At 42.7% G+C, this 144,179-nt stretch overlaps 3 protein-coding genes across 9 annotated transcripts; 1 reads left to right on the top strand and 2 right to left on the bottom strand.

The window, feature by feature from the left end:
* Positions 1-4,904: 4,904 nt before the first annotated feature.
* On the bottom strand, positions 4,905-109,273 carry ctnnd2b (catenin (cadherin-associated protein), delta 2b). Of its 3 annotated transcripts, none has more exons than XM_055883378.1 (23): positions 108,970-109,273; positions 91,355-91,488; positions 82,334-82,446; positions 62,583-62,617; positions 61,616-61,732; positions 59,063-59,208; positions 58,344-58,884; positions 57,337-57,480; positions 54,524-54,770; positions 51,245-51,301; positions 35,377-35,509; positions 31,267-31,480; positions 26,020-26,203; positions 23,371-23,488; positions 20,235-20,420; positions 18,869-19,057; positions 18,439-18,589; positions 12,967-13,195; positions 11,818-11,902; positions 11,121-11,247; positions 8,400-8,531; positions 8,152-8,228; positions 4,905-7,841 (listed from the first exon to the last, which is right to left on the bottom strand). In XM_055883378.1, the coding sequence occupies exons 2-23, from the start codon at positions 91,439-91,441 to the stop codon at positions 7,590-7,592; spliced, it is 3,564 nt and encodes a 1,187-aa protein (XP_055739353.1). In that variant the 5' UTR covers positions 91,442-91,488; positions 108,970-109,273; the 3' UTR covers positions 4,905-7,589. The 3 variants fall into 3 exon arrangements, with proteins under 3 accessions (XP_055739353.1, XP_055739354.1, XP_055739355.1); XM_055883379.1 differs by lacking the exon at positions 108,970-109,273 and adding an exon at positions 108,553-108,916; XM_055883380.1 differs by lacking the exons at positions 91,355-91,488; positions 108,970-109,273 and adding an exon at positions 85,493-85,686.
* An 11,741-nt stretch (positions 109,274-121,014) lies between these two features.
* LOC129824076 (probable G-protein coupled receptor 141) lies at positions 121,015-124,597 on the bottom strand. Of its 3 annotated transcripts, XM_055883381.1 has the most exons (4): positions 123,288-124,597; positions 122,919-123,019; positions 122,558-122,639; positions 121,015-122,441 (listed from the first exon to the last, which is right to left on the bottom strand). In XM_055883381.1, exon 4 carries the CDS (start codon positions 122,431-122,433, stop codon positions 121,546-121,548), a length of 888 nt encoding a protein of 295 aa, XP_055739356.1. In that variant the 5' UTR covers positions 122,434-122,441; positions 122,558-122,639; positions 122,919-123,019; positions 123,288-124,597; the 3' UTR covers positions 121,015-121,545. The 3 variants fall into 3 exon arrangements, with proteins under 3 accessions (XP_055739356.1, XP_055739357.1, XP_055739359.1); XM_055883382.1 differs by having other exon boundaries at positions 121,015-122,639; XM_055883384.1 differs by lacking the exon at positions 123,288-124,597 and having other exon boundaries at positions 122,919-123,269.
* Positions 124,598-138,248: 13,651 nt separating this feature from the next.
* Positions 138,249-141,834, top strand: LOC129824077 (protein transport protein Sec61 subunit gamma-like). Of its 3 annotated transcripts, none has more exons than XM_055883385.1 (4): positions 138,249-138,355; positions 138,771-138,882; positions 140,228-140,330; positions 141,688-141,834. In XM_055883385.1, the coding sequence occupies exons 2-4, from the start codon at positions 138,789-138,791 to the stop codon at positions 141,695-141,697; spliced, it is 207 nt and encodes a 68-aa protein (XP_055739360.1). In that variant the 5' UTR covers positions 138,249-138,355; positions 138,771-138,788; the 3' UTR covers positions 141,698-141,834. The 3 variants fall into 3 exon arrangements, with proteins under 3 accessions (XP_055739360.1, XP_055739362.1, XP_055739361.1); XM_055883387.1 differs by lacking the exon at positions 138,249-138,355 and adding an exon at positions 138,382-138,444; XM_055883386.1 differs by lacking the exon at positions 138,249-138,355 and adding an exon at positions 138,451-138,534.
* Positions 141,835-144,179: the final 2,345 nt, after the last annotated feature.

Genomic DNA, 144,179 nt, shown 5'->3' on the forward strand with positions numbered 1-144,179 from the left:
AAAAACTCTAATGAGCCCCTTCCTCTAGCTGGCCTTGGTTTGGGCTGGCCCCTGTTGGGCTTGTTGTGGGCTAGCCCCTGTTGGGCTGGTGTGGGCTAGCCCCTGTTGGGCATGGTTTCGGCTAGCCCTTGTTGGGCTTGTGTGAGCTGGCCCCTGTTGGGCTGGTGTGGGCTAGCCCCTGTTGGGCTTGGTTTGGGCTGGCCCCTGTTGGGCTTGGTTTGGGCTGGCCCCTGTTGGGCTTGGTTTGGGCTAGCCCCTGTTGGGCATGGTTTCGGCTAGCCCTTGTTGGGCTTGTGTGAGCTGGCCCCTGTTGGGCTGGTGTGGGCTAGCCCCTGTTGGGCTTGGTTTGGGCTGGCCCCTGTTGGGCTTGGTTTGGGCTAGCCCCTGTTGGGCATGGTTTCGACTAGCCCTTGTTGGGCTTGTGTGAGCTGGCCCCTGTTGGGCTGGTGAGGGCTAGCCCCTGTTGGGCTTGGTTTGGGCTAGCCCCTGTTGGGCTTGGTTTGGGCTGGCTCCTGTTGGGCTTGGTGTGGGCTAGTCCCTATTGGGCTAGTGTGGGCTGGCCCCTGTTGGGCTGGTGAGGGCTAGCCCCTGTTGGGCTTGGTTTCGGCTAGCCCCTGTTGGGCTTGGTGTGAGCTGGCCCCTGTTGGGCTGGTGTGGGTCAGCCCTTGTTGGGCTTGGTTTGGGCTAGCCCCTGTTGGGATTGTGTGAGCTGGCCCCTATTGGGCTGGTGTGGGCTAGCCTCTGTTGGGTTTGGTTTGTTGGGCTGGTGTGGGCTGGCCCCTGTTGGGCTTGGTGTGGGCTAGCCCCTGTTAGGCTTGGTGTGAGCTGGCCCCTGTTGGGCTTGGTGTGGGCTAGCCCCTGTTGGACTTGGTGTGGGCTTGATGTGGGCTAGCCTGTGTTGGGCTTGGAGTGTGCTAGCCCGTGTTTGGCTGGTGTGGGCTAGTATGTGTTGGGCTGATGTATGCTAGCCTGTGTTGGGCTGGTGTGGGCTTGATGTGGGCTAGCCTGTGTTGGGCTTGGTATGGGCTAACCTGTGTTGGGCTGGTGTGCGCTTGATGCGCGCTAGCCTGTGTTGGGCTTGGTGTGGGCTAGCCCGTGTTGGGCAGGTGTGGGCTAGCCTGTGTTGGGCTTGAAGTGGGCTAACCCGTGTTGGGTTGGTGTGGGCCAGCATGTGTTGGGCTGATGTAGGCTAGACCATGTTGGGCTGATGTGAGATTGGTGTGGGCACGGTCTTTCCCACCTGTCCTGCCATCCCAGCAAACATGACCCCATTGGTTCCATGTGGGTACCCCACTCCAAACCCAACACGGGCTAACCCACAGGTGGGACATTCTCCACATTAAGCAAGCAGAGCAGGGCTGCTAAACCTACGCCAAAAGAACACTGAGCGATGCAGAGTGGAACATTCCGGTGACAAATGAGCCTCTGTCTGTATGCCCAGTGGGTACTCATTCAGGTAGATTTGGCTGGAAGAATGTAAATGAACTGTTTGATCGGGCAATTCAAAAAGTTCCTCAAGATGAACTCAATGCAATGAATAGGTGATGTACAGGTAACTGCCAAAATAAAGGAAACACCAACATAAAGCATCTTGATAGGGCGTTGGGCCACCACGAACCGCCAGAACAGCTCCGATGCGTCTTAGCATAGATTCTACAAGTGTCTGGAACTCTATTGGAGGGATGCGACACCATTCTTCCACAAGAAATTCCACAATTTGGTGTTTTCTTGATGGTGATGTGAAATGCTGTCTCAGGTGTTGCACCAGAATCTCCCATGTGTTCAATTGGGTTCAGATCAGGTAACTGACACACACACACACACACACACACACACACACACACACACACACACACACACACACACACACACACACACACACACACACACACACACACACACATATATATTAAACCCCCTAAACTCATTCGAGAACCCTCTTTCAAAGTCACTGAGATCTCTTCTTCTAGCCATAGTAGCCAAAATAATGGCAACTGGTCATTTTTATACATGACCCTAAGCATGACCCTCAGGAACCACACCTGTGTGGAAGCACCTGCTTTCAATATATTTGTATCCCTCATTTACTCAAGTGTTTCCTTTATTTTGGCAGTTACCTGTAGGTCTCTAAAGCCTTGTTCACACTGCAGGCCTTAATGCGAAATCAGTTTTCAAATCCATTTTGGAATACTGACTGTCCAAACAGCGAGTGTCCAAATCAGATTTGTGTGTGTTCAGACAGCAGTGATTTGCTGACATGGCGACGGTAGTTGTCAAAGTAACGACGGGTGTGTGTGTGCAGTGGTATAGGCTGGCTGGTGGTGGTGCTTGTGCTTCCTATCACTCAAGAAGTTATGTAGCAAGCCAAGGTGACAACAATGTTGCCATGGACGTTTCCAAGTTGCTTTGAATGTTCAAAACCATAATGTAAGAACACTTTAAAAGCCTCAAAGGATAAGATGATCCAACTTTTAAAAACGTGTCATTTTTGGCTAGCCACAGTAGTCAACTAGCTAGCTAAGTAGCTGTTTATCTTTCTAGCACATTCACTAAATTTCTTTGTAAACAATTAAAAAGCTAGTTAGCTAGCACATGTTCTTGTTGGACTGTCAGTAGAGTAGCTAGCAAGCACAAGATATTCCAAAAAACAGTTTAATAACGACTTTTAGGGCAAATAAATCATACAAGTTGCATTGCCAGGAATTAGATTTGAATCGAATTTCGAACCACCCACGAAGATGGTTTGAAATGTGGCTTGAAATATCCTATTCCATGTGCTTTTTGGGTGTCCAGACTGAAGGAAAAATAACAGATTTTTATCGGATATGCAAACAAATAGTCACTTCAAACAAATAGTTACTTCAAACTGCCAATGTGAACAAGGCTTAAAGGGAAAAATAATTTAAAAAATCATAATCTCCAGCACCACCCCAACATCAACATATGTGAAAATGGTGCATTTCTATGTATTGTAGTAAAAAGATAGAGGTAAATAAGTGTTTCCAATGACATCACCGGTGTGCATCGTGATTTTAACTCATTATGAGTAGGTATTGCCTAATTGTTTACTAATTGGTTGATGATGTCATTGGAAACGCTTGTCTTCTTTTTTATTAACAAAAAATATAGAAACAAGCAATTTTCACATTGATGTTGGAGTGGTGCTGGAGATTAAAAGTAGAAAACTATTTGGCTTACTATAAGTCAGAAGGCTATTTTACATTTTTTTTTAATGATCGTTGTCAAGACAATCCACAAAAATAGGTGCCCTCCACATGAATATAATAGAATATTCAAAATGGTCCAGGTGATTATATAACTGCTCTATATTCTCTGCAGCCCCACATACAGTACTTGCATTAGCATGTTTCACATTTATGAAGAGAGAAAATGTTGTTTCCTGCTCCAAACTAATATCAAATTCATGGGCCATGCAGTCAGTACATTTCTGCTTGCATCGGTATCTGTACCTACAGCGTACATCACAGGAGTAGTACTAGGCCTTGCAGAGTAAAATGGCAGACCTGACCTGCATGAGTCACTAATGCCCAGTAGAGGGCACTGCAGACTCTTCCAAGCTTTTAACGTTGACATAGGCTGCACACTGCATGCTCCTTCCCAGTCGACTGTTCTCAAGAGTGATGGATTCTCCCAGGATTAGCGAAGCAATTAAAATGTAATGCGACGATGGAATATTCCATCTCTTAATTTTTAGAAGCTTAGATCGCTTCTTTTCAGCTGTACAAAATGCTGTATCTGGCACACTGGTGAGAAATTTGAGCATTTTCACAGAAGCAGCACTAGGCCTACTTGTGCTTCCCTTCATAATCTATATTCTTAGCTTTTAGAGAGAAGTTTTTGTGAGCATTTCTCATGGAGATGGATAGATATAGGCAAGACAGTGTATACAGGCAGTGCATACAGCATATTTCTGATGGGCACCACGGTGGCATGACAATGGGCATGGACGGTAACCTCAGGTTTAACATTACCCAACTAGGCCTGCAGCTTGGCAATTAACACCTATCACAGTGGTAATCTCACACAGACCTGTCAGCATTACCTCAACTCAATGTCACTGAGAAAACAATTAGAGAGAAACTGTAAGGGCACCCCTCACTCAGTCTGCCGCCCCCAGTACCCTGCCTGGGCTGGCTGTGGAGGATTTCTATCAGTCACTAATTGGTGTGAAACTCTTCAGTAGGCCTTTGGAATGGGAAATAAATAAGCATTGTAGATTGGAAAACGAAAAACGAATTCTTTATACAAAAAAACCCTCTCAAAGTAACTGCACCATGCTACTGTAACCTTCAGCACATCTAATAAAAATTCATTCATTTTGAATTAACGGATTCCAAGCTACAAAGGAAAGAGTTCACTGCACTGAACGAATATGGTAAGTGTCTGATTGGAATGTTAATGAAAATCTCACATCTTTTTATTCCAGACTGTTACACCTGTTTCATACCTGGTACAAATGTAATTTCAACGTCTAGTTTTGATATAATTTTTGGTTGATTTGTCAACTAACGTGAATTCAATGTGAAATCAACAAAACATGTCACCATGTAATTGGATTTAGGATAAAAGTTGCGAAAAAAAACAAATTCCCTAACGTTGATTACTTTTTGCAAATCCAATCAGTTTTCCACATTGATTCAATGTCATCACATTACATTTTTTTGTTGTTGCAATGACGTGGAAACCACGTTGATTCAACCAGTTTTTGCCCAGTGGGCTGTTTTCCTTGGTTACAGGGAAAGTTAAGGAAACACTGTTCTGAATCTGGAATATCAATTTGTCAAATCAACACTGAAGACACACAGGGCATTGTCTCATCCACAACGTGATGAAAATGGGCCCTCATTGCAAATCAAACTTCTTTGTATTTGAGCTGAAATCAATTACTTCAAAGAAACATTGTTTATTTTTTTACTAAACTGAATGAGCATATTCATGTAGAGGAGTAAACATAATTCTTCTAGCTGAACCAAAGGTTTTAGAACACAGAGCACAGGCAGACCACACACAAATAGATCTTGGTAACGAACAAACAACCCCCAAAACAGTTACTCTTAGATGGTCAGTTTATATTTTTGTAGCAGTTGCAATCTGTTGAGACACTAAAAAGTTTCACAAGTCTTTAAAACACGTTGTCTAGCAACAAAAAGGTTACTGACATAGTTCAATACAGTTTGTCAGGTATGCCTACTTTTCACAAGGACTGTCTGTTTTCAGATGCTTACTAATGAGAACGGGATCGTTGTAGGATATGTTGAACAATTTGAGTTTTGCATCATTTATTCATTGTTCAAGCATCTGAAGATGACCGAGAGATTTATAAATTATATGTAGGGGAGACCAGGGCTTGTTGTCACAACTTTTAAGATGTCTTTTTTTAGCTTTAATCTCAACCCTTATCCTAACCCTAAACTTAACCCTTACCCTAGTCTGTCTGTTGATAAACAACTGCTTGCTATCTAAATAAGGTGTGACCGTTTTCTCCTCAATTCAGCTTTAGTGTGTAGCCTACCACCATTTTGTTTCACATTGACTGAAAGAAGAGCTATTCATGCATTACTGGGCAATTAAATATTTGTTTATCTATGTTGCCACATAATGTTATTGAAACATTTCCTCAAAGGAGGGCTCGCTATGAAACCGTGTGTCCTACTGGGGAAAACCACTTTCATTCCGTTTCCATCTCTTTGACAGAAACACACACACTGGATCATCAGCTCTATTGTTGATAACTGTACACCCCACTGATATTGAGAAGTTTGAGGAAATCCAACAAGGATAAAGCGGATCATTTTCTTAGAAGGGGGTGAAAGACATTCACCTGTGACAATTTCAATATTCAAAGCTAGGGATATGAAGTAGCTAAATACATTCCTTAAACACCAAAATACAAAGATCTGTAGCTATAATTTTTAGTACCTTTTCCTGTAGTTACGAGGTCTGTGACAACTTCTATATCTCTGTGGATATTCTGCTCCTGGTCTCCCCTATTTCACATAGCAACAACATGCCTACACAAAGTCAACATTTTAGTGTGTAGGCCAGAAAATAAAGGTGAACAAATATTTTTTTACAAGTCTCTTCCATAATGTTGCTGCTTTAAGTGACATCCACATCTGCACATAAAAAGTATATATTTATATTTATATAATATATGTTCATACTCTATTAACAGTCTACCATGAACATGATTGCCAACCCTCTCTGGAAAAGAAAACACATTTTCTCAAACATTGATTATTTTACAACACAGACCCAACTAATTTGTACATCTTTGGAGGGAATTAAGCTCTCAAAGATCTTATTTTCGTCTCCTGGTAATGTTCCAGTCTTGTTACAGTGTATATATAGCTTTATTCCATTAAAACACATAAAAAAAGCATTTACAAACTGGGATTATTAGAACCAACAACTTGCTGTTGAATGTAAACTTCAACAGAAGTTCAACGTTACCCCTCGGCTTGGAGATAAACATGTTTGGCACATTGAAAAACTGACCATGAGCACAGTTCACCTGGAGGCTTGTGGAGGAACAAACTTGTTTTCATGTAGATATGGTTTGACAAACAAATTTACAGGGCGTGTTGGAAATAAAAAGGTATTTTGAGTATATCTACCGTCCATCCGTAAACTGTTTTAGGCAGTGGAAGAGCACCAAGGGAGTAGAATGATGCTGTTGAGATGCTTAGTTCCACCAATTCACATCAGATTAGCCATAACTAACATTATTTCTTAATTTTGCTGCTAAAACATATTTGCTCGTATTTGTTTGTGTGCAGACATTGTACACTCCATTCTCCCCCCAGAATGTAACAGACATGTTGACGTTCTGTTGAGACACTGAGGGAAGGGACACAGGTCTTTGTGTAATATACACAATGCACTTGTATCTCTAATGTACATCAAATACTTAAACACCAGAATTCGGAATAAAAAAAGTACAAATAAAAAAAAGAATCGTAACAAATCAAAAGATACAAAGTCTAGAAGCAATTCCTTTGCCCATGAGAGGACACTCCTTACATACAACACAGGTTGAAGCCGTAAGTTAATCCTAATAAGAGTTTGTGACTGACAACTATTCTCTAGCTTGTGTATGACACTTCATTTTCTTGTGCTTCACATACTAATCTCTTTACTATACCACATATTTACAGTTGTCTTCTGTCTAGAATACTCCTGCTCATCTCCAAAGTATTCCGCTCCTCACACTTTAACGCTCCAAGCTTCTGGTGGTGACCCCATCATTTAATATCTTCCTTTTGCCTTTTGTGAGTCGTTTCCTTACAAGATCATACTCTTTCTTTCTTCCTCTCTTTCCCTCCCTCCTCCTCTCATTCAGACTCTCTCTTTTTATCCCTTCTGCTCTGTGACTGTCTCTCTCTCTCTTGCCTTCTTCAAAGACAAATGGGCGTGGGACATCGCTCTCTAGGACAAACTAAACTCGCTGAAGAAATGTCTTGTGGTGTGCATGCAAGCATGCGTGGCCTTTTTGTCTTACTCTCTCTTTCAGCTCCTCTCCCCTATCCCAGCACACTGCTGACGACCAGTCCTTCCTCTATAGTCCACTAGACCCAGGAGTCCGGGGAGGCCGGGTAGTGACTGGTCTCATAGTTGAGTTCACTATATGGGCGGGACGCTGAGTAGAAGTCCACGTAGTTGCCGGTGGACTTGAGGCCCAGGTGCATGTTCAAGTCTGTGGCCTGAGGAGGGCGTTGGTGCACTTGGTCCTCATAGAATGCCTCCTCAAACTGTACTCCAGGAGGATTCTGGAACGGAGGGTAGGGCTCCTGGCCTGGGTTGGGGCCCTGGGAAGGGACCTAGAGAACACACACAGAGGTTAGAGCACTACTCTGCTACTGGTAAGACAGACTCTTAGCACCTCTTTTTCTATGTAGAACCTAAAAGGGTTCTTCGGCTATCCCCATTGGAAAACCATTTGAAGAACCCTTTTTGGTTCCAGGTAGAACCCTTTTGAGTTCCAGGTAGAATCCTTTACACATAGGGTTCTACATGGAATCCAAAAGGGTCCTCCTATGGGGACAGCCAAAGAACCCTTTTGCAACCCTTCTTTACCTAGCAGTGAACGTTGCTCTTGTAATGATATCAAGTAATTTCTTCAAACCTTACCTGGTTGTGTTTGATGTCATCACTAGGAGAGACGTAGGCACCTCGGAACAATGTTGAGGTTCCACTTGAAATTTGAACTACAGGTGGGAAAAAAACAGAGAGGTATGTGGTTATGGTTGTCAAGTTGATTATTATGAAATGACAAAAAGCCTTCACACATCATCTTTACAGTACACATCATCTGATGAAAACACACTGACTCCAGAAACGAGGAGGAAGCTGATGGAGGCACTGAAATTCCTTCCTACCTGCCATGGCATCTTTCCTCGAAGTGTGCTCACCCTTGTTGCCATGGTAACTGGCATTGGTGCCCGTTGATTCATAGTCTGTCTTCCTCTCCTTAATGCTGATCATCTCTCGGGGAGAGGCAGGGGCACTTGCTGCAAACACACAGATTACACATCAAGTATATGATTAGCTGTGAAAGACGTTTGGCATCCATTTGAGCCCCTTTGTCATGTACACTAAACAAAAATATAAAAACGCAACATTTTACTGAGTTACAGTAAGAAATAAGTCAATTGAAATAGATTCATTAGGCCCTAATCTATAGATTTCACATGACTGGGACAACAGATATATATCTGTTGGTCACAGATACCTTAAAAAAAGGCAGGGGGGTGGATCATAAAACCAGTCAGTATCTGGTGTGACCACCATTTGCCTCATGCAGCACGACACATCTCCTTCGCATATCAGGCTGTTGATTGTGGCCTGTGGAATGTTGTCCCACACCACTTGGCGGGAACTGGAACCCGCTGTCTTACATGTCGATCCAGAGCACCCCAAACATGCTCAATGGGTCACATATCTGGTGAGAATGCAGGCGATGGAAGAACTGGAACATTTTCAGCTTCCAGGAATTGTGTCCAGATCCTTGTGACATGAGGCTGTGTATTATCATGCTGAAACATAAGGTGATGGTGGTGGATGAATGGCACAACCATATGCCTCAGGATCTCGTCACGATATCTCTGTGCATTGAAATTGTCATCGAAAAAATGCAATTGTGTTCATTGTCCGTAGCTTATGCCTGCCCATACCCCAACCCCACCGCCACCATGTGGCATTCTGTTAACTTTGACATCACCAAACCGCACACCCACATGATGCCATACACACTGTCTGCCATCTGCCCGGTACAGTTGAAACCAAGATTCATCCGTGAACAGCACACTTCTCCAGCGTACCAGTGGCCATCGAAGGTAAGCATTTGCCCACTAAAGTTGGTTATGACGCCGAACTGCAGTCAAGTCAAGACCCTGGTGAGGACGATGAGCACGCAGATGAGCTTCCCTGAGGTGGTTTCTAACAGTTTGTGCAGAAATTCTTCGGTTGTGCAAACCCACAGTTTCATCAGCTGTCTGGGTGTCTGGTCTCAGACGATCCCGCAGGGGAAGTCAGATGTGGAGGTCCTGGGCTGGCTTGGTTACACGTTGTCTGCAGTTGTGCGGCTGGTTGGACGTACTGCCAAATTCTCTAAAACAACGTAGGAGGCTTATGGTAGAGAAATGAACATAAACTTCTCTGGTCACAGCTCTGGTGGAAATTCCTGGAATCAGCATGCCAATTGCACGCTCTGTGGTATTGTGTTGTGTGACAAAACTGCACATTTTAGAGTGGCCTTTTATTGTCCCTAGCACAAGGTGCACCTGTGTAATAATCATGCAGTTTAATCAGCTTCTTGATATGCCACACCTGTCAGGTGGATGGTTTCTCTTGGCAAAGAATGTAAACATTTGAGAGAAATAAGCTTTTTGTGCATATGGAACATTTCTGGGATCTTTTATTTCAGCTAATGAAACATGGGACCAACACTTTACATGTTGCGTTTATATTTTTGTTCAGCATATAATCCTCCCGCTCTTGTACAGTAACATATTCTGATATTCTGGCTGACAGAAAACATGCATGTAATGAAAAGAAACACATAGGCCTAACTATATACTGTAGGCTAAACAGATCTAACATCCACAAATGGCTCTTCTATGAAATCTTTACTCAGAGAGTTTATTGCTTTCTAATAGGATCCATTAAGGTCAGTGTTTCCATGTTGAATTTCATTAAACTCCAATTAGAACACCCTGTAACAAGAACATCCTCTTATAATCACCATTAAACACAGCCAAAGGCTACAGTACCAAGTTATAGGTTTCAACAACAGTAGTACCAATACCTGGTACATTTACATTTTAGTAATTTAGCAGATGCTCTTCCCCAGAGCGACTTCTAGTCAGCGTATTTTGACAACTATTTATTCTGCTTCGGGCCCTAACTCCCAAGGGCTCTCCTATGAGGCTGCTGTTGAGGTGAACAGAGCCCGAGCTGTGGTATTCAACCCCCCCAAAAAATCAGCTAGTTCTGTGTCATCTGAGTCATCCCTCCATCATCCTCCTCCTGCTTTCCTCTCTTTTCATCTCAAAGGGTAAGTGAGTAACTGCCAGTTGCTTATTAGTGTCTGTGCATCGCTGTGTCTGGGCAGACACCACCTTATGCTTTGTTCATCCTATCTTTAATCCAAAACATTACTACGTTTTCAGAATCTATGTCTGAAATGCATCATCAAAATGTTCTGCAATGTCTGGCAATTAAAGCTCTAAAGAAGGGGCGTCAAACTCATTCCATGGAGGGCAGAGTGTCTGCAGATTTTTGGTTTTTCCTTTCAATTAAGCCCTAGACAACCAGGTGAGGGGAGCTCCTTACTAAATAGTGACCTTAATTCATCAATCAAGTCCAAGGGTGGAGCAAAAACCCGCAGACACTTGGCCCTCCATTTGACACATGCTCTAAAGGATGATCAGCCTCGTGAGTTTGCAAAAGATGTCCAGTATTTTAATGGGGTAAAGAGAGAATACACCTACACACTGACATGCATACTACTTGTCCACCAACTGGTACTGATCCTGGGTGTCTGTCAGTAGTGGCTTGATGGAGTGGGAGGGCAGAAGGAGAGACAACAGTGGACTCACCTGATCGATTATTTGGAGATGTCCGTACGGGCGAGATGGATGGGGTGCGGGAGGAAGAATATGGTCTTTGTCTATCTCTTTCTATTGTAGAGGATGAGCCAACAAAATGATACTGAGAATATCCATCCTGGGGGAAAATAAGATGCATTAGGGAACTTCGCTATAATCAACATACTGTATTATGTACTGAATGATCATCCTCAATGATCTAAGATAATTTGGTCAAATAGCAAATGGGTTAGAAACTGTCCTCACATTAAAATGAGGCAAAGTAGAACAGGAGGATGTTACGAGAATGACTCTCTATCCATTTTAGTAAAGCATGCAACACCAGTCTTGCAGAGCTTGGTTTTTCTCCCCCTCTCAAAGCCTTTAAACCCTCTAATTCTTAATCTGTCTTGTTTCATTAAAGCATGTTTGTCTCCTCTCCTCAGGTCAACATTGATAGATTCTTTAGTTCATTAAACTGCAGCCCAGAGGGATTCCAGCTTTACTCTCACTATACATTCTTGCACTTGTGTTGCTTAGTGAGCTTACTGAACTGTCATGCATGCACTGCTGCACAGTTTCTGCCATTTACTCTCTCTCTCTTTTTAATAAGAGCATAATAAACAACTCAAGAGACTAATGTGTTAAACTTTCAAGAGCTCCTCCAGCAGATTTCTTGTGGTGGCAGAAAGTTATTTGTATTACACACCTTTTTGTAGAGGCTGCGAAGGTCTCTGTACTGCCACATACTGTTGAGGACTTGAGAGGCTGCTTTCACCACTTTGGGTGTGTGTCTGGGAAGAGAAACACAAGACTTAATTTTACTCAGATGACTAGAACCAAATGTTCTAAACAAAAGGTTTGGAATGCTCGCTGCTAGATGAAAGATCGCCGGTACAAAAACATTTAGAAACGAATTCAATCGATAATTTCAGACAAACATTCAAAGCGAACATAAAATGCAAACAAGGTAACTCTGTACTTTAGCACCATTGTCATTTCGGCACAAAAACAAGACAAATCTCAAATGGAAAAAGCAATTAGCAGAGATAAATCCAATCAGTTTAGCATCAGAGGCCCTCTCTCTCACACAGCACCTATCCTCTATCTCTGCACAGAAACTCCACGAGCCACAACTGTCAGCGCCAGAGGTGATTCAATTAACCACGCATCCTTCATTCTGATTCCCACCAGAGATATGGAATAATCAAAAGTTATTACATCATGGCACTGCAGATATAGCAACACTTCTCTTCTGTCAAGACTCTTAAAGATGATTTTTCTCTTTATCCCAGATAATACATTTCTACTCTATGAGGCAATATATTCTTACAGTTGTACAGAGTCTGTTGTCCTTGACAACATTAGGCAAGTGCATCACCGGACTAACTGGAGAGGAAGCCAAGGTACACCACTCAATTAAGTTAGTTGTGCTAGTTGCAAACTAAAAGCTTATAAGGGAAATTTGGGCTCATAAAATCCCAAACGAGAAAACATAAAAACCACAATTAGCTACCTTTAAAAGGCATTTCTCTACAGTGGTGAGTTGTAGAGAAAACATCATTAAAAAAATATACTGAAGTGAATTAAGAGGAAAATGATCAGAACCGTAGTACGTACTTACAGCTCCGTGTCCCGATCAGCAGTTACATTAATGCTACAATCCATATACAATTACTAGCTGAGCAGGAGGGCTGTGTGTTGGTGTTAGGGTTGAAGGTTAGAGTCAGTGAACATAGTCTTTTGTGACAGTGTGTTAAAATGTTATATACAGTAGAATAGCTGGACAGCAGGCATGCAAGCTTTTCCTCTGGGTTCCCAAATTAGGGTGAGGACAGCATGACTTCTGGACACCTACTTGTCTCCTTTGCTCCTGGCGATGCCGATGAGTTTCTCGATGCCTCCAGCATCACGCAGAGCCTTGGTGTTCTCCATGTTCTTAGTGATGACCTCGTGCAGGGCACAGCAGATAGCCGTGATAGTGTCATCCGACATGGTCTTCCCAATAATACTGGCAGCAGTCCCACCGCTGCTGTTGTTGTTCCCCCCGGGCAATCGGTGGACCAAGTCTCTCATTGCGTACTTGCCTGTTGTGGAAAGAAAAAAACCTCATGGTTAGTTATACTGTATATGAACCTTTTAAAAGTTTGGCCACACCTACTCATTTAAGGGTCTTTCTATATATTGACTATTTTCTACATTGTAGAATAATAGTGAAGACATCAAAACTATGAAATAACACATATGGAATCATGTGGTAACTAAAAAAGTGTTAAACAAATCAAAATACATTTTATATTTGAGATTCTTCAAAGTAGCCGCCCTTTGCCTCGATGACAGCTTTGCACACTCTTGGCATTCTCTCAACCAGCTTCATGAGGTAGTCACCTGGAATGCATTTCAATTAACAGATGTGCCTTGTTAAAAGTTAATTTGTAGAATTTATTTCCTTCTTAATGCATTTGAGCCAAGTACAAGTACAGCTCAAATAAGCAAAGAGAAACGACAGTCCATCATTACTTTAAGACATGAAGGTCAGTCAATCTGGAAAATGCCAAGAACTTTGAAAGTTTCTTCAAGTGCAGTCGCAAAGAAACATCAAGCGCTATGATGAAACTGGCTCTCATGAGGACCGCCACAGGAAAGGAAGACCCAAAGTGATCTCTGCTGCAGAGGATAAGTTCATTAGAGTTACCAGCCTCAAAAATCGGCATTTAACTGCACCTCAGATTGCACCACAGAGTTCAAGTAACAGATACATTTCAACATCAACTGTTCAGAGGAGACTATGTGAAATCAGGCCATAATGGTCAAATTGCTGCAAAGAAACCACTACTAAAGGACACCAATAAGAAGAAGAGACTTGCTTGGTCCAAGAAATGGACATTAGACCGGTGGAAATCTGTTCTTTGGTCTGATGAGTCCATATTTTTTATTTTTGGTTCCAACCACCGTGTCTTTGTGAGACGCAGAGTAGGTGAACGGATGATATTTGTATGTGTGGTGCCCACCGTGAAGCATGGAGGAGGTGCTTTGCTGGTGACACTGTCAGTGATTTATTTAGAATTCAAGGCACAGTTAACCAGCATGGCTACCACAGCATTCAGCAGCGATATGACATCCCACCTGGTTTGCGCTTGGGAGGACTGCCATTTGTTTTTCAACAGGACAATGACCCAAAACACAAGTCTATGCTGTGTAAGAGCTATTTTACTAAGAAGGAGAGTGATGTAGTGCTGCATCAGATGACCTGGCCTCCATAATCACCCGACCTCAACCCAATTGAGATGGTTTGGGATGAGTTGGACCGCAGAGTGAAGGAAAAGCAGCCAACTAGTGCTCAGCTTTAAGTGGGAACTCCAAAACTGCTGGAAAAACATTCCTCATGAAGCTGGTTGAGAGAATGCCAAGAGTGTGCAAAGCTGTTAAGACAAAGGGTGGCTATTTTGAAGAATCTACGTTTTTTTAACTCACAAAAGCTCTGACGAAGGCCGTGAGGCCAATACGTAAGCTTAATAAAGATCAGTGATACTATCAAGAGCAGTGTGCGGTTTCGTTTTTCCTTCATCTTGTTCAACTATTACCATGTACCTGCAAAAAAGATTGCTCAGATGTGCGAGTGCCTTTTGAAGAATCTAAAATATATTTAGATTTGTTTAACACTTTTTTGCTTACTACATGATTCCATTTGTGTTATTTAAGAGTTTTGATGTCTTCACTATTATTCTACAATGTAGAAAACAGTAAAAATTAAGAAAAACCCTTGAATAAGTAGGTGTGTCCAAACTTTTGACTGGTACTGTATGTGCTATTAGGGAACAGATTAGAACCATGGACGCAGAAAAACAATATTCTTCTATAAATACATACGCATGTTCTCCACGACGCAGTGTTCTGTTTGTATACCTTCATATTCACAACAGCAAGAGAGGGGAAATGGTAGCAAATGGCCAATATAACATAAACTGATAAAGACAAGCAGTATTTACTATACTTCACATTATCTAACCTTGTCACTACTCAGTGGACAGCAGGAGAGCCTTCAAGGTCAGAGACGTGTACAAGCCCCTTGTCCTATAAAGGCTATGTCCCCCATGAGCTGTGAGCGATTGAGCTAAAGAGGATTTCTTGACTTGACAGGAAAACAATAAATACGGCACTTCACACTGAGGCATCCACTTGAAGAAGAATAAAGACAAAGGATATACGTATGGGAATGATGCTGAAGAATATATAATACAATCCTTATGGATTTTAGTCAAAAACAAGAAAACTAGGGCATAAGAAAAGGATAGAGAGAATAAGAGGAAGGGAGAGAAAGGAAGGATGTGTATCAGCATGTGAAAGGTGAGAGAGAGAGAGAGAAATTGAGAGAGAAATTGAGAGAGAAATTGAGAGAGAAATTCATGGAGCAGTGCTTTTAATAATTCACAATACAGCCTCAAACTCCCAGCCTGACATTTACAGCTATGTGACGAGGGCTTAATACATCCATCTTCTGCTCAATGGGGCTTTTTAATACCCCGCTAAACACTCATACTCTACTGTAGGCCTGAGGACACAACATTTGTAGCTGGGATGGAAATATCAAACCCCTTGACACCTCCCAGGTAATGGCATTTTCATAGAAAACACTTACGTTTTAAAGGGAGGCCTGGGAATGAGAACGACTGAGAATGTCTTGCCAATGCACAATCGCTTTGTGTGATTCATAGTATAGTCTTCAAAGCATTAGAAACAAAACATGTGTTTGTAATCAGTGGTGTAGTGGAGGATAAACGCAAGTAAATGCAGTTATGCACCTTTTTTATATTGAACCTTTATTTAACTATGCAAGTAAGTTAAGAACAAACTCATATTTACAATGACAGCCTACCCCGGCCAAACCCAGACGCTGGGACGATTGTGCGCCGCCTTATGGGACTCCCAATCATGGCCGGATGTGATACAGCCTGGATTCGAACCAGGGACTGTAGTGATGCCTCTTGCACTTCGATGGAGTGCCTTACAGTGCCTGACCGCTGCGCCACTCGGGAGCCCTTCTGAATTTTGCGTGACGGTTGAAAGTATATAGCGTGTTACTTTATTCACCGCAAACAGTGAGTTTACCTACCTATTTTTTAACAACTACATCACTGTTTGTAATGTAGATTAACAAAGAGGGTGAAAATAATTTGAGCTGATGATTATCACAAAGGTAATTTTCCAAGTTACACGTAATACACACTTTATATATGCTGTGTGTAATAGTGGCTATAATGTCAATGAAACGCCAATAACGAAATCCCCCTTTACATGGCTATCAGTAGCGTCAGATTTAGCCAGACATAATTTAGCCAGACATAATTTGTTTTAACATGACTTAAGCATGTAAACAGATAATTGTGGGTTACTACCCTTTATTCTACCAACACAGAGTTGTGAGTCCGAAGGCCTGCAGCTCTATGACATGATACACACATCTACTTAGCACAGAGCACCAGCCTGAGACGGCAAGAGCAGTTGCTATGGAGATGCCGAGGTCCAACAGAACATCTCGTTTATTAGAGAGATCAATAGTCTTTTAGTGCTGTCATGAGGAGAATTTCAACCATGTGAACACAGTCCACAAAGAGAGCTCTGCCGTGCACACCCATCTTAGTAGAGAAATAGGCTAGTATAGTTTGCTGCAGAGAAGTGCACACATTGTCTATGGGGGCACACATACAGTGCATTCGGAAAGTAATCAGACCCCTTGACTTTTTCCACATTTTGTTACGTTAGGGCCCTCTTCTGAAATAGAGCAAATCTTTTTTTTCCCTCATCAATCTTAACACAATACCCCATAATGACAAAGCAAAACAGGTTTTTAGAAATGTTTGCAAATTTATAATAAATAAAAACATTAAAATATCACATTTACATAACTATTCAGACCCTTTCCTCAGTACTTTGTTGAAGCACCTTTGGCAGTGATTACAGCATCGAGTCTTCTTGGGTTTGACGCTACAAGCTTGGCACACCCGTATTTGGGGAATTTATCCCATTCTTCTCTGCAGATCCTATCAAGCTCTGTCAGGTCGGAAGGGGGGGGCGTCGCTGCACAGCTATTTTCAGGTCTCTCCAGAGGTGTTCGATCGGTTTCAAGTCCGGGCTCTGGCTGCGCCACTCAAGGACATTCAGAGAATTGTCCCGAAGCCACTCCTGCATTGTCTTGGCTGTGTGCTTAGGGTCGTTGTCCTGCTGGAAGGTGAACCTTCGCCCCAGTTTGAGTTCCTGTGCACTATGGAGCAGGTTTTCATCAAGGATCTCTGTACTTTGCTCTGTTCATCATTCCCTCGATCCTGACTAGTATCCCTGTCCCTGCCACCACCATGCTTCACCGTAGGTTTGGTGCCAGGTTTCCTCCAGACGTGACGCTTGGCATTCAGGCTAAAGAGTTCTTGGTTTCATCAGACCAAAGAATCTTGTTTCTCTCAAAACTCCAAGCGGGCTGTCATGTGCTTTTTACTGAGGATTGGCCTCCGCCAGGCCACTCTACCATAAAGGCCTGTTTGGTGGAGTGCTGCAGAGATGGCTGTTCTTCTGGAAGATCTCCCATCTCCACAGAGGAACTCTGGAGCCATGTCAGACTGACCATCGGGTTCTTGGTCACCTCCCTGATCAAGGCCCTTCTCCCCCGATTGCGCAGTTTGGCCGGGCAGCCAGCTCTAGGAAGAGTCTTGGTGGTTCCAAACTTCTTCCATTTAAGATTGATGGAGGCCACTGTGTTCTTGGGGACCTTCAATACTGCAGAATTTCTTTGGTACCGTTCCCCAGATCTGTGCCTTGACACAATCCTGTCTCTGAGCTCTACGGACAATTCCTTCAACCTCATGGCTTGGTTTTTGTTCTGACAACTGCACTGTCAACGGATCAATGGAAACAGGATGTACCTGAGTTCAATTTCAAGTATCATATCAAAGGGTCTGAATACTTAAGTAAATAAGGTATTTTCTATATATATATATATATATATATATATATATATATATATATATATATATATATATATATATATATATATATACACACATTTGCAAACATTTTTAAAAACCTGTTTTTGCTTTGTCATTATGGGGTATTGTGTGTAGTTTGATAAAGAAAACATGTATTTAATACATTTTAGAACAAGGCTGTAATGTAAGAAAATGTGGAAAAAGTCACAGGGTCTGAATATTTCCCGAATGCACTGTATATAAATGCATATGCATGAGCATGCTTACATACTCGCACGAATGCACACACACACACAAACATACATGTAGAATGTATGAATGTACAATATTGATTCACTGACAACTACACTTACCGATGAGTTCTTTGTTTCTGACGTCTAAGGCCATGTTTCTTAAAGCTGTGGCCACGGCACACACCACCCTGTCGTTGTCGATCCTCAGCAGCTCCACTAGGATGGGCAGACCCTTCTCTTTCCTCACTGCCGCACGGATATACACAGACCACTGGAGAAAGGAGAGGAGAAAGAGAAGACAGAGTCACACTTCATCATATAAAAACACACATCATTTTCTCTATATATGGGACAACAACCGGAATAGTATACCCCCCGAACACTGCCCAATATAGCATTTCTCCAGTAGTACCTCACGCGTTCTTAATGTTGCAGTGAGCTAAGAGCAACCAATGTCTAAGGCAAGTTCATTTTGACAGTTTGACAATGACAGTGTGAAAAGAAAATGGCTGCCGCTGGAGCAGCTCTGAGGATGGAGACCATAGCTTACTGTACTGTGCTGTACCTTCCAGCTGCCTGCAGCCAAGTTCTGCAGAGCCCCGGCTGCCCCCTCCAGGGTGTCTGGGTTGGAGCACTCAGACAAGAGTGTGAGGTAGGGCTTGACGATGGTGGGGTGCCACAGCATCTGAATGCCTTTGGGAGGGTCAGCTGAGTCCGGGAAGGGCCCCACTCCATCCCACTGGGTGACACAGAATGGTGGAATATTACTACTTATCAATACTACAGGCATAAGATGTGACATCAAACAGTTTGACAACACCACTTAGTTACAGTGCCACTAAAAATTGCTTAAAGGGGGACTGCACTACCTGATTTGGCCTTGTTTAAGATTTGGTTGATTAAGAAATGCTAGTCATGGAATCATAACTGATTTCAAACGTGAGATGGTTTCGGGGTGTGGTTTGATGTGAGTGTCTCGTGTGTGTTCGCAGGTGTAAAGAGTTAGCCAAATTATTTAGCCAATTAGCTTCAGCCGGCTGGTGTGCGACTGCAGCAAAATTGGTTTGACTTTGGATAGCCTTTCTCCGGGGTTTGTTAGGGACTGTCAATAAATTACACAATGTAAATGAGACAATATTTTCATGTTGCACACCTTTTAGTTCCCATTAAATGCTTTTAATATTTGTATATTAATTTATAAAATTTATAGTTTGGTTTGAGGTTTTCAAGTCATTGAAATGTCAACATATTGTTCCATGTACTTTGTGTAATTTACCGATGGTCCCTAACTGGACCCAAAGGGATAACCAAAGTCAACCCACATTTAACACAGGCATTACGATCGGGTCGTGTGCAGCTGCACTCTGAAATGTATGATCACTTGTGTGCTGCCAGCTGTCGGCATGTGGGCAGGATAAAAAATAAAAAATACTTAATTTACGTTGTGATGCAGTCACGACCACAAGTCTAACAAAACTCTGTTTTGGACGAGACTGACTTTATGACCAAAATAATCCTATTTCTGAATTATTTACTTACAAGATAAACATTATTAAGAATGAGCATCCAGCAACATAACATCCATGTGGCATATCTCACATACTAAATAATCCACACCTTACCAACTGCATGAGCATCTAATGTATGCCAGATTAGATTATTTGTACCGACATTTCAATCCCACTGAATAGCATAATCCAACTCAGTTAGATAATAATCCAACCTTGACTTTGCCAGTTTATTTTCCCAGGCTTGGCAGCAGAAGCCAGAAGAAACCAGAAGACCCTCTTCAGAACTAAACCCAGTAAATGTGTAATTATCCATGAGATGTAGACCCCCCTCCCTAGCCGGGCTTCCAGCACCACTGCTGTAACATGCTGGCTAATTGCTAACAGCTGCAGTGGAGAGGAACCCACCTGATCATGGGCCTTCTTTTTCTTCTTCTTCTTCCCCCAGCAACCAGAGCTCTCGGCATCCTTGCCGTTGGCATCGCCACAAAGCAATCCGTCAAGCTCGTCTGTGCCTATCTGCTGTCCCTGAGATGTCTCTGCAGCTAGTCGATACGAGAGGTTCCTCAAAATGCACACACAGTTTTCAATGGTCTGCAAGGACAAAAGAGGGAGATGACGAAAGATGGAGGGAGTGGGGGAAAGGAGAGAGGGGGAGAGGAAGAGAGAGACAAAAAGAGAGAGAGGGAGAGAGAGCGAAAGAAAGAGAGAGAGAGATCAAGAGATGAGCAGTATTTGAATTTGAGGCATGCCCTGAGATGTATGCATGTAGTGATAAATACAGTTAAAGGTGATGACTGTTAATTTCCTCCAATGTAAGTGGACAGGATGCTTATAAGGATGCTATAAACTGGGGCAAATGCATAAGTCAAATATCTGTCTGTTGCTGTTTGCTTTCGAATAGACAGCACAAGCAATGCAATAGGCCATGGCTCCATTGCTTAATGTATGTATGTTGACACTTTTACTTAATGACATCTTACAGAATGCCTACAGCTAAACAAAGCAGATGGCAACCCTTCAATAATACAACTATCAGTGCAAGAATTAAAGAATAGCTCTGTAACTAGTATTTAAAGGCGACCAGTAAGTAAAGACGATTGGTACATTAATTGACCAGTCTGTAAATTGCAAATGCGATTGGTATAGTAAAGTCAAGTGCATCTGTTCCTAATGTATGACTAACTCATTGTACTGGTTAGATTGCTGTGCTGGATCCAGGCCAGAGCATTACAGTAGTGCTAATCCCATTGTAGTGATCATTGAGGCAGAAAATAATGTAGTGGGGTGACTTTGGTCTTGTAAAGGATTTTGAGTGGGATTAGGGCTGACCAGATCTCCTTCAAACTGGTTGGCAGAAAGTAGTCCAGACATAACAAAGGCCCTCGGAAACCAAACAAAATAGGGAGCTCATTTAGAGCGTGTACGTAGTGGTACAATCAGAGGAGCTTTACGGTACCATAACCTACTGTATCTTTATGACTGTAGCAGAGAGGGCAGATCGGGAAGGTATTTTATTAGGGAAGAACAGTTTGTCATTGTTATTGCTTGACATCGGGATAATGTAGTGTGTGCGTTGCACTGCTCGAGGTTATCATGTACTGTACGTACGGAGTATCTTGTCCCTTTTTTTCTCTGATTCACAAGGTCTTTTACAAGCCATAAACAGGTGACCTTGAACCACACATAATCTGACATTGACTGAGTGTGTCAATTTCTCCATGCCTGACCTGTGATTGAATCCGTCCAATAGTTGAACATTGACTAGTACGTATAAAGGATATAATCTCAACATAATATAAACAGGCGCTGTTTGTATTATCCTAAATAATACATTTCAAAACATTAACTCCATAGACTCTGAGGAATTCATTCGCAGGAAATTGGACATCTGGTATTGGCTTTTGGGAAATGACCAGTGTAATCAGAGCTGTTGATGATCTTTGCTAGCCAGACTGCACAGTAGATTCTCCCTATCTCTCTATGCAGTGCACCAGCAAGGACAGGAGAGGTGTTAAGCAACTAAATCCTGATGAAGAAGGTCATTTACAGGGGATGAGGAGGTGGAGAGAGTCAGGGAGGCAACCTTCAGGACACACCGATCCAGGTCCACAACGTGTTTTTCTAGTTTTATTTTACTCATATAGCAGTCAATACAAACTGAAACCCATTAACATACAACATATTAATCGATAAGAGCAACAAAATACAAAAATACGAGTAAAAAAATATGTACAACGATAATGTCCTGTGGTCTTAAAGTGACTCATTAATCATTGAGCAGAAATATGGGATTGGTGACCTCATGTACCATTCAGTTCTAGACTTTAGCATAGTCAGTTTGTTTAGGCTGCGGGTTACTGTGATTTGGTCAGGGGGTAGCCAGTCTCTGAAATGAGAGTTTAGGAGGCTGACAGTGAAGTCAGAGCTGTCTGTCTTTCATGAAGCCGAGGTAGGGACAGGGTCTGAAGTGCTTCAGTATAACTGGAGTATCCTCCGAGGATGGTGAGGCATGCTCTCTGCTGAATACGCTCCAGGTCATCAGAATGGTCCTGGGTCAGTGAGCTGTGCCACGCAGGAGCGGCATACTCCAGGGTGGGACGTATGTAGCCGGTGTAAATGCTAACCAGGTCTTCCTACGACACTTGGAACCTTTTAAGGCGGCGAAAGAGAAAAATGATTCTGTTGCTCTTGATTACCATTGTAGCAACCTACTTGCTCCATTGTAAGTCCTTCTGTACCATTAACCCTAAAGTCTTCACACTATCACACACTTTGAGATCCTGGCCCTCATTCCAGAGAGGGCATGGGACAGGTGGATTTCTTGTGAAGGTCACTGATAGGATTTTGCACTTGGCAGGGTTCAGTGATATTCTGCTTGCATGTACCCATGTGTCGAAGTTGTTCAGGGGCTGTGCTGTGCTGATGTTTCCTGTTGTACACGTGTGGACCAGATTTAGATCGTCCACATATTTCCACCTATTGTCAAAATCACAGGCTGCACTTTCTGTGACCAGAAGGAAGATGAGAGGGCCCAGAAGAGTTCCTTGAGGAACACCTCCCATCAGTTCCTGCCAGTCTGAGAGGCTGTCTTGGTAGCGTACCTGTTGTTTGTGGCTGGTCACAAAACTGCAGAGCCATGGTGTGAGGGAAGGTCTGACACCCAATTGGTTTAGTCATTAAATGGTGATGGTGTGTACGATTTTGTCAAAGGCCTTGGAGAAGTCAGTTGTGACGAGGGTGGTTATGGTGGATAGGATGTCTGATTGCTTATACACTTATAAACAGTCCAGGAAGCTAACAAGTGTGTGGATAGATTATATTTCTGGTCTGCTTCCAAACTGTCTGGGGTCTATGCTGGGCGTTATGTCTTCGTTTCATCTAGGTGTCACCGAAGCTCTCAGCAACTTTTGATAGTTGTGGTGTGTGTATGTGAGTGAGTGTGAGTGTTTTGTAATGATGGGTCGCCCAGGTCTGTCATTCCCTCAGCGTCATGTTAAAATTGTATTCTTTATGAGAGATGAAAGGAAACACAAAGTCAAACCTTGCTATCGATCTCGCTGCTGCCCAAGGCGGTCTGGATCACGTAGAGCAGAGCGTCAGTGAGGCCCTCGCACTCTCTCATCCTCCTGCGAGCCTCCTCCCCCGCCGAGCTCACATTCCTGCAACAACAGACACATTTCTCTTCAGCAATGTATCCCTGTAATATTGTACTGTAGCTACAGGTAGTTCAGTTTAATTTCAGGCCTAAATTTATACATCTTCACTTACTGTTGTCATAATTGCTCAAAATCGGTCTTTCGGATGGGAAGTTAAAACGGGTGTCCTGACTCTCTGTGGTCACTAAAGAGCCCATTGCACTTCGTAGGAGTAGAGATATTAAGAGTAGAGACATTAACTCCGGTGTCCTGGTTAAATTCCCAATCTGCCTCTCATACCATCATGGCCACCTAATCATCCCCAGCTTCCAATTGGCTCATTTATCCCATCTCCTCCCCCTGTAACTTCCCAAGGTCGCTGCTGTAAAAGAGAATATGTTCTCAGTCAACCTACATGGTAAAATAAGGATACATAAACATGAATATATGAATGAATGTAGGCTATAGCTAAATGGCATTAACGATAGTATAGTTTGACTCCATGACAAGACTGGCCCATCAGCCCCATTTCAGCCCATACTACCTATATAGTGTCCCGCTTTTGACAAGGGAATAGGGTGCCATTTGGGACACAGTCTCTGTCCTAAAGAGCTCCTCACCGCTGCCCTTTAAATGTCAGGTCACTAAGAGTCTGTAATGATGCAGACAGGCTTGTCTTAAAGGAGGCCTCTAGATGGACACCATGGCCATTATCTAAGAGTGCCTGCTGGTGGAGTTTGGGGCCAAAAGACAGGGAGATTATTGATGGCCTGTTTGTGACCCCGTCAGCACCTCCAGCACTTTGAAATGGGCCTGATAAACAAAGCAGGCCATTGATCAATCTAATCTATGTGTATCTGTTCTGTTACGTTTTTTTATTTTCTTCCAATGATCATTGAGTTTAGAGGGGAGAGACGGGGTCTAGGAGGTGAGACACGGGGTCCTTTATCAGGTCGTTCCAACACAAACAGCAGTCACTGTCCACTGACCCCCCCCCCCCCCAGGGTAGACCAGACGCAACAGCTGACCCCAGAGATTAAAGGAAATTATACAAAAAAGGGAACATAGGTTTGTTGACTCTTTTGTGAGCATGGGTGTGATAGATAGAGATGGTGAGTATGTTATCTTGCTGATCAGTCAGGGCCATGATCATATTGGCAGACTTTCTCCCATTACACAGCAGTTGATGCCTGGCAGAGAGGCATCCTGTGAAGAATGAAAGTCAACTAGTGTGCTGCGTTGCTCCCTGTCAGCCATGGTGATTCTGTTCTGCCAGAGTGAATGTCACATGATGAGGGACAAATGTGTGATAAGGCGGCAGGTGGCAAGGCATCTTGGTCCCGCACATTAAACATTCAATCAAAGCCCCTGTTCTGTTCTGTTCTGTTCCTTAACGACCCATGAAACAGATGAATTAGCCTGCTCAGCTCAGGGATTTACTGTAAAGTCAGCCATCCCTCATCACAGGCAGACATTAAGACTCAGCACATTTCACTTACAGCGGGATTCCTCCCACTTCACGCTGCTGCACTGCTGATTGGTTGTGCTGCAGAGGACTACCTGTCTGGGTGCCAATGGGAATGGGACATGTCCCCACAAAGCCCGACCTCCCTTCCATTAATCACTTCCTGCTTTGACATGGTAATGTGTGCATATTAAAATAGACCCCAAGCCTTTGTTTTCTTTCCATCAACTATTAGCAGGTAATACCACAACAGAGAAGCGGTGACATATTGCACAGAGAGGGTAATGCACTGTAGCTAAAATGAATAACCCCAGAATGAGCAGACAGGCAATGTATTAGCTAAGATCTCATTATTCTCCTTCACAGACGCTTCTCCTGCTGGTACGCAGGGGACGCGGGCCCAGATATCAAGAGTTGAAACACTTGACACACAGCCAATTGTCTTCCGATGCCAGCGCCATAACCAGAAAGCCCTTTGACAATATTACAGAACTATAGGATGCTTTAATGCAGAGCAGGCATCTTTAAGCCTCAAAGAGTGCTGACATGGCATTTTCACACAACATCCCTCATAATGTAGGTAATTAGAAACATGATACATGGGTTCACATAATCAGTCTAACACTTGTGGCATTCATTGTCTGTGATAAAACTTCCTTGATCAATAACCCTCATTCGTCAAGTCAATATTCACAATGAGAACAAAGCTTCCAAAGTATTCATGTGTGAAAGAGCAATGTGTTACATACTGCATTACCAACACAAAGGAACAAGCTAGGGATCGACAGAGCAGGAAGATATTGACCTACGAGAAGCCGACTGCTCTCAGTAAAATCTACCCAGAGAAGAAGAGTTCAAGTCCCCAGAAGAGACCTTACCACCCATTGCATGTAAACTCAGAGTTAACATACGCTGTCATGACTTGTGAACTTAAACCTCTGACCCTGCCACTGTGCTTTCACTCCTGCTTTGCTTTGGGGTCTATGATGGGTAACTGTAAAGGACTTAGTGACAACTGCTGATGTAAAAAGCTAGCAAATACATTTGATAGATTGATTGATTGACCCGAGGGTCCAGTAACAGTACTGACCTGAGGCAGCCAGTGGCATTGCGGAGCACCTGGGAGGAGTGCAAGTGCAGCTTGCGGTCCTCCTGATGGGGCGAGGTGTCCCAGCCCGAGTGGGGGATGATGACAGCGTTGGTCAGCACGGCCAGGGCATCCTGGATAATGGGCATCTTCAGGGCATCACACGACGACAGGTTCCACAGCACACCTGAACACAGAACATCAGATAGGATAAGATGTTGACGAATAGTGATTTAACGTGGGAGAATGGTCAGGAGGTATATTGCGCAGATGAGAGTGGAAACTGTGCTGAATCGTATAGACTTTGTGAAGGAAAAAATGTGAATATACCTCCTCTGAAATTGAAATAAGGATCATGTGTGACAACATTTTTCGAAACACTGAAAAGAAACGGTAAGATTCTATAAACGTTTAATTATTTGTCATGCATATGTTCACAAAAGAGCATATTGCAGTCGCTAGTTTTGATTTAGTGAGAGGCCGTCGTGATTGTGCAATAAACTGGTCACCTAGGGCTTCATAGATTTGGATAATTTTTTCTGTAATTTCATGTGCAACCAGCCAACCTACCAATTACATTCCAAGCCAGCGGCTTTGGCACAGACTGTATGCGTAACCTACACAGAGACAGGGAGGAAGCTCTCTCTCTGCAGCTGGGCTCTCCTCTCTCCTCTTTAACCACACTGACTACGACTTCAGTCTTCCTCCTCAATCTCGGGTGCTTTACTGAACACTGAACAGAGGCATTACGTGTCCACAGAGAGTATCTCACATCCCAGTTTACATATGACTTCAACTGAACCTGAATTACAGCAGCTGTATGATGATACCAAAATAACATTCCTCATAATACACTGAACAAAAATATAAACGCAACATGCAACAATTTCAAAATGTTACGGAGTTATAGTTCATATAAGGAAATCAGTCAATTGAAATAAATGCATTAGGCCCTAATCTATGGATTTCACATGACTGAGAATACAGATATGCATATGTTGGTGACAGATACCTTAAAAAAAAGGTAGTGGCTTGGATCAGAAAATCAGTCAGTATCTGGTGTGACCACTATTTGCCTCATGCAGCGCGACACATCTTTTTGCATAAGGTTGATCAGGCTGTTGATTGTGGCCTGTGGAATGTTGTCCCACTCCTCTTCAATGGCTGTGCGAAGTTGCTGGATAATGGCAGTAACTGGAACACGCTGTCGTACACTTCAATCCAGAGCATCCCAAACATGCTCAATGGGTGACATGTCTGGTGAGAATGCAGGCCATGGAAGAACTGGAACATTTTAAGCTTCTAGGAGTTGTGTACAGATCCTTGTGACATGACATGAGGCTGTGTATTATCATGCTGAAACATGAGGTTAAGGCGGCGGATGAATGGAACAACCATAGGCCTCAAGATCTCGTCACGATATCTCTGTGCATTGAAATGGTCATCGATAAAATGCAATTGTGTTCTTTGTCCGTAGCTTATGCCTGCCCATACCATAACCTCACTGCCACCATGGGGCATTCGGTTCAAAACGTTGATATTGCTGATGTCACCCACATGACACCATACACATTGTCTGCAATCTGCCCGGTACAGTTGAAACCAGGATTCATCCGTGAAGAGCACACTTCCCCAGCGTGCCAGTGGCCATCGAAGGTGAGCATTTGACCAGTTGGTTTTGACGTCGAACTGCAGTCAAGTCAAAACCCTGGTGAGGACGACGAGCATGCAGATGAGCTTCCCTGAGACGATTTCTGACAGTTTGTGCAGAAAATCTTGGGTTGTTCAAACCCACAGACAATCTCGTAGGTGAAAATGCTGGATATGAAGGTCCTGGGTTGGAATGGTTACATGTGGTCTGCCGTTGTGAGGCCGGTTGGACGTCCTGCCAAATTTTCTAAAACAACATTGGAGGAGGCTTATGGTAGAGAAATGAACATTACATTTTCTGGCAACAGCTCTGGAGAGCATTCCTGCAGTCAGCATGCCAATTGCACGCTCCCTCAAAACTTGAGACATCTGTGACATTGTGTTATGTGACAAGACTGCACATTTTAGAGTGGATTTTTATTGTCCCCGGCACAAAGTGCACCTGTGTAATGATCAGCTTCTTTATATGCCACACCTGTCAAGTGGATGAATTATCTAGGCATAATTATCTAGAATTATCTAAGGAAACAAAGAAAGAAAACTCACTAACAGGGATGTAAACTAATTTGTGCACACAATTTGAGAGAAATAGGCTTTTTGTGAGTATGGAACATTTTATTTCAGCTCATGAAAGATGGGACTACCTGTTGCGTTTATATTTTTGTTAAGTATAATAAAAAGACAACCGACTCATGTGTCACCATAAATTGCTTTCAATAGGATGTGGTCGGAACATGGTGACTCTGCCATGGATAATGTTAAGGGGTGAGCAGCCGCTGTCAGCCAAAGGTCGAGATACACACACACAGCACAAGAGCTGGCCAATTATCTATAAGAGGAGAGAGGAAGAGGGAGGAGGAGGAAGAGGAGAGGGTCCTTCACTCTACAACACTCCATACCACATACCACTGTGATTTGTTGAGAGGGCTCTCACACACACACACACACACACACACACACACACACACACACACACACACACACACACACACACACACACACACACACACACACACACACACACACACACACACACATACACACACACATACACACACACACACACACACACACACAGATTGTAATGACCTTGACAGCTGGCCCAACACTTTATAATTCTTGTTGACCTTCACCGTGTCATGTCCCTCCCAGGACACTGTAGCATTTATGATTGCAATTACCAGTGATGAGGCAGACAGCCACTCTTCACCCGTTCCTCTCACAACAACAATGTAATTACACAGATCTACATTCGTCTTATCAGTTATGTTGGGATGTTTTCCTTGTGGTCTGCTCTGCATCTAAATAACTAGCTGCGTTGCTCATAATTAGTGGAGACAGTAATCTTACAGAGAGCATCACTTTACCGCACTCGGGGCGGCGCACAGCATTTCTGTGTTTTCAAAAATGAAAGGGCTGCTGCCTAGAGTGGCGGCAGGCTCGGCGCATAATAACTACCTTTAACATATTTTTTTATTTCGCCTGACAGATGAAAGAGGTTAATTGCCTCAGCCTTACATCATCGGGGAGGCAATGCGGTGCGGGGGGTGCTAGGTGGGGAGCGAGAGCATCATTACATGGGGAGAAAGTGGGCCGTCTGCAGAACTGGACCTAAATTAACTCTACAGGGGGCCGTGGAAGGTGAGGGCACTGTGCAGGTTGTCAAGGTGACGGAAATGGAATTTGAGGAATGAACCTGTTGTGGTTGAGGTGAGGCAGCCGCCGTGTCGTGAGCCCGCAGTCAAGTGGAAAAGGACTGATTCAGTGCAGATGACGTTCTAATTAAATCAGCCACTCTATAGTGAGCCACCAGGGTACCAAATATACACGGAGTGTACAAAACATTAGGAACACCTTCCTAATATAGAGCATCCCCTTTTGCCCTCAGAACAACCTCAATTCGTCGGAGCATGGACTACAAGGTGTTGAAAGCATTCCACAGGGATGTTGGCCCATGTTGACTCCAATACTTGCCACAGTGTCAAGTTGGCTGGATGTCCTTTGAGTGGTGGACCATTCTTGATACACACGGAAAACTGTTTAGCGTGAAAAACCCAGCAGCGTTGCAGTTCTTGACACACTCAAACCGGTACGCCTGGCACCTACTACCATACCCCGTTCAAAGGCACTTAAATATTTTATCTTGCCCATTCACCCTCTGAATGGCACACATACACAATCTCACTCTCAATTGTCTCAAGGCTTAAAAACCTTCTTTAACCTGTCTCCTCCCCATCTACACTGATTGAAGTGGATTTAACAGGTGACATCAATAAGGGATCATAGCGTTCACCTGGATTCACCTGGTCAGTCTATGTCATGGAAAGAGCAGGTGTTCCAAACTTTTTGTACACTCAGTGTATATGTCTATGAATTGTTGTCTGTAGATGGCTGTACATTTCTACATTTCAATCTCATCCAACTACTCTACTTTTCAATTAATTTACTCCAAGACCTACAGAAGGACAACTTGATTAACCATAATCCAGCACGACCACATCTCATCCACCCCTCCACTAAACTAGACTAATTGCGTCCTGGCTGTGTAAGTGCAGCAACATGGGTTCCTGTTCGATGTCACTTGGAGTCCAGGACACAATCCACATCTCTAATCTCAGGAGACAAGAAATCCGCCATTTAAAGGAGCTTTATTCCCGCTAAATAATCATCTTTAGCTCGCGGGGGGGGGGGGGGGGGGGGGGTGTTGCTAGAGCAGCAGAGAAAACAACAACCTGGTTTGGCTTCCTGCGATGTCATAAACCGCCGCTACCGCTTCCCTAAGTAGGATGCCTCCTGGCAGTCGGTGGCACAGGGAAGGCTGGGAGATGGAGAGAAACGGGTAAATAGTCCCGTTAATCCATGCCCAGTCACAGGGAGGGGAGAGGAGGCGCAGGCGGTCACTGTGACTCTGATTTAAACAGCCAGAAGAGAAGAAGTGAAGAGGCAGAATTCCTCTGGGCCGGGAAGGTTTTCTGATGCCTGATTAATTTGTGACAGGAGGGACTCTGTGTTCCGTGCGTTGAACTGCTTTCTCATTTATATGGTAATCTCCTTTAAGACAGCACCAGAACAAACCATTTATTTCCAAAGCATTTCCAGGCTCAGAATCCCCGCTACAGTAAAAAATAAATATTAAAATAATGCCGTCTATAAACATGACTAGGGGATTTAACCTCTCACTTGTTATTGACTAAGTACATTTAGGCAATGTTTCAATTAGAACAGCGCTCCTTTAATAGATAATAGCACCATGCAAGTATTACATCATATTGTATTTAATAAAATATAAGAATTTTCTATCCAGTAAGTCATTTGCGGATATTAGTTTTAACCACTGCTTAACCAAGGATGTTGACTAAGGATGTTGATGTGAAAAGTCCCTTTCTGATTCTTCACCACTATAGCCTTCAGTAGTTGTTAGTTATCCAGCTCCCAGTACCAATGTCCTGTTAAATTCAGCTTGTGTATAAACTCTAGATATAAGCATCCAGGTAAAATGCTTAATAACTTGTTATAAGCAGGTATGAGCCTTTATAATGTCATATAGAAAGGCTATGTTATGTCACTCTTTGTAAAAACTTAGCACCAAACTCTGTTTACCTGTAAGCAGCTCCCTGATCTCCACATCGGTGGTCTTCCTCAGCAGGCGGACCAGGGCTGGGATCCCCCCGCAGTTCTTCAGGGCGATCTTGTTGTCATCGTTGGCCTTTCCGTATACCAGGTTTCTCAAAGCTCCACAGGCGCTGCGGTGCACGTCGGTCATCCTGTGATCCAGCAGATCCACCAGCAGCTGGATTCCTCCCTGCCTTCGGATCTGGTGAGAGGAACAGGGAGAGGAGAGAAAAGGAGGACGTTAGTGGATCATAACGAATCGATTAAGACTAGATCAAAATTAATAGATAGACAAAGAACAGTACAAACATGCATGCAATAGTGTAGCTAGCTACAGTTCTATACAGTTCAATTTGACAAACTGTCTGCCACAGAAGTCATCTATAGTTTTCAGTATTGACAACAATATCCCTGGAGGCATCCCTATGAATCCTGTTCTTTATTTCACTCAGGTACCTTTCCTCTGTAAATCAACTAGAGCCAGATCAGACAGTTCCTTCCTCCCTCATTACTCTAGAGCAGGGGTCCTCAAATCCTACCCTATGAGGTCCGGAGCCTGCTGGTTTTCTGTTCTACCTAATAATTAATTGCACACATCTGGTGTCCCAGGTCTAAATCAGTCCCTGATTAGAGGGGAACAATGAAAAGACGCAGTGGAAGTGGCTTCGAGGTCCAGAGCTGAGCTTGAGGGCTCTAGAGTCACGTGGCTGCATATCAGTGCTGAGCGATTAGTGCTTTTTGAGGTCGGTTCAGTTTTGGTTCGATTATAAAAAATATTTATGTTTTATTATTTACATTAAATGCGCTATGCATTATGTGGGTTGAATGCTGTAACAACATAGAATAAAACAATTAAATAAAAGTCCCATGATGGTAGTGACTGCCTATTACTGCTTATCACTTATTAATCATAATTTATTCACATTACTTTACTTTAATAAAATGTTATACATTTGTTTATTTGATGACTTTATTATTTCATTCCAAATCATCATCTCATCTCTATAGAGCTGCTTCCTATGCTGTCTGACAAAATCACTATTTTCTTCAAAGTAAATAAGGCATGCTTTTATGAATGCTTAATACCAACTGTCAATCACTGAGATTGTATATTTTCAGGTAGAGATACTTTGCGAAGCAACAGCTGCTCTCTATATTACCTCACAATCGCGCATTCTTCTGTCTTCCATAGCAGGCGTAAAAGAAACACAGTCCGGACAAGTAGATATGCAATGTATTCATTGTGGTCATTGTAGTTAATGAATATGTTTTCTGCGCTAAACTATGCAGAATATTGGCCTGCTGGAAACTACAACTAACTCCCAACTACATAGCGAAGTTTAGACTGGATTGATTTATCTCTTGAAAAACTGCAATGTGTGCATTGAGCTCACAGAAAAAAAACGAACTAAATGGAATTCAAATAATTCAACCAATGTCAGTCAGTTGTTTAAAAAATGAAAAATAACAGACATTTTGGTTAATCTGCTCACAGACAGACAGGCCAAGGAAACACTGTCACAGAGAGACAAAGGACAGAGTGACATATTGACACAGTGACAGAGGAAGTGAGATAAGACGACCAGGTAGAGTGTCACAAACATACGTACAGACGTGTGCGTACGCACGCACACCAGAGGAGTGGTGCCAACAGTCAGCAGATGTGCTGCTAGGCCCAACAGAATGGATCAGCACTGCTGCTCTTGCTGTCCATCTCAACTCCAATTAAACACAGAGGAGAAAAACCATTACAAATCAGAGCCTGTTTATCTGGGTGCTCTGTTGGCAAAGGTGATAGACACTGGCTCACAAGATTGCAGGCTACATACAGTACATGCTGCCATTATCCAGTATATGCTGTATATTCCCTTCTGTTTATGACGACATTGACTTACTATACAAATGTCCCTCCATCTCCATTGCTCTACTGTTACTAAAATAGAGTGCCCATTAAATAGTAATTTCCTTCACACAGCATTCTACTCCAAAAATAACCAAGATACTGCTAGGCGAGACAAGGTACCATGATGACACACATAGCTAACGTGCATCGCCTCGCAGTACTATAAATACACGACATGACCAGAAGTATGTGGACACCTGCTTGTCGAACGTCTCATTCCAAAATCATGGGCATTAATATGGAGTTGTCTCCCTTTTGCTGCTATAACAGCCTCTCCACTCTTCTGGGAAGGCTTTCTACTAGATGTTGGAACATTGCTGTGGGGACTTGCTTCCCTTCAGCCACAAGAGCATTAGTGAGGTCGGGCACTGATGTTGGGCGATTAGGCCTGACTCGCAGTCGGCGATCCAATTCATCCCAAAGGTGTTCAATGGGGTTGAGGTCAGGGCTCTGTGCAGGCCAGTCAAATTCTCCAACACCAATCTTGACAAACCATTTTAGTATGGACCACGTGCAAAAGGGCATTGTCATGCTGAAACAGGAAAGGGCCTTCCCCAAAGAGTTGCCACAAAGTTCAAAGCACAGAATCGTCTAGAATGACATTGTATGCTGTTGCGTTGAGATTTACCTTCACTGGAACTAAGTAGCCTAGCCCGAACCATGAAAAACAGCCCCAGACCATTATTCCTCCTCCACCAAACTTTACAGTTGGCACTATGCATTAGGGCAGGTAGCTTTCTCCTGGTTTCCACCAAACCTAGATTCGTCCGTCAGACTGCCAAATGGTGAAGCGGGATTCATCACTCCAGAGAACATGTTTCCACTGCTCCAGAGTCCAATGGCGGCGAGCTTTACACCACTCCAGCTGAGGCTTGGCATTGCGCATGGTGATCTTAGGCTTGTGTACGGCTGCTCGGCCATGGAAACCCATTTCATGACGCTCCCGATGAACAGTTCTTGTGCTGACATTGCTTCCAGAGGCAGTTTGGAACTCAGTAGTGAGTGTTGCAACCTAGGATAGACCATTTTTACACGCTACACGCTACAGCACTCGGCGGTCCACAACTGACTGAGCCGTTGTTGCTCCTAGACGTTTCCACTTCACAATAACAGCACTTACAGTTGACCTGGGCAGCACTAGCAGGGAAGAAATTTGACGAACTGACTTGTTGGAAAGGTGGCATCCTATGATGGTGCCATGTTGAAAGTCACTGAGCTCTTCAGTAAGGCCATTCTACTGCCAATGTTTGTCTATGGAGATCGCATGGCTGTGTGCTCGATTTTATACACCTGTCAGCAATGGGCTGAAATAGAAGATATCCACTAATTTGAAGGGGTGTCCACATACTTTTGTATATATAGTATATCATAGTGTGTGTCTACGGCTGTGTGTGTGTGCCTATGTGTGTGATTGCCAAGGTGTGTGTGTGTGTGTGTGTGTGTGTGTGTGTGTGTGTGTGTGTGTGTGTGTGTGTGTGTGTGTGTGTGTGTGTGTGTGTGTGTGTGTGTGTGTGTGTGTGTCTGCCCATGCTGCCTGTGCTGTGATATATCTGTCTGAGAGGCGATGAGATGAGCAGTGTTCCAGGAAAAGGTATCAGCTGACCTAATGACTTTCTTCCAATCCCTCCAAGACAGCATCTCACTTGCAACTCATCCCTCCATCTCCACCTCCCCCATCTCACCATCCCTATACCTCACCATCCCTCCATCTCACCATCACTCCACCTCACCATCCCTCTACCTCACCCAGCCAATGTCCCCACATATCACACACAGATATGACACCACCAAGCTATCCAACATTAGGGTGAGGAAAGTCAGTTGAGGCAAGATCAGGCAATACTATCTGACCACTAATGTGAGGAGAATTCACAATTCTAGCACCTGGTATAGATCCTGAGCTAGAATTGTGAATTATTCTCGAAAAAGGTTTTTTAAATAGATTTTAGATGATGTACTGAACATGAAGGTGGAGGCGGACTTTGCAATGTTTCATACGTTTCAAATGAAACAACAGCTGCCCAGGGCAGTCACTGACTGATTCGGACTTTTTTTAAGCCCAATGTTTTAGCCACGGATTTAACAACTTTATGGGGCCTATACATTTCATAATGTGTAGCAATGGATGCAGGTGTCCCCGCTAGCACATGGCAGTATAAATGTATGAGTAGCCATATCGGCCTGGTGCAGGTTACCTCAGACTTGATCTTGTTGTCTCCGAAGCACAGGTGTTGGAGGTAGGCTGCAGCGTTGGACTGGACTGAGGGGAACTGGTGTTGCAGCATCTGAATCACCTCAGGCAGCTCTGGGTCTCTCCAGCCAAACTCCCTGCAGGGGACCACGGGAAACACAGGGATGAATACAGAACAGCACTGGATCTGTACAGGCATCTGCATCCGCAATGGCACCCTATTCCTTATTTAGTGCACTACTTTTGACCAGGGCCCATAAGGTAGTGCACCACATAGGGAATAGGGTGCCATTTGGAACTCAAAACAAGCATTGCAATACAGTGCTAAACAAAACACTCACTCACTGTCTATTATACTGCAATCTTCAATCTATCTTTTCAGATGACTGCAATCTGGTGATTACTGTACGTAGTAAATTGCAGAAGCTGTTGCGGTGGTAATTCCTATAAGTGGTGTTTTGGTATAATGTAATTTCTGCATTACATAAAATAATAAGGCACCTTTTTGTTCTCTTTTTCTTTTGAATGCCTTTGGTTTGGTTTATTGTGTGTGTAGCAATATTCATCTATGACTACTAAGTTAGACACTAAGGCTACATTGCATTGAGGTTCACTTACAGAGCAGAAAAACAAAGTGACACATGACATATGCATTGTCCATTTAAAACAAACATCGGCATGAATAATGAACAACGTAATATGCTTGTTGAGCATGAAAAAGCTTGAGTGTGTGAGACATATTTGCCAAACAAACCACCCCCATAGCACATGGTCTAGTGTGAAAAAAACATGTTAGTTCTAAGAGATATTCAAATCAAGAACAAGGCTTGTTTTCTATTCCCACAAGTTCTGAATTAAATCATTCAGCAGAGAATGATAAAGGCTAGAACTGAATCCCTGCTCTTGGCGAATGAGAGGTACTTTCATCCAGCACCCTCCTCTGGCGATGCTAGCTATGGTGCTTTAGTGCGTTAGCCTGAGGCTAGCTATGGACTGTCAGAGCCCTCCGTCATCCCCCTGACCACCGTGTTACCCCACACCCCACTACCACACCTCTCTTATCGGCACACCTACAGAGACAGACAGACAAAGAGGGAGAGACAGAGAGAGAAAGAGAGAGAGACACACACTGGTGCAAAGGCAGCACCCTCCCTGTACACACCTTCCAGCACCTGTCCAACCTCAAACCATCACAGCTGTCTGCAATCAGGCCTTTCAGTTTGTCAGTTAGCTCTCTCACTGACAACACAGATGCCCCAGTTCTGGCTTCTCAACTCCACATGTCACCGGCTCTCAAAGACCGAGAATCAATTGCATTAACGAGTGGGTTCACGTAAGAGAGAAAGAGAGAGAGAGAGAGAGAGGAGGGGGAAGAGAGGAAGAGAAATGTGAGGAGGGGGGAATGGAGAGATGTGAGAGAGAAGGAGAGATGTGTGATGAGAGGGAGCGCGAGAGAGAGCAAGCGAGAGAGAGGGTGTGAGAGAAATGAAAACTAGGAACAGAGAGCTAATTCTGATCCAAAAGGCTTGGAAGTTGCGGAGCCGCCACAGTCAGTGATGTATACACTCCGACGGGTAAGAGCCTCAGGAACATTTCATCTCCTCACAATCCTTCTCCCAGCTATACCAACCACTACTAACGTGAGCAAGGGAGAAATGGAAGAGGCCATGACCATTTACAAAGAAAGAGAAATGTTAACTTTCAAAAAGGTCAACGGAGTGATGGGGGTCTAGTTGGGATTCTCTCCGACCTCAATCACATAAAACAAAACCCAGAGAAATAAAACACCAGGGAGCCCAGCTCTCAACATCTCTTCTGAGCCTCTTCAGAACTGTCACAATGAAAGTGGTGTTTCAAACGGTAGGGGAGCAGTGTACCAACCAAACACTGTGGAATATCATTCCATTTCCAGAATACATGGTCAGTTGCGAAGACTCCCTGCACCCTTCTACCAAGCATCTGAACCCCACACTAGTGGACACTGGGCATGCTCAGTACAGTTCCGGCATTAGCTAGGCTCCACTGTTACCCAACTGAGCACTTATTGTTGAGTGATTGGAGCTGACTGGTGTGCAGTCGTCAGAAATGATTGCCCGTGAATATAATTCATCAAAGGGAATGAATGCAGAGGGGCGGGGAGGGAATGAGATCCTTTTGTTTCAGAAAATTGAGCAATGGGAGAAAGAATGTTTCAAAAGTTGATTTTTTTCTCCTCTCATCGCTGATGATTATGAAGCTTGATCACATAGTCTGTGGTGTGTCCCTGTGAGGCATGGTTGCATTAGCAAAAACTTTTATCCATAGCCATATTAATCTGTCTATTAACCAACGGTGTAAAGTATTTACAGTACATTCAGAAAGTATTCAGACCCCTTGATGTTTTCCACATTTTGTTACATTACAGCCTTACTCTAAAATTGATTAAATTGTCCCCCCCCCCCTGTCAATCTACACACAATACCCCATAATGACAAAGCAAAAACAGTAAATGTTGTAAAATGTCGCAGTGCTAGCTGCGCCACCAGAGTCTCTGGGTTCGCGCCCAGGCTCTGTCGCAGCCGGCCGCGACCGGGAGGTCCGTGGGGCGACGCACAATTGGCATAGCGTCGTCCGGGTTAGGGAGGGTTTGGCCGGTAGGGATATCCTTGTCTCATCGCGCTTCAGCGACTCCTGTGGCGGGCCGGGCGCAGTGCGCGCTAGCCAAGGGGGCCAGGTACACGGTGTTTCCTCCGACACATTGGTGCGGCTGGCTTCCGGGTTGGAGGCGCGCTGTGTTAAGAAGCAGTGCGGCTTGGTTGGGTTGTGCTTCGGAGGACGCATGGCTTTCGACCTTCGTCTCTCCCGAGCCCGTACGGGAGTTGTAGCGATGAGACAAGATAGTAATTACTAGCAATTGGATACCACGAAAATTGGGGAGAAAATGGGATAAAATTGATTAAAAAAAATAAAAAAAAATAAAATATCACATTTACATAAGTATTCAGTCCCTTTACTCAGTACTTGTTGAAGCACCTTTGGCAGCGATTAAAGCCTCAAGTCTTCTTGGTTATGACGTTACAAGCTTGGCACACCTGTATTTGGGTAATTTCTCCCATTCTTCTCTGCAGATCCTCTCACGCTCTGTCAGGTTGGATGGGAAGCGTTGCTGCTCCAGAGATGTTTGATCGGGTTCAAGTCCAGGCTCTGGCTGGGCTACTCAAGGACATTCAGAAACCTGTCCCGAAGCCACTCCTGTGTTGTCTTGGCTGTGTGCTTAGCGTTGTTGTCCTGTTGGAAAGTGAACCTTCACCCCAGGCTGAGGTCCTGAGCGCTCTGGAGCAGGTTTTCATAAAATAAAATAAAATAAAATGTTATTTGTTACATACACATGGTTAGCAGATGTTAATGTGAGTGTAGCGAAATGCTTCTGCTTATAGTTCCCAACAGTGCAGTAATATCTAACAAGAAATCTAACAATTCCCCAACAACAACCTAATAAACACAAACCTGAAGGGGTGAATGTATACATGTAAGTATATGGATGAGCGATGGCTGAGCGGCATAGGTAAGGTGCAATAGATGGTGTAAAATACAGTGTATACATGTGATATGAGTAATGTAAGATTATTAAAGTGGCAATATTTAGAGTAGCATTGTATAAAGTAAATAGTGATCCATTTATTAAAGTGGCCAGTGATTGGGTATTAATGTAGGCGGCAGCCTCTCTGAGTTAGTGATTGCTGTTTAGCAGTCTGATGGCATTGAGATAGAAGCTGTTTTTCAGTCTCTTGGGACCAGCTTTGTTGCACCTGTACTGACCTCACCTTCTGGATGGTAGCGATGTGAATAGGCAATGGCTCGGGTGGTTGATGTCCTTGATGATCTTTTGGCCTTCCTGTGAAGGCGTTGTAGGTGTCATGGAGGGCGGTGCAATTGCAGTACCAGGCTGTGATACAGCCCGACAGTATGCACTCGATTGTGCATCTGTAAAAGTTTGTCAGGGTTTTGAGTGACTCTTGAGGTTGAAGAGGCGCTGTTTGCCCCTTCTTCACCACACTGTCTGTGTGGGTGGACCATTTCATTTTCTCCACTGCTATCCCTTTGATGTGGATAGGGGGGTGCTCCGTCTGCTGTTTCCTGAAGTCCACGATCATCTCCTTTGTTTTGTTGACGTTGAGTGAGAGGTTGTTTTCCTGACACCACACTCCGAGTGCCCTCACCTCCTCCCTGTAGGCTCTCTCGTCGTTGTTGGTAATCAAGCCCACTACTGTTGTGTCGTCTGCAAACTTTATGATTGAGTTGGAGGCGTCCATGGGCACGCAAACGTGGGTGAACAGGGAGTACAGGAGGGGGCTGAGCACGCACCCTTGTGGGGCCCCAGTGTTGAGGGTCAGTGAAGTGGAAATGTTGTTTCCTACCATCACCACCTGGGGGCGGCCCGTCAGAAAGTCCAGGCCCCAATTGCACAGGGTGGGGTTGAGACCCAGGGCCTCCAGCTTGATGATGAGCTTGGAGGGTACTATGGTGTTGAATGCTGAGCTGTAGTCAATGAACAGCATTCTTACATAGGCATTCCTCTTGTGCAGATTGGATAGGGCAGTGTGCAGTGTGATGGCAATTGCGTCGTCTGTGGACCTGTTGGGGTGGTAGGCAAACTGAAGTGGGTCTCGGGTGGCCGGTAAGGTGGAGGTGATATGATATTTGACTAGTCTCTCAAAGCACTTCATGATGACAGAAGTGAGTGCTACGGGGCGGTAGTCATTTAGTTCTGTTATCTTTGCTTTCTTGGGTACAGGAACAATGGTAGCCATCTTGAAACATGTGTGGACAACAGCCTGGGATAGGGAGCGATTGAATATGTCCGTAAACACCCCAGCCAGCTGGTCTGTGCATGCGCTGAGGGCACAGCTAAGGATGCCGTCTGGGCCACCAGCTTTGCAAGGGTTAACACGTTTAAATGTTTTACTCACGCCAGCCATGGAGAATGAGAGGGGGGGGGGGGCAGTCCTTGTTAGCGGGCCACGACGGTGGCACTGTATAATCATCAAAGCGGGCAAAGAAGGTGTTTAGTTTGTCTGGAAGCGTGACATCGGTGTCCATTACGTGGCTGGATTTCTTTTTGTAGTCCGTGATTTCCTGTAGACCCTGCAACACATGTCTCGTGTTTGAGCCGTTGAATTGCGACTCCACCTTGTCCCTGTATTGGCATTTTGCTTGTTTGATTGCCTTACAGAGGGAATAACTACACTATTTATATTCAGACATATTCCCAGACCTCTTGGATCGCGCTTTCAGTTTTGTGCATTCACGGTTTCTGGTTAGGGTAGGTTTTAATAGTCACAGTGGTTACAACATCTCCAATGCAATTCTTTATAACCACACTCATAGAGTCAGCATATTGGTCGATGTTGTTCTCAGAAGCTGACCGGAACATATTGATCTAAACAATCTTGAAGTGTGGTTTCCGATTGGTCGGATCAGAGTTGAATGGTTGTTGTCACTGGTACATCTTGTTTGAGTTTCTGCCAATAAGACGGAAGGAGCAAGATCGCGTCATGGTCGGATTTGCCGAAGGGAGAATGGGAGAAGGCTTTGTATGCATCGCGGATGTTAGAGTATCAGTGGTCGAGGGTATTGCGCATGCGCGTAGCACAATCAATATGATGGTAGAATTTAGGCAGCCTTGTTCTCAAATTTGTTTTGTTAAAATTCCCAGCTACAATAAATGCAGCCTCAGGATGTATGGTGTCCAGTTTGCATATAGTCCAGTGAAGTTCCATGATTGCCGTCTTGGTGTCTGCTTGAGGGGGAATGTACACAGCTGTGACTATAACTGATGAGAATTCTCTTGGTAGGTAAAATGGCCGGTATTTGATTGTAAGAAATTCTAGATCGGATGAGCAGAAGGACTTGAGTTCCTGTATGTTGTTATGCTTACACCATGAGTCGTTAATCATGAAGCATACACCCCCTCCAATCCTCTTCCCAGAGAGGTGTTTATCTCTGTCGGCGTGATACATGGAGAAGCCTGGTGGCTCTCTGGAATGAAACCCTTGCTCGAATTTATCTACCTTGTTGTCAAGAGACTGGACATTGGCTAGTAGTATACTCGGGAGCGGTGGGCGGTGTGCACGTCTACGGAGCCTGGCCAGGTGGCCGCTTTGTCTACCCCTTCTGCGCCGTCGTTGTTTTGGATCGACTACTGGAATTAGATCCATTGTCCTGGGTGGAGGTCCGAACAAAGGATCCATTTCGGGAAAGTCGTATTCCTGGTCATAATGTTGGTAAGTTGACGTTGTTCTTATATCCAATAATTATTCCCGGCTGTATATAATAAGACTTAAGATTTCCTGGGGTAACAATGTAAGAAATAATACATTAAAAAAACTAAATACTGCATAGTTTCCTAAGAACTCGAAGCGAAGCGACCATTTTTGCCTGCAGCATCATCAGTTGTGGATCTGTCTATACTTTGCTCCATTCATCCCGACTAGTCTCCCAGTCCCTACCTCTGAATAACATATCCACAGCATGATGTTGCCACCACCATACTTCACCGTAGGGATGGTGCCAAGTTTCCTACAGACGTGACACTTGGCATGCAGGCCAAAGAGTTCAGTCTTGGTCTCATCAGACCAGAGAATCTTGCTTCTCATGGTCTGAGAGTCCTTTAGGTGCCTTTAGGTAAACTCCAAGCGGGCTGTCATGTGCCTTTTACTGAGGAGTGGCTTCCGTCTGGTCACTCCTTGATTGGTGGAGTGCTGCAGAGATGGTTGTCCTTCTGGAATGTTCTTCCATCTCCACAGAGGAACTCTGGAGCTCTGTCAGAGTGACCATCGGGTTATTGGTCACCTCCCTGATCAAGGCCCTTCTCCCCCGATTGCTCAGTTTGGCCGGGCGGCCAGCTCCAGGAAGAGTCTTTGTCACGACTTCCGCCGAAGTCGGCCCTTCTCCTTGTTCGGGTGGTGTTCGGCGGTCGACGTCGCCGGCTTTCTAGTCACCATCGATCTATTTTTCAGTTTCGTTTTGTTTTGTCTGTATTATACACACCTGGTTTCAATTCCCCCATCATGTTCCCTATTTAACCCTCTGGCTTTCATTTCTGTTTTGTCCGTGATTGTTTGTGCGTTAGGCGTTGTAGTTGATACGTGTATGTATCTGTTTATTTTCCATTTGTGGAATTGTGCATTGAATTTGAGTAAAAACACTGTGGTTTTCGCTCAACACTGTGTCCTGCGTTTGACTCCAACTTTCTCCGCACACAACCCTGACAGTCTTGGTGGTTCTAAACTTCTTCCATTTAAGAATGATGGAGGCCACTGTGTTCTTGTGGACCTTCAATGCTGCAGAAATGTTTTGGTACCCCTCCCCAGATCTGTGCCTCGTCACAATCCTGTCTCGGAGCTCTACGGACAATTCCTTCGACCTCATGGCTTGGTTTTTGCTCTGACATGCACTGTCAACTGTGGGACCTTATATAGACAGGTGTGTGCCTTTCCAAATCTTGTCCAATCAATTACATTTACCACAGACAGACTGCAATGAAGTTGTAGAAACATCTCAAGAATGATCATTGGAAACAGGATGCACCTCACCTCAATTTCGAGTCTCATAGCAAAGGGTCTGAATGCTTATGTAAATAAGGTATTTATTTATATTTTATTTTATACATTTGCTAAAATTTCTAAAAACCTGTTTTTGCTTTGTCATGATGGAGTATTGTGTGTAGATTGATGAGGATGTATTTTTTTTAATCCATTTTAGAATAAGACTGTAAACGTAACAAAATGTGGAAAAAGTCAAGGTCTCTGAATACTTTCCGAATGCACTGTAAGTAAAAATACTTTAAAGTACTAATTCAATCTGTACTTTAATATTTCTATTTTTGTCAACTTTTACATTTACTCCACTACATTGCTAAATAATGTGGTGGTCCAATTCACACACTTATCAAGAGAAAATCCCTGGTCATCTCTACTGCCTCTGATCTGGCAGACTCACTAAACACACATGCTTCATTTGTAAATTATTTCTGAGAGTTGGAGTGTGCCCTTGACTCTCCGTAATTTAAAAAAAACTAGAAAATCGTGCCATCTGGTTTGCCTTATATAAGCAATTTGAAATAATTTATACTTTTACTTTCGGCACAATTTGGTGTAAGCTCCTACACATTTAGAAAGCCTCGGTTTCCCATCACTAGCTTAGCACTTAGCATTGAACTTTATACTAACTTTATCCGCAATGATATATTCCCTTTTGTGCGACCCGAGCCGTTTCTTCTATCCAGATGTTCCATTGCCTGTGTTTCCTACCTTTCCGGCAACTGAGTTTGGAAGGACGCCTGTATCTTCGTAGTGACTGGGTGTATTGATACACCATCCAAACTGTAATTAATAACTTCACCATGCTCAAAAGGATATTTAATGTCAGCTTTCTATTTTTACCCATATAACAATAGATGTCCTTCTTTGCAAGGCATTGGAAAACCTCCCTGGTCTTTGTGGTTGAATCTGTGTTTGAAATTCACTGCTTGACTGAGGGACCTTACAGATAATTGTACGTGTGGGGTACGTATATTTAACCAAATGCTTTTAGACTTTTACTCAAGTAGTATTTTACTAAGTGACTTTCACTATTACTTGAGTCATTTTCTATTATGGAATCTATACTTTTACTCAAGTGTGACAATTGGGTACTTTTTCCACCACTGCTATTAACTAGCTATTGTCTGCTATGTACAGTACTATAATGATGATTACGTCTGTGCATATGAGCGTTTGTAGACCAAATACAACTTAATAAAAATTATCTAAAGATGATTTAACCTTGCATACGTCACATATGGGTTAATTGGGCAATCGAAATGCTCAAAGAGTTTGTGAAAACTGCTGTATGTTTAATCATATCCAATTAGGAAGTAGGTCACTCGCTGAAACATCGCCTAGAGTCATTACAGTACTGTACTGTACATAGGGTTTTAAGTTCTTAAAGAGGCAATCTGCGATTGATACATCAATTTTGGGACTTTTATATGAAAACACATGAGAGAAAAAAGAAGAAACACGCAAACTGCTCTGGCTAATATCACTGCTCTTTATTAAGCTTTATGTATCGGCCTCAAGGCCTTTGTCAGCTTTTTCATTTTTTCTTATTAAAAAAAACATGTTTTCACTTTGTCATTATGGGCTATTGTGTGTAGATGGGTGAGAAAAATAAATAAATGTAATCCATTTTGAATTCAGGCTAGAACACAACAAAATATGGAACAAGACAAAGGGCATGAATACTTTCTGAAGGCACTATAGTGCACTTCATTTGACCAGAGTCCTAGGTCATGGTCAAGAGTAGTGCACTATATAGGGAATAGGGTGCCATTTCAGACCTGTGTTAGTTTAGCTGTTTAGCCCACATGTATTGGGATAAATTAGGAGGCTCTGAAACCGAATGTGACGCAAAGCTCTCAGATCCCCCAGTCAGCCAGACAGACACCGGGCCGGGTGGATGAAGTGAACATAAATGGACCACTACAAGAGCGTCCAGGTCCAACCATTAAAATTGAGGTTATGGCTCTTATTTACAGCATCAGAGAGAGGATAGAGCTCAGAATAGGACTCTAGGTGCCGTACTCCGTGTTGTAGTGTCTGAGATGTGGCCGATCAGACTGGATTAGCCTCAGCGGGGGAGTCCTCAAACCAACATCCCCAAGAACTCACATACACATGTATGTACACGCGTGCACTCACGTACGCATGCACGCACACTCATTTGCACTCAAACACACACACTTGCACACACACGCACGCATACACACACACATGTGCACACATGCAAGGATACACGTGCGCACACACGCACACACACTGGCCTATAACCACTGCATCTCCCTACCTAGAGCACAGTCAGACAAGCATTACTTTACTATTGAATCTTACAGAATAGCAGTAAGTAAAGAAACAAATTGTGCATCCCAATGCACAGAGCAGCATATGAAAAACATTAATGCTGCTTAGCTTGTACCGTACACTAGTACCGGCCTGAATTGATGTACCGTATATTCATTGTACTCATTCATTGCCCTCAGCAGTAGCCGCGCTTTTCAGCTACAATGACTGTTCTTCCTCAACCGCATTGGCCTTTCAAGAGGGCAAAGACGGATGTACGACTCGGACTCTGAATCATGAACATTAGGGGACACTAACTGCAGCGGGCGGCAGTATGATCAAATCCAGCCTCTCACCCTCATCACATAACCAGAGCCACAGCCACAGCCACAAAGGTTACGTAGGCTCATCGATTCCTTAGGGACTACAGTGCTGTGTTTGCCAGTTCACTTCTTCATTAGAGAATTACCCAAGGACCATTATTCATCCAAACGGCTGTGTAACCGCCTATGATAATGCCACTGTCCTCACATCTCATCTCATCCTCCCTCTTTAACCTCACACCCCAGCCCTGAAAGCTATAAAAGAGAGAAGCATCGCTCAGTCAAATGATCTGAAAACATCATATGCTAACTTTGGTTAGTACATTTTATTTTACTCTAATTCCATACATGTACAGTACCTTCAGAAAATATTCACACACCTTGACTTTTTCCACATTTTGTTGTGTTACAGCCTGAATTCAAAATGCATCCTGTTTGCAGTAAGGCACTAAAGTAAAACTGCAAGAAATGTGTCAAAGAAATTAACTTTAAGTCCTAAATACAAAGCGATATGTTTGGGGCAAATCCAACACAACTCACCACTGAGTACCACTCTCCATATTGTATATTCAAACATAATGGTGGTTGCATCATGTTATCGGTACGCTTGTAATCGTTAAGGACTGGGGAGTTTTTCCAGGATAAAAAATAAATGGAGAGAATGGAGGAAAACCTGGTTCAGTCTGCTTTCCACCAGACACTAGGAGATTAATTCACCTTTCAGCAGGACAATATCCTAAAACACAAGGTCAAATTTACACTGGAGTTGCTTACCAAGACGACAGTGAATGTTCCTGAGTGGCCAAGTTACAGATTTGACTTAAATATGCTTGTAAATCTATGGCAAGACCTGAAAATGGTTGTCTAGCAATGATCAACAACCAATTTGACAGAGCTAGAATAATTTTGAAAAGTGGCAAATGATGGCAAATTTTGCACAAACCAGTTGTGGAAAGCTCTTAGAGACTTACTCTAACATGTATTGACTCAGGGGGTTAAATACTCATCTAATTAAGATATATAGTACTAGTGGTTTTTTTTTCATTAGATTTTTTACAAAATGTTAGAATTGTTCTTCCCCTTTGACATAAGAGTATTTTGTGTAGATCGTTGACAAATAAATTCAATAAAATCCATTTTAATCCCACTTTGTAACACAACAAAATGTGGAAAAAGTCAAGGGGTATGAATACTTTCTGAAGGCACTGTATATTTATCTTTTTATCTATTTGTAAGTGTTGGTACTGTAGTTTCTGAAATGTTGCCTATGTGTGTATTCCCATCTCAGCACTCTCGGTGCTTTGAAGCAGAAAAGAGCGGTTTGCATAACACTTCACATGAGTTACATATCTGGGATCCAAATGGACTGATTCACAGTGATGAGCTTCATCCTCTCAGGAACAAACGACTGACTGATCAAACAATCTGCTGATTTACAACCGAACCGGCCAAGTCAACGAGCTCTCTCTATCTCTCTTTCACACAGCACTGGGATTGCAGACTGGCATGTCTATAGCATGCATTCTAGAGTAGTGAAGTGTGAAGAGTAGTCAACTCCCTAAGCTGGCCTTCCAACAGCCTTCCTTTACTGAGGACTAAAATGGTAGCTTTTAACTTTAAACGGCATTCATTTTGTAAGAGCGCATGCTATTGTAGTCATTTTCTCAAGGTCTCCCTCATGTCATCTCTAAAAATCATACGGCAAAACGTTCCAGGTTGGCAGTGGAGTTGAGGCTCAGGTTGAATCCCCTCAGTAGTGTAAAATATGGCGACTCACTGGATTGAAACTAACTCCTAGGGTTGCAGACAGCTCGTCATTCAGGGCTTTGTTCAAAAGCAGCCAGGTGAACTTATCTGTCGGCTCCATAGCTGGGAACATTTGCACCAGAATACAGAATGCCATTCTTGAACCGATCAAACAACCCCCCCCAAATTAAATAGTCATAAATGATGTATTCTAAATGCATGGTTGGGCATTGTAATTAAAGACCATGGGAATGGGGTAGACATTTTAACTGAGTATGTTGTTGACTACTGTCTTGGGCCCAAATGATATTTCCTAAGACTTAAGGCTTGTACAATAGAGTGAACACAACAGACACGTCAAAACTGTAAGCAACCGCGGCTGACTTCCAGCACAGAGAAATGACACAGAGGGAAAGGAAACATATTATTGATGACTCATGCAATCACTCAAATAAACAGACAGATGGGGCCTTTCAGATTGGAAGACACACACAGTCATTCAATGTGCATAACTTCATTCTTTGGCAAAAGGTGATATCAGATGTAAAAACACAGTGTAGTTCTATTGTCGATGAGACACAATGATGTAAAATCATCCAACAAACATTATCGAAAACATTTATGATTATTTTGGTTCAGCGTCACAATACAGAAAAACTATATAATCTGACAGACCTTTACAATATGACAGATGTAACAGAGCTGACCGATCCATTCCAATACTAATGAGTTCCATCGTAGAAATATGTTAGTATCTGTAATTAACCATGTGTTAACTTGGCCACAATATCAGATGATGACTGGTTGTGCAGAATTGATAGACAAGACTGAAGAGCAGCTAACGGTATAAACATTGTACAAGGGAACAAACACGGTTGAAGTGCGATAGTCCATGTAATTGCCCTCGTTCAATGTTCTAGTTTAGTTTAGCCAGTCAAGTGTGGACAGCGTTTAAACAAACACTTTCATGAGCAACCTGCTTCTCTGCTTCCTTTGTTGCTTTAATCCATCCACAGTCCTCCTGTCTAAACACTATTGGATAGACGCTATCAATGAGCTCCATAGACTAAGCTTTTAAAAGCACGACAAAGTGCTAAGGGTTAAATGCTGTACATGTGTGACAGATGTCAAATGAATGTATGGATATCAAATGTGTTCACCTCCACAACGTGAGCATTGTCTCCGTGCCATAGCTATGGTAAGAATGCATACACACACTGCCAGTTATGGTTCCTGGGTTAATTTATGAGCCATACTTTGCTATCACGCATACCATACAAGACAGTACCATCATACAGTATACTTTGCATGATAGAAGAAGACAGCACTTACATTACAACTACTTAACATACAGTGCATTCGGAAAGTATTCAGACCCCTTGACTTTTTTCACACTTTGTTACATTACAGCCTTGTTCTAAAATGGATTAAATACATCGACACACAATACCACATAACGACAAAGTAAATAAACAGGTTTAGACATGTTTGGAAATGTATAATTTAAAAAAAAACAGAAATACCTTATTTATATAAGTATTCAGACCATTTTCTATGAGACTCGAAATTGAGCTCAGGTACATCCTGTTTCTATTGCTCATCCTTGAGATTGGTTGGAGTCCACCTGTGGTAAATTAAATTGATTGGACACGATTTGGAAAGGCCTGTCTATATAAGCTCCCACAGTTGACAGTGCATCTGCAGCATTGAATGTCCCCAAGAACACAGGGGCCTCCATCATTCTTAAATGGAAGAAGTTTGGAACCACCAAGACCACCAAAGACCACCAAAACTGAGCAACCAGGGGAGAAGAACCTTGGTTAGGGAGGTGACCAAGAACCCGATGGTCACTCAAACAGAGCTCCAGAGTTCCTCTGTGGAAATGGGAGAACCTTCCAGAAAGACAACCATCTCTGCAGCACTCCACCAATCAGGCGTTTATGGTAGAGTTGCCTGACGGAAGACACTCCTCAGTAAAAGGCACATGACAGCTCGCTTGGAGTTTGCCAAAATGAACCTAAAGGACTCTCAGACCATGAGAAACAAGATTCTCTGGTCTGATGAAACAAAGATTGAACTCTTTGGCCTGAATGCCAAGCGTCATGTCTGGAGGAAACCAGGCACCACTCATCACCTGGCCAATACCATCCCTACAGTGAAGCATCGTGGTGGCAGCATCATGCTGTGGAGATGTTTTTCAGAGGCAGGGCTGGGAGACTAGTCAGGATTGAGGGAAAGATTAATGGAGCAAAGTACAGAAAGATCCTTGAAAACCTGCTCCAGAGCGCACAGGACCTCAGCCTGGGGCGAAAGTTCACCTTCCAACAGGACAACAACCCCAAGCACACAGCCAAGACAACGCAGGAGTGGCTTTCGGACAAGTCTCTGAATGTCCTTGAGCGGCCCAGCCAGAGCCCGAACTTGAACCCGATCGAGCATCTCTGGAGATACCTGAAAATAGCTGTGCAGCGACGCTCCCCATCCAACCTGACAGAGCTTGAGAGGATCTGCATAGAATAATGGGATAAACTCCCCAAATACAGGTGTGCCAAGCTTGTAGCGTCATACCCAAGAAGACTCAAGGCTGTAATTTGATCGCTGTCAAAGGTACTTCAACAAAGTACTAAGTAAAAGGTCTGAATACTTATGTAATTGTGATATTTCATTTTTTTGTATATACATTTGCAAATTTCTAAAAAACTGTTTTAGAATAAGGCTGTAATGTAACAAAATGTGGAAAAAGTGAAGTGGTCTAAATACTTTTCGAATGCACTGTACTTTGAATCCCACACATCACTGTAGTCTTGGGGATAAGACTGCAACAGGCTTAAACATCGCAGGTTGGCATTTATTGGGATGACTCATACTGGAAGCAGCTCTGCAGGCTAGTAACTAGCTGGCACATCCACAAAGTCTTAAAATCAGATTTTAAAACTAACCCTAACTTTAACCCTAACATTAACCATTAACCTTAAATTAAAACCAATTTTTACGATAGGCTATGTAGCCAATTTTGACTTAGCAGCTGGCCCATCTAGTGGATATCGCTCAGCTCTGCCTCCAGGACAAAATTCATCCCAATAAATGTCAATCTGCCCCCCAAAAATCGCCCATAAAACGTATCATGTGCTTACCAGTCAGTGATTACCAGTCAGTGAATGGGAATCCCATATTGTTTCTACTAGCCTATGTGGGGCATAGATGTCGGTCAGTCACACTACACGATATATCATATATGTACTAAAATGAGTATTAGTTGAGAAAGATTGCATAAAGGGAGAATGATCACATTCTGCAAAAGTGACATTCTAAGCTCCTGGATTCTGCCCTCAATTACTGAACAAGTCTCAGTAAATCTTGGGATGATGAAGCACATTTCGAAAACGATGAGTGAAAAATGATGATGAAGGATGTAAAACGAAGAAGAAAATGGATGACCATTCGACAATACTGTCACTATCCTACAAACACAATCAGCAAGTACCCGTACCCTACCCAAAAAGCTTCTAACTGCTGTCAGAAAACCCTTATAGCTTAATTCACTAAAGAGTAACAAATGTCACAATGTCACATCTTTACCATCAAATACTAGATAAGCCTGAAAAGTGAACTTGAGAAACTTGAAGCCAAATAGATACATAAGCCTAATGTATACTGTGTATTTGTGAGAATGAAATATAATATGTTGGACATGGACCCCTAGTGCAACCTTTACCTGAGCTCAATTGGAAGCAAAGTTAATAACACAGCTATTAATCTCTCAGTGAAGTAGCTACTTTAAGTAGTTGGGAATCAGAAGACAATGCAATGGAAAATATAATTGAACTATTCTCATTCATGCTCTTTCATTGGTAAGGAGATGTGCCTGGCATTTTGTGTAGTAGACATGAAAGACAGATTCAGTGAATAAGAGATAGAAATACGTAAATAAATGCTGGATTACTTTGTCATTCTTTGCTCGGCTTGATTTTGATTCCAGACAAGGAATTCAGGGTCGTACCTATCAGGAGACAGGCAGAAAGAAAAAAAAGGTAGGTGGGTGTCTCGCACAAAGGAGCTTGACAAGAATAAAATAATACTCATTTGACTCTCTTTCTTTCTCAACACTTTTCATATTACACACTTACACTGGATTCAGAACATGCACTAGATGATTTGATTGTGGTCGATGGGAGTCCATTAAGGAAGGGGTCTTACAAAAACCAAGAAATGCGAGGATCAATAGCAGAGGTGCATAAAGATGGCAGCCCCATGCACATTCCACACATTCCTTGTATTGCTAAATCCGCCTTATTGTACATTTCTCTTTGTTACTCTATTTTTTGTATAGTCATTAGCACAGCATACATGATCCCAATGTTAGCTTTCATCTGCCGGCAATTTGAAAAAACGAAAAAGTAGATTGTGCTGATTTATTAGCACATTGAATGATGTCACACGCTGTAGTTTAAAATTATTATGTTAGCGGATAATGCTAAAATAATGATGTCATTTCTTAATTTTGACATCTTCATGCACATTCACCATTGTCTATCAGCTAGACCAATTAAGGATTGTTCAGTCATCAGAACCATTATCATCGTTTGTGGAGAGACCCGTTCTAGCAATCGTATTATTGTCTTACTTACATCTGGATAGAGTTTTTAAGAATAAGCTTTCCTATGGTTTAAGATTCTCTGCTAAATAGTGACATTGATTATACCCTGCAAACAACCATTGACTATTCGGAAAGTTGTAGCCCTTTCCTGCAGTCACATGACCAAATCACCCTCTCGTGGACTAATGGGTGGAAAGTTACTAATATTTTTTATAATTTCAGAATTAATAAATTATCATTTTTGTATTATTATTTTTTTATCCGGTGTTTCTATGTCAAACGGTTTTGTTATATTTCAGTCTTCTGTGATGTATATAAAGTGTAATATTGGGATGCAAACTCAAAATTGAATACATTTCAACACTACACTGAGTATACAAAACATTAAGGATACCTGCTCTTTCCATGACGTAGACTGAAAAGGTGAATCCAGATGAAAGCCATGATCCCTTTTTGGATGTTACTTGTTAAATCCACTTCAATCAGTGTAGGGATTTTTAAGCGATGAGACAATTGATACATGGATTGCGTATGTGTGCCATTCAGAGGGTGAATGGTCAAGACAAAAGATTGAAGTGCCTTTGAACGAGGTAAAGGAGCACCGGTTTGCCAGGCACACCGGTTTGTGTCAAGAACTGCAACGCTGCTGGGTTTTTCATGCTCAACAGTTTCCAGTGTGTATCAAGAATGGTTCACCACCCAAAGGACATCCAGCCAACTTGACACAACTGTGGGAAGCATCCCTGTTGAACACTTTCGACACGATGTAGAGTCCCTGCCCTCAATTTCAAGGAAGGTGTTCCTAATGTTTGGTATACTCAGTGTATATCTGACATGGTACAGGCGTCTTGTTTTTTTAAGCTCATGACCATGTGTGTGAGGTGCATACTATCGTTTCCAAGTATATTTGTTTAAGACAACCAAGAAACACTCTGTGTGACCCTGATTCAGCCCACTGCAGTAAAAGGTTTTAACTTACAGATACATGCAACTGCCAAAATAAAGGAGTAAATGAGGGATACAATGTACTGTATATTGAAAACAGGTACTTCAGGTACTTCCACACAAGTGTGGTTCCTGAGTTAATTAAGTAATTAACATCCCATCATGCTTAAGGTCTTATATAAAAATGCCCAGTTGCCCATTATTTTGGCTACCATGAAAGAGGGGTCTCAAGGGACCATGGGGGTTTTAAGAGTGTGTAGGTGTGTGTGTGTGTGTGTGTGTGTGTGTGTGTGTGTGTGTGTGTGTGTGTGTGTGTGTGTGTGTGTGTGTGTGTGTGTGTGTGTGTGTGTGTGTGTGTGTGTGTGTGTGTGTGTGTGTGTGTGTGTGTGTGTGTGTGTGTGTGTGTGACATGTCTCAGTCACCAGATCTCAACCCAGTTGAACACTTATGGGAGATACTAGAGCAGCGCCTGAGACAGCGTTTTCCACCAACATCAACAAAACACCAAATTATAGAATTTCTCGTTGAATAATGGTGCCACATCCCTCCAATAGAGTTCTAGTCACTTGTAGAATGTATGTCATGGCGCATTGTAGCTCTTCTGGGGGTTTGTGGTGCCCCAATGCCCTATTAAGACCCTATATAGGTGTTTCGTTTATTTTGGCAGTTACCTGTACATAGTCAACCAAATATAACATCCTTAATTGTGGTTAAGTATTTGTTGAGTAAAACGTTGTTTCGCTTGCTGATTTTGAACATTATTCATTAAAACACTTAATCAATTTCTGTAATTTCATTGCTTCGCTATGCACAATACTGGCCTAGTTTTTCCACAATGAATTGAAATGAAGAAAGATTGGAGAACTGTTTTGGTGAGACCCACCCTTTAACAATAATGAATATGAAGTAACCAAATAAAAGAGAAGACGTTCTCATTTGGAGATTACTGTAATTGACTGTGCATGTTGTGAAGTTGGTTGCAGCCAGTCAATGCAACGCATCATCACAAGTAAATCCACTGAAAGAGTGTGCAAATGCCAAATGTAATGCCAGAGCTACAGCAGAAAGGTGCAATGTGGAAAAGGAAATAAACTAAAATAAACAAACAGTACAGGGATGGTGAATGAAGAAAACGGAACAGGATAAATCAGTAATGAAATTGTAGAGAATGCAAACACAGATTTCTGTATTCCTGATTTCTCTGAACACTCTTTAATGAGTGTGTATTCCTAGTGATTAAACATGTTGTTGTTGTTATCGGCATTGACAGTACGGTTTTTATATTTGCTCTAAAGGAATAAACTCCTTGATCAGACCCAAACAAAAGCAACTCCGATAGTACAGCAATACAGCCATACAGCTTATGAATCAAGGCTCTCCCAGTGAAACACTTTATGAGACACACACACGCACGCACACACTCACACGCTCACACGCACACACAAACGTTTCAACAACACAATGTGAAGGGAGAAGGTAAGGTTTAACACAAGCTTCATGTGCCCTCCAAATAACAGTGGTGGTGTCATTCAAGGCATAGTGGTACCGACAGGACTTCAAATCAAACTGAGGAGATATTGGGAGGCAGTGATGTGTTGTGGACGTGTGCTCCATACTCAGTGGCCTGACTGAAAGAGAAGAGAGGTGTGTTTAAAACTGCAGTGCTATAGCAGCACTTACCTGGGATCCTTCTGGATACTGTCGACAGAAGGTGAGCGGGCCAGTGCGGCCTCTGGGGGAAGGGCGGGGCCAGACTTGCTGTAGGGAGACTCGGTAGACGGGCAGAACTGGAGGGTGCGGTACGGGTTGGCGTAGTCCGCAGCCGAGGCAGTGGCAAAGCTGCTTCTCTGGTATGGCAAAGTGCCTGAGGCGTTCTGGCTGCCTGTACGCTGCAAGGGGGTGGAGTCAACACCAGGGGAAGACGGGGCTACGGCAGGAGGGAAGTAGGGACAGAGCAGAAAGTTCAGGACCTGTTCACAAAACTGGTTTACTGGGTCTAGGCAGAGGAATGAGTAAGAACACACAGTGAGAAGAGAAACAGAACAGCCAACCACCAGAGAAATAAGAGGAGGGGAACAAGAAGGCAAAAGCAAAGTCAAAAAGGATAATTTAATTGAATTAATTTCAATACTTCCCAGCAGCCTCTACTAAGAAACTATAATATAGACAGAAAACCAAAAAAATCTAAAAGTGTCTGGAAAAAACGCATGTGTCAGGATTTTTTTTTTTTAACTTTCAGGACAGTTATCTTATATGAATTATGACGAATGAATGCACCAAATGTCACTTGTCAAATTAAAGTTAGTGCTTTGTCAAATGAACCCATAATTGACAAAATGGCCATGACAAGAAGTGGGCATTCTGTAGATGACTATTCACTCTAACACGACCCAACAGATTGATCTCTCTCAGAATATTGAAAGGGCTTTGGTCAGCAGTTCACTCTGAAAGTCTTTTTTTACAACATTGTGTTTTCATAATCTACCTGAGTGCCATGAACATGACCTTGAACACAGAACACTTTAATTTCCAGACAGTATTATGTTGTTAAAAATCAATGTCAGAAGGATTCATTGGGGACAGTGATGAATAGCTAACGATTTAATATCAAACCAAGTCAGAGGATGGCCTCTGACAACTATGTTTTCTGTCTGTGAAGACTGCTTTTTAAGAAAATCAATGACAGGTACTAGCTGAAAATCATCTATAAGGGCCTACATAAGACACTCCTCTTACATACATTTAATTCAATGCTATTTTGAAGATATAAATATTAGGGAAAAATAGCTTGAGCAAAGCCTTGGGTTGAAACACTATTCTCTCACTTATTGCCATGCATCTTGATGTTTCTCTAAAGCACTTGAACTGTGAGTCCAGCCTGAAAGCATGCACTACTGTGCTGCGCTGCACGCATTGGCAGAGATGCTTCTACTGATCATCCTGACCATGTAGGTAGAAGGCCGCTATCTATCTCTGAGGAGCACTGCCTGCCTGCCAGCTACAGACAGTGTGAGAGGTGAATAGAGTTACAGTGTAGCAGCTTTTACACGACTCCCTCCTCACTAAGAGCCATGACCTAGGCTCCACACATTGAAACTTTCCACATGAGCAGCTCGTTGCTGTACTATAGTTGGATAAATGGAATATCAGACCAATTCACATTGGATGAATGTTGTATGAGGGTTGAAAATGTATATAATCACAGAAACAAATGGTGTCCCATCCCATGTTAGTTATGTATTTGATGTTGATGCAACGTTTTTTGGACAACCAAATTAGCAAAAAACAACATTAAACCACTAGATGCGACATTTTGCCCAGACGGTTGCCTGAAGGAGGTGAAAGATGGGGTGACAGGTAGCCTAGAGGTTAGAGTGTTGGGCCAGTAACCGAAAGGTTGTTGGATCGAATCCCCAAACGGACAAGATAAAAATCTGTCATTCTGCCCCTGAACAAGGCAGTTAACCCACTGTTTCTCGGTAGGCTGTCATTGTAAAATAATAATTTGTTCTTAACTGACTTGCCTAGCTAAATAAAGGTTAAAAATAAAATAAAAGATTAGGTTGAGCATGAGCAGAGGATGGATACAGTACTGTACAGAAGGCTGTGAAGATATGAGCCAACAGCCTTCATGCACAATCTGTACCATCTCAACCCATGCTCAATGAAACACCAGTAAGAATCACAGTATTCCCTCAGGTCTTTCATAATTTAGTAGCCTGCAGTCTTTACAAACAGGAAGCATGATTGTAACTCCAATTCCCTAGCCGTTAGGAAACTACAAAGCTTTTCAGATCGTATAGTAGGATTTCATCATATGCAGTGACGTGAGGCGGAATTTCTGTGGAGGGGATACACATGCTCATTAAAGAAAGCATTAGGCTAAATACTGTGGAATGCATTTGACCATGGTGGGTGCCTCCAACTCAGTTTTCAACGCTTGAGTTTAAATTCTGCGGGAATAATTTAGATTTATTTCTATCTAATATCTAATTATCTAATGTTATGTGATTGTGATTGCTATCAAGATACTAATCGGATTTGCATAACTGAACTGAAAAATTGAGCTAAACGATCTGATGGAGTGATAAAAACGCTAATGTTGTTTTTAGTCATTAGCGTTATTTGCAGGAAAACCACAGTTTAAAGGCCCACCTAAGTTCCACCTGAATAATAAGCTAAATGTGGGGCATTGACTGTTGAAATACCTGCTTCCTTACCTTTTGGGCTTGCTGTGTTTGCTTAAGTAAATTCTCCCTATCAAGGATTAATCAAGTGCTGACACAGAACTTCAAAGAACCAATCAAATATAAGTATCTACTGAGAACGCATTTGGCTCTTGAACCTCTCATTGAATGATAACCCTCTGAAACCAACAGTGGAATATTAACATTTAGTTGGTCAAAAGAAGTAGGTGAGCCTGACAAAAGCCTAGTCAAATATAAGGGGATGCCCAGCCCAGCGCAGCAGGGGCTCTGGACCATCTGACTCACCCTGGTTCTGATTGAGACTCCTGATAGAAGGCTTCTGGTAGACCCTGTCCTCATAGATGGGGTCAATGTGGTGCTCAGGAGACTGGAGAGGTCGCAGCTCTGAGCCCAGGTGACTGTGCTGGCTGCTATAAGAGCCCCTGGATCCTGAACACCACAACAAAAACATAGGAAACATCATTATGTGGTTCCAAACCACAGGAGGCTAGTGGCACCTTAATTGGGGAGGACGGGCTTATAGTAATGGGTGGAACAGAATAAATGGAATGGTATTGAACACATGGTTTCCATAAAACTAGCAGCCTCCGATGTTCCAAACATGGTTAATAATATCTAGTATTATCAAGTCCATTAACTACAGCATTTAGAGTAATTTGAGAAAACATATATAAATAAAAGAATGCTGAGCCCATAGAAAAAACACACATTTTTAGACATGATATATACACTGAGTGTACAAAACACTATGAACACCTGCTCTTTCCATGACATAGACTGATCACGTGAATCCAGGGGAAAGCTATGATCCCTTATTGATGTCACTTGTTAAATCCACTTCAATCAGTGTAGATGAAGGGGAGGAGACGGGTTAAAGAAGGATTCTTAAGCCTTGAGACAATTGAGACAGGGATTGTGTATGTGTTCCATTCAGAGAGTGAATGGGCAAGACAAAAGATTTAAGTGAATTTGAACGGGTTATGGTAGTAGGTGCCAGGCGCACCAGTTTGTGTCAAGAACTGCAATACTGCTGGGTTTTTCACGCTCAACAGTTTCCCGTGTGTATCAAGAATGGTCCACCAGCCAAAGGACATCCAGCCAACTTGACACAACTGTGGGAAGCGTTGGAGTCAACATGGGCCAGCATCCCTTTGGAAGGCTTTCGACACCTTGTAGAGTCCATGCCCCACAAATTTAGTCTTTTCTGAGGGCGTGCAACTCAGTATTAGGAAGGTGTTTTTAATATTTTGTATATAAAGACAGTTTCTCTCTGTCTGAGCCTGTGCACCCACCTGCCAGGCTGCCAGGCCTCCCGAGGGTGGCGTTTGCATACAGCTCGTGGGAGATCTTGTACTGGTCCGAGGAGTGCTGCATGCGCTTGGTGGGGGACAGGGTAGCGTAGTTACCCACGGTAGAGCTGAATTGATGGAGTGGGGATGAGCCCGAGGCGTTGCCTGAAGAGGCCATGTGCAGCGGGGAAGTGGAGGACAGCCCAGCAGACCCAACCACCATGTTTATGGGGGAGCTAGTGCTGTAGGACTTGGCCAGCCGGCTGGGGGACTGCTTGGGCGAGGAGACCCGCTGCAGGGTGGCGTAGCTGGGCATGTCAGAGGCAGAGCCCAGGCGCTGAAGCTTGGTAGGCGAGCCCACGGCCTGCATGGAGTGGGGGGAGCTCACACGTTGGGCAGGCAGGGTGGAGCAAGAGTAGTACATGGAAGGAGTTGGCGGGGCGTCAGGCATGTGGAAGGCGCTGCCATGGCCCTGGGCAAACGACTCTCTGGACTGGGAGGAGTCTACACTGGCAGCCAGCTGGGCCGCACGGCTAGACGTCACCTGGAGAAGCACAGAAATAACCTTAGATCTTACACCTACATCACATGCCATATTGAAATCCAGACTATACAGAAAAGATGCTAAATTATCATTGACCGATGCAATCCAGGAGCCCGTTCCAAATGGCACTCTATTCCTTAGTCCACTACTTTTGACCAGGGCTCTAAGTCTCACCCACCTGGTTGTAACTGTGGACTGCCCCTCCCACCTGGCCACTGCGAGGCAGGGCCTCTAGTGCCTGGTTGCTGAGGTAACCTGCTGGGTAAGAGAGTGAACCATCCTGATTGTTGAGCTGTAGTGCACTCTGGGATAGCAGGCCTTGTCCTGTTTAGGGCAGAGAGAATAGTGGAGCTGAAATATTGCGCCAACCTCTTACCCTCTGTCTCTATATCCCCCACACTCTCTTTTACCAGTCTCTCTCCCAGTCTCTCTTCCAGTCTCTCTCCCAGTCTCTCTCCCAGTCTTTCATATGACGTCTGAGGGTTGAATGTTGATGTACTGTAGGGTCTTTAAAATTCAAATACTTTCTCTCTGCTTTCCTCTACACCTGAATTTCTACCGAAATACCTCTCTCTCTCTCTCTCTCTCTCTCTCTCTCTCTCTCTCTCTCTCTCTCTCTCTCTCTCTCTCTCTCTCTCTCTCTCTCTCAAACCCAGAAATGGAGAGAGTAAGGGCATGCATAATGGATCAGGAGGAACTGGGAGTTACTGAGCACAAGTGATGCAGAATGAGGCCAACAATAAGGGTTAGCCTTCAATTCAAATAGTAACACTTACGTCAGCATTTTATTTTCATAGGCCTATATTTTTATTACATCAGCAATAGGATTCAGTATATTATATTTTGTATAAAAGACACAGTTGAAAGAGTTGTAAATCGAAATAGAATTACTGCACACACAAAAACAAATCAAATGTACTCTACACTACAGTATAGTAGTATACTATTTTCCGCGATATAGCTGTGAGTGCTGTGCGTGTCACTAAGTAAAATGCTGTGAACCTGTTTCCATGTGACCTGTTTCAGTGTGACATGTTTCAGTGTGATCTGTTTCAGTGCACTACACTGCTCACAGGTCTGTAAGACTTCCTCCCTTGACTGCCTTCACACCTTCCTCTGCTTTTACTCTCACATCCATGTTGTTCTGGCAACACCGACCTCATTTTCACATTAGCGTGGAGTCACTGGCAATTTGTTCCCAATAACTGCCTTTGGCACACACCCACGTGCACACACACACACGTGCACACACACACACACACACACACACACACACACACACACACACACACACACACACACACACACACACACACACACACACACACACACACACACACACACACACACACACACACACACTCTCTGTCACCCAAACACCCACATGAACACGCAAAGACACACAGTCTTTCTCTCTGTCATTAGCATTGAAAATGCTGTCATAAGTGACTCTATTGTTTAACATGTGCCATTCATCTAATAGCGACTGTATGAAAATGACCACGGAAATGTTTCTGCGACCACTTCGGGCTGTTAAGTTATTGAGTATTTCCTAAATACATAATTATGTCAATGGTAGTGAATCTTTGGGAGAGGATTTCAGGAAGGAAAGTGAATATTGCAGGAGCTTTCATAGAAAAGTTCATGTATGGTGTGTGTGGTACAGTCAAGTAGTCTAGCAGACCAGAGGAATATCCCTGGAGTGGTGATCACTCTGGGTGCCTGAAATATACAGGGAGGGGCTCCTTTATTCATCTAGTTTACGATCTGCATTTTGTATCAAAACATTTCAATATTTCAACAAGATGCTATTTTAGCCTCACTACTCGAGAGGGGAGTAAGATGGGTGTGCTGTGCACATATGTGTGCAAACACAGTCTATGAGACGTGCACATGCACGTACGTACACACACAGACGTGCCAAAACACACACACACACACTGGGCATGAACTAGTACTATCTGAAAATGTTCTCCCTTTCTAGCCCCAAAACTCCCTGCACTTTTCAACAGATTGAATATGAACGCGATTGATTTTGCGGTGGCTGATTTGAAACCGTGTTCCTCGTACACGTGTTCTCTGTTATGCCCGAAGGAAGCCGCTGACACCTCGGCGAGACATCATTTCCATTTCAAACCCTTGACATATACTGAATCTATCCTGACAGATAATACTCTCTCAGTGGCTCTTAGTGGAAAGATGAAGAGCATTGCTTGGATCAAATGAAGTGAGGGCATTTAGGTTCAAAAGAGAAAGGAAAACAACTGTTTCGAATGCAGAAGGCAGAGGTGATAAGAGACAAACACCTGCGGTATATAGTTCCTGATTGAAACAGTCATTGATGTCATTGATATCACTCTGGGCTCTACAAAAGAGAGACCTATCACCTAGCATTTCTGTATCTGGGCGATTTTGTACAGATAATTCTTGACATTTTCTTGACATTTATTTTGAATATTGATAAGCATAATCAGTTCTAAAAATGTCTAAGTTAAAAAAGTGTTGCGGTCAACTTAGCTTTCATTTGGCACATGTCAAGCTATTTGTCCATTTCTAGTGAATTTGTGAATTTGAAAATATCTTAACTATAGTAAGGATACGATGTAATTCAACTCTGAAATCATATCACTTTATTCACTATGTTTCTGCTGTTTTAAAAGGTACTAAACAATATACCTAAAAGTAAGTAAAAATAAGAATCTGCACTGCATAACGTAAGGAGCGTCCTTACTGTCGCCTGCGGAGAATTCCTGGGAGTCAAGGATCCCAGATTCCTGGAGTGACCTAATGCAGGAGTCCACCAGCTCCAAGCCGGTCGTCAGTTCTTCCTCAATGTCCTTCTGTCCATCTGTGGAGACACAGAAATTAATAGAGAAGCAGGATTAGTGTTCAGTTACCTTAAAAAGAGGCTAGTTTACTACAGACACAATCTGACAGCCAGGTGGTAGTGACCATGCTAGATAAGCAAAAAGCTCTTGACTATACACTGAAATGTGTCTCTGCCGTGCCATACCTTCTCCTTGACTAGCTATTTGTCCTTACCTACAGTAACTGACATACTTGTCCTCTGTCTAGTGTCATCAGTATGGCAAACAGTGCCAAGGGGTTAAGGCCTTACACAAGAGGTTTAAGATCAGGATTAATCTCTTATCTAAGGCTGAGGCTACTGGCAGCAGACACTTAGTCCTCTACCCTATTAGAGTCATGATGATGATTACTGGTGTTTTAACTCAGGGATAATTCTGTTTGTGCAACATTTTTATAATCTCATCCAAAACATCAGTGGAACTTTCCCAGAGTTGATGACTAAGGAGAAGTAGGAGCAGCAGAATTTTGAACATGATTTGCAGTCATAAATCTTTGACCACTGCCGCTTCAATGATCAAATCCTAGACTACCTGTGTTTGATACTTTAGAAGACAAAGGTGTGTTCTGTCGTTCATACTTTGCTCTAAGCCCATCAATATAGTCTCAACTAGATGTGAAAATTTTACACTGGACTGACCAGACAGAACAGCAACAAAGCTGTGTCTATCTGACAAGTGATGACAGCTGTCCACACCTAGGAGCTAGGCATGGTCCACTCCACTCTACTCTAAGATACACCTATCATTTCAAAGTATGCAACTCAACTGAGGTTGTCGCGTGCTCTGTGACATAACACAGAACTACATGCATGGGATGTAAAATGTACGTACCTTGGTTATTCCAGCGAAATTTCTCATCCGCTGAACTGAAAGAAAGAACGAAACAGTGCATGGTCAGAATAGAAACACAGCATCTTCCTCTGGCGTAGCATCTTAATGGCCCAGCCTTGAGCATTACCTGGTGACTGGGACATTTTCATTAAAAAAAAAACTCTCCATGAATTCAGTACACATCCACATGAACTCACAATAACTGTAATATATGTGTACCTCGCAATGAGAATTCCCTGTTTAGAGACAGAGAGGAAAGATAAGGTTTGGGTGAGATGCCGCTACAGTAACACTTGGCTCTGTCCCCAGTCTGTGTGTCCGTGTGGCATCACTAGGTTACAGTACTATAGAGCAGAGATTACTGGAAGTGGGGCTGGCTGTAGGGATCCCTTCCTTCTTTAGTCTGGTCAACATGGTGTATTCTGTCAGAGTAGCCCAGCCAGCCAGTGCAGCACTAAGCCTGAACGGGGTCTCCCTCCAGGGGGGAGGGGAGTGGGGTACACAACACGTGGTCTTGGGAGAAGCTTTCAAAGCCGTCACTGCCCCCCTCTCTCCTCTCCCCCATTGCCGACCACCCCTTCCTATTCCTCTTTTTCCCACAGAGGCGCCACCCACCCCTCCCCCGACACACCATAGAAAAAAAACATCCCGGCACTTCATCACAAGGTACTGTGTGCCTCTACTGCCCCTCTTCTCATGGGCCATGGGGCGGGTGACATATATTAACAATGTAGCCATGAAAACAAAACCTACAGGAGCTAGGCAAGGTCACACAAGACAAAATTAACACATAACAATAAAATGCAACTCACTGGTGTTTATGGAGACCTTCAGTATTGTCTGTAATGATTCTGCCAGCATTTTGAGGTTACAGACAGGGGTGTTTCATTTTATGTAGGCTACATTTCTAATTCTTCATGAGTGGATGCCTTATCTGATTTGTAAAATGGCTCCACACTGAGAAATCAACTGGCTTCCCTCTTATCAGTGCAGAGAAGTAGCACTCACTTCTGTCATCATGAAGTGCTTTGAGAGGCTAGTTAAGGATCATATCACCTCTACTTTACCCGACACCCTAGACCCACTTCAATTTACTTACCGCCCCAACAGAGCCACAGATGATGCAATCGCCATCGCACTGCACACTGCCCTATCCCATCTGGACAAGAGGAATACCTATGTAAGAATGCTGTTCATTGACTATAGCTCAGCATTCAACACCATAGTACCATCCAAGCTCATCATTAAGCTAGGGGGCCCTGGGTCTGAACCTCGCACTGTGCAATAGGGTCCTAGACTTCCTGTAGGGCTGTCCCCAGGTGGTGAAGGTAGGAAACAACACCTAAACTTTGCTGATCCTCAACACAGGGGCACCACAAGGGTGCGTGCTCAGCCACCTCCTGTACTCCCTGTTCACCCATGACTGCGTGGCTACGCACTTCTCCCACTCAATCATCAAGCTTGCAGACGACACAACAGTAGTACGCCTGATTACCAACAGTGACGAGACAGACTACAGGGAGGATGTAAGGGCCCTGGCGGAGTGGTGCCAGGAAGATAACCTCTTCCTCAACATCGGAAAAACTAAGGAGCTGATTGTGGACTTCAGGAAACAGCAGAGGGAGCACGCCCCTATCCACATTGATGAGACCGCAGTGGAGAAGGTGGAAAGCTTCAAGTTCTTGGGCGTGCACATCAATGACAATCTGAAATGGTCGACCCACACAGACAGTGTGGTGAAGAAGGCGCAACAGCACCTCTTCAACCTCAGGAGGCTGAAGAAATTCGGCTTGGCCCCTAAGACCCTCACAAACTTTTACAGATGCACAATTGAGAGCATCCTGTCGAGCTGTATCACCGCCTGCTACGGCAACTGCACCACCCGCAACCGCAGGGCTCTCCAGAGGGTGGTGCAGTCTGCCCAACGCATCACCGGGGGCACACTGCCTGCCCTCCAGGTCACATACAGCACACGATGTCACAGGAAGGTCAAAAAGATCATCAAGGACATCAACCACCCGAGCCACGGCCTCCTAATATTTATATATTTCTTAATTCCATTCTTTTGCTTTTAGATTTGTGTGCATTGTTGTGAATTGTTAGATATTACTGTACTGCTGAAGCTAGGAACACAAGCATTTCACTAAATCCGCAATAACAGCTGTAAAATATGTGAATGTGACCAATAACATTTGATTTGATTTGATATGCACAGAGTGCTTCTTCAGCAAACCAGCAAGCGCCGAGACCTCTAGAGAGTGTAGTTCTTCCTGATGTCGTGTTACCTCTAGGTGTTGATGCAGTCAGCCCAGCCAGTAATACACTTGTGTCCCCCGGCTTGTACATAAAACATCCTCCATTCAGGCTGCACAGTCAATTTCCTCCTAAACTCAATTTAATAGCTCGTCGGTGGCAAAGAAAACAAGAAAATATGCGTACTGTCTTAATAAAACACAATTCTCAACCACCATGCTAGGGTGGCTAATGCTATGTCCTGATGTTGCGGTACACCTTCAGCAAAGGGTAAACAGACTCACGCGGTATGCAACATCCAAAAATGGTGGCGGAAAATGTGTGTTTTATAAGATGCAAAGTTTTAGACTGATCCAATGAACCATTGCATTACTGTTCAAAATGTTGTATCAAGTCTGCCCAAATGTGCCGAATTGGTCAATTGATACATTGTCAGGTACATAACCGTAGAGAACATAAAAATATATATGTTTACACACTGCCAAAAATGTCATAAATGATGGATAATTAGCTTCCCTACAGAAAAGACACTAAACTTCTCACCTCTAGATGGGGGGGGGGGGGGGGGGGCAGACACAGCAGGGGCTCAAGCTGTAGAACCTAGTTCCTACATTTGAATATAAAAATGGATTTTATCAAACAAAACTATGCTACATTTTATCTATGGGACCCACAGGATGACAAATCAGAGCAAGATTACTGAATGTAAGTACATTATTTTCCTTCAGAGGTGAATGTATCAAACCAGTTGCCATGATAAACGTTTTTGTTGTTGTGCACTCTCGTCAAACAATAGCATGGTATTTTTTCACCGTAATAGCTACTGAAAATTTGACAGTGCAGTTAGACTAACTAGAATTTCAACTTTCTGCCCATATAAGACATGTCTACGTCCTGGAAATGTTCTTGTTACTTACAACGTCATAATAATCACATTAGCGCACGTTACCTCAACTGTCCCGCAGGGAGGGGACACCGATCCCGTAGAGGTTATTAAGGATGAAACTGACACCTTTGCAGACAGAATGTAGTATGTTTTATGTATGAGCCGGTCTGTGGGGGACACGAGTGTATTACTGGCTGAATACATTAAAGTAGGACGTAAGATGACAAACAACATAAAAGAAATAATAGTGCCATCCTGCGGCCGGTTGGGCTACCAGCCAGCAGCTTTAATCATTTACATGGGCCAATATGTTGATGTAGTTGCTAAACCGGGGCCGTCATATGGAGCAGGTTAGCATTAATTGGGATGACTCATGTACAGGTAGCAGCTCTGCAGGGTAGTCACTAACTAGCACAGCCACAAAATCTGATTTTAAACTTAAACGTAACACTAACCACACTACTAACCTTATGCCTAATTCTAACCTTAAATTAAGACCAAAAAGCAAATTTTTGTTTTCATGCATCGATGGACAATTTTGACTTTGCCACTGGCCCATCTAGTGGAAATCGCTCGGCTCTGCCTCCAGGACAAGATTCATCCCAATAAATGTCCACCTGCTCACATATGGACTATTATGTCAGATAACCACACTGGGATCGATGGGAGATTATCTCTGATCTGGAGCACACAAACAAAAATCATAATAACTATGGATTCACTGGAAATGGGAGCTTGAGATGGGTATCGAGCTCTGCTGCTCCTCTGTCCCTTAATCAATGTGAGAATATCAGAGCGATGACCAGCCCGGTGCTAGCTGCCTCAGAGCTCAGACGCCACTGTTATCACCAGGCTAAATGGTCATTCACCGGCCCTTTGGCCAAGTAGAAGCTGCTATATCATCCCATTGATTTCTCCTCTGCAGAGTGTGAGAGGATTCATATTGTGAGGCTGTCTCTGTTTACATTGGGGTGACGAATTGCCAGAGAACACAAATGCCATATGTTAATAGGGGCTCTGCATCGGCCGCGAGTGCTCATTCATCACCCGCTCTTTATTGAACTATACACACACACAGAACCGCACCGAAACAGGGCAGGGGAGGAAGAGAGGAGAGGGACAGTATTTTGGGCTTGAGTGGCCTTTCACAGAGACACTCTGCTTGTCTGAAAGGATGGATGATAATAACCAGTACCTCCCATCTCACTCCTGTGTTCGCCTCAACAGTTTCCCACAAATTTTGGAACTTCATGTTGGTTACCATGGCATACCTGCAGGCCTACATCTTAGTCTGCAAGCTCTAAAACTACTAGGCTATACAGAGACATGACTCGACAGAAATAGAAACTGTAACAACCCACTTTCATCCCCGATATGTTGCATCTAACATTCTTTATTCCACAATCTTTCTAAGCTCTGCGTGCAAACGGCAGGTTAAAGCCTACCTTTAAATAGCTAATTGAACTTTAGCTCAAAACTGTTTCTCATATTGATTTACTACTACACAATCAATCCAGTCTGGCTGGATAATTAACTATAAAAGAGAGCGTAATTGATAGTGTGATTAACTGGTGCTGCAGCTGCAGGTCACTGTCTATATTCTAACAGTTTCTCACCGTTAATCACACTACTTTTATGGAGATGTGCTGGATATTGAGAGACAATCAAGGGCTCAGTTACATTACCATGATGAGATCATTAATATCAACCCTCTCTCATATAATTATGTTGGTGGTAATTAAGAAAATATACATACTGTAAATAAGCTATTATTATAGTAGCAAAGTGTGTGTGTGTGCGTGTGTGTGTGTATTGGAATGTTAGTGCTGAGAGAAGCACTGTAAACTGAGGACAGGAAGAGGAAGGTTGAGTTCAGTGTTAGAGCAGTTAAAGATAGAACTGTAACGAACGGCTTGTAAAACCGGAGGAGGTTATGCAGCGTGGCAGCAGGGCAGTCGAACACTCTCCTGTTTCAACATCCCTGCTCTGTAGGCCCAGGTATTTGACTTTTATTTCAACAGGGAGTCACCATTCAGACAAATGTCTCTTTTGCAAGGGAGCGCCAATGGAGCCCTGCTACTGCACTCCTCTACTCCAAATAGCCTGCTTTCTCTACAACTCCCTCCCTCCCCCTCACTGAATATCCAGTACAGTGAAGGAACGTTGAACAACATTTTCCCAGTACAAACCCTCTCTCCCACAACATGCATGTGGAGGAATGCATTGCATTCACATCATGCATGGCATGAGAGCTCATCAGAAGCTTTCCTATTTTTTCTGTGCAAATACTGTACAGATGAAAGCATCAATATTTCAATGTGCCTCGTGTGGCATTTGGATACCGCAACTTACACTCCTCCAACTCAGATCTTGATCAATCATTCATTCAAATGGGTCTGAGGAAGGAGGAGTAGTATTCCCATACCCAACCACTGCCCCCTTATGATGTGTGAGAGGCTGTGACAGTGTAGAGAATATGCAGGGAGCAATCCATTGTTCTCTACAGATGAATGTGAAAGGAGAAACCAGAGGAGACCAGAAGGGATCACGGCCTGAGCAGGCCAAACACTGCTAGGGTTCACAGTGGCAGGCTCACACAGAGGACAGAGGAGGACGCCCTAATATGCAATAGTGGAGCTGCTCACTGACTGGAGAGTGGAGAGATGACAAATCTAGTACAAAGTAGACCCCACTCTATTCTATAAAAAGGCATAGCACCTGTCTGATGACCTTGTTAGACTGTAGGATAGAGTGGGAGGCTACTTTGTCCTAGTAACATCTAATGGTGGCTGTGGGCATGGAGTTCAACATTATGTGATTAGATATAAATAGCAGAGTAGCTAAACACATATTGTGTTTAACTAAATTGTTAGGATATCTATTTCTGCAGGTTGGCCGCCCCTCTCATTTGAACAGAGAGTATGTTGCCAACAGTGAGAGTGAGACTAAAAGAGGGTCTTTAAGATGCTTGAGAGAGGGGTATGGTTTTACCTCATCACTTACATCCTTCCCACTCAGTGTAGTATCCACTCAGTGGGCGCTGCGCTGCACTGGTGGTGTCAGTGTCATGAGAGGGATTCCATGAGATGGTACAAATGAGTACATCCCAAAGGCAGTCATTCACTAAAAGAGCTGAGACACCCCCAGCATCCATTACGAGAGAGAGAGGGGAGAGAAAGATGAGAGAGAAGAGAGAAAGATGAGAGAGAGAAGAGAAAGAAACAGAGAATGGCTTAGCCACAGTGAATAAAGCCAGAAATGGTGGATAGAAATCCGGTCATTTTATCTGTTCAATAAACACATTTGGAATATATAATGCGTTTCTTTTTTTTCCCTCGTCTTGGATAATATATTTTATCAAGACTGGGCACAATGTGGACTTTATCCCTAGTGTGCACTAGTGCATTGAAATAGTAGATTGAAAAACACTAGAGTGAGAAGCTGGGGTCTGTGACTGTGAGAAGAGGTAAACAGCCCTGATGGAAATGAATTCTCCCTCATTTAAATCCCAGGAGAAACAGATCAACTGCGGGAAATCTGCTGAGTCAAGGAAGTGGGAAGCTTCATTACGGTGAAGGTTCGCCAGGCAGTTCCTGTGAGGAAGGAAGGAAAGCAAGAAGCCAGGCATGTCCTTGGATCGCAATGGTACCTCTTAATTACTTGTTACCTGCGCAGATAGAACACTCTTACTACATCCCAAATAGCACCCTATTCCCTAAGTAATGCACTACTTTTGACAGGGTAGTGCACTATATAAGGAACAATGTGCCATTTGGGATGCAAACACTCTCTCCGAATAGGTGCTCAATGCTGTAATTCAACACAATCTGGAACCAACAAAACAGTCTTTCCCAAAGGCTTCGGATATAGGTAGTTTTCAATAAAACGTCAAAATACGTTCGATTTGACTGCTGGGGGGACAAGGAGACCCCCAGCTCTGCTAAAACAATTGACAACTACGTGCCGTTTAAGGGGTTGTTAAATAAATGTTATAACTATTTGGTTTTAAAATCATCACCGTTTGAGGTTAGTCAGAACTACAAATGACCGATTATTCCACATTTAACTAATTAGAGTTATACAGCAAGTAACTGCATGGTTTTCTTGATCAGTAAACATCAACTGATCATGTCATTTGAAATACGTGATGGTAGCCTATTGTCACGATCGTCGTAATGAGGAAGAGTGGACCAAGGCGCAGCGTGAGAGAAATACATCTTCTTTAATGAAGACAAACAAAACACTTACAAACGAACAAAAGTGAAGCTACAAACGAAAGTGCACACACAGCTACTAACGTTAGACATAGACAATTACCCACGAAAACCTACTGTCTATGGCTGCCTAAAATATGGCTCCCAATCAGAGACAATGAATGACAGCTGTCTCTGATTGAGAACCATTCAGGCAACCATAGACTTGCCTAGACAACTATACTAAGCCCAACCCCATACACTCAACAAAACCCCCTATACAATACAAACACCCTAAACTAGACAAAACACACAAACATCCCCCATGTCACTCCCTGACCTAACTAAACTAATAAAGAAAATCAATATAACAGAGGCCAGGGTGTTACACCTATCCATTTGGCTAGCTAAGCAAACAACATGATTTAGTTTCCTTCATCAGAGATTATGCTTTTGGAAAGAGCTTGACATTGGCAAATCCTCGTCCTGGTAAAGTTGTCAGTCAGACTACTGTCATCACCACTATAGATGACAAGAAAATCAAACAATATTTTGATATAGTCATCTAGTTTAACCCTTGAAAGTTAGATGGTTAACTAGCCATATTGACGTGATCTGTTATTAGCTAACTAGCCAATTTGAAGTGGTTCATCAACCAATGTAGCCTATATCATGTCTATCAGCAGCAATCGTAATTAAACTCTTAAAAACAATGTTGAAAAGGGAATCATGTTAGCTAACTTCACTAGGTAAGCCCACATTGGATGGAGAAAAACGTACATTAGGACTACCTACCACTATGTTTAGCCAGGTTTTTTACCAGTAGCTTGGAAAGTAAACATTATCAGCTAACAGTACAACGGCAAATGCGCCCTTCTGCTGCTTGACAGGCAGAGCCCACAAAAAAATGTGTAGGTCTGACTATGCTCTTCAAGGTGACGATATTACAACTAAATAGTTGCAATGTATTTAACAATCCCTTGAAAACAGCAGTTGACAATGGTTTTAGCGGAGCTGTGTGTCTCCTTGCCCAGTAGCAGGCAAATCGAACACTCTACACCTTATTGTTATGTTTTACTGAAAACGATTTACAGTCCCAGTCGGTTTTCACGTAATAATAAGGAATTCCACTCGACCACGCCCACAAATTGGAGCAAACAAACATTCTTTCCATTGACCCCCATTGTAAAAGAAGCAATTTATTCATATATTTTTTATTATACAGAAATAACAAAACATGTCGAAAAGCTGCTGTGTTGTTCAATGTACATGTAGCCAGGTCCGAAATCCGTCCTCCCACGGGCCTGTGAGAAAAGCCCTGTGACTTCAGGCTATTCGGTGTGGGAAATGTGGGGACCATGTGTCCAAGTAGGCTACACGTAGCTATGTGTGTGGAAAATATTTCATCACAGGTAAGACATTTAACTTGTTTAGTACAGTCCGTTTGTAACTCCACTCACTACTTAGCTGTACAGTCTGTTTCTTTGTGTTTTTGGTCTTGGCTAGCTTAATGTTCTGGTCGGTAACTAGCTAACACTCACTCAAGTGGCTGCTAGCATCGTCATGAAAAGGGGCATGAGGGAAGCCCTACAATATTAAACGTTTCTAAGTAGTGAGAACGCTCGGGAGCAGGCAATGTTGAAAAGTCATCTTTAGACATGTTATACTTTTCTTAAATGTCGTTTTGTAATTCACCAAAACAATCAGACAACAAGAAAATTGTGTTTGAAAAAGGTCACATTTTGCTGTGAGCCAATGGGGTAACCTAGGTAACCACAGGTTGTTTTCCCCACAGGGTCGTGACGTTCTATCTAATACCGACTGGGTCTATTGGCAATAAAAGGTTTTATGAAGCTCATAGTCCACGATTTACCATGTTGATGGTAACAACCTAGATGATTCAGTAACCTCGACCATGGCTCAGAAACACACAGGTCCATCTTAGGTATTAGACGTTTTTGGATATAGCATATTGGTGTGCAAAACCTGAGCTTTCTCTGTGGAAGTTTGACTATTTTCTTTCTTCTCCACACTTTCACTAAAATTGGATTTCTGCAATTGGTCTCCTTTAATTAGTTTGAATAAATCACATTTCCCTTTGTTAGGGACCTATCTGTGTTCCTGCTGTTTGATTTCACTGTCATGTTGAGGGGATTTCTATTTTTTGAATTTTAGCACTCAAGACACCTATTGTAACTGTCAGTGCGCCCAGGTCCCTCTGGCCAATTAGTTTTGAGACCTCAGAACTCTGCCTATGTGTCTATATCACATACACCAGGCACCGCCATTTATAATTCGCAATGAGGAGGAGTGTGCTGATTAGAGGCCCTGTATGACAAACACTAGGAGGTCCGACCAAATTGTCTCTGGTGAACCTTTTTAAATTGGGGAAATTGAATTCATATCCTGCCAAATTGGACCCACTTTGTTATAATGGTCTAAGAAGAAATGAGACTGAATCAGATGAGAGGAGCCATGTTGGTTCTCACCATGAGATTAGCTCTGTTGCAGGCTCATCCTACTGAGCCACCACCCTTCCACTTGGCTGGCTCTGGGTGTGACAGAGACAGACCACTGGTACTCGGGCAGAGAGGAACAGTCTCTGGCAGACATACAGATGGAGGCTAAGCTGTGAAATGGTTTTGAACTGGCGCTCTTTGCTTCATTAAGATTAAGAGATCTCTGCCATATTCGTTATCAGTTGTGATGAGCGCAGGCCAAGCTATATTATTGAGTGGCAGATATCCAGAGATATATTTAGGATGGCTCAGTGAGAGAATCAGATCCAAGATGGCAGTGTCTCGATCACACTTTCCATTCTAACTCACAGTGCACCCATACAACAAAAAAAAACATGTCAAATTTGCAGTTTCAAATGTGAAATAGCTGTTTTCACATTAACTTAAATTTCACATGTAACCATATTTTCACATGTAAAAATTTAGAGTTCAGATGTTTTTTTAAATCACCTCATGTGAATTACAGTTTCACATGTGAAATGTGAGGTTTCACATTATTAAAAACTTTCACTTGTGATAATCTCCCTTTCACATGTGGAATTGTAAATTCACACGTGAAAAACAATCACCCAATCCAACACCTTCTCTTTCTGTCTTGTGTTTGTCAGATCCAGCTGGCCTGTCAGACTGACTGTTCTAGTCTCAGGGTTAAGTGTAATGTTCCCCTGGAAGCTGGATCTAGAGTATTTCAGTCGGTAAGGCTCTGCTCAAGTCTACAGAGTTAAGACAGATTTATTAAGCCAGAGCCTTGACCATCAGCTTGGAAGCTTTTATCACTGCTTAGGCACGACGGATTGGCGGCGAATCATTGTGCCCTGTCTTCCCATACTGTACAGGGAAGGCAGTTAGTATGAGTCATTCAGTTGCCCAGACACCCTTAATAAGCCTAATATCCTTTACAATCAGACAGGGTCTGTCTGAGGCACTCCAGGGTACACAGCAGACGGGGGAGGGAAGAGGGGGAGCAAGGAGGGAGGTTTAAAAGGCTTACTACACCAGGCATCCATTCCATTGCCTTCAAGTGCAAGAAGTCTTTAACCTTGTCACTTGTTTAGATCAATAAGGAAGACCTTACGAATCGTACCGGATGCTGTCATTTAGAATGCAGATGACTGCTTTGTTAGGAGAATAAATAGAGTCAATGGATGGAGAGAGAGTAGGGAAGTTTCAGAGAGAGAAAGTGACAGAAAGATAAATATTGAGGTAGTAGGGGGTGAGTAGCATCCATTGTCGAGACTATTCCCTTATGTAATGTGGAAATATGAGGATATGAAGTGAAATTTATCACAGTTTGATTGTTGACACAGTGCAGTCCTTTGATGTAATGTCATGTGAACTTTTTTTTTCTTCATGTTTGAATGAAAATATAATGCAGTCCATTCACCTGAACTGTATTTACAATTCAAAGCCATTGCCTTTTGGATGCCCTTTAATAAAATCGAGCAATGTTTCATCAGAGCAGAAAGATGCCAGTACATTGTGAGCATGGCATTTAGAAGACACATAATACAATTTCATTTGATGCTATTTAACAGGAGGGGGGGACCTTCAAATGTCCTTACATATTTTTACTTTTAAATGTAAGACAATACAACAGCCCAGTATTTCATACAGGATTTTGAATATACCATAAGTGCACAATCAATCTGCAATCTGATGCAGAACAACAGATATATTGTGGCAATATAACTTGCCTTTTCTTACTGTTATGTCGATTCTGAAACTGCTGTCAAACATGCTGCATTTCATGATCTCAATCCCAGTTTTTAAAAACGTCTATATCAAACCGTTTCAGTTATCAAAATTCCAACATGATTTTTATTTATTTATTTATTTAACCTTTATTTAACCAGGTAGGCAAATTGAGAACACGTTCTCATTTACAATTGCGACCTGGCCAAGATAAAGCAGAGCAGTTCGACACATACAACAACACATAGTTACACATGGAGTAAAACAAACATATAGTCAATGATACAGTGAAAAAAAATAAGTCTATATACAATGTGAGCAAGTGAGGTGAGATAAGGGAGGTGAAGGCAAACAAATATATGTATAAATAAATAAAAATATAAAAAGGCCATGGTGGCGAAGTAAATACAACACAGCAAGTAAAATAAAAAATAAAAACACTGGAATGGTTGGTTTGCAGTGGAAGAAAGCGCAAAGTAGAGACAGAAATAATGGGGTGCAAAGGAGCAAAATAAATAAATAAATACAGTAGGTAAAGATGATGATGACATTGAAAGCAACAAAGAGCACAATACCACACATGCACCATAATGTCTCTCACCCTTTCCTCAGTGGTATAGTCTCAAATGGCACCCTATTCCCTATAGTGCACTACCATAGTGCTCTGGTCCAAAGTAGTGCACTATAAAGTGAATATGGTGCCATTTGCATTTCATTCTACAGTATTTGCTAAAGCCACAGGAGACTAGGAGAGACTAAGCTGGCAGCTTCCGCTTAATACGCCCTTGCTGTGCCCGACAAACAGCGTTTAGGCGCTAGACAAACCCACGCCCTGGGAAGTGGCTCGCTCTGGCCTGAATGAAGCACACAACCACCTGGGCTCTGCCTACAGGAGCCCCTGTTAGACTATTAGATAAGCAGGCTGCAGCCCTATCAACAAGGATTGACTGCCAAAACAATGACTACTTGAAGATCTGAAGATCAGAACAAACATAGCCATGGCAATAAACTAGACCAGACTTAGCCCCAGGGATCAGTCTAACCATGTCTAATTTTTGCTGAGGCAAATTAGGGGGGAAAATAGGTGTGTGTGTGATAGAACGGCAGAGCTGTTTTTCAAAGAAGTATCTCAGGAGTTGTCTATTTTACTCATTGAAGTGGATGCGATGCAAAATATGTAGGACACATGATTAAATTTAGCACTCTAGGGCTGTGACCTCACAATATTATCACGATACTTAGGTGACGATACGATATGTATTGCGGTTTGAAACTGTGATTTTGTAGCGATTTGATGTTCCAAGGATATTGCTCACTATTGGGGCTTTGGTTAGAGCGTTGGACTAGTAACCGAAAGGTTGCAAGATCGAATCCCCAAGCTGACAAGGTAAAAATCTGTCGTTCTGCCCCTGAACAAGGCAGTTAACCCACTGTTCCTAGGCTGTCATTGAAAATAAGAATTTGTTCTAAACTGACTTGCCTAGTTAAATAAAGGTTAAAAAAATAAATAATAATGTCTGCCGAGGAGAGCATGAGAAAACAAGTTTTTCATCAGTCAAGGTGAAAAAAGTGCTGAAAACATGTTGGCTCACCATTTAAAAATAAGATGGAGAACAAACTATAGTATTAAATAGACCGGAGGTTTGGCTCAGGTACAGCCGATAAGTGCTAGCTAACGCTACCTACAGTAGCATAAAATATATATACTGTATATACAGTGTATTCAGACCGATTTACTTTTCCCACATTTTGTCACGTTACAGCCTTATTCTAAAATGTATTAAATTGTTTTTTCCCTCATCAATCTATACACAATACCCCATAATGACAAAGCAAAAGCAGGTTTTTAGAATATAATTTTTTGAAACTAAAATAAAACATTTACAAAAGTATTCAGACCCTTTACTCAGTACTTTGTTGAATCACCTTTTTAAGCAATTACAGCCTAGAATCTTCTTGTGTATGACACTACAAGCTTGGCACACCTGTATTTGGGGAGTTTCTCCCATTCTTCTCTGCAGATCCTCTCAAGCTCTGTCAGGTTGGATGGGGAGCGTCATTGTACAACTATTTTAAGGTTTCTCTAGAGACGTTTTATCGGGTTTAAGTCCAGGCTCTGGCTGGGCCACTCAAGGAAATTCAGAGACATGTCCCAAAGACACCCTGCATTGTCTTGGCTGTGTGCTTAGGGTCGTTGTCCTGTTGGAAGGTGAACCTTCGCCCCAGTCTGAGGTCCTGAGCGCTCTGGAGCAGGTTTTCATTAAGGATCTCTCTGTACTTTGCTCTGTTCATATTTCCCACGATCCTGACTAGTTTCCCATTCCCTGCCGCTGAAAAATCCCAACAGCACAATGCTGCCACCACCATGCTTCACCATAGGGATGGTGCCAGGTTTCCTCCAGACGTGACGCTTGGCATTCAGTCCAAAGAGTTCAATCTTGTTTTCATCAGACCAGAGAATCTTATTTTTCATGGTCTCAGAGTCCTTTAGGTGCCTTTGGAAAACTCCAAGCAGGCTTTCTAGTACCTTTTACTGAGGAGTGGCTTCCGTCTGTCCACTCTACCATAAAGGCCTGATTGGTGGAGTGCTGCAGAGATGGTTGTCCGTCTGGAATGTTCTCCCATCTCCACAGAGAAACATTGGAGCTCTGTCAGAGTGACCATCGGGTTCTTGGTCACCTCCCTTCTCCCCCGATTGCTCAGTTTGGCCAGGCGGCCAGCTCTAGGAAGAGTCTTAGTGGTTCCAAAATTCTTCCATTTAAGAATGATGGAGGCCACTGTGTTCTTGAGGAACTTCAATGCTGAAGAGATGTTTTGGTACCCTTCCACAGATCTGTGCCTCGACACAATCCTGTCTCGGAGCTCTACAGACAATTCCTTCGAGCTCATGGCTTGGTTTTTGCTCTGACATGCAGTCAACTGTGGGACCTTATATAGACCGGTGTGTGCCTTTCCAAATCATGTCCAATCAATTAAATGTACCACAGGTGGACTCCAATCAAGTTGTGGAAACATGTCAAGGATGATCAATGGAAACAGGATGCACTTGAGCTCAATTTCGAGTCTCATAGCAAAAGGTCTTATTTACATACGTAAATAAGGTATTTCAGTTTTTTTTATACATTTGCATACATTTCCAAAAACCTGTTTTCACTTTGTCATTTATGTGGCATTGTGTGTAGATTGAGGATTTTCTTTATTTAATCAATTTTAGAATACGGCTGTAACGTAACAAAATTTGGAGAAAGGGTCTGAATACATTCTGAATGCACTGTATATATTTTTACTAATTAATGCTTGGAGTCAAATATCGATCTAATAACTGTATTGATGGTTCCCCCCCATCACTATAGCAATCTGTAGTGTGCATATATTAAGCATACAGAAGATGATGACCACAGGCAATTGTGTTTCACTGTGCTTTCAGGTTCAGTTCCTCTGGGATTTAGATTTTTTTTTCAATTACAAAAAAACTGGTGCAACTTCGGATTCATAAATGCTGAATAAGAAGCCAATCATCAGATTACATACTTGAATGGTCGCTCACAGACACCACCTCAGGTCCTGTAAAACAGAAGACACAGATATTGACCAGTAGAATCCAATATTGGATTCTCTATTTGCTAACCCATAGGGTCTGGTCTGGTGTGGTGTAGTCTTCTATGAGTAACTGATCAGTGGGATGAGATCTCCTGTCGGTCAGAGGAGAGAACGGCTCCTCCATTATTGGCCTAATCATCACCCCCACCCTGACCTTCACTGTGACATTCAGTTACCCCAGGGCACCACACTCAGGTTCAGGTAGCGGCGGAGGAGGAGCAGGGAATGTCCTTCAAGTTTCATACAACACTGAGTAAGCAAGAAAATACATTTCCATCCTATGCCTTTCACATCAAACCTTTCTGCCCTCAAAACTATCCATTTGAAAGACTTGAAAACAAACTGTCTTAAAAGAAAGGTTGCACAATATATATTCCACAACTCTAACAACTTAGATTGATTATATTCCATCTAAACAGTCTTTATGCAAAAGTTTATAAAATATGAACTTCTATTTTTGCAATTTGAATTACATTAATCAAAAACTCATACCTATATATTGCGGCTTTGACGTCAATAAAGCAACATTCTGCTGGTGGCTTCGGTGATGGAGGTGAATCGGGTAAGTAGGTAGTAAAGTGCCCAAAGTGTTTTGTCATGTTATGTTGCTAGTAGATGATACAAAGAAATTATAAGATAGCCGACAATCTAAGTTCACCAGGCCATGCAAAACAAACTGGCCAACTCGGATCAAGCATGGTGTTTGGGGGTGAAATAAGCTAGCTAGCAAGCAAGTAAAAAAAAACTCCTGCAACCATGCACGTTTGCAGAAATTAATGCTCAAACACCAATCGGATTAATGTCATTGTTTATTTCAAGGTATGTTTTTGCTTAACTGCCTGATCTTTATTGGCCAATAACTTGCAGGATATCATGGTAGCCAATGCTTGTTAACCATATCTGGAATTACTGTTACTGCTGCTAATAACGTTAGCACTCAGGTTAGCATGTGGCTAGCTATGGCTACCATCGGCCAACAACACAGTTTTAGCTTGTTTGGTTATAGATGTTCAATGTCTACTACAATGGTAAAGGTTTATCATGATTTTGTTTAACAATACAAGAAATGCTGAACTGCTAATAAGTGATGCGTTTCAAGACTGCTAGTGGTTAGATACAGTGCATTCGAAAAGTATTCAGACCCCTTGACTTTTTCCACATTTTGTTACGTTAGTCTTATTCTAAAATGGACTAAATAGTTTCCCCCCCCTAAATCTGCACACAATACCCCATAATTACAAAGCAAAAATTGGTTTTCAGAAACTTTCGCAAATGTTTAAAAAAATAAAAAACTGAAATATAATGTTTGTGGGTGAACATGGTATACAGGAGGGGACTAAGCACACACCCCTGAGGGGCCCTCGTGTTGAGAATCAGCGTGGCAGGCAGATGTGTTGTTGCCTACCCTTCCCATCCAGGATCCATTTGCAGAGGGAGGTATTTATTCCCAGGGTCCTTAGCTTAGTGATGAGCTTTGTGGGCACTATGGTGTTGAACATTGAGCTGTAGTCAATGAACAGCATTCTCACATATGTGTTCCTTTTGTACAGGTGGGATAGGGCAGTGTGATTGTGTCATCTGTGGATCTGTTGGGGCGGTATGCAAATTGGACTGGGTCTAGGATTTCCAGGATGATGGTGTTGATGTGAGCCATGATCAGCCTTTCAAAGCTCATCATGGTACCTCCTGCTTTCGTTTTTTGCTTGTAAGCTGGAATCAGGAAGACAGAATTATGATCAGATTTGGACTAATGGAGGGCGAGGGAGAGCTTTATACGCCTCTCTGTGTGTGGAGTAAAGGTGGTCAAGAGTTTTTTGTTGTTGTCTCCCCCCCCCCCTCTGGTTACACATGTGACATGCTGGTAGAAATTAGATCAAACTGATTTGTTTGCTTGCATTAAAGTCCCCGGCCACTAGGAGCGCCACTTCTGGATGAGCATATTGTTTGATTATGGCCTTATACAGCTCATTGAGTGCGATCTTAGTGCCAGTATCGGTTTGTGGTGGTAAATAGACAGCTACAAAAAATACAGATAAAAACTATCTTGGTAGATAGTGTGGTCTACAGCTTATAATGAGCTACTGTAACTCACAATGAGTAATACCTCGAGACTTTCATGACATTAGACATCGTGCACCAGCTGTTATTGATAAGTAGATACACATCACCACCCCTCGTCTTACCGGAGGTAGCTGTTATGTCTTGCCGATGCACGGAAAACCCAGGCAACTGTATATTAGCCGTGTCGTCGTTCAGCCACGACTCTGTGAAACATAAGATATTACAGTTTTTAATGTCCCGTTGGTAGGATAGTCTCGAACTGAGCTCATCCAGTTTATTCTCCAGTGATTGCACGTTGGCCAAAAGAACGGATGGTAGAGGCAGGTTACCCACACGCTGACGAATTCTGAGAAGGCACCCGGATCTGCGCCCCTTAGATCTCCGTCTTTTCTTCATGCGAATGATGGGGATTTGGGCCTGGCCAGGAGCAACAGTATATCCTTAGCGTCAAACTCATTAATAAAAAATCTTTGTCCAGTGTGAGGTGGGTAATTGCTGTTCTGATATCCAGAAGCTCTTTTCGGTCATAAGAGACGGTAGCAGAAACATTATGTACAAAATAAGTTACAAACAATGTGAAAAACACACAAAATAGCACAATTGATTTGGAGTCAGCCATCCCCTCCGGTGCCATTCTAGTTCTTCTCTTGACGTCACTTTTCTGAATGCTTTTCCGACATGACTTCGGTCAAATTTCTCCCAAAATACAAATATGAAGTGATATGTCGTATTGGGACTTTTACTTGGAAGGATGAAACCAATCAGAATGTTTAACAGCAACCTAATTATGTAATGTTCCCTTTAAAAGTCTGAGAGGAGGATGAGCTGTCATGATGGAATCTTGACAAGGGCCCTTGAAACACAAGACCCATTTGAAAAGGGGAAGTTTTTAAAGGTCAGTCAATCAACCATAATATTTCAGTCAACTGTAATCAATGCCTGACTGGGAAACTAGGGGTTAATGAATCTGATGTTTTTGGAAGTCTTGAATAAAGATTCTGTGGGTAGGAGCTAGCCTATAATGGATTGGAACTGTGGAAAACAGTGATAAAAGTGGTGTCTGGACCAAGCATCATGGGAAATAGGCCCACTGCATCACACTCAAACAAAGACACAAACACAATGGCTCCTCAGTAAATGGACACTAACCACACATTGAGACACTATTGGGACAAATTATGGTCCTGTTTTGACAGAATACAATGTCATGTGCCTTACTAAACCCAAGTTGGTCAACTAACAATGTGAGTCCTGTGAATCTCACTGAAGTCTTCAGAATCAGCAACAGCAAGAAGTTTGGTGTAATAATACTGTGGATGAGAATCTGTTTCTTTGGATCTGCAGGTGGATGATACTCTTGGTTTGAGTTAACGGATAAGGTAACATATGCCACCCCAGACATTTGACCTGACCTGACGTATTAAGGGGGGAGTAGGCAAGTCATTAGCAACTCTTTAGGTCTTTCAACCCCAGAACACACTTTGACGTCACTATTACTACTTTGGGGATAAGTGTTGTTATGGAAATGCTGGGTTACTACAATGGTGAATCAACATGTTTGCTAAGAAGTGTTCCATTTAATGTTTTGACAGGGTTTTACCATAAACCGGAGCAGTTTAATCGTTTTTGATTGGGAATACTTTGGTATAATCAGCCTAAATGGTTCATAGTGACCCCACAAAGATGAGTCTCCACCAGAAAAATGTTGCACAATACACACACACAACACGATTGTTACTGAACATGCAATCAAGTTAGAGCATTCCATTGGTTGTATGATTAGACAGACTTTCATAAATCCCACACAACATTTTCCGCTGCAGATTCTATTCAAAAGGATTCCACAGCGAGAGAGACAGAGTTTAGTGCTTAAGAGGTCAAATGGTTAATTGAAAATCAGAACGAGCTTCTAGCTCATTGTTTGTCTGTAAATTGAATTGAGAATTACAATAAAAGGATGACTAATTAGTTTGTGGATGAAATCCCTTCTGGGTTAAAGTATGTATACAAAAGAGACACAGAATATTCTGTTGTGTTGGCCCCTTGATGCCATACTAGGCTATTATTGCTATTATGTGCCAGACAGCCAGGCGTGTTTCTTAATGTGTCTGTTCTGTTTTGAGATTGGAAAGATGTGATATTGGGGGATGTAGGGGTAAAACAGCATGAACGTGTTTTCTTTTCTCCATCGTGAACAGCATTTTTCACTCTGAAACCACAAAACCTGGCTGTTAATTCTATACCTCTACCCAGGTTTTCAGCCACCTTGATGACTGACCCCCATATTGTTCCAAGGACTGTCTGTCTCTGATGGAAAAGCTACAAAATAGTTTTTTCATCCCACTGAGCACACCTAATGAAAGAGACAGGTAGGGGGTCTGGGAGGTAGCACCACTCCACTGAACACACCTGATGAAAAGAGGTAGAGGAGGGGCTGGGGAGGATGGGGAAACAGGATGGCATCACAGAGGAGTAAAAGAAAGCAGAGAGAGAGAGAGGGAGGGAGGGAAAGAGAGAGAGCATCTGGCGCCACTCTACTGAACACACCTGATGCTATTCATGCTGCCGGTCTCAGATCCTAGTTTGCATCGCTCCAGTTGGGTGGCAACAATCTGCCGTTCAGCTTCCAGCTCTCGAGTCAGCCGTTCAAATTGCAGCTCCTGTCGAAAGACATGAAAAAGGGATTGTCAGTAAGCATACCTGTATTGTGCTACTACATAAGATCTAGCTTACTGTATGTATTCATGCAATTATGCTTAAGAAGATTGACAATTCAAATGTTTCGAAACATCCAGTGAGTGTAAGCCTAAATCATATACAGTGGGGTCCGAAATTATTGACACCCTTGAGGAAGATGAGCTAAAATTACTGTATAGCATAAATAATTCAAATAATTAGCTATATTGTATGCCCCCCAAAAAAAGGTTATTTCATATTAATACAATTGCTCAGAGAAAGAGATTTTGTTGAACAAGTAAATAAAAATTGCCACCCATGTTTTCAATACCTTAACAATACCTTACCTTATGAGGATAACGGCACTGAGCCTTTCTCTAAAATGTTTTATGAGATTGGAGAACACCCTGGGAGGGATCTTAGATCATTCCTCCATACATAATCTTTCCAGGTCCTTGATATCCTTCATCTGTGCTTATGGACTGCCCTGTTCAATTCAAACCACAGGTTTTCAATGGGGTTCGAATCCAGAGACTGAGATGGCCATTGCAAAATATAGAGCCTTCTGGCAGAGGCAACCAGGTTTTTGGCTAAAATGTCCTGGTACTGGGTAAAGTTCATGATGCCATTGACCTTAACAAGGGCCCCAGGACCAGTGGAAACAAAATAGCCCAATAACATTAGATCCACCACCATATTTTACAGAAGGTATGGAGTTATTTTCACATTTAGAGATGAAAACACTCATAGAATAAAGGTGCTCTCTAGAACCAAAAAGGGTTCTTCAGCTGTCCCCATAGAAGGACCCTTTGAAGAACCCTTTTTTGGTTCCATGTAGAACCCTTTTACTCTAGGAAAGCCCAAAAAATTGTCAGAGACTCCAGTCACCCAAGTCATAGACTGGTTTCTCTGCTACCGCACGGCAAGCGGTACCGGAGCGCCAAGTCTAGGACCAAAAGGCTCCTTAACAGCTTCTACCCCCAAGCCATAAGACTGCTGAACAATAATCAAATGGCCACCAGACTATTTACATTGACACACCCCCTCCATTTGTTTTCTACACTGCTGCTACTTGCTGTTTATTATCTATGCATAGTCACTTCACCCCTACCTACATGTACAAATTACCTTGACTAACCTGTACCCACGCACATTGACTCAGTACCGGTACTCCTTGTATATAGCCTCGTTATTGCTATTTTATTGTGTAAATTTTTTATTATATTTTACTTTAGTTTATTTGGTAAATATTTCCTTAACTATTCTTGAACTGCACTGTTGGTTAAGGGCTTGTAAGAAAGCATTTCACGGTAAGGTCTAGACTTGTTGTATTCGGCGCATGTGACGAAGTTTGATTTGATTTGAAAAGAGTTTTACCTGGAACAAAAATAGTTCTCCTATTGGGACAGCCACAGAAACCTTTTGGAATCTTTTTTTCTAAGAGTGTAATAACTTGTGTTGATGTCAATGGTAGATTAGGCAGACACTCTTATATAAAATGACTTCCAGTAGTGAGTTCAAACATTTTCGTACTGGTCCCCCTTGGGAACCATACGCAAAACCCTACCGTTGCAAGCACGATGCTCTACCAACTGAGCCACACTGGACCATGAGCCACATGGGACCAAACTACAGTTGCCAAACAAAATGACAAATCAGCACCTTCGCAGTGTGCTACACCACTGCTTATAACTATAAGTCAACTATAAGAAATCTAAGATGTGTCAAATAAATTATATCCAGCTCAGGGTTCCAGCTATGCATTTGGTTTGCTAACTTGCTAGCTAAGTGGCTAGATGTCAAGATCAAGCTTCTTGGTTACAGCAGAGACATTCAATCCCTTCCTAGATCAAGATCCCTGTTGTCCCTTGTTTTGTGCGTAAAATAAATTCTAATTGCGCCCCCTGTGTGCACTTCCGGTAATACTGTATACCCTGGTATGGTACAGAAACGGTATGACGGTATGAACATCTGGATACCGCCCAACCTTACATCTGAGCAGCCAGTCTTCATTTAGGGCGCTTTCACATCCCCTTATGATCCGTATTCTGGAGCGTTTGGTACCCTGATCCGCACTATAAAGCATGTGTGAAACGCAAATGAACCCTGACTGAAATTAATCCTGGCCCTGTGTGAGTAATGGGTCCAAGATCCAGGACCAGAGTAGCAGTTTTTGTGACCTGGCAGCGCGAGTCGCGTGGAACTTTTTTGCCCACTTTAAACAAGCTAGCTCGCTAACATCACATAGAATGTAGGTCTTGCCAATCGCACCCTGAAATTGTTATTTTCAGGTCTTGCGAAAGCAAAAACGTATTCTGTCGAATTCTCACAAAAGTTCCAGGAAACCGAACCAGGGTACTGAATTTCATATGTGAAAACGCCCTTAGTCTCAGGCAACTCCAGTCAATACAAACTGTCCACTTCTTTTGTGACAATGCTGAAATGAGTCCAGTGCCCACAAGGTCAAACACTCTCCCTAGAGCAGTTGATCTAAATTCTGCTACAAAATGTATCGCCTGCTATTTTGGGCAAGAGCCCAGAATATAAGGTCCACAGAAACATGCCATTAAACTGGATGAAGAAGGATCCATCCAACTCTTTTTAAACCGACTCTGAGCTATAGCATCAAAGAGCTACAAGTGTCAGTAGACGTGCATTTCAATGTAATTCTCTTTGTATAATAGTTGCATTTACATAACTGTGTATATGCAAGCAACTGTAAACTGTTGCTATTGTCTGGCCTAGTTATCTTCCAATATGCATATTTTGCATAACTTTATAAACAACTAAACTTTGTGCTGATAAGATGCAGTAGGCTATATATTTGGATAGAAGTAACAAAAAGTTGAAATGAGCCAGCAAAGTTGAAGTCCTTTTTTTTTAGTTATATCTGGGAGCAAAATGACAGAAATCCATCAGAGTTCCAAACAACGTAATCACTGACCTTACTATTCCCTCCAAATGTGGCATAATAACCAAACACCTGTTACTGCCAAAAGACTATTGGAATTTAAGTTAACAAAGCCATACCTTCACATGGACCATACTTCAGAGAAAGCACCAACCACACATAATATCCCACTTTTTTCTCCATCCTCAACATGTCTAGAAGTTCTTCTGTCCTTATTGAGAAAACTCCATTAGAGAAAATGGCAAGCCCAGTAGTGACTGCCTCCAAGCAGTGAAGAATAGGAGTTCAGCCAGGCACAAAGGTCTCCATGGCAACAGAGAATTTAGAACCTCTTTGGCATTATTTATGCAACATTGCATCACAAAAGGACCCTCCCACCAGTCTGCCTGCCAAATCCTGCTGCTCTCCAATCACTCTTTTGACTGCTCCTCTCCTCAACACCATCTGCGCCCCCCGCTGAAAAAGCAGAGAGAGGGTAGCGGGCGGAGTTGGGGAGGGGCAGGGTGAACGGAGGGATAGGTAGGGAGGGGGGACAGAGTGGGGTGCTAATTGGAAAGCTCCAAAGACTCGCAGGATTGTGAATGTATATGGAAGTGTTGTGGGGTTGAGGCAGCAGAAATGTCTCCTCCTCCCTTTCCCCTCTTCTCCCTTTCCTTTCCTCTGTCCCTCATTTCCTGTCCTCTCCTCTCTTCTGACCAGAGCTCTGAGTTGTGCTCTCCAGGGAGAGACAGTGACTGTTCTGCCTCAGTGCCACTCTTTGGGCTGGGCTGCCTTGCTTAGAAGGTAGTACACAATACAGCAGCATGTCATAGCCAGCCACAGTTTAAATATAGCTTGGTAAAAAAGACACACAAGGATCTGCCATGGGAGAGAAGAGAGGGCCACAGAGGCTTGGGCTGACAGTCACAATTTGCTTCCTGTTACTCACCACTTTAAACACTGTTTATTTCTAATCTGTATAAAAAATACATTTGGGTATATGATTGAGAAAAGTATGGAATGAAAGTACTTTTGTTCAAATGAAAACTGATAGAGCTCAAGGCAGTTGAGAGAGAATAGAGTGAATAACTTCGCTTTGCATATGAGAAGCTTTGTTATCTCCTCCCAAACTAATTTCTTTATTTAAATAGTCATTGGGTTAGTATACCAATTCTAAACCATGTTCAGAATTCGAATAGCCACACTTAAAGGGATAGTTCACCCAAATGACAAAATGACATATTGATTTCCTTACCCTGTAAGCAGTCTATGGACAAGGTATGACAGAAATCCATGCTTCGGTTTGTTTAGCTTCCCTGTCACTGTATCCAAATGCTAATATTTAAGCATTTGTGGCACAAATCCCATTCAAGTCATGGGACCGATATTAGCATTTTTCCGCATCATGTCCAAATTATCCGAAAGTATCTCAAATTGATTGTGAAGCTCAACAAAGTCACTTATAGATTATATCGGTCCCATGTCCCATTATATCGATTAAACATTATATCGGTCCCATGGCGAATGGGATTTGTACCACAAATCTTAAAACATTAGTATTTGGAAACAGTGCCAGGGAAACTAAACCAAAGCATGGATTGCTGTCATACCTTATCCATATACTGCTTACAGGGTAAGGAAACCATTATATACTTTTGTAATTTGGACTATCCCTTTAATCAGATACTGAAATAGAAAGTATTCTGGAACTTTAAGACATGGCTAAATTGGTTAGCAGGACATTTCCTTATAATTGTTATTTTAAATGTAACCTTAATTTAACTAGGCAAGTCAGTTAAGAACAAATTCTTAGTTACATACTGTGGAACAGTGTAGAATGCTCTGATTTTCAAATGTGTGTGTGTGGTAGAACTGAAGAAATACCCTCTAAATACTATAATTAACTAATTTAAATGGGCAGACTGTTCAATTAAAACCTTGCCTGATAATTGCATTACAAGAAAATCAAGTATACTTCCAGCCCATTACCAAGGACAAGAGGGAGAAGGAGAGGGAGATGTATGCCCAATAGCTTGCAAACAGTACACCCCTGAAAACACCATTAAACCTATTAGTCGGTAGAATAAATGACTAGGGGACAGAAGATGGGAATTTTGCAGCTTCAGGAAACTGTGTGGTCCTAGCTGTGTGGTCCTCAAGTATAATTCCCTAATTGTGCCCTGTGGTACCAAGACTGACATTTTAACTTTTTCAGAGGAGACAATTTGATTACAAAATGTCACCCTGGGTATGCCTCACAAGTTATTTAGTTTTTTAAATCCCATTTCTAAAAAGCCAGAGGTTAACTTAAGGAGTACAAAACCAAGGAACACCCTTTAACAGAATAAGCCTAGTGCAGGATTGGTTGGCTGGAGAAGATTCTGGAAGTACTGAGTTCATCTATTCAAAACACCTACTGTAGGCCTACAAAAACTATACCACACTCGTATGAAGCTAGGGAGTCCTACCAAACAATATTTAACTAACTCAAAATATGAAATATAGTGAAACAAAGTACCCTATTAAAGGATAATTGTATTAGCTGGACTTGAGTTGAGGCAGGAATTATGAACTAGGAACCTATGGGCTTTAAAATCCTTGTTTTAAATACTCCTGTTGAGACAACATTTCACTACTGCTGTATACCCACTCCTCAGCTGAGTAATGCAGTGCTGGCTTTCATATTTCAGATCTGTCTAATGCTTCATTCTGATTTGCTAGAGCAACTGTACGCCTCCATGCCACTCAAACTGCCCTTCTACCTCTGTCATGGTTGTCTGACTTACTCATTCAAGCCAGGTGCAGAGCCAAGACAGTCACACAAGTTCAATTTTCACCGTTCATCCCCCTCAAGTCAACTGACAAAAAAATACTGTCTTAAACACTTTGCAGTCTGAAACAAAGGAAATGGGAATACGTGAGCACTCCATATCCCTGTCTTATTCCCCAAAACACTCAAACTGAATACATATTTCATCCGTTTCAAAATCCCTTCTTATAATACAGTACTATGAAATTATAAACCCTGTACACGCAGTATCTGACATACAATTGGTTGAGTTAAGTCCCTGCATGACTGATTAGCTAGCCATATGTCAGCCCACTAACAATAACAACCCATTCATCCATGAACCTCATATAGATCTTTACTATCTGAGCTCAACATTCACTCACAGCCAAGTCATGAGTCTCCATATTGAACCTTTGGTTTGACATGACTGGTATATGTTAAAAGAGCAGTACTGTAATACCCTGAATGCAACGTCTCAGAGTCAAATTGGGTTATTATAACTGCTTTTATTTATAAGCTGTGGCCTAGTTGATGGCAATTCAGTCTCTATAACTTTATAACTCTATAACTTTATTTGAGAACGTCCTATTCATTATAATAGTCTCCTCTCCGCTAAGCCCAAAGCAGCCCACATTCTAGAATGTTACAAATTAGAGTGACTTTCACAAGACTTAATCATTTCCATTCATTATTTCATGACCAAAGGCTGCTGAAATGACTTCACTGCATTTGTTTAAACATCCATTAAGTCTTAAGAGGTGACCACGATTAAGAGAGCAGATTAGCATTCTCTCTCTTTCCCCAATTCAAATAACGTCTGAATATTATAGCTAAATGCATTCCTCATATTGCTGTACAAATGATTGCCAGATGTTTGATATGCCAGTACTCTGAATAAGATGACACCGATTTGCATTCTCGTCGTGCCCTCACGTATAGGCTACTATACATCTAATGGCTTTGGCTGGTTTCATTTGCTGTCTGTGGCCTGCTGCTGACCATTGTGAGAGGACAAAATGAGGCATCGCATGTTGGCTTGTACATCACTACTTCAAACTATGGTCACTAGCAGATCCAAATGAGGCCCAATCATAAGCAAGCATGGTGGAACGTTAATCTAAATATCATTGGGGACCAAAAACAATGTCACACCATAACGTACTAGAACCATCCCCAGGCTACAGGTTAAAGTCAGCCCCCCCCCCCCCCCCCCCCCAAAGAAAAAGTAAAGTCAACCCAATGTCCTTAACCCCAACACACTCCCCAAGCCCCCTTACTGTTGTCAAAAGCCAACCGACCCCATTACTGAAAAATGTAGTGGTACCTGTACTGGTAAATCCATTGTAGGGCTAAATACACAATGTATCGTCACACGTTAAACCTTTTGCTGACTGATGCTGTTTGCCATCTAGTGGTGGGGTCAAACTATTGAGCATAATACATCATTAACACTGCCTTTCACTATTACACAATTGGAGGTACAGTATATTGTAAGATAAACAAACATATTGTCGCTGTCTGATGAAAACCTCATCTCCAAAACAGAAACTTTTCAGGAATTGGAAAAAAAAATCCATATTTTCCTGCAGTCAAATGACCAAATCGTCTTCTATTGGCCTCATGGGTGGAATGTTATTAACATTTTCATGATTTACATAATTCATAAAAAATGTTGGGGGGCCTTGGTGTTTCTATGTCAAATGGTTTTGTTATATTTCAGTGTTCTGTGATGTATAAAAAGTGTGATATTGAAATGTTCAGAGTACATTGCGGGGAGTTACTGCTTTCAATAAATGTTTTTTTTTTTAAAGAAGAAACATTTGCAAAATTGGAGTTATGAGGTCTAATACCAAACATTAAATGTGGAAATGCATGAAATACATGAAAATGCATATATTCCTAATCGTAGAGCTTTTCCTAGTGTTGAACCCAGTCATAATGTTTAACCAGTGGTTGTTCACGCTTGACCTCCCTCCTCTCACTGCTCTACAATGCACAGGAAGTAGACAAATACTAATTGTGCCCACCATTGAATAGCATCAACAATGAAAATGTCTGCCTTTTTATTTGTATTCACACAACTATCCGAATGCTGTCAACAGAAAAATAAACAAAGAGCTGTGACTGAGGTGCACTGGCTTAAATAAACGCAAGCTTGTGGAGGTCTGCACACACAGGGACACACACACACTTGTGCCTCTCTGTATGCAGGCCTTTAGGCTTTTATTTTTTACCCTCCTGATAGGGCCATTAGTATGTCCCAGAGCAGCCCCATGGGTCCGTGTGATGTGTGGCAGTGGCCCACTTTACTATTCCACAGCTTGTCCTTTTCTCTCTTGCTTAAAAAAAAGAGGAGTGTCAGTGTAACCACTGTCATGATGCAGGGGATTGGCTCATTCCCATCTACACACATGCTCTTGGTTCTACTCCAAAATGGCTGCCTGCTGTGAGCTAATAGGCTATATCTTACTGCTGGTGAGGAATATCAGTAGCATGCTTCCATAATGTAACTGCAAGCCAATTATATTCTATTGAGCACAATCTCTTATAAAACTGAACCTAGTTTTGCACATTCTACTCAATAACAATGACTTAGTTACTATATTATACAGATATATTATTGTGAGTGATAGCGACATTTCAAACGAAAGGCATAAGATTAAACCGGCCTACCCAAAGTCTCTATAGAGTCTCCTTATAGCGTCACCTGCTAATCAGTGTGGATGTTAGTCTGTCCTCTGCACCAGACACACACAGAATACAAATGGAACCAATTACTTATGTCTCTATACCTCACTGCACCCCTGCAGAACACTGACACATTTACTTCAACATCAAATAGGATGGATTTCAGGCACTGAACGGGATCTTATGATGAGAAATGTAATAAAGAAGCTGGTGGTGATGGCAATATAGCTGAAGCAATAACATACTTCATATTAGGTTGCCATCAGGTACAGGGACATTTAACTTGAAAACCATTTTTTCCCCCACCTATTCTTCATTTGTCCCCTTTTGATACAGTCCCACAAAATTGCGCATTCAAATTTCATTCAAGTTTTCACAATGTATTACTTTCAATCCCCTGATGCCTAAGATCAAGCAAGAGCAAAAACACTGATTACATGATATGTTTTGCATGGAGGGCCTTGGTCTCGCTCTGAAAGTCACCCATGTACGGTACACACAGAATTAACATGGGAGGCCTTACCTGTTCCTTGACAGAGGCCAGTATGGCCGACGTGGTCTCTGTCTCGGAGCCGTCTCCATTAGAGGCGTTTAGTACTGGGCTCAGCATGGTGAAGTTCTAAGAGTCAGAGGTTGCGTCGGGAACTGGCATAACTTCTGAAAGGGAAAGGATTAACAGTCAGCATTAGAAGGGGGACATCATCCACTATGGGAGAGAATGCAGAACTTGTTCAGTTATGATATCCATCACTTAACTTTCATGAAACAGTTTGAATCCATTGACATTTCTCATGTTGGTTCGTCACAAATCACCACAAAATATATTACTGTATTCTATAGTTTCGCTTATACCTCTCTCAATTTCTATCCCTAGTATAATGAGAACTTTCTGTAATCAAGGGTAGTTTGCAAGGTAGAGAATCTGGATACAAATATACTAATCTGATTTAATAAGATTGTGGATATAGCTAACACTTGTAAACGATATCAGTCATATATCATAATCTGCCAAGTAATCATCTGGACGAGAGCATGTACTAATGATTCCAGTGTGTGTGTGTAACAATGACTCTACCGCCACTGAAGGAGAAGGGACCTAAATCTCCAGATAATCCTAATGTAGTGAGAGAGCAAATAATGGCCATGACAACAACACAGATGACAGCTTCTAAAAGCTGATGAAAGCTTGTCAAAATTGATCCTTCCCATCCCTGTCTCTGGGCGTGGCAGTCACTAGATCACCCAGTCAGTCGTGTTGAAGGTAAGGGAAAGTCGACCGCAGCCTGGAAGCAGACAAGAGCTAGACTATTCTGGGATGCTGCCAAGCAACAAGCTCTGCTGGACACTGCTAACATGGCTGACCAGAATCCTTCCCTTGTCATCCATTTTAGTGTTCCTCTCTCTCTCCTGCTAGGTCTCACTCCCACCCCCTTTCTCTCTCTCTCTCCCTTGACCTAGTTCAGTGCTTCCTCATCTCTCTTCCAGTCTGTGAGTTCTAAACACTGGCCGCTTATCTGACAGAATGTCTTCTCTTGCCACTGTTTCCTCCCTCCTGGATCACCACACCTAATGTCATCCTCATCTTTCATTAGCGTGGACCTCTGCCTCAGTTAAATACTAGCATGATAAATGAATTTGCATTCAGTGCTACACAAGGATATTCATAGCAAGGGCTTTTAGAATTAAAGTAGGATTATCCAAATTGATTTATTTGCCATAAATAGTCAAAACAAAATAAATTCTATGTCCCCACCAGACGCTCTATTTTACCATCTGTGCAGACAGAATGGGTTGTAAGGAAACATGAAAATGGATTATACTGTAAGTTAATATGTCAACATACCCCCCAGGGCTGGGAATTGCCAGGGACTTCACAATACGATATTATCAAAATACTTACGTGCCAATACGATATGTTTGATACTGTGATTTTTTTTATATGTGATTCCATGGTCCAAACATATTGCACACCATATGTCTGCTGCAGAGGGACAAGAGAGAGCCATGAGAAAACTAGTTTTGATCAGTCATGGAAATTAAAAAGTGCGGAAAACAAATTGGCTCCCTATTTAAAAAGAATTTGGAAAACAAGATGGCGTTTTGGTGCAGGTACAGACAACTCAGGTACAGACAACAGACAAATTGTCACTATATAATATCTTGAAAAAGAATATCCCGATATGTAACTGTATCGATTTTGTTCCCCATCACTAATACCCCCTCTAAGCATCGAACGCCTTTTAAATTAGGATGCTGCAGCCATTTCTAGGTCAAACTTCCAGCCTGTGACCAGTCCTAAGTATTGACCAGTACAAATCAGCTTTACCAGTAGCAGTCCATCAAAATCTGTGCCAGTACATAGAGACAGGAAGTGAGGGTATGGATGAATTAGGCCTATATTTTGATGTGTAAGTAATCTTAAGTTATCCATCTGCTTCTGATACTATCCGTAATTAAACATCGAGAATAAACATAATCGCTTTACCCTCTTATCACAGTCCAAGACAAACAATGCTTTGTTTAAATGCATCGGCATATCTGTACACAATGTTAAGTCATCACAATACTGTTGTCCGTCTCGTTCCATTTATTTTACTGTTCGCAGACTTCTTGCTGCACAAAGTAAAGCAGCATTGATTGTAAGTTCCAAAGATATCAGTCCAAGCCAGACGACGTACAATTGACAATGTATCTCCGTTAATACAAAGCGAACAAAGATTAATTCCTATTCCCACTGCTTCCGACCGAAAAAAGAAAAAAAAACTTAACCAACTCTGTACGTGACCACAAAGGAATGTATGTTTATGGAGTGTATTTGATGAAGTGTCCCCTGTTGTCTCATTAAAACTTTGTGCAACATTTATTTTGCATTGGTAGTCATCCGTGGATCTGTCTAGACACTTTCCCTTCACTTAATATTTTAAATACAGACTTCCGACATAAAGAGTCTAACACAAGTTCATTACCATCAAAAGGCTCCTGTCAAGATGTCAAAGGAGACCCATCTAAGTTAAAAAAATGTCTGTTTAGTAATGAACTGCTTAACCTTACACCAGGCACGCAATATTGATTCACATTTTGTATTCTCAATGTTACTTGAGGATGGTTTTGGCAACTATAAGAATACACTCTGGGCTTTTAACCACGACAAATATGCATTATTCATGGTAATAGCCAAGGAATACACTCGCAAAAAGTACCAGAGAGAATTGGTGCTGGCTTTCTGCTTTTTTGCCCAGCACAATATGTATGATGCATGCCCTCGATGAGAGAGGAAAGCAATTGCCTGAGAGAATCCTACAGTATAGTCAGTAACTGCAGAGGCTGCAGGCGGGAGATGCTGGGGAATGCAGAAACCACTGACAGGTTATCAGTCTTCAGGTGCAGAGTGCCAAATGCGGCATTATTTTTTATAATCCCATAACGCCTTGAACAATAAAGACCTCTGAAATCGTCAAACTTTCCCTGCATGACATTTGAGAAGATACAATTCTTGCGGAATAGCAATTCCGTATTATGCAATGTTGTGATAAAGACCTCTGGGTGCAATAGAGTGTAATATTATCAGGTTGGCAAAAATATCTGAGAGGGAAGCCATTTGAAGCTATTGATTAAAGCTCTCTGGGCAGTATCATGCCAGTATGATGGCTTCGAAGCCATCTGCAGATTTAGACACACCAGTGGCTACAGGTAGACAGCAGGTAAAAAGGCCTTTTCAAAAAAACATTTTTCTACCTCTGAATTTTTATGTTCTAACCTTCACAGCTTTTATATTCTAATACATTTATGAAACCACCGTTGGACATGCAGAGATGTCCATGGTAACATCAATTCTAAACCTACGGTAAGTAGTGACCATGGGGCTTCACCCCAGTGATAAGCTGAAGAGACAGTACATTTGACATCTCTACTGTAGTACACCAGTCTGTAGGGCCTCGCTGTCAGCCTACAAATCCTTTCTACCCTCCATCACTGACTTGACAGAATTGGGTGGTAGTTGAGAGCAAGACACGGTTTCCCACCATATTAATTCACTCACACAACAAACAATATGAGATCTGTGATCACCTTGCCAAATGCAGGCAGGAAGCAGGAAAGCAGCATTTCTAAAGTATTTGGGTCGATGGAGTTAAACTGGCCCTGGCTAGCAGTAATGACATTGGGGGAGCCGCTATACTTCTCAGGAAGTTGGTCGGGAGACTTTTCCTACACGCCTCAAGTCTGTTCAGATGAGGGAGGGGGAAAAAACTGCAGCTATTCCGGCAGAAAAAAATAGCTAGGCATGGCACACTCAACAACCCCTTCAACTTTTTTTATCCCAATCTCTGGTTTGGGACATCTATCAACAGTGAGAATTGCAGTCCAATTACATCCCATTAAGACAGACTGTTCCCTCCGGAGTTAACACACATATGTTTTTCCGCTAACCAAAGACTCCCCTAAGCACATTTTGTTCGACCGTTGCGATCTCAGTGTTCGAATAAACAAAAAGGGGGATGGTTTGTTGCAATATATTGTCTGTAAGCGTCCACTTCAGATGGAGAGTATGGCCTGCTGTGTATTGATGCCCTCTGACACTAATTAATTGGGCGGGAACATGAATATAGAATTGATGTAGGGTTGTTGCGGTGTGAAATGAGAACTTGAAGCATACTGTATCTCAATTAGCACTATAGGGGACAGAAAAATTCTAATTCACGACTGACGACCAGGATACTAATGAGACTCACTGACATTAGTATCACGTTCCTGTGACGGACCAGGTATAAGTCCATAGTCTGACCATAGTCTGTCGTTTGGCTTCTTACAGAAAATATTAACCTCTGATGAAAAAGCGCTATATACATTTTTTCACGAGGAGGTTCAATGATAACAAGCTGCCACAATAGTTCCGGGGTCTACGTGTTGATAGGTTAGGTTTATAAAGATTTAGGCAAACTTACTAACATGATAGGCCTCACAATGCCCAAAATGTGCTGATGTCTTCTCTGGGTTGTTGACATTAAGACATCAGCACAAGAAGGGCCGGCTCTAGCCTTTTGGGGGCCCTAAGTGAGATTTGATTGGAAGTTTTAAAGTACATTTCCTGCAATTCTACACATTCTGCAATGGGGCCCAGAGAAGTTTTTTAAAGCAAGTTTTCTGCAGTTCTACACATTTTGCTGTGGGGTGGAAATAAAGTTTTGCAATTTAATAACACATTTCATGCAATTCTACACATTTTTCCATGGGGCAGAGAGATATTTTTGCAGTTTTAAAGCTGATTTCCTGTAATTCTCCCCCTTTTGCCATGGGGTGGAGATTTTCTTTGTTTTAAAGCTAATTTCCTTCAATTCTACACATTTTGTCATTACTTATGCAATGTTAATAATATCTGTGTGAGAGTGACTAACAAAATCAATGGAGATCCCCTGGAGGTCAGGGTCCCTGGGCACGTGCCCTGCGTGCCTGGTCAGTATTCAGCCATGATTACTACAAATTTAGATAACTGGCTAGACTAACTTACCAATCTAAAAATGATTGTCTGACATGGCTAATTGAGTGACTGTCAGTGACTGCTGATGCACAACAAACTTTCGAACTTGCACATTGTGTATTCTACTATTCTAACTATCAACAGTAAGTTGAGACCCCGACTAAGTTCCTAAAAAACAACAACAAACAATATGTTTTTGGGTCAGGTGCCCCCTAGCGGCCGGGGCCCTAGGCGACCGCTTACGTTGCTTATGACTGGAGCCGGCCCTGAGCACAAGCTGAGGCAATTAAAGAGCTCCTGGAATAATGTTCTCAAAGGATGGCTGAGCGTGACACAAATGATAAAGTGTAATTATGTGGGGCTTGCTGTGATAAAACAAGCCCCAGTGCATTATTAACATTTTCTCTTACAAACTCTGTGCTGATTAGGTTGGAGTGCATTTTGTTTTCCCTCAATAGAATGCCAGTGTCTGCTATGTTTTATTGACAGGCTAATTTCATTAAACAAACACCACATTTTAAATGTAACAACACAATCATACAGATGTAGGATCTTAATTTGAGCCAGTTTTCTACAGCAGGAAAATAATGTGGATAATAATAACAGGAAATGTGGATTATACTTAATTACATTTTTTGTAGGGTTTGATAATTTTTTCGCAAGGGAAAATCAAGTCTGAAATTTAAAATTGGTATTGACAAACTTCAGAAGCCTTTTTAAACCACAATAAGCTACACGTTTTACAGTTTTCAATTCTTCTGCATAATTTTTTACAATATTATATTGATGTTTTTACTCCCAAGTATTGATTCGTAAAATATATATATATATACTTTAAATGTTTTGCTAGGTAGCTTTAGCTAGCGGTAGTTAGATGTACCAGCACCAAAACCTCTTGTATTTCTCCTTCTCAAGCTTGTTCTCCATCTTCTTTTTTAAAATGGTGAGCCAACATGTTTTCAGCACTGACTGATCAAAACAAATTTTCTCATGGCTATTTCTTGTCCCTCTGCAACAGACATGGTGAGCGATGTGTTTGGAACATAGAATCCCAATACATTAAGAATCGTGAGAATCACAATACATATCATATCTACACCTAAGTATTGTAATAATATTCTATCGCAATTCCCAGCCCTATCAACAGGGTGATCAAATTAAGATCCAACATCTGTAATAGATAATCTAGCTGGCATTGCCAAACAATTAAATCAATCTCTTCATACTTCAATCAAAATACTTCCTGTTTCTTTAATTTACTACCTTGATCATTATTTAATGTTTTATTTAGGCAGGGAGTCCCATTGAGACCAAGGTCTCTTTTTGACCACAGCAGCAATTTCACAATAAAAGTTAGACACACAGATAATACAATCTAATAACAATTTGGTGTTATGTAATGTAGCATTAATGTGCCCAAATGTTTATTGTGTATTCTGTATGACCCCAAAAATGACTTCACTCCATCTCAATCAATTAGGCATTTAAGCTGCTATGACAGTCCCATTATGATAGTGTGCTCTAGTGCATCATGGGTGGTTTGCACCCGATGTCATGCATTTAATGTGAGTTCCTGTAAATACTGTGTTCTCCAGTGATGATGAGGCTGGAGGGTTAGCTAGTGCGCCAAGGCTTTTAACCTCATGACCTACTGTACTACTACTACTGCCACTACTACTGCTACTATGAACCAAACCAACCTGTGGCTATGTTGAGATTGAGGCAGTCAAGGGCTTAATCGTCCAATGTGAGGTTGTGGCTGTGAAGCCAGTAGTATAGCTACTGGCTTGGTAGTTTTTCCATCCGAAGGCATCAGCCTCACTGGTGAATGTTGACTTTACATGTGACTGTGGTGGCAGCAGAGTCCCTACTAGCCTAGTGAGTAAACCTACCTCACACACAGCCACTGACATTTACAATATCTGCACCACGGCACGATAACAGAAGAATACCCAATCAGCGTCCATTACATTGGTTGGATGTCTTACTGAAGAGGATATGCATTGTAACCCATATCAACCCTCCCCAACATTATTAGAGGACATTACACCACCATGCCTATCTATCTGCATGTTAGATAATGTGATCACTGACATGGTTGCGCCATCTGCATAATTGGTTGTAGCGAATATTACCAGAGGTGACCCCTGCTGGTCATCTGATGACATGACAGCAGGGAATAAAGGAGAGGACCTCGGCGTGGGGGAGGAGAGGAGGAAGTACAAAGCTTCTCACGTCCCTGTGGCATCATCCACAGTATTGCCACATCCGCACACGCACAGTCCATCCATACACTGCACTATACAGTGAATAAATTGACCTTGAAGCAGGGACACATTCAAAATCCACCCTGTTTGTTATTGATGGATATGCAGCTCAATACCAAAGTCAATCTGCTGATCGGTTCTGTGCTACGGGCATGACACTGTTACATCTGTGTAACATGATGCCTATGAATAGTTCCTTTGACATGTAGCATAACACACCCCCATCTCTCAAAGCAATACCACAGCCAACCAATGTTGATGTGCTATTTGTGGGCTGGGTGTCATAAAGTAAAAGGACAGCGACATCTGTATTTGTGGAGCTGGGAAGACATCTAGACCCAAAGACACCGTCCCACTATTAGACACCGTCCCACTATTAGACACCGTCCCACTAAAATGAGCTGTCATTAATGAGTCTTTATTATAATAATAGGTCTAACCTTGTCTCATGACCATCTGCTACTGTTGATCTAAATAAGATCTAGAAATATCATCAACATCATGAATTATGCATTTAGATCTACCGAGTAAGCACGAGTTTTGCTGAGTGACTTCAACACCCAAATGATTCAAAAGGTAGTGATCACAGAGTAAAGACCTGGGCTAAACGGGTGTAACTGCCCCCATGCCACCCAGCTATTGATGTTATAGTACATGGCTTGGCTGTTCCAAGTGGAACATCAGGATTGAGACCCCTGAGGTTGTGCTGCTAACATACTACAGCTTGACTGGTAAAACATTAGATTTCAAGACTTCAGATGTAGAATGGGATTGAAAGAAGGCTGAATCAACAACAAACCAGTGTTTTTCACTGATATTCTCAGAGCACAACTTTGCTTGCCAGTACAGTACATCCGTAACACATCAGATTTACTTTAGAAGGCCTGCAGTAGTTAAGACACAACTAAATAATTATCTGTGTTTGCATCAAAGTATCAAACTACACTATGGTACTGTTCTCACATCTATGTACCATTATACTAGATTTTCCTCATGAACAACAGAAGTGGTGATGACATGAAAGATGGATGGAGATCAGTTTAAAGAGAAATCGCACATCAGAAAGATCTGAAAAAGTAGCGTACAGATACTCTGCATGTAATAACAGTAGCTAGTTCTAATAGTACGTATGGTAGTAGGCCTAATGGAAGATGTAGTTAGTTGGGTATTCTCCTGTTCTTAGTTTTTTTAACTTAACAAATAAAAAAATGATATCAAATGATGACAAACATGCCCTGGAGTAGGTGTGGTCCATAAATCTAAAAATAGAGCACAAGAGCACTGCTGTCTCTCACATTTCATGTGTCAGAGGATTTTATCATCACAAGTGAAAATGTTCACTGAGCACAGCATGTCTCTCCTGACTTGAATCTGAAAATCCAGAACATTTGGAGCGCTAAGCTATATCCGTCCCTGCCCATCCACGGGTAGCTGAATTGGTGAAATGATGATATGTGAAAAGAAGATGACTGGCTTATCCTCATGCACATGTAAACCGGCCAGATATAGGATACTGAGATATATCTGCACAACTCATGACCTCCTTATCCAGCTGAGCCAAGGTATTAGGTCTGGGAGCTAATACGAGTCTTCAGGTCTCAGGCAAGGTTACTTATGGCATAAGTATAGTTTGGCAAACCAACTCCTCTACGTACATGAGGTAAGTAGCATAAGAGATGATTTCTCAGTATACCAGCTACAGTTGAAATCTGAAGTTTTCATACACCTTAGCCAAATACATTTAAACTCAGTTTTTCACAATTTCTGACATTTAATCCTAGTAAATATTCCCTGTCTTAGGTCAGTTAGGATCACCACTTTATTTTTAAGAATGTGAAATGTCAGAATAATAGTAGCAAGAATGATTTATTTCAGCTTTTATTTCTTTCATCACATTCCCAGTGTGTCAGAAGTTTACATACACTCAATTAGTATTTGGTAGCAGTACCTTTAAATTGTTTAACTTGGGTCAAACATTTCGAGTAGCCTTCCATAAGCTTCTCACAATAAGGTGAATTTTGGCCCATTGTTCCTGACAGAGCTGGTGTAACTGAGTCAGGTTTGTAGGCCTCCTTGCTCGCACACACCTTTTCAGTTCTGCCCACACATTTTCTATAGGATTGAGGTCAGGGCTTTGTGATGGCCACTCCAATACCTTGACTTTGTTGTCCTTAAGCCATTTTGCCACAACTTTGGAAGTATGCTTGGGGTCATTGTCCATTTGGAAGACCCATTTGCGACCAATCTTTAACTTCCTGACTGATGTCTTGAGATGTTGCTTCAATATATCCAAATAATTTTCCATCCTCATGATGCCATCTAGTTTGTGAAGTGCACCAGTCCCTCCTGCAGCAAAGCACCCCCACAACATAATGCTGCCACCTCCGTGCTTCACGGTTGGGATGGTGTTCTTCGGCTTGCAAGCTCCCCCTTTTTCCTCCAAACATAACAATGGTCATTATGGCCGAACAGTTCTATTTTTGTTTCATCAGACCAGAGGACATTTCTCCAAAAGTACGATCTTTGTCCCCATGTGCAGTTGCAAACCATAGTCTGGCTTTTTTATGGTGGTTGTGGAGCAGTGGCTTCTTCCTTGCTGAGCAGCCTTTCAAGTTAGGTCGATATAGGACTCATTTTACTGTGGATATAGATACTTTTGTACCTGTTTCCTCCAGCATCTTCACAAGGTCTTTTGCTGTTGTTCTGGGATTGATTTGCACTTTTCCCACCAAAGTACGTTCATCTCTAGGAGACAGAACGCGTCTCCTTCCTGAGCGGTGTGACGGCTGCGTGGTCCCATGGTGTTTATACTTGCGTACTATTCTTTGTACAGATTGAACGTGGTACCGTCAGGCGTTTGGAAATTACTCCCAAGGATGAACCAGGCTTGTGGAGGTCTACAAACATTTTTCTGAGGTCTTGGCTGATTTCTTTTGATTTTCCCATGATGTCAAGCAAAGAGGCACTGAGTTTGAAGGTAGGCCTTGAAATACATCCACAGGTACACCTCCAATTGACTCAAATGATGTCAATTAGCCTATCAGAAGCTTCTAAAGCCATGACATAATTTTCTGGAATTGTCCAAGCTGTTTAAAGGCACAGTCAACTTAGTGTATGTAAACTTCTGACCCACTGAAATTGTGATACAGTGAATGATAAGTGAAATAATCTGTCTGTAAACAATTGTTGGAAAAATGACTTGTGTCAAGCACAAAGTAGATGTCCTAACCGACTTGCCAAAACTATAGTTTGTTAACAAGAAATGTGTGGAGTGGTTGAAAAACGAGTTTTAATGACTCCAACCTAAGTGTATGTAAACTTCCGACTTCAACTGTATATGTTGTCTGCAGTTACTTTGTCTTTACTCTACGTACCTTATCCCTAGCTAGCCTTCATTATGTATCTCAACAGCGATATAAAACACAAACATCACTTTACCCTGGTATGTCCCTAGTGTGATGAATGTTTTCTGATTTTTCTTTTCAGCATCTTAGTAAAGATCAAAGCTGATTAAACTGAAATGTGTAAATCCCTGTAGGATTGACAACACTTGTTTTTAAAAGATTATTATCCACAATAACACAAATATTAATGATTAAAAAACATATCATGTTAGAATAGAAGTACAACTTAATTTCTCTATTGCGTATTTAAAGAATCCTTCCACTGTACTGCACTAATTATAAGCACTATAGTCTGGGTTTCTAATGCTATAATGTTCAACCTCGTGTAGAAATATGTGGTGAAAATAAAAAGGGAAGATTAGTCCGTGTCAGAGCAGCCTTTGGAGAGGGAGGCTAATGAAAAGAGAGGTTTTAAGTCCAAACAATGGCTGAAGTCATCTTTGATATCCACAGACCTGACTGCACTTCGTATTGGGAGACAGAGAGACACAGAGAGAGACACACAGAAACTGAGAAGAGAAACGGGGAGGGAGGGAGAGAGAAGAGAAGAGAAACAGGGAGGGAGAGAGAAGAGAAACAGGGAGGGAGAGAGAAGAGAAACAGGGAGGGAGAGAGAAGAGAAACAGGGAGGGAGAGAGAAGAGAAACAGGGAGGGAGGGAGAGAGGAGAAACGGGGAGGGAGGGAGAGAGGAGAAACGGGGAGGGAGAGAGAGAGAAGAGAAACAGGGAGGGAGAGAGAAGAGAAACAGGGAGGGAGAGAGAAGAGAAACAGGGAGAGAGAGAGAAGAGAAACAGGGAGGGAGAGAGAAGAGAAACAGGGAGGGAGAGAGAAGAGAAACAGGGAGGGAGAGAGAAGAGAAACAGGGAGGGAGAGAGAGAGAAGAGAAACAGGGAGAGAGAGAGAAGAGAAACAGAGAGAGAGAGAAACAGGGAGGGAGAGAGAAGAGAAACAGGGAGGGAGAGAGAAGAGAAACAGGGAGGGAGGGAGAGAGGAGAAACAGGGAGAGAGAGAGAAGAGAAACAGAGAGAGAGAGAAACAGGGAGGGAGAGAGAAGAGAAACAGGGAGGGAGAGAGAAGAGAAACAGGGAGGGAGGGAGAGAGGAGAAACAGGGAGAGAGAGAGAAGAGAAACAGAGAGAGAGAGAAACAGGGAGGGAGAGAGAAGAGAAACAGGGAGGGAGAGAGAAGAGAAACGGAGGGAGAGAGAAAAGAAACATGGAGGGAGGGAGAGAGAAGAGAAACAGGGAGGGAGAGAAAAGAGAAACAGAGAGAGAGAAACAGGGAGGGAGAGAGAAGAGAAACAGAGAGAGAGAGAAAAGAGAAACAGGGAGGGAGAAAGAAGAGAAACCGAGAGAGAGAAGAGAAACAGGGAGGGAGAGAGAAGAGAAACAGGGAGAGAGAGAGAAGAGAAACAGGGAGAGAGGGAGAGAGAAGAGAAACAGGGAGAGAGAGAAGAGAAACAGGGAGAGAGAGAAGAGAAACAGGGAGGGAGAGAGAAGAAAAACAGGGAGGGAGGGAGAGAGAAGAGAAACAGGGAGGGAGGGAGAGAGAAGAGAAACAGGGAGAGAAAGAGAAGAGAAACAGGGAGAGAAAGAGAAGAGAAACAGGGAGAGAAAGAGAAGAGAAACAGGGAGAGAGAGAGAAGAGAAACAGGGAGAGAGAGAGAAGAGAAACAGGGAGAGAGAGAGAAGAGAAACAGGGAGGGAGAGAGAAGAGAAACAGGGAGGGAGAGAGAAGAGAAACAGGGAGGGAGAGAGAAGAGAAACAGGGAGGGAGAGAGAGAGAAGAGAAACAGGGAGAGAGAGAGAAGAGAAACAGAGAGAGAGAGAAACAGGGAGGGAGAGAGAAGAGAAACAGGGAGGGAGAGAGAAGAGAAACAGGGAGGGAGGGAGAGAGGAGAAACAGGGAGAGAGAGAGAAGAGAAACAGAGAGAGAGAGAAACAGGGAGGGAGAGAGAAGAGAAACAGGGAGGGAGAGAGAAGAGAAACAGGGAGGGAGGGAGAGAGGAGAAACAGGGAGAGAGAGAGAAGAGAAACAGAGAGAGAGAGAAACAGGGAGGGAGAGAGAAGAGAAACAGGGAGGGAGAGAGAAGAGAAACGGAGGGAGAGAGAAGAGAAACGGAGGGAGAGAGAAAAGAAACATGGAGGGAGGGAGAGAGAAGAGAAACAGGGAGGGAGAGAAAAGAGAAACAGAGAGAGAGAAACAGGGAGGGAGAGAGAAGAGAAACAGAGAGAGAGAGAAAAGAGAAACAGGGAGGGAGAAAGAAGAGAAACCGAGAGAGAGAAGAGAAACAGGGAGGGAGAGAGAAGAGAAACAGGGAGAGAGAGAGAAGAGAAACAGGGAGAGAGGGAGAGAGAAGAGAAACAGGGAGAGAGAGAAGAGAAACAGGGAGGGAGAGAGAAGAAAAACAGGGAGGGAGGGAGAGAGAAGAGAAACAGGGAGGGAGGGAGAGAGAAGAGAAACAGGGAGAGAAAGAGAAGAGAAACAGGGAGAGAAAGAGAAGAGAAACAGGGAGAGAGAGAGAAGAGAAACAGGGAGAGAGAGAGAAGAGAAACAGGGAGAGAGAGAGAAGAGAAACAGGGAGGGAGGGAGAGAGAAGAGAAACAGGGAGGGAGGGAGAGAGAAGAGAAACAGAGAGGGAGGGAGAGAAGAGAAACAGGGAGGGAGGGAGAGAGAAGAGAAACAGGGAGGGAGGGAGAGAGAAGAGAAACAGGGAGGGAGGGAAAGAGAAGAGAAACAGGGAGGGAGGGAGAGAGAAGAGAAACAGGGAGGGAGGGAGAGAGAAGAGAAACAGGGAGGGAGGGAGAGAGAAGAGAAACAGGGAGGGAGGGAGAGAGAAGAGAAACAGGGAGGGAGGGAGAGAGAAGAGAAACAGGGAGGGAGGGAGAGAGAAGAGAAACAGGGAGGGAGGGAGAGAGAAGAGAAACAGGGAGAGAGAGAGAGAGAAGAGAAACAGGGAGGGAGAGAGAAGAGAAACAGAGAGACAATAAGAGACCCCCCCAGCCCTACCTCCCCTCCCTTCCCCTAACACACTCTGTTCCTCCAACAATCCAAACTGAGATAAATGTATAATTAAATAAGGAGAGGAAACAAGACGGGGACAGAGTGAAAAGGAATATTGTTCTAAAGGGTGATCAGTAATAAATAACTGAGTCGAACCGTGGTTGTAATTTTCCACTTCACAACTCAAGTGACTTAACTTAAGGACAGCATTATGGTAAAGCACATTACAACAGTGAGCTAAAGGGTGGCCAAGACCTCATATACAGGGCAATAGTAATCACAGTCTCTTTCAATCCATAATAGACGGTTCATTAGGCTAAATCTACTACAACTGACACAAACAGCCAAAAGCCATCATGGCAACAACTTGGCAACCATTAAAAGGTATTGATTGATTTGGAAAGCGATAAAGTGTGGCTTTGGCTGTATTTACACAGTCAGCCCAATTCTGATCTTTTTCCCACTAATTGGTCTGCTGACCAATCAAATCAGCTCTGAAAAAAATCTGCCATGAAAAGCTCTGATGTGATTTGTCAAAAGACCAATTAGTTGGGAAGAAAAATCTGAATTGGGCTGCCTGTGTAGACGCAGCCTTTGAGGCATAGGCCTATGCCCAGTGGGCTAACATAAACATCTATACTCCCCTACGTATTTATTTGGACAGTGAAGCTAAAACTTTTAATTTGTCTCTGTACTCCAGCATTTTGGATTTGAGATCAAATGTTTCATACGAGGCAACAGCACATAATGCAATTTTTTATTTGAGGGTATTTTCATAAGTATCTGTTTTACCCTTTAGAAATGAAAGCACTTTAGGTATCTAGTCCACCTATTTGAAGGTGTTGTTAGTATTTTGACAAATTCACTTATATTTGTATTGAAGTAGTGAAAAGGTTAGCATTTGGTCTGATATTCCTAGCACGCAATGACTCTACAAACTTGTTGGAGGAATTTGACGTTTGTTTTGGTTGTGTTTCAGATTATTTTGTGCCCAATGGGAATGAATGGTAAATTATGTATTGTGTCATTTTGGAATCACTTTTATTGTAAATAAGAAACATCTACATTAATGGATCTACATTAATGGATTATCCATTAACGTGTAGTATTTGGTCCCATATTCCTAGCACACAATGATTACACCAAGCTTGTGACGTGTTCTTAGTGCCTCTAACTTTCTCACTCATCATTATTCACAATTCATTCATGATTAACCATAATCATGGTTATGGATAATCATGAATGAATTGTGAATAATGATGAGTGAGAAAGTTAGAGGCACTAAGAACACGTCACAAGCTTGGTGTAATCATTGTGTGCTAGGAATATGGGACCAAATACTACACGTTTGACTACTTTAATACACATAAGTGAATTTGTCCAAATACTTATGACACAGTCAAATAAGAGGACTAGATACATAGCGCTTTAATTTCTAAATAGTAAAACAGATATGTATGAAAATAACCTCAAATAAAAGGTGACATTCTGTACTGTCGCCTCAGTGAAACATTTTATCTTAAATCCAAAATGCTGGAGTAGAGAAATTAAAAGTTTTAGCTTCACTGTCCAAATAAATATGTAGGAGAGTGTGTCACAATCTCTTATTAACAATCTTTGAGATACATCCCAGTCTGCAATTTAAATTGAGATCGCTGCAGACCAAAATCCTGACTTATTAATTTGATCAAAAATGTGTCACTGTCTGTCTCTCATAACTGACAAATTGTAGTACATGACAAATGGTATTTCAGAAAAATCTACTTCAATCAAAACTCCTCCAGCACCTATGATGCATTGGTTCCTCTAGTCAGTGCAAGATTTTCTTTGGAGTTTCAATTAGCCTTCACAGATAGGGCCAGCCAGCAACACCACTAACCAGCAGTAAGACAGATTATTCCAAAAAAATGTTGTTGTTATTTTACTAGGCAAGTCAGTTAAGAACAAATTCTTACAATGACGGCCTAGGAACAGTGGGTTAACTGCCTTGTTCAGGGGCAGAACAACAGATTTTTACCCTGTCAGCTCAGGTATTCGATCTAGCAACCATTCGGTTACTGGCCCAACACTCTGACCACTAGGCTACCTGCCACCTATGAACATATAGGCTAAATGACTGAAAACCACTGGTTACTAATAACACAAACTATCTTTTTTATTACCAATGATAATGTGGGCCATTTCGTGCAGCACTTAAATATTACATGATAATAACAGCATTCTGCTAGTTTGAAATGTTTATTTTTTTTTGCTACTACAGCCTTTCATGGAATTGATGACCTAGGCCTATGTCCATTATCTTCCATCAACACAAGGAACTGAGGCTGGGGCAGGGGCTGGGGGCTGGGGGCAGGGGGCAGGGGCTGAGACAGACAGGCTATGATATCAATCTGCCGCTTTGAAGATTGGAATACAGCAACCTGCACTCAGACGACAACCCATTCAACACATTTCCCTTGAAGAAAAACAACGCTTATCATACAAGCTTATCAGGTCAAACAATGGATGATTCAAATTGATAACAAATTGGGTGACACTGCTTTCAGAACCCTATCTCCCAGTCAACTATAAGTGGAATGTTTTCCTTGTATCGAGGACACGTTTGCCCACAGATGAATGGGAAACTTACCATACGACCACCACAACCCCTACCCTTGTGGCTTATATCTCCAACCACTGTCAAAATCATCACACAACCGGAGGTGGGGCAATTGGAAGGCAGATCTTTTGACCTTTTACCTTTTTTTCTCAATCACTTAACCCTTTTAATTATATTTACAAAATGTATCAAATCATCCTGTCCATAATTACAGCTCCCTCTCTACTAGGCCTAAGTGCAGAATCCATTGAAAAGTCATAGAATAGGCCAAGGCTTCTGTGATCCAGATAGGACCTACTACACTGTATCATTGTTGTTGATGACCCAGTGAGGGCCAATAGTCATTGTGTGGCCATGGGGAGACAAACATCATATACATCTGACCACAGGATGTGTTCTATTGTATGTAAATGGGAACAATTTATCAGGGCTTATGAGGGTGATTTGTATACACAATCTATAGATTTTTGACCATGTGAGTTTCTCATCCCTTTACACACAAACAGGCCTGATGTAGAATATTGAACTATAAATGCCTGGCCTTACCTATAGGCCTGGACAACCATTCATTCATTCATTCATTCAATGATGTATATGGTTTCAACATGGCTTATACCTTCAACTTAACATCATCAATGTTATTATTCCTGATAGAAAAAAAGAGTTTTGGAAACAAGTCTATATTTGTCTATTCTTTAAATATTCATGCCAGGCATTGCAGTCAAAACACGATCAAACGCCAAGCATCACATGCAAATAAAAAAAGGAGGGCAATTTTATATGGAGTTGATCTAACTGAGGCAATGCACCCTATTCAAATAGACAGAAATTGTGCAGTTAGGCTACATTTGGTGATGAAAGACCTGCTAATCATAGAATACCTAATAATGCATAGCCTAGAAACTTAAGAATGAATGAATCTTATTCATTGGCAGTCATCATCAGCTATGAAAATGAGACATTTAAACTCACCTTTCCACCTTTTCTACAGCATTGCATTACAGACAAAAGAATGACGGTCATCTAATGCGATATGATGTCGACCAGTATAATCTTATAAATATATCGTTCAAATTTAGGTCAATCGGAAAGTAATAGGGTGTTTTCTCAGACCATCCCCGCTTTAGCTAGCGAATCATCCTCTAATGGATTCCATTTTCAGTCCAAAATCAATGCATGCTATAGCCCACAATAAATCTGAAATATCACACTTTCGGACCCTGGAAAAACATCTGGCAGAGTAACAAAGGAGTGAAAAATGTATGCAAAGGCAAGCCAGAGCTGGCGATTGTTCCTCCCTTCCCGAGACGACTGACAAATGCATCCTATTTTGTAATTGTTTGGAGTGTATGACAGCTGGAAGAGCAACTGAAATGACATTGCGCTTACTGTAAAATATGCCGGGGAACCGCGTTGTTCTCGACTCCCCTCGATTGGTAACCAAAATTCAAACCATGTAAAATATGTAAAGCATTCCTTACGAATTGTCCGAAAACACACTTTACGCTCGACGTTGGTGTTGCCCGAAAAGACAGCATCCACTGAATGGCCAAGAGAGACCGCTATAGGTACGGGCAGTGTAGGGAGACCCGTTCACTGTGGTGTGTACTGTGCAGCAGAGAAGGCAGCGGCGCTTGCTCTCTCCAATGCTCCCCTGTCTTTAACATTCCCCTTGCTGTCAGACAACGTTGTGCTGTTTAGGTACGGGTACAGGCAACGACATCTCCTGGTGATGCAAGGATGAGCATCTCTTCTCTCCCCACATTTCAAGCCATCTGTAGCCTACGCTACACAGCCATCAAGTGAATAGGTATAATCTGACATGAGTTTAGTCTTCTTCTTAGGCCTACTAGTTTTTACTTTTAGAAATACATATTTCTGTATATATTCCTACTTTTAATTGAAATTATAAATTGGGGGTCAATTTAGCCCCATATGGGACATCTATTGAACCTATATGGGGCTAGGTGTCCATAAATACAATGGGATTGACAAATATATTTCTTACTTTTTTATGTTCTATAAGTAAAACAAATGTCTAAGCATCTATTGTCTTCTCCACTCTTGTAGTCATCCCTCCATTGTCTCAACCTAGTTTAGGTGACATCATCTGTCCTGGGGCCCTTTGGCATAGAGCAGCAACATGACTACTGTACAAACGTGGGCCAGTCGCCACATCACTTCCTCTGAGGCAAAAGGGCACACCACAGAGGCAGACGGCAAGATCAGTAATGTTAAACCATTTGTATTTGGGTCTGTGGATGGAGGTTTTGGAGGTTGATCAAAATTCGTACCACCCACTCACAATGTAACCCCCTTTGAAATAAATAAATGTGCATTATGTAGAGGTTTGCTATTCCTTCAGCACACACTGTCAATGTGAAACCACTGACTGGCCCCAAGACACAATTCACATACAGTAGCCTGGAGCGCACATGTTGCACCTGTTTTCCTAAGAAAAATCATTCATATTAAAGGTCATAAAATAAAGGTCAAACAAAAGGTCACATTAAATTCAAACAAAGGTACACAAAGCATGCAGGGGACGCTAGGTGAAAACAATATCATATTTTAGCATTTTCTGTCACCTCTAAACGTGCAACATAAATACCAAACCATATTTTACAGCAAACGATGTTCATCAGTATTGTTGAAGGTACCTATCAAAATATAACATAACATAATAATTCAACATGGAGGAAGAAGGCAGTCATTCCCTGGCTGCTGCTCATTGTTTTTATCAGTAGTGTGTCATCCTGTCCCTAGGGGTGAATAAGCACACCTGAGCTCACTCTCTTCTCTCTGGTATCACACACCATGCACCGCTCTTACAGCCTGACATAATTGCCTGTTGTGATTAAAGAAATACCCAAATAACATTGTACTGTATGTTGTTCTGGTATGGAAAAAGGCTGCTGAGTTGAAAGGAGATTTGGCAGCAAAGATAGGCTCTACCTTTGATTTGTATCTCACTTGAGGTTGCAGTAGCATCATCAGTCACTTAGGATGCATGGGGAGGGTTCAGACAGTGTCAGAGGAGTAGCCTCTGATAAACCTTGACAGAGAAACAATAGAGAGACACAGTCAGTGGACTCAGGAGAACAATACACAGTAAGAGGAAAAACGATTTCACGCACGCACACATGCATGCACACATACACACACACACACACACACACACACACACACACACACACACACACACACAGCTGAATCTAAAGGTTAAATATTCCACCATCCATATCCCAGAGTACACAACACGTCAAACAATCCAATTGCACACAAATGAGCATTGTGCCAAAATTGCGTTCCTTGGTGAACCTTAGCAACAGAACAGCCCAGTAGACCATGCATGGGGTGGTGATGTCATGTGAGCCTTGCTCCCCCCTGCGCTAGCCTGGGGTGCGTTCCACATGGCACGCTATTCCCCAGTGCACTACTTTGACCAGGAACCATATGCTTCTGGTAAAAAAGTCATACACTACATAGGTAATAGGGTGCCATTTTGGACACAGACCTGGTAGATGAAACCAGGCTGTAATCCCCAGCTGAGCCAGTCTCCCTGGCTCGGAGGCCTTCCCACAGAGACGATAGCAAAGTCTGAGCCCAAGTGCTTCCGTTTTGGATCAATGTCCACTTTCTGGTGGATATAGAAAACTCATTCGCACGTGACCTTGAAGAGAAGATTATAGGATGAAATGCCAGGGATTTAGCCCCCAATGCACATCCCCCCCCCCCAACCCAAACACAATCTTACTAAATCTATGAACGAGAGAGAGAGAGAGAGAGGCACCACTGCTCTTGCATTGTAGCTCATCCTTTTACACAGGCAGCTTGAGTCATATTCAGGGAAATAAAAACAAAAGCATGTTTTCAAACATTCTGACAAATGTTAATGTATAGCCTCAAAAAGGTGTGCTGTAAATTAAAGATGGACACCGGAGGTGGTTATTGGTATTTTACAGTGGAGCGCTGCTGTTGTATAGAGTGCTAAACTTAAGTTTCCCATCTCTGGGTTTCCCCAGTGCCCAGCTTGGCAGTAATGTGATGAAAAGCTATAATAAAACCCTACCTTGGTCATAATGTGCTGTACTGAAAAGCTGCATGGACAATATGCCACCATCTAGTGGGCTCATTGATTACTGCAGGGATGACTGATTATCTCACCACTCTCATATATATATATATATATATATATATATATATATATATATATATATATATATATATATATATATATATATATATATATATATATATGTATATATATATATATATATATATATATGTTTTACTCTAAACCACATTATTTGGATTTCACACCAATATACACTATTTGTTATTTACCATTAGAATGTATTAGAGAGCTACTGGGGAGTGGGGATCATATGAAGTGCAATCACAGAGATGGGAGTGGCTAAAGCTAAAATACCTGAAAAGCTAAAAGCAATCTGGATAAGTGTAGCACAAAATATATAAGTCTGATATAGGAGCAGCGGATCCTGATAACGATATGAGAGACAAGGCAAGAAGGGCATTCTATGCCCTCAAAAGGAACATCAAATTCAACATACCAATTAGGATCTGGCTAAAAATACTTGAATCAGTTATAGAACCCATTCCCTTTATGGTTGTGAGGTCTGGGGTCCGCTCACCAACCAAGAATTCACACAATGGGACTAACACCATGTTATGTTCCCCAGTTTCTGTGTTGTAGTTTGTATTTGAGTGTGTGTGTTTCAGGAGATGGCTTCCTGAAATTCTCCCCAAGCAGCTGATTGGTCGGCCCCAATTGATGATTGGAGAGCTGACCCCGCCCCCTCGTCAAGACGCAGCTGTCTCTAATTACCCATGCCTTCTGAAGCTATAAAAGCCAGTGTTCTGTTGTTCAGAAGAGAGAGAGTGCAGAAAGGCGGAGGAGAGTGCAGAAAGGCGGAGGAGAGTGCAGAAAGGCGGAGGAGAGTGCAGAAAGGCGGAGGAGAGTGCAGAAAGGCGGAGGAGAGTGCAGAAAGGCGGAGGAGAGTGCAGAAAGGCGGAGGAGAGTGCAGAAAGGCGGAGGAGAGTGCAGAAAGGCGGAGGAGAGTGCAGAAAGGCGGAGGAGAGTGCAGAAAGGCGGAGGAGAGTGCAGAAAGGCGGAGGAGAGTGCAGAAAGGCGGAGGAGAGTGCAGAAAGGCGGAGGAGAGTGCAGAGAGGCTGATTGTGATTTAGAGAGATCATGGCTGAGGGTGATATAGTGTTGGTTGTTCATCAGAGCGATTTGGTATGTACTGTGTTAGTTTGTTGCATTATCAGATAGAGCTTATTTGATGTCCTTGGTTTCTTAGTTTGTTTGAGTAATTGTTTGATTCTGTCATTTGTTCCCAGGGGGGAAGGGGAAGGCACCTAGGGAGTGCTTAGGCAAGAGGCCCGTGGGCATACATATACCCGTAGTATATTCACTGTCTAGGCACACTAGGTAAGACCTGGGCGGACCACCCCCTGTATTTTGGTTAGCGCACCAGGCGGTACTAAGTTAGGTAAGTAGTGGGTAGGCAGGTGAGATAGGGGGGCTTTGACATTTACATTCTTTGCTTTGGTTCCGTCCAGCCCCTTATCCCCATATTACCATGTAAATTAATAAAATCCTAGTAAACGGTCAATTCTGCTTTTTTGTCGTCCTTTCTCACACCTACAGTCCCATACCTCTTTCACTTCACGGGGAGTTGAGTTGTAGCAGGGTGTTGCGTTCCCTCTTCATAGAGGCATGCGTAACACACCAAATTGAGACTCTGCATGCAGAATTCTGCAAAAATATCCTCCGTGTACAACGTAAAACACCAAAAGAATACATGCAGAGCAGATTTAGGCCGATACCCGCTAATTATCAAAATCCAGAAAAGAGTCGTTAAATTCTACCACCACCTAAAAGGAAGCGATTCCCAAACCTTCCATAACAAAGCCATCACCGACAGAGAGAAGAACCTGGAGATGAGTCCCCTAAGCAAGCTGGTCCTGGGGCTCTGTGCACGGACAGCAACACAATTAGACCAAACCATGAGAAAATAAAAAGGTATTTATTTCCAATCTGTCAAGTAATTAACAAAGAAACTGAGCAAACTAGAATGCTATTTGGCCATAAACAGAGAGTACACTGGTAGAATACCTGACCACTGTGACTGACCCAAACTTAAGGAAAGCTTTGACTATGTACTGACTCAGTGAGCATAGCCTTGCTATTGAGAAAGGCTGCCGTAGGCAGACCTGGCTCTCAAGAGAAGACAGGCTATGTGCACACTGCCCACAAAATGAGGTGGAAACCGAGCTGCACTTCCTAACCTCCTGCCAAATGTACAGTTGAAGTCGGGAGTTTACATATGCCTTTAAACTCAGTTTTTCACAATTCCTGACATTTTATCCTAGTAAAAATTCCCTGTCTTAGGTCAGTTAGGATCCCCACTTTATTTAAAGAATGTGAAATGTCAGAATAATAGTAGAGAGAATGATTTATTTCAGCTTTTATTTCTTTCATCACATTCCCAGTGGGTCAGAAGTTTCCCTTCGCTCAATTAGTATTTGGTAGCATTACCTTTAAATTGTTTAACTTGGGTCAAACGTTTCAGGTAACCTTCCACAAGCTTCCCACAATAAGTTGGGTGAATTTTGGCCCATTCCTCCTGACAGAGCTGGTGTAACTGAGTCAGGATTTTAGGCCTCCTTGCTCGCACATGCTTTTTCAGTGGGATTGAGGTCAGGGCTTTGTGATGGCCAATCCAATACCTTGACTTTGTTGTCCTTAAGCCATTTTGACACAACTTTGGAAGTATGCTTGGGGTCATTGTCCATTTGGAAGACCTATTTGCGACCAAGCTTTAACTTCCTGACTGATGTCTTGAGATGTTGCTTCAATATATCCACAATTTTCTTTCCTTATGATGCCATCTATTTTGTGAAGTGCACCAGTCCCTCCTGCAGAAAAGCACCCCCACAACATGATGCTGCCACCCCCGTGCTTCACGGTTGGGATGGTGTTCTTCGGCTTGCAAGCTTCCCCATTGTCATTATAGCCAAACCGTTCTATTTTTGTTTCATCAGACCAGATGACATGCTTTTTTTATGGTGGTTTTGGAGGAGTGGCTTCTTCCTTGCTGAGCAGCCTTTCAGGTTATGTCGATGTAGGACTCGTTTTACTGTGGATATAGATACTTTTGTACCGGTTTCCTCCAGCATCTTCACAAGGTCCTTTGCTGTTGTTCTGGGATTGATTTGCACTTTTCGCACCAAAGTACGTTCATCTCTAGGAAACTGAACACGTCTCCTTCCTGAGCGGTGTGACGGCTGCGTGGTCCCATGGTGTTTATATTTGTGTACTATTGTTTGTTCAGATGAACATGGTACCTTCAAGTGTTTGGAAATTGTTCCCAAGGATGAACCAGACTTGTCGAGGTCTACAATTACTTTTCTGAGGTCTTGGCTGATTTATTTTGATTTTCCCATGATGTCAAGCAAAGAAGCACTGAGTTTGAAGGTAGGCCTTGAAATACATCCACAGGTACACCTCCAATTGACTCAAATGATGTCAATTAGCCTATCAGAAGCTTCTAAAGCCATGACATCATTTTCTGGTATTTTCCAAGCTGTTTAAAGGCACAGTCAATTTAGTGTATGTAAACTTCTGACCCACTGGAATTGTGATGCAGTGAATTATAAATGAAATAATCTGTCTGTAAACAATTGTTGGAAAAATTACTTGTCATGCACAAAGTAGATGTCCTAACCGACTTGCCAAAACTATAGTTTGTTAACAAGAAATTTGTGGAGTGGTTGAAAAACGACTTTTAATGACTCCAACCTAAGTGTATGTAAACTTCCCGACTTCAACTGTATGACCATATTAGAGACCCATATTTCCCTCAGATTACACAGATCGACAAAGAATTCGAAAAGAAACCCGATTTTGATAAACTCCCATATCTACTGGGTGAAATACCACAGTGTGCCATCACAGCAGCAATATTTGTGACCTGTTGCCACAAGAAAAGGGCAACCAGTGAAGAACAAACACCATTGTAAATACAACCCATATTTATGTTGATTTATTTTCCATTTTGTACTTTAACCATTTGCACATCGTTACAACACTGTATATATACAAAATATGACATTTGTAATGTCTTTATTCTTTTGGAAATTCTGTGAGTGTAATGTTTACTGTTCATTTTTGATTATTTAACTTTTGTATATTATCTACTTCACTTGCTTTGGCATTGTTAACATATGTTTCCCATGCCAATAAAGCCCCTTGAATTGAATTGAATATAGGAGGCAGAACATTCAATAATACGTTTGTTTTTTATTCGGCTGTGATGCTCCAAAATATCATCCCTTTTGTTCGCCCTATCCAATGATCGTGTGGATGTGCGTTAGGTTGCTGTTTATTGGTCAGAGCAGCAGACAACCTGTCAATCAAGGAATGTAAGGCAACGATGCTGGGGCTTTACATGTATAGTATTGATGCGCGTACCATAACCGTACATCGTATGTAAAGGCAATAGGCTATAAACCGACGTGTGTAGGCTATCTAAATCCAGATATTTACCTATAGCGTAAACAATCCTGTGGGATTTTGTAGATGATCCGCGTCGTGTACGGTCAATTTGATTCCTTTGTAGACCCACTAGACTAGATTACTTTTATGTCACTCGCTCAAAAATGTGGCACGGATTTTACAGTCGTAGGATGACAGATTACTCAAGGTAAGATCCTGATATCGGACTAACAACGAGTATGTCACCGCATGTATTGCACTGTTTTTCAAGGAAATGATGTGCATTAGATATGCTGATCAGGCCCCGGTTTCCCAAAAGCATATTTCAGTGGCGACCCGTCATTCAGGGCAGGTGGGGCAGAGCCCATAATTTGTATTTATTTATTTTGGCATCGATATGTGTCACATCAGTTTGCAACAATGTAAAAAAAAAAAAATGGAGTTTATAAAGCCGCATGCAAACATGGTCTCTTTTTTGCTTTCTTAAGGAATCACCAAAATGCAGGTGTTTCAGACTAGCTCAGTTCTTTCTTTGGTGGTGAGGCAGCCAGCAGAAAATACAGAGCGTAGTGGTTAGGATAAAAGCTCTGCTGTTAGGATGGCTTTATGTAGGCCCTAACAGTTTGTGGGCAACGTTTGTCACCGTTATAGTGCAATTAATGTATTGTTTAGTGTTGTGTTGTGTTATGTTATGTAGCTGCTCTGCTGGCAAGTATCAAAACAAATTGGGGGGAGTTTGCCCAACCAAGATTTACATGCCAAAATCGCTCAAAAATAGGCTAAATACATCTTAGAACCTTAGGATCCTATGGGGCTAACAATGAATTTAGCCATTCTAATGGTGAACTTGGCTTTGAGATGCTTTTGGGAAACCGGCCTCAGGTCGGAGCAATCCTTTGAGAAACAATGATGGACAAAAGATATGTATGATCTGCTATACAGGCCGAAGAATGTGTGCATTGAGTGCACCCTATATGGTTGACTGAAAAGTATTATAGTGATCTAATTTCAATTTAATTGTCTATTTAATTGGATTTAATTGTAAAATACACCCACAGATCATCACAAAATGAGTGGGGCCTTTATTTCCACAGCAAAGGTTTTCAGTCCAATCAATAAAACTCATGCAAACTTTCTGAACTCCATCCCAATGATCCAGCTATAATTGGTGAAGGCCTAGCAACACATACATCTTTAAAGCTATTATAATGAAATATATTGTTGATTGTAATGATATTCAGGTCAATGTACAGTACGTATTTTGACTACTATTTCTTCAGTGTTGTGAAAGCCACTCCTGAAACAAGTGTCAATGTGAACATGTGTCAGCGATGACCGAAGTTGAAGTGACGTATGCAGACTTCATAGCCTCCGGTAGAACTGGACGAAGGAATGCCCTGCATGATATCCTCCAAAGCCCCACTGACCCAGACGCCAGGGATCTCCCCCTGAGCCTATCTCAACTCAACATCAATCCAACCGGTGAGATCTTTATTCAAATGATCCTGTTTCATGGGCTGCGTTATTATAGTGTTTTTGTTTTGACCAGGGCCTACCTGATTCCCTATAGTACACTACTTCTGACCCAGATGCAGTATGGCCCTTGGTCAAACATAGTGCACTATATAGGGAATAGGATGCCATTTGAGACGTAGCCATGATGTTTCAATATTAAGAGCTATCATTATTGTATTTACTGTAGCTGTCACTGTGTTAGCATAACATATTCTTTACATTTTCCATATTCTTTATATTGGAGCAGGAGCTGACATGGAAGAAAGTCAGGAATCGTCCACAAACGCTCTGCCAAAGTCAGGGCAGAAGAATCGGGGAAACTTTCAGGCCTAAACACTGAGTCGGGCCTGCACTTACCACCAAAGTCACACAAACGGTGTAGTTCGTTATGAAAGAAAAACTGTAGTCAACGGGAAATAATTAAACTGTGTAGAATTCGACGGAATGCTTCCCTCAGCCCTTGGCTGGGAGAGACACCTGTTTTTAATATGGAGATTGGGCCAAACATCCCCGTATTTAACAATGGATTAGGGCTAAAGCCAGACTGATGTTGGCAAATAGTGATTTAAGTAATTTTAAACTTGCTAGAGGATGCAAGGAACTGCAAAGAGCATGTAAAGATCGGGCTATAATGGTGCTGGTTGACAGTGGGTTTCCAGGTAGTAGAAACTACAGGTGGACTACAGTTTGTGGTTGCTGTAGTGACTGAAAAGATTTGAGCATTTTGATCTCATTCTTCCTTCAGAAACATCATCCAGACACCGCCCCATTTTTTTATAGTATATGTTATACAGTATACGTCATTGATCACAGGTTTTTATTAAACAACACCACTACCTTGGATATCAGCATTATTTACAGAATAGATTACACTAGGTCTGTCAACATCTTAATTTGTGCAGTGTTCTTTTTAAATGCACGTACACTATTTTATACTTTTTGTATGCTTTGTTTGGAGTTTTCACCTGAGACTGTATCACTATAGATGTCGACCACAGATGGAGCAACCAGTACTTTAAGAGAAACCTTTTTAATTCCAAGTTAGTGTAACATTTTGCAGTGCTGTTGTTGAAGCCAAGCACCACTAAAGTGGGTGTGTATGTGTAATAAATGCTTACCAAATGATATGATGGCATTATGCACCAGGGTTAGGGTCAATTCCATTTCAATCTATTCAGACAGTAAACCAAATTCCAATAGTTATTTTTGTTGTTGTTTTTATTCACCCCCTTTTTCATGGTATCCAATTGGTAGTTACAGTCTTGTCTCATCGCTGCAACTCCCGTACAGACTCGGGAGAGGCGAAGGTCGAGATCCGTGCGTCCTTGTGTCAAGAAGCTGCACTGCTTCTTGACACAATGCCCACCTAACCCGGAAGCCAGCAGCACCAATGTGTTGGAGGAAACACCGTTCACTTGGCAACCGTGTCAGCGCGCACTATGCCCGGCCCGCTACAGGAGTCGCTAGTGCGTGATGGGACAAGGACATCCCTGCCGGCCAAACCCATCCCATAACCCGGACGACGCTGGGCCAATTGCGCGCCGCCCCATGGGTCTCCTGGTCGTGGCTGGCTACGACAGAGCCTGGACTCAAACCCAGAATTTCAAGTGGCACAGCTAACACTGAAATGCGGTGTCTTAGACCACTGCGCCACCCGGGAGGCTCCTCAAATTCCAATTCCAAGCCCAAATTTTCCTAATTGAAAAGTATTGTAGAGATTTGGAATTTTTGTGTACTTCATAAATTGTCTGGAATTGACCCCAACCCTGTTACGCATTGTGTATGCCTATACTTTCTATGTAACATGCTTTAAAATGTTGCTGATGGGCAATTTCACTGATGCAGTCATACTAAACTCAGCAAAAAAAGAAATGTCCCTTTTTCAAGACCCTGTCTTTGAAAGATAATTTGTAAAAATCTAAATAACTTCACAGATCTTCATTGTAAAGGGTTTAAACACTGTTTCCCATGCTTGTTCAATGAACCATAAACAATTAATGAACATGTACCTGTGGAACGGTCGTTAAGACACTAACAGCTTACAGACGGTAGGCAATTAAGGTCACAGTTATGAAAACTTAGGACACTAAAGAGGCCTTTCTACTGACTCTGAAAAACACCAAAAGAAAGATGCCCAGGGTCCCTGCTCATCTGCGTGAACCTGCCGTAGGCATGCTGTAAGGAGGCATGAGGACTGCAGATGTGGCCAGGGCAATAAGTTGCAATGTCCGTACTGTGAGAAGCCTAAGACAGCGCTACAGGGAAACAGGACGGACAGCTGATCGTCCTCGCAGTGGCAGACCACGTGTAAAAACACCTGCACAGGATCGGTGCATCCGAACATCACACCTGCGGGACAGGTACAGGATGGCAACAACAACTGCCCGAGTTACACCAGGAACGCACAATCCCTCCATCGGTGCTCAGACTGTCCTCAATAGGTTGGACTGAGGGCTTGTAGGCCTGTTGTAAGGCAGGTCCTCACCAGACAACAATGTCGCCTATGGCCACAAACCCACCGTTGCTGGACCAGACAGGACTGGCAAAAAGTGCTCTTCACTGACGAGTTGCGGTTTTGTCTCACCAGGGGTGATGGTCGGATTCACATTTATCGTCGAAGGAATGAATGTTACACCGAGGCCTGTACTCTGGAGGGGGATCGATTTGGAGGTGGAGGGTCCTTTATGGCCTGGAGCGGTGTGTAATAGCATCATCGGACTGAGTTTGTTGTCATTACAGGCAATCTCAACGCTGTGCGTTACAGGGAAGACATCCTCCTCCCTCATGTGGTACCCTTCCCGCAGGCTCATCCTGACATGACCCTCCAGCATGACAATGCCACCAGCCATACTGCTCGTTCTGTGCGTGATTTCCTGCAAGACAGGCATGTCAGAGTTCTGCCATGGCCAGCAAAGAGCCAGGATCTCAATCCCATTGAGCACGTCTGGGACCAGTTGGATCGGAGGGTGAGGGCTAAGGCCATTCCCCCCAGAAATGCCCGGGAACTTGCAGGTGCCTTGGTGGAAGAGCAATCTCACAGCAATAACTGGCAAATCTGGTGCAGTCCATGAGGAGGAGATTGCACTGCAGTACTTCATGCAGCTGGTGGCCACACCAGATACTGTTACTTTTGATTTTGACCCCCCCCTTTATTCAGGGACACATTATTCAATTTCTGTTAGTCACATGTCTGTGGAACTTGTTCAGTTTATGTATCAGTTGTTGAATCTTGTAATGTTCATATAAATATTTACACATGTTAAGTTTGCTGAAAATAAACGCTGTTGACAGCGAGAGGACGGTTCTTTTTTTTGCTGAGTTTATGTAGATCAATTGTTACTATATTATTCCTTCCTAATTAATATGGTAATGTTTTCACAAAAGGGAGGCAAATGTGAAACACTGAACAAGCAGAGTAAATTTTAATCGAACATATAATTCACTTGAAAATGTAGTTGTAAGAAGATGATAAAGAATGCATGGTTTATCAAAATTTGATCATTCACTGTATGTTTGTTATGCCAATGTGTTACAGTATGCCAAATTGTAGGTGACTGTTAAATCAGAATCAGTTTAGCTAATTTGTAGAAACCCATCCATGTGGTGTGAGTATGTAAATACTTTGTATCATGTTCCAGAACTGTACAACAAGAACATTAAACACAGCTCCACTATTTGTTTTCATGTCTTTTCTGATTTGACCTGAAGGACGTATCCCACTTAGGGAACTGCTAGAAAGAGGTACTGTATATACGGAAGTAAATGTTACTTCTGATATTGTTTGCTGTGAAGAAAGTATATCAAAGAGACTGTACAGTCTTATAATTTGGTATTAAGGTGCAAATATAATCCTATTCTCATGTTAATATTATGTTACATTCTTTACATCACACTATCATAAGAAAAAGTAGATTCTCATGTTATTCTTATGATACACAACATGTATCACAGGGTCTGAACGACCCCCTCCCTATAAAAGTCAACATGTCAAAGCAGCTGAACGTTGTGACAGCAAGGGCAAACTCATTCTTCATTTGGAGACTGACATTATAATTACTCACATAGTAAATCCTGAATACATTGTATGGAACAAAGCATACTATAATGACCAGCATAAAGCAAAGACTTTTGATCTGAGCCCAAAACTCCTGTTGAGAGAAGATCATCGCCCTGTGAGTTCTGTACACACAGCCCAAAATCCACACTTGGCAACAGGCCAGGGCCAATGTAACCACGATGATGAGAGCACAGAGGATGTAATTCAGCACAGCCACAGTATGTTTCTCGTCAAAGATCCCTCCGAAATTGAAGCACTGGTTGTCATTGGTTGTTGTATTATTATCTGTAGATGATCCATACTTCACAGCAGTCAAAGGGACCACCACAATGAGCATGAGGCCCCAGACAGCAGCACTGGCCCCCAGGGCGTGAAGCCTCCTGTAGAACTCCACCTGATTGAACCTCCTGAAGAAACTCAGGTAGCGGATCACCAGAATGATCACATAGAAGACGAAGGCTAAGTACATGTGGGCGTGGATCATGGCACTGACCACCTTGCAGAAGTTGGGACCAAGATGCCACTCGCCGGCCGCGTAGAAATAAAGGCGGAAGGGCACAGTCAGGAGGAAGACGAAGTGGACCACAATCAGGTTCAGAACGGCTGTAGTGGTCACCGAGCGGACGTTGGACTTGATGATGTTGATCATGAGGGACATGCTGATGGTCCCTCCAACGAGCACAATAGTGTATATTGACAGCAATGCATATCTGTATGATTTAGACATGGCATTGCTGACATTTGTCCCATTCCCCATCCTCTCCTCTTGGTGTCATGAATTGTGAAATAAGGAGAATTTGAAGTAAGACATGTAACATTATTTAGATACATACAGTATGTTTATAAATGTAATGTTAGGTTAGGTGGCCATATCGTCTTACCTTAGTTTAATGCACCAACTGTATGTCACTCTGGATAAGAGAGTCTGCCAAATGACCTAAATTAAATATAGACGATATGGGGCTGTGGGAGTAAAAGTGTGTCAATAGTACAGTATGGAAATAGTAGGCAACAGTATGGACAATTATATATATAATACTCATAGAATCTGTACATAGCTAAACAGCACTGACAAACGTGATTAATAGTCATGATCTCAGTCATCTGAAAAGCTCACTAAAATAAACTGGCTTCGGGAATACATGAGAACTTAATAAAACAGAAAATATCTGATTAAATAAAACCACAAATTCACCTGACCCTCTTCTGAAGCAAGAAATGAGAGAAAAAACATAGTCATACCGTTGACCTAACATAAGGTTGTCCGTTTCAGAGTATTCACTGGCTGCACACACATCTTAGAACTGACCTCTCCAGCAGAGCCATTGGTATGCAGATACGACCTGTCAGGTGGTACAGTTGGATAATTATTAACTCAGAATGTTTTTTCTGCGTGTGGCTTGTGGCCAATCCTACAGTATGTGTGGAGATCCCATACCTTTGTTTGATATCAAATTTCTAGTGAAGTACATCATTATCTACAGAATTATAACCAAATATGTCCTATTATTGACAGGTGAGACATCAAAGTAAATATTGGCTGAATACCAAAGATAGGCTTTACAGTCATTCCTTTTTAGTTTATATAATGTCAATGCTACAGTAATGTACCTGTTATTGAGAGGCGGAGGCCGCAGAATCTGAATGTACAACATCTTCTGAGAAGGTGCTCAACCTGCCTTGTAGCTCATGACACTGACAAACCGTCTGAATTATAGGAGACGTATGTCACAACCCTTTATTGATGTGAAATAGATTACTAACACAAGGAAGTCGCCTTTCTACATTGTCAGGCTTGGGGAAGCCCCAAACACTTCCTGATTCCTTTGTATTACCAATAATCTGAGAGGAATCATTATTTTCACAATTCAACCACAACCCTAATCCTAGCTTTATGTCCACATTCCAGTTCACGCTAACCCTAGCTTCAACCCCAACTCTAACCCTAGATTCATGTCCACATCCTGGTTCAACCCTAACCCTAGCTTTAACCACAACCCTAACCCTAGATTAAAATCAAATCACATTTTCTCGTCACATGCTCTGTAAACATAGGTAGACGAACAATACAGAGTTAAAGATACAAAAATACAAAATAAAAAGTGACATGAGGTATAAATACACAATGAATAATGAATAACAATAACGAGTAAAAATAACATGGTTATATACAGAGAGTACCAGTACCGAGTCGATGTGCGGGGAACGAGGTAATTGAAGTAGCTATGTAGAGTGCCTTCAGAAAGTATTCACACCCCTTGACTTTTTCCACATTCTGATGTATTACGGCCTGAATTTAAAATGTATTAAATTGACATTTTGTGTCACTGATCTACATACATGATCCCCATTATGTCAAAGTGGAATTTATGTTTTTAGAAATGTTTACAAATTAATTAAGTATTAAAACCTTTTGTTATGGCAAGACGAAATTAATTCAGAAGTAAAGATGTACTTAACACGTCACATAATAAGATGCATGGACTCACTCTGTGTGCAATAATAGTGTTTAACATGACTTTTGTCACGTTCCTGACCTATTTATGTTAGTTTTTGTGTGTTAGTTGGTCAGGACGTGAGGTTGGGTGGGCATTCTATGTTATCTGTTTCTATGTTGGTTTTGGTTTGCCTGGTATGGCTCTTGATTAGAGGCAGGTGGTTTGCGTTTGCCTCTAATTAAGAGTCATATTTAGGTAGGGCATTCTCACTGTTTGTTTGTGGGTGATTGTCTCCTATGTCTGTATGTACGTTCGTACCACATGGGACTGTAGCGTTTGTTTGTTTCGTTTCGTTTCGATGTCGTCCGTTTCCTGTACGTAAGTTTATGTTTAGTTATGTAAGTTTATGTTCAGGTTTCGTTCAACGTCGTTTTCTTGTTTTGTAGTTTGAAAGTGTTTTGTTTCGTTTCGTGTTGCCATCATATTGTATGATAAAGATGGCTTATTTCCCACAAGCTGCGTTTTGGTCTGAGGATCCCTCTCTCCTCACCTCGTCCGAGGATGAGGAGAGCAACACCCGTTACAGAATCACCCACCTCGCTAAGACCAAGCGGCAAGGGAAAACGAAACGGAGTAAGGGACAGGAGAGAAAGGAGCAATGGACATGGGACGAGGTTTTGGATGGAAAGGGTTGCTACACTTGGGAGGAGATCCTGGCTGGGAGGGATCGCCTCCCATGGGAACAGGTGGAGGCACTGAGGAGAGCGGAGGCTACCGGAGAGAGGAACCGGAGCTATGAGGGAACGCGTCTGGCACGGAAGCCAAAAAAGCCCGTGAGTAATTCCCAAAAATTTCTTGGGGGGGGGCTAGGAGATAGTGGGCCAAGGGCAGGTAGGAGACCTGCGCCCACTTCCCAGGCTTACCGTGGAGAGCGGGAGTACGGGCAGGCGCCGTGTTACGCAGTAGAGCGCACGGTGTCTCCTGTACGAGTGCATAGCCCAGTGCGGGTTATTCCACCTCCCCGCACTGGTAGGGCTAGATTGAGTATTGAGCCAGGTGTCATGAGGCCGGCTCAACGCGTCTGGTCTCCAGTGCGTCTCCTCGGGCCGGCATACATGGCACCTGCCTTACGCATGGTTTCCCCGGTTCGCCTACATAGCCCGGTGCGGGTTATTCCACCTCCCAGCACTGGTCGGGCAACCGGGGGTATTCAACCAGGTAAGGTTGGGCAAGCTCAATGCTCAAGAGTGCCAGTACGCCTCCACGGTCCGGTATTTCCGGCACCACCTCCCCGCCCCAGCCTAGTACCTACAGTGTATACACTACGCACTAGGCTACCAGTGCGTATCCTGAGCCCTGTTCCTCCTCCACGCACTCTCCCTGTAGTGCGTGTATCTAGCCCGGTGCCTCCAGTTCCGGCCCCACGCACTAAGCTACCAGTGCGTCTCCAGAGCCCTGTACACACTGTATATTCTCCCCCTACTAATCCTGATGTGCTTGTCCTCAGCCCGGCGTCACCAGTGCCGGTACCACGCATCAGGGATAGAGTAGGCTTTGAGAATACAGTGTGCCCTGTCCCTGCTCCCCGCACTAGTAGGAAGGTGCTTATCCTTAGCCCGGTGCCTCCAGTTCTGGCACCACGCACCAGGTCTACAGTGCGCCATATCCGGCCAGAGCCATCCGTCTCCCCAGCGCCATCTGAGCCATCCGTCTCCCCAGAGCCATCCGTCTCCCCAGCGCCATCTGAGCCATCCGTCTCCCCAGCGCCATCTGAGCCATCCGTCTCCCCAGCGCCGTCTGAGCCATCCGTCTGCCAGGAGCCTGCAAAGCCGCCCGTCTGCCATGAGCCTGCAAAGCCGCCCGTCTGCCATGAGCCTACAGAGCCGTCAGCCAGACAGGAGCCGCTAGAGCCGTCAGCCAGACAGGATCTGCCAGAGCCGCCAGCCAGACAGGATCTGCCAGAGCCGCCAACCAGACAGGATCTGCCAGAGCCGCCAACCAGACAGGATCTGCCAGAGCCGCCAACCAGACAGGATCTGCCAGAGCCGCCAACCAGACAGGATCTGCCAGAGCCGCCAACCAGACAGGATCTGCCAGAGCCGCCAACCAGACAGGATCTGCCAGAGCCGCCAGCGAGCCATGAGCAGCCAGAGCCGTCAGAGCGCCATGAGCAGCCAGAGCCGTCAGAGCGCCATGAGCAGCCAGAGCCGTCAGAGCGCCATGAGCGTCGAGAGCCGTCAGAGCGCCATGAGCGTCGAGAGCCGTCAGCCTGCCATGAGCGTCGAGAGCCGTCAGCCTGCCATGAGCGTCGAGAGCCGTCAGCCTGCCATGAGCGTCGAGAGCCGTCAGCCTGCCATGAGCGTCGAGAGCCGTCAGCCAGCCATGAGCATCGAGATTCGTCAGTCAGCCATGAGCTGTCCTTCAGCCTGAAAAGGCTGGATACCCAGAACTGCCCATCAGTCCAGAGCTGTCTCTCTGTCCGGAGCTGCCTTTCAGTCCGGAGTTGCCCCTCTATCCTAATCTCCCTCTCTATCTTCATCTATCTCTATATTCTTATCTATCCCTCTTTCTTGATTTATCTCTCTGTCCCGGTGTTGTCCCTATTAGATATGTTGTTAAGGGAATTTTGTGGGGGTCAAAAGAGGGTGGACATTCTTGGAGGGAGGAAGTTAGGATGGATTATGGTGGGGTGGGAACCGCGCCCCGAGCCTGAACCACCACCGTGGTTAGATGCCCACCCAGACCCTCCCCTAGACTTTGTGCTGGTGCGTCCGGAGTTCGCACCTTGTGGGGGGGGGTACTGTCACGTTCCTGACCTATTTATGTTAGTTTTTGTGTGTTAGTTGGTCAGGACGTGAGGTTGGGTGGGCATTCTATGTTATCTGTTTCTATGTTGGTTTTGGTTTGCCTGGTATGGCTCTTGATTAGAGGCAGGTGGTTTGCGTTTGCCTCTAATTAAGAGTCATATTTAGGTAGGGCATTCTCACTGTTTGTTTGTGGGTGATTGTCTCCTATGTCTGTATGTACGTTCGTACCACATGGGACTGTAGCGTTTGTTTGTTTCGTTTCGTTTCGATGTCGTCCGTTTCCTGTACGTAAGTTTATGTTTAGTTATGTAAGTTTATGTTCAGGTTTCGTTCAACGTCGTTTTCTTGTTTTGTAGTTTGAAAGTGTTTTGTTTCGTTTCGTGTTGCCATCATATTGTATGATAAAGATGGCTTATTTCCCACAAGCTGCGTTTTGGTCTGAGGATCCCTCTCTCCTCACCTCGTCCGAGGATGAGGAGAGCAACACCCGTTACAACTTTTAATCGAATGCCCCATCTCTGTACCCCACACATACAAATTATATGTAAAGTCCCTCAGTTGAACAGTGAATTTCAAGCACAAAGACCAGGGAGGTTTTCCAATGGTTCACAAAAGGCACCTATTAGTTGATGGGTAAAAATAAAGAACACATTGAATATCCCTTTGAGCATGGTGCAGTTATTAATTACACTTTGTATTGTGTATCAATACACCCAGTCACTACAAAGATACAGATGCTCTTCCTGACTCAGTTGCCGGAGAGGAAGGAAACAGCTCAGGGTTTTCACCACAATCAAATCAAATGTTATTTGTCACATGCGCCGAATACAACAGGTGTAGACCTTACAGTGAAATGCTTACTTACAAGCCCTTAACCAAAAATGCAGTTTAAAAAAAATACCCCTCAAAAAATTATAATAAGAAATAAAAAAGTAACAAATAATTAAAGAGTAGCAGTAAAATAACAATAGTGAGGCTATATACAGGGGTACCGGTAAAGAGTCAATGTGCGGGGGCACCGGTTAGTCGAGGTAATTGAGGTAATATGTACATGAAGGTAGAGTTATTTAAGTCACTATGCATAGATAATAACAGAGAGTAGCAGCAGGGGTGGGCAGGGGGTGGGCGGGGCAATGCAAATAGTCTGGGTAGCCAGTTGATTAGATGTTCAGGAGTTTTATGGCTTGAGGGTAGAAGCTGTTTAGAAGCCTCTTGGACCTAGACTTGGCGCTACGGTACCGCTTACCATGCGGTAGCAGAGAGAACAGTCTATGACTAGGGTGGGTGGAGTCATTGACAATTTTTAGGGCCTTCCTCTGATACCGCCTGGTATAGAAGTCCTGGATGGCAGGAAGCTTGGCCCCAGTGATGTATTGGGCCGTTCGCACTACCCTCTGTAGTGCCTTGTGGTCGGAGGCCGAGCAGTTGCCATACCAGGCAGTGATGCAACCAGTCAGGATGCTCTCGATGGTTCAGCTGTAGAACCTTTTGAGGATCTGAGGACCCATGCCAAATCTTTTCAGTCTGCTGAGGGGGAAGAGTTTTTGTTGTGCCTGTCTTGGGGTACTTGGACCATGTTAGTTTGTTGGTGATGTGGACACCAAGGAACTTGAAGCTCTCAACCTGCTCCACTACAGCTCCTCGATGAGAATGGGGGCGTGCTACGTCCTCCTTTTCCTGTAGTCCACAATCATCTCCATTGTTGTCCTGACACCACACGGACAGATCTCTGACCTCCTCCCTATAGGCTATCTCGTTGTTGTCAGTGATCAGGCCTACCACTGCTGTGTCATCGGCAAACTTAATGATGGTGTTGGAGTCGTGCCTGGCCGTGCAGTCATGAGTGAACAGGGAGTACAGGAGGGGACTGAGCACGCACCCCTGAGGGGCCCGTGTTGAGGATCCCCTGTGTTGTTACCTACCCTTATCCCCTGGGGGAGGCCCGTCAAGAAGTCCAGGATCCAGTTGCAGAGGGAGGTGTTTAGTCCCAGGGTCTTTAGCTTAGTGATGAGCTTTGAGGGCACTATGGTGTTGAACGCTGAGCTGTAGTCAATGAATAGCATTCTCCCATAGGTGTTCCTTTTGTCTAGGTGGGAAAAGGCAATGTGAAGTGTTAGTGCGGTATGCAAATTCGAGTGGGTCTAGGGTTTCTGGGATAATGGTGTTCATGTGATCCATGACCAGCCGTTCAAAGCACTTCATGGCTACAGACGTGAGTGCAATGGGTCGGTAGTCATTAAAGCAGGTTACTTTAGTGTTCTTGGGCACAGGGATTATGGTGGTCTGCTTGAAACATGTTTGTATTACAGACACAGACAGGGAGGGGTTAAAATGTCAGTGAAGACACTTGCTAGTTGGTCAGTGCATGCTTGGAGTAAACATCCTGGTAATCCATCTGGCCCTGTGGCCTTGTGAATGTTGACCTGTTTAAAGGTCTTGCTCACGTCGGCAGCGGAGAGGGTGATTACAGAGTCGTCCGGAACAGCTGATGCTCTCATGCATGTTTCAGTGTTTAATTTAAAAATATATATATATTTAACCTTTATTTAACTAGGCAAGTCAGGTAAGAACAAATTGTTATTTACAATGTCAGCCTACTCCGGCCAAATCCGGACGACGCTGGGCCAATTGTGCGCCGCCCTCTGCGACTCCCAGTCACGGCCGGATGTGATACAGCCTGGATTCAAACCAGGTACTATAGTGACGCCTCTTGCACTGAGATGCAGTGCCTTAGACCGCTGCGCCACTCAGGAGTCCAAGTGTTACTTGCCTCGAAGCGAGCATAGAAGTAATTTAGCTCGTCTGGTAGGCTCATGTCACTGGGCAGTTCTCGGCTGTGCTTCCCTTTGTAGTCTGTAATAGTTTGCAAGCCCTGCCACATTCGACGAGCGTCGGAGTCGGTATACGATCAGATCTTAGTCCTGTATTGACGCTTTGCCTGTTTGATGGTTCGTCGGAGGGCATAGCGGGATTTCTTATAAGCTTCCGGGTTAGAGTCCCGCTCCTTGAAGCGGCATCTCTATCCATTAGCTCAGTGTGGATATTGCCTATAATCCATGGCTTCTGGTTGGGGTATGTACGTACAGTCACTGTGGGGACGATGTCATCCATGCACTTGTTTATGAAGCCAGTGACTGATGTGGTATACTCAATGCCATCGGAAGAATCCCGGAACATATTCCAGTCTGTGCTAGCAAAACAGTCCTGTAGCTTAGCATCTGCTTCATCTGACCACTTTTTTATTGACCGAGTCACTGGTGCTTCCTGCTTTAATTTTTGCTTGTAAGCAGGAATCAGGATAGAATTATGGTCAGATTTACCAAATGGAAGGCGAGGGAGAGCTTTGTACGCGTCTCTGTGTGTGGAGTAAAGGTGGTCTAGAGTTTTTTTCCCCTCTGGTTGCACATTTAACATGCTGGTAGAAATTAGCCTGATGAGGCAAATTGTGATTTTGGCCTGATGAGGCCAATGGCCAATGGTGATTTCAAAACAGAGTTGAATGGCTGTGATAGGCAATAACTGAGGATGGATCAACAACATTGTAGTTACTCCACAATACTAACATAAATGACAGAGTGAAATGAAGGAAGCCTGTACAGAATAAAAATATGCCAAAACATGCATCCTGTTTGCAATAATAAAAAAAAAATTAAATACAAAAAATGACTTTTTTGTCCTGAATACAAAGCGTTATGTTTGGGGCAAATCCAACACAACACATCACTATGAGTACTTCTCTTCATATTTTCAAGCAAGGCTGCATCATGTCATGGGTATGCTTGTCATCAGCAAGGACTAGGGGAGTTTTTTAGGATAAAAAACTCAGACAAATGACCGACAAATCTATGGATATAGCAGCCTATAGCCTAATTTCATCTGCCAAACAGGAAGAATATGAAGAAATAGGCTTCAAAACAAAGCCCTCTTGTTGTTAGTAAAGTCTAATTAAAATTAATACGGTTTAAATTAATTATGCCTACTGGAATTTGCCTTCTTTCAGCACCATGAGCTGTCCATTTCCGATTGATTGTGCTGCAGCTGCTGCTTCAAGTTACAGCATCACAATGTAAATTACTTGAATCTGGCTTATTATAAGGTCTATAACACTGATAAATACATAATGTGCAAGAAACATATTGTTTTTGATAAAATCAATTATAGTAGTAGCAAGCTATCAAAGTTTGTCACGCCCTGACCTGAGTTATCTCTGTTTTCTTTATATTTTGGTTAGGTCAGGGTGTGACTAGGGTGGGTACGTTAGTTTTGTATTTTCTAGGGGATTTCTATGTCAAGGGTTGTTGTAGGTCTCGGTGATTTATATGTCTATGGTGGCCTGATATGCTTCCAAATCAGAGGCAGCTGTTTATCGTTGTTTAGCCATTTTCCCTTTTGTGTTAGTGGGTTCTTGTCTATGTGTAGTTGCCTGTCAGCACTCTTTTGTATAGCGTCACGGCTCGTTTTGTTATTTTGTTAGTTTTGTTCAGTGTTCATTCTTATATTAAAGAAGAATGTACGCATACAACGCTGTGCCTGGTCTCCTCGTTTTGACGGCCGTGACAGAAGAACCCACCATAAAAGGACCAAGCAGCGTGTTATGGAGGAATGGACCTGGGAGGAGATTTTGGACGGAGCAGGACCCTGGACGCAGGCTGGGGAGTCGCCTAGGAGCAAGAGAGGACAGCAACGACGTCGGGGAGGTAGGCCACAGAAACCCCAATAATATTTGGGGGGGGGGGGGGGGGGGGCACATGGAGCAGTCGGCGAAGTTGAGGGGTGAGTCAGAGATTGTCGAAGTTATTGGACAGAATGGAGGAGAGTGAACGGAGGGGAGATTATGAGACCTTCGAGGAGTTGTTGATTAAATTGGAGGAGAGTGAAGAGAGAGAGCTGTTGGTTTGGCGTAGTATGCACGGCATTCGCCCCGAGGAGCGTGTTAGCTGTCCGATGCCACCTGTGTCAGTTCCTCATACTCATCCTGAAACGTGTGTTAAAGGTCCAGAACAATTGATGCCGGCTATACACACCAGGTCTCCAGTGTACCTTCACAACCCGGTGTGTCCTGTTTCTACTCCTCGCACTCTTCCTCAAGTGCGCTTCCACAGTCCAGTACGTCCTGTGCCTCTTCCTCGCACTCGCCCTGAGGTGCGTGTCATCAGCCCAGTGCCACCGGTACCGGTCCTACGCATCAGTTCTCCAGTGAGCATCCACAGTCCAGTATGTCCTGTGCCTCCTCTCTGCACTCGCCCTGAGGTGCGTGTCATCAGCCCGGTACCACCAGTTTCGGCACCACGCATCAGACCTCGAGTGCGCCTCCACAGTCCAGTACGTCCTGTGCCTCCTCTCCGCACTCGCCCTGAGGTGCGTGTCCTCAGCCCGGGACCACCAGTTCCGGCACCACGCATCAGGCCTGCAGTGCGCTTCCACAGTCCAGTACGGCCTGTGCCTCTTCCCCGTACTCGCCCTGAGGTGCGTGTCCTCAGCCCAGTACCACCAGTTCCGGCACCACGCATCAGGCTTCCAGTGCGCTTCCATAGTCCAGAGCTTCCGACGACAGTACCCAGTCCAGAGCTTCCGGCGACAGTACCCAGTCCAGAGCTTCCGGCGACAGTACCCAGTCCAGAGCTTCCGGCGACAGTACCCAGTCCAGAGCTTCCGGCGACAGCACCCTGTCCAGAGCTTCCGGCGACAGTACCCAGTCCAGAGCTTCCGGCGACAGTATCCAGTCCAGAGCTTCCGGCAACGTTTCACAGTCCGGAACCTCCAACGACGGGCCACAGTCCGGAACCTCCAACGACGGGCCACAGTCCGGAACCTCCAACGACGGGCCACAGTCCGGAACTCCAACGACGGTTCCCAGTCCGGGGCCTCCGGCGACGGTTCCCAGTCCGGGGCCTCCGGTGACGGTTCCCAGTCCGGGACCTCCGGTGACGATCCGCAGTCCAGAGCCTCCGGCGATGATCCACGGTCCGGTTACACAAAGGCGGAGGGATCAGCGTAAGGAGGGGGGGCTGCATCCAGAACCGGAGCCGCCACCGAGGGTAGATGCCCACCCGGACCACGCTGCGCCTTTGTCACGAACGTCGTAGAGGAGACCAAGGCGCAGCGTGATTATAATACATACTTATTTTAATAAAGAAATATACTGAACAAACTAATACAAAACAACAAAACGAACGTGACCGCTATAAACACTGAGTGCAGACATGCAACATCACATAGACAGTAACCCACAAACCAAACTGGAAAATGGCAACCTAAATAGGATCCCCAATCAGAGACAACAATAAACAGCTGCCTCTGATTGGGAACCAATCCAGGCCACCATAGACCTACATATGCCTAGACTACACACACACACCTAGACATACAAAAACCCTAGACAATACAAAACAATCATATCCACCCTCGTCACACCCTGACCTGACCAAAATAATACAGAAAACATAGAATACTAAGGTTAGGGCGTGACAGCCTTGGTCTCCTTCTTTTGACAGCTGTGACAAAGTTGACCTCAGTTCCTCCTCATCTTCGCCAACTGCTCACAGATACAGTGTGGGTAGGCTAGTCTATATAATTAGATTATTATTATTGTTAAATGGCGGTCAAGAATCGATCATCATGTCACCAGAATAAGACCCTCATCATTTCTTGGAAAGGAGCATCAAGATCTTCACCACCCTGTGAAGTTCATTATAACTTTAATCTGTAGCCTAATAAACTGCATGGTTTCCTGAGTCATAGTGGGAGGATTACACACCATATAATTGGGTGACTCCAAGTTTACTTACTGGATTTAATTTGTATTGTCCAAACAGTGACTGTAAATCCTCCAGCTGTACAAGGGCTGCCAGGGATGACAAGATGGCTCAGAAACTATGGGAACTCAGGTGCCAAATGCTTGGGAAAACATGGGATTGAACATTATCCTTGGAATATTCATATAAATATGCTATGTCAATTGTCTGAAAAAAATGTCAAGTGATTGGCTTGAATGCTTACACATGCATATTGCGCAGTAGCCTATAAGGCCTGCTATGAGTATGAATGCTGTATACAGAATAGGGCTGTGACGGTCATGGTATTTTTGGATTGCGATAATTGGGCAGCCAAATGACCGCAATAACCATCTCCGTACAAACCGTTCGAATAGCAAACAAATATATACAGTACCAGCCAAAAGTTTGGACACACCTGGATACTGAGCACTTGTTGGCTGCTTTTCCTTCACTATGTGGTCCAACTCATCTCAATTAGGTTGAGGTCGGGTGATTGTGGAGGCCAAGTCATCTGATGCAGCACTCCATCACCCTCCTTCTTGGTCAAATAGCCCTTACACAGTTTGGAGGTGTGTTTTGGGTCATTGTCCTGTTGAAAAACAAATGATAGTCCCAATAAGCGCAAACCAGATGCGATGCCGTATCGATGCAGAATGCTGTGGTAGCCATGCTGGTTAAGTGTTCCTTGAATTCTAAATAAATCACCGACAGTGTCACCAGCAAAGCACCATCACACCTCCTCCTCCATGCTTTACGGTGGGAACCACACATGCGGAGATCATCCGTTCACCTACTCTGCGTCTCACAAAGACAGCAATTGGAACCAAAAATCTCAAATTTGGACTCATCAGACCAAAGACAGATTTCCACCAGTCTAATGTCCATTGCTTGTGTTTCTTGGCCCAAGCAAGTCTCTTCTTCTTATTTGTGTCCTTTAGTAGTGGTTTCTTTGCAGCAATTTGACCATGAAGACCTGATTCACGCAGGCTCCTCTGAACAGTTGAGATCTGTTACTGTCTGCTACTTGAACTCTGTGAAGCATTTATTTGGGCTGAAATTTCTGAGGCTGGAAGTTCTTATGAACTTATCCTCTGCAGCAGAAGTAACTCTGGGTCTTCCTTTCCTGTGGCAGTCCTCATGAGAGCCAGTTTCATCATAGCGCTTGATGGTTTTTGCGACTGCACTAGACATTTTCCACATTGACTGACCTTCATGTCTTGATGGATTGTTGTTTCTCTTTGCTTATTTGAGCTGTTCTTGCCATAATATGGACTTGGTCTTTTACCAAATAGGGGTTTCTTCTGTATACCAACCCTACCAAATCACAAAACAATTGATTGGCTCAAACACATTAAGGAAAGAAATTCCAGTAATTTACTTTTTACAAGGCACATATGTTAATTGAAATGAATTCCAGGTGACTATCTCATGAAGCTGGTTGATAGAATGCCAAGAGTGTGCAAAGCTGTCATCAAGGCAAAGGGTGGCTACTTTGAAGAATCTAAAATATATTTTGATTTGTTTAACACTTTTTTGGTTACTATAAGATTCCATATGTGTTATTTCATAGTTGTGATGTCTTCACTATTATTCTACAATGTAGAAAATAGTAAAAATAAAGAAAAACCCTTGAATGAGTAGGTGTGTCCAAACTTTTGACTGGTACTGTATATATATATATTTTAAGCATATATATGTATATTTTCCTCTCCTCTGCTCCTGACTGCATGTGCTTCCATAGATTATATTTATGTGTGCTGCTGCTGCACTTTGCTGGCACCTTTCTATGTGTGTTAATTTGCTACAACACCTTGCTTGTTTCAGCACATTATTAAGAGTCCATGTTACCACAGAAACGGACCCAACCCCATGAAGGCCCGCGTCCGTCTTCAATCAACTGTTATTTCAAAAACAGCAAAAACCAGTTTACATGTTTATGAAGGTTATTTCATTTTCATGACCGTCCTCATCCATAACTGTTGGTTACTCAGTTATATGGTAATTGTGCAAGCCATAGTACAGAACTTTTGTACTGGACATGTATAACCTTACAGAAATGTACCATGGAAGTACAATGAAAAAACTACCATGGTACTATCATGCTTTTTTAGTCACTACCATGGCAGGAAAATACCATGGTACTGGTGGAAATACCATTGTATTTTCCTGCCATGGTAGCGACCAAAAAAACATGCATCAAGGTAGTACAATGAAAAAAATCATGTTTTTGTAATAGCAGCATGTAGTGAAACATGAAAGCATGGTAGTTGTTAAATAAATGTATTATGATGGTCTGTGTCCGACCGTTTTTCGGGTAAAGTCACCAAAACGTAGTAATTTATGGTACTCAAATAATGCAACATTGACTACTAGCTCTGGAATGGCAAAGCGTAGGCTTAGTAACGTTACCCCTTTAGCTCATAGTGAAAACCCACAACACACATGGTAGTGTAGTGTACCCTCTTAAACCCTGGGACCTGAATAGGGTATGGTGAGAAGAATGAAGGGAGTCTGAAACCTTGAAGATTTAAAATTGTTTATCCAGTGCTTCTCTCTTCAATACAGTTTTCAGTTGGCTCTGTCATTCAACTGACTCTTATACAATTCTAAATAGCCAACATAATTTTTTTTTTTTAAATGTATGATCATCTTATCACATAGATACATTTTAATGATGTAATTCTCAACCTATACCTAAAAACAGCAAGTTATAATGTTTATCTTTGTTAACAAGGTTCGTTGATCCTGCCGTTAGCTTGACTAATGCTAACTTTAGCCGACGTTAGCTTCTATGCTAACAGACTTTTATAAATTAACTTCATCAAGAAATAACAACAAGTATATGATCACACTCCGCTTAACTTGGTGTTTCATATCATATGCTCTATAACTCGCTCACCGTGATGATAACGTTTAAAATATTTATTTTATCTGGTGCTTCCCTCTTCGGTTTTTAATTAACTTGGCTCTCTCATTCAACTGACTCACTGACTAGGCAGGCTACCGCGAGAGCCAATGTCGAGTAAGAGCGCGTGAAGCAACCACTAGAGCGGCAAAAAAAACCTTGACTATAAATACTGTAAATGATTACAAAATTCCAAAGATTAGGCTACCATATATCTCACATTCTCCCACATTTCAGGTTGGCAACACAGGGAATCCAAACATGAGCAAAAAACGATACTATACAGAAAGTATTTCCCCTTTTTCACAGCAACTCTTTCCCTTTATCTTTAATTATACAGTCAAACTAGGACCAACAATAGTAGCCTGCCTTTGACTTTATCAGAAACTTGCCCATAGGGGTAAATAAATTACCAATATAATACCAACCAAACTCTTGACCTTGAGGAGTTTATTTATTTAATGCATTATACTGCCATTGTACTATGGTAACGCACAATTAATAAAGATTGTACCATATGATAATTTTTGCTACCATTTATCATTATTGTGCGTTACCGTGGTATTTCCATGATCCACATCTATACCATGGTAAAAATTAGGCAATACCATAGTATTATTTAAGTGCATGGCAGTAACATCATACTTCAAAGTTAAAACCACGGTACATTTCCATGATTCAAACTATACCATGTTATGAATGAAAGTACCATAGTAGTACCAAGGTCAATTTTTGTAAGGGTAGGAACAATGACTCAAGATCTTGAACAAGGCGTTTGCTGAAACTGCTACCACTGTTTTCTGAAAGACAGCCATATGCTGTACATGGCACCCTACTACCATCTAGTGAGTGAGTGACTGCATTCAATCTTGCACAGCTTCAAAGTCCATGTCTGAATGACTACGTCTAGAAATGGTTTCCATAGCTAGCCATTTCACATCCGTTACACATAGGTGGATTTACATTTGATTTAAGGATGTCTGCATGAGGACAGACCTTTTAAGCCTATGTTCATATTAGTAAAAAATATTCCTATCTGGGCAGGAGGGCATTTAATTGTATTCATACAAGCTGCCTATACCAATACCATGTATTTGTACCAAGTATACCCAGAGTCTCTGGGTTCGCGCCCAGGCTGGGCTGGGTTCGCGCCCAGGCTCTGTCGCAGCCGGCCGCAACCGGGAGGTCCGTGGGGCGACGCACAATTGGCATAGCGTCGTCCGGGTTAGGGAGGGTTTGGCCGGTAGGGATATCCTTGTCTCAGTATGTAAAAATGTAATATGTAAAAATGTAATAACATGTATGCACTCTACTGTAAGTCGCTCTGGATAAGAGCGTCTGCTAAATGACTAAAATGTAAAATGTATTTAAAGGTTAACAGGCACCCCCTTTCTTTTTTAGCATTATGTTCACAGAAGTACATTGGTTTCGGAATTATCACGGGCACGGTGGTTTACAATATCCATTTAGAGGTTCTCAGGAGAGCATGTAGCTTAGCTATTCCATTAGGCATTATTTGATTCATAAGTAAGTACATTTACTAGATTTACTCAGGACACGAAAGTTCGGTTTGCACCCCCGTGAGAATGTCGCTACTTTTCCTATTTCGCCTGCGTCAGAGTTGGCGTCATCCTTCGCATCCGAGTTACCCTTGAGCGCATGCGTATTTACCCAATGTCGACGTCAGCTTTTAGAACATACGTGGCCTTTACATAGAGCAGTCACATAAATAGGTCTTCAGAAGAGAACTCCGGTAAGTCTACTAGAATTACCCTATCACATTAATTTACAGATCTATTTTTGTGTTGTTAATAGTTTAGAAGTTTCATCAAGAAACGCATTGTAAGATCTTTACCAATATATTGTTTTCAGAAGAACAATCGTTACAATGTAGCTATCTTTCATTGGCTGAGCTGCAGTATCGGCTACAGAGTAACTACCTATTTCAATGTCTTCACGAAATGTTAAACATTGGCACAAACCAGTGTGTTGAAATTTTAAGGCTACCCAAGCCTGAAGTTTATGGTACTGGAGGGTTACACTGGTGTATAGGCTACTGAGCTACAGCAAAATGACACTAACCTAAAAGCTTACACTGTATTAGATGTATATATGCTGCTGAGTAGGCCTATACATTACCTTATAAATTGTATTTGTTCCCCCATTAGGATCCAAACCTTTCCAACATGGACCAAGTAATGCAATTTGTGGAGCCCAGCCGGCAGTTTGTGAAGGACTCAATAAGGCTTGTGAAGAGGTGTACCAAGCCAGACAGAAAAGGTAATCTATTTTATATCATAGTTATTTATCCTTATCGTGAATGGCTGGCTGTTGTGAATGGTCGACGTTTCTTAGACAACACGGTACCCTTATACTGTAAATAAAATGAAATGTAGTTAGTTACCTTTTGAGGAATTCTCACAAACCTCCCTTCCTAGCATGATGTCATCATAGATGCGTAGAACTGATTGGGCATATTTATTTGTATTATAGATCATTCCTTTCTGCCACTGTCTTTTATTTTCTGCTTTTATCAATTGACGGTCCAAATCCATACATAATTTTTTACAATAATAATATCGTACATTTCTTGTATTGAATTGATTTAATGATTTGTTAGCCTCTGTTTGATCTAACTTCGTAAAGTAGCATTGTAGCATACAAAAGGTAGTGCTGAGTGATTAGTGCTTTTTGAGGTAATTTCGGTAAGATTATAAAAAATAAAAAATCTGTTTTCAGTTTCGATGTATAAAATAAAAAAATAATGCATTGTGGGTTGAATGCTGTAACGACACAGAATAAAACAATTAATAAGTCCCATGATGGCAGTGACTGCCTAATACTGTTTATCACTTATTAACCAACATTTATTCACATTACTTTAATAAAATATTTCAGTTGTGTGTATATAACATTTGATGACTTTATTATTTAATTCCAAGTCATTATCGCATCTGTATAAAGCTGCTGCCTATGCTGTCTCTCAAAATAACAATTGTATTAGTAAATAAGGCACACTTTTATGACTGCTGAATACCAACTATCCATCACTTAGTTCATCTATTTTCTGGTAGAGATACCACGTTAAGCAACTACACTCACCCTCTCGTTCGCGCATTCTTTTCTCGTCTCTTCACTCTCCATGTCTTCCCCACACTAACCTAACATAGCATGCAAAGAAACACACATACCGGACAAGGCACGCAATGGATTGTGGTCATTGTAGTTAATTATCATGTTTTCATCACTAAACAATGTAGAATAATGGCCTGTTGGAAACTACTACATAAATCACATCTGGCCCGGAATGTGTGATCTCTCGAGAAACTGCTCAATGTGCGTATTAAGCACACCGAAATAAAACAAACAAAATGGAATTCACATAATTGTACTGCTCTCGGGTCAATTAACGTCAGCTGTTTTAAAAACCGAAAAATAACCAACATTTTGGTTAATCGCGATGCACTAACAGAAGGTAGCAAACTACATTGTTTTACAATAACAATACTGTACATGATTTGATTTAATGATTTGTTAGCCTCAGGTCAACCAAACTGTGTAAGGTAGCAGCCAACAGAATTTGGCCATGCAAAATCTGATTAAACTTTGTTATTTTTAATTTCAGAATTCTCAAAGATTGCAATGGCCACAGCAATAGGTTTTGCTATCATGGGTTTCATTGGTTTCTTTGTCAAACTCATCCACATCCCCATCAACAACATCATTGTGTAAGTATTAATCAACCATAGCCTAGTATTACTGTAAATCAGTGCTATTCAACTATACTTTTATAGTTGCAGGGGTGCTGAACATTTTTCAACATGCAATTATTCTTCAGAAGAACTATATAGTTTTATATATATATATATATATATATATATATATATATATATAAAACTATGCACACACACCATATAATGCAATTAAATGTTGCTGAAAGTAAATTGGTAATTTTTCCTCCTCTGAAAACAAAGTATTTTGTCTTTATTGCCTTAACACACAGTGATAAGATGGACCAGCAGGCTATGTGATGCTCTATATTAGGAAACAAATGCCTACCAATGTATTTAAGAAAACCTTTGACTCTGGCCTTATTGCCATTAACTCAATAAAGGCTAAAAATCACACATGAAGATATAGCAATCCGGTAGCCTTATTCAACATTTCAGTCTAAAGGAAGTATGCTTTGAATTCATTTTCTCCAGACCTTAGTAGGGCCGGGACGATTCTTTTCCATGGCAAAAAATAAAACATATAGCGGACCAAACTATTAACATGCTGTATGTAAAATATTGTGTGCTATAGCTTGGGAAATAAATAAATGTTACTCTGGATGACAACATTATGTTTGTTTCCAAAAATTGGGCTGTTTTTCCTAAAAAAGTTAAAGCCACTTTGTGTTTTGTTTCCTTGCCTCAATACTAACGAGTATCGTGATACTGGTTTCGTCCCGGCCATAATTATTTCCCAAGCTATAGAAGTCAATATTTTACATACAGCAGGTTTTTAAAGGACCAAATAGTTTGGTCTGCTATATGTTTTAATTTTTGCCATAGAAAAAAATATTGCAACAATGGTATCATCACAGCCCAAGTTATTGTCTGTCTTTTTTTCTCATGCGTCCTTCTAACGAGTCCTGCCCACCTTGTGAGGGTCATAGAGGGGTGCACGTTCCGGAGAGTCTTAGCTTTCAGGAATGGGGTCATAATAGATGCTATAGTCCAAACCATTCTAACGCTAAAGCAAAATTCATAGGAAGAAAAAATCGAATTAATTTCCCATCTAACGCTAGAAACTACACTAATGGGCCTAGTAGCATTTGTCATTTTGGCAATAAACATAAGATTTTTGCATGGAATTTCCTCCCCAGATTTTTTAAATAATGTTCCAGAACTGATCAGGGGTCCAGTGTGAATTGAGAAAGGGCCCAATCAGGACTGTGCGCCGGCAATTGAATTGCCCTTCTGTAAATCAATCACTGCACAATGATGATAGATGGCACTGTTCCTTCATGGCAATTGCTTTTTCATATTTTAAAACATTCTTATCTCTTTTAAATTAATTAATTGCAATCTTGTCTTGCAGTGGTGGTTGAATATCTCCCCGGACTGACTGACTAGCTGCAACAAGACATGGGCTCAAATGCCGAGAAGTGTTTTTTTTTTTTTTTTGTATATTATTATCTTCAGTTCATATTTGTTTGCTCTGTAAATAAATCTGGCTAAGTAAGAATTCAAATCTCTGGTGTTAATTTCCTCTCAATAACTGAAAATATGAACACTGATCAGGAGTGTTGGAATTCACCGTATTGTTTTGATGAACACATTATTGGTTATATTTCCTCTAATCTCGTTCCCAGACACTTCCGCCCCAAATGCGCGAAGAGTCTGGTGGGCCAATGCATCAAATTTGGCATTAGTTAGCCAATACAGAAAGATCGGGGGAAACTCGTGCCGCGTTGTCTTATTTGGCTTAATCTACCAACCAATTATCTCCCACAACACCTTCCCCCTAACCCCCCCCCCCCCCCCACCCCATGTGTGTTTACAGATTTACGTCTTGCAGTCATGTGATTGGCTAAAATGAAATGAAAAATACTTTACTCAGTAAGGTCACTCCCATAGATTTCAATGTTCACTCCCACTAAGGCCAACTTTGAATCCTTGATGTCCCAGGCTTATATGCGCCGTGCGCTATTTTTTTATTTTTTTTACCTATATTTAACTAGGCAAGTCAGTTAAGAACAAATTCTTATTTACAATGACGGCCAAACCCGGACGACGCTGGGCCAATTGTTTCCCCCCCCCCCCCCCCCCCCTCCCCCCTATGGGACCAATCACGGCCGGTTGTGATACAGCCTGTGGACGATGTTATGTTTCCTCTAAGGAAGGACTAATGCTGTCTTCCATTACTGATATGATGACAGTACACCCGGAATAGATTGATTAAATCAAGTTCATTATCTTCTGTTTTTCATTTAATTCCAACATAAATGTAAGAGTTATTCCGTCTCAGTTTGTTTTGCACAACTTCACATCATAGTCAGATAAGATAAGCTTGCAGAGCTGCTGCTACACAAACTTTTTCTATTTACTATGTTCTCTTGTGTAGTCCCTGTTCCCTTATAAGGCTAGCAGCTAACATGACCTCTTTGTACACTGCAAAATCTTGAGAATCAGAGAGGATCTCTAGGGAATTCTAGTTATGTGCGCCTGTGTGTTCCATATTATATGACTTGGATTTTCCTCCCCTCTTACTAACCTTTTAGTGCTGTAAATATTGCAACACACACAAGGAAAACAGTAGAGCTGAAGGAACTGAATTTGAAACACTGTGGAAGGTTCAAAGCCCAGAGTGAGTGAATGTTCTATTCAGGCTTATGGATTTTAGGGCCAGAAGGGGGATATCTGTATGGATGACATTTTGAAGAGGTGAGTAAAATCATAAGCTTCATGTAATAAAAATCATATCCAAGTACTGTATGAATCATTGATGCTGAGGTTGCTGCAACATTGCCTACTATGGTGTTTGTTTCAGAGCAATGGTGTGGAAAAGACCAATCAATAAGGTATAATATCCCCATAAAATAAAATACCATTGACCTATTCTATTGAGAATAGGTCATACAAGCTGAGAGGCACAGGGAAGAGTTGATCACACAATTCACAAATATGAGCATTCACAACATTCACAGTAGGTGTACTTCACATATGGTGTAAGTCTTCTCCATTGAGACAGATAAGAAAATACAAGTGCCGGGTGTAGGTCTTACCTTTTGAACACAAAAGGGCATGTTTACGTTTGCGTAATATACACTGCTCAAAAAAATAAAGGGAACACTTAAACAACACAATGTAACTCCAAGTCAATCACACTTCTGTGAAATCAAACTGTCCACTTAGGAAGCAACACTGATTGACAATAAATTTCACATGCTGTTGAGCAAATGGAATAGACAACAGGTGGAAATTATAGGCAGTTAGCAAGCCACCTCCAAAAAAGGAGTGGTTCTGCAGGTGGTGACCACAGACCACTTCTCAGTTCCTATGCTTCCTGGCTGATGTTTTGGTCACGTTTGAATGCTGGCGGTGCTTTCACTCTAGTGGTAGCATGAGACGGAGTCTACAACCCACACAAGTGGCTCAGGTAGTGCAGCTCATCCAGGATGGCACATCAATGCGAGCTGTGGCAAGAAGGTTTGCTGTGTCTGTCAGCGTAGTGTCCAGAGCATGGAGGCGCTACCAGGAGACAGGCCAGTACATCAGGAGACGTGGAGGAGGCCGTAGGAGGGCAACAACCCAGCAGCAGGACCGCTACCTCCGCCTTTTTGCAAGGAGGAGCAGGAGGAGCACTTCCAGAGCCCTGCAAAATGACCTCCAGCAGGCCACAAATGTGCATGTGTCTGCTCAAACGGTCAGAAACAGACTCCATGAGGGTGGTATGAGGGCCCGACGTCCACAGGTGGGGGTTGTGCTTACAGCCCAACACCGTGCAGGACGTTTGGCATTTGCCAGAGAACACCAAGATTGGCAAATTCACCACTGGCGCCCTGTGCTCTTCACAGATGAAAGCAGGTT

Source organism: Salvelinus fontinalis, chromosome 26, assembly GCF_029448725.1.
Source record: "Salvelinus fontinalis isolate EN_2023a chromosome 26, ASM2944872v1, whole genome shotgun sequence".
NCBI classification, from domain to species: Eukaryota; Metazoa; Chordata; class Actinopteri; order Salmoniformes; family Salmonidae; genus Salvelinus; species Salvelinus fontinalis.

Bases quoted from the DNA above. Each gene is read 5' to 3' on its own strand.
- LOC129824077 (XM_055883385.1), top strand. From the start codon at position 138,789: ATGGACCAAGTAATGCAATTTGTGGAGCCCAGCCGGCAGTTTGTGAAG. The intron at 138,883-140,227 runs GTAATCTATTTT...TTTTAATTTCAG, and splicing joins TACCAAGCCAGACAGAAAAG to AATTCTCAAAGATTGCAATG.
- LOC129824076 (XM_055883381.1), bottom strand. From the start codon at position 122,433: ATGGGGAATGGGACAAATGTCAGCAATGCCATGTCTAAATCATACAGA.
- ctnnd2b (XM_055883378.1), bottom strand. From the start codon at position 91,441: ATGCTGAGCCCAGTACTAAACGCCTCTAATGGAGACGGCTCCGAGACA. The intron at 51,302-54,523 runs GTAAGTGCTGCT...GTCTCCTGATAG, and splicing joins AGTATCCAGAAGGATCCCAG to GTACGACCCTGAATTCCTTG. The intron at 19,058-20,234 runs GTGGGTTCCTCT...TGTGTCACCCAG, and splicing joins AAAAGAAGGCCCATGATCAG to TGGGATGGAGTGGGGCCCTT.